The sequence below is a fragment of the Aedes aegypti genome, chromosome 1, assembly GCF_002204515.2.
Source record: "Aedes aegypti strain LVP_AGWG chromosome 1, AaegL5.0 Primary Assembly, whole genome shotgun sequence".
Classification (NCBI taxonomy): Eukaryota; Metazoa; Arthropoda; class Insecta; order Diptera; family Culicidae; genus Aedes; species Aedes aegypti.
In genome coordinates, this window is record NC_035107.1 from 85,348,891 (window position 1) to 85,493,069 (window position 144,179).

General features: G+C 36.8%; 1 protein-coding gene across 1 annotated transcript; it reads right to left on the reverse strand.

Annotated features, from left to right (window-relative positions):
* Positions 1 to 22,858: 22,858 nt before the first annotated feature.
* On the reverse strand, positions 22,859 to 88,188 carry LOC110675779. Its single transcript, XM_021841541.1, has 4 exons — positions 88,104 to 88,188; positions 46,087 to 46,304; positions 45,104 to 45,269; positions 22,859 to 23,002 (listed from the first exon to the last, which is right to left on the reverse strand). Exons 2-4 carry the CDS (start codon positions 46,152 to 46,154, stop codon positions 22,859 to 22,861), a joined length of 378 nt encoding a protein of 125 aa, XP_021697233.1. The 5' UTR covers positions 46,155 to 46,304; positions 88,104 to 88,188.
* Between the last annotated feature and the right edge of the window lie 55,991 nt (positions 88,189 to 144,179).

Consider the following 144,179-nt stretch of genomic DNA (forward strand, 5'->3'; position numbering starts at 1 on the left):
TCAATATAATATGCCCACAAAGTTTCGAAATCAACGAATGTTTACGGTTTTCCAAAAACTCCAATTTGTGAATGGAGGCCTTCGTTTCTACGGAAATAATCAAATATCTTTCGGAGATTTATGAATAAGGTTTGTACCCAAGTATTGAGTCATAAGGTATGGAGTTCTACGGATTTCTAGGGTTATTCAAGGATTGGAAGCATGTTGGAAAAAAATCGATATAATCTAAATTGTATCATGCTATTTCAACCAAATTATATCTAATATGAAAGTTAAAGTCCTATTTTGCATGCTTGGTGGATCAGATCACCCAAAAACATGATAAATCATACTTTACATTTTACATAAACATTAACGAAACCAGTGTTTTATACAACTTTGACGACCTGTAACTAAAAATTGTTACGTGCTGGGACATTTCTGAGAACGACATCAGATTCAGCAACTCAAAATCTACTAGAGACACATAGTTTGATTCTTGAGACACGCAAAAATGTTATTTTTTTTAAGCTGTGTAATCTGCTATCAAATACCTTCATTTGTTATTTTGCAGAAATTTCCGCCTGCTCGGGAAGCGATGCAATAAGATGAAAACGACTCTCGTCAAGGACCACCACGACTTTCTTGACTATTCAGGCAGGCACGCTGGAAGGCAATATAGCGTCGTAGAGCTTCTCTAATGATATGACAGTTTCAGACTCTCGGTAGACTGCCTCGTAAAAATTGGAAACCCCCCCAGCCCGATGGAATGCATCGTAACGAAGTGCATTGCTCAAACTGGCTGGCTCCAAAAGTTGGAATTTGAAACGCTTTTGTAGTGGAGAATATGTTTGGATATATCCTGAGCTAAGAACATGACATCAGTTTACACTCAATTTGAAATAAACCCTCTGATACCAACATTTTCATTTTCTATTTTAACGGGGCTTGGAATTATCGAACCATTCTCAGTGTGCACAAGTCGAGAGCTCAAAATTATAAAAATCAATAACGGCGCCAGCCACACACTGACGGTCATCGGAGAGGAAAGGAATGTTAGTTAGACAACCATTGTTACTAGAGCTCGAATAGTCTGTTGCATCTCCACAGTTTTCATGAAAAGGATACTGAGTTAGTGGGATAAGGGTTTGGAGGTAGCTTTTAATTGGTGATTCGATTCATTGTACACTCCCGTGCATAACGGTTCTGTTACGAAGTTGCTCTCATACATGATTGCAGTATCATCGGCGAACAGTCTAGGTGGCCTTTAATTTGGAGCTTCTCAATATCGTTGATATAGATAAGAAATAGCAGAGGTCTGCCCTAAGGCACTCCACACTTAGTGCTACGGTACTCACTACTAATCCTCAATACTCTTGTTTTTAGTTGACGATACAGTAGATAACTTTGCAACAGATCATTAGCAATGCCACGTATGCCATATGAATCTAGTTTTTTTGAAGAATCGAATGATTAATCGTATCTAAGGCATTTGGGAGATCTAAGAACATTACATTGAATTCGCAATATCATCAACTAACTCCAAAACAGCTACTTCTGTTGAAGAACCATGGCTGAATCTAAATTGCCTGGGATTGAGTAGGGCAGTACTATCCAAAAAGCTTTGGAGACGCGAGAAAGAAGCTTCTCAAATATACTTTGTTGAAAGCAGAAACCTATAGTTGCTGGGATTTTTAGGATCACTACCTTTGAAAATAGGGTAAACGAGCGCCTTTTTCAAACAATCGGGATAGATTCCAGAAGTAAGGCTAAGGCTGGTGCAGATAATTGGGAGAGGACATCACCGTGTCTCTTTAGCACCGAAATCCATCAATTCCAGTTGCTTAAGAGCTGTTTACCACTCGTATGTTGCTGGATACTTCGGTTGGTGAGGCAGGTCGTAGGAATATAGATTGACCACAAGTGTCCATAGTATTGAATTTGTTAATACTACCGTCTGAATTGAGACAGCTAGCAGTACTATCCCGAATCATCATGTTGATTTCCTAGATATTGTTAATCCGGTTCGATAACTGCTTTTGATTGTTGGTCGAAAAATGTTGTTGATAGTATGCAGATTTGGTGCGTCGTTTAGCATCTGTCAGCTTTTTATTTGCATGAGTTAACAGATTTATCTTCCACCTTTTTAAAACAATTAAACAATTGGAATTACATTCTTGGCATTTTCTTAGGAAAGTTCTCCACTTTTACAGAAAATAAAAGTGTGAAAAAGTGTTTCCTTAGATTACTCTTAAAATCAATTCAATGTTGCTCCCCGCAATCTTACAAAATTTTCTTTAAAAATGCCTAAAAATCAATCATTCTTATAAAGATTCTAGCGCAATACGCTCAACTGTCCTTTCGGAAACTCTTCCGCAAAAATGCTCCAAATGCAGCTTGTTCCCGCGGATACGATCCGATAGGGAATAATTATACGAAAGAGATGTGTTTGAATTCACGGTTTATTTCTGACTGATATGTAACAGATTTTGGCCTCCTATTTATATTCCACTCTTCCCTATTTTGTTGCATGGAACATTCTAGTCACCTAATGTTGTATACAAGAATGTATTGTAGCCTAACTGTTATACAATAAGTTTACTGCAGAATCTTCTGGAACTGTCAAGAATGAATGTCCGACAATGTAAAAGGTAAACAATAACATTGTATCTCGATCTAGAACGATCGAATGGTAAGTAGTTTTACTTTGCCTATTAATTATATATTTATCTAATATTTTGTGTGTTTCAGGTATGATGATGAGTATGTAGGTAACATGACGAACAGGTAAGTAACAGTGATGATGGTTTGGTGTTGAGTTTGTGTAGTGTTTGTGGCCTCAACATGAGGCATGTTTGTCCACCGGTGTAGTGCGGAATGATGCACCCCGGTGGCTTGTTGTTGGCCACAACACAGCTTCTTCAGGGATTTCTTTAGAGAACTTTGCTATAGTTTCTAGCATTGAATATTCCGGAGATTTTTTTCTGTAGACAGTATTAGCGATTTGTCTCCCGACAAAATCTTTCCCGATAATTCCATTAGGTATTCCTTTAAGTTCCGAATGTAAATCCCGGGATTCTTCCATAAATAACATTTGAAAATTCATGTACTTCCCATTTTTGGAGCAAAAACTACTTCAATAAACTTTTTAGGAATTTCTTTACAAATTGCTCTATGAATCCTTCATATCTCTATCAGATTTCTAGAGTTACACATACAAGAAAAGTTTTGGAAGAACTTCTAGAGAAATATGACAACAAACCTCACGGAAAGGCGTTGTTTTTTGTGGGATTTTTACAAAAAATATTGTTTTTTCTTGGTCAATTGAAAACGGTTAGAATTTGCACTAAAGGTATTTGTATTTGTACTAAGTTCAAGTTACAGCAAAAAGTTAAAGCAGGTATAAACATCAGATATACAACAGAACAACGAAAGATAAGATTATAATTATTTATAATGTTTTTTCTAGAGGGAATGAAGAAAAACAAAATAAGCAAAAGTTCCAAGGATTATCGTTGGAATCAATCTTAGAAATTATCCTTGAAATAAAGCAGAATTCCTTTCTCAACTTCTGGATTCCCCGGAATTCTGTCAAAAAGGCTCCAAGAACCTTCAAACTGCACAAGAAATCAATCCCAGAATATGGATTGTGCCAATAATTGATAAAATTCTTTCTTCACCCTCTAATACCTATTTTTTTATTTTCGATCTAAATATCATTTTTCGTTGTCTAAAATCGTTCTAAACACGTTTTGGGCGATGATTTATTTTTATTCGCGAATTTATGAATTTGGGTTTTTGATTTTTATAATATTTATTTTTGAACATCTCTATCCTTTTTTATTTATTCTTGAAGCCTTGTAGGTTACATAACAATACAATTCTTCAATCATTTTTCAATAATAAAGGCAGGGTTGGGTATAAGAGGGTTAAATTCTTAAATGTTCTACAGAAGGTCTTTACAAATTTATTTATGAATATCCCATAAACCTCTTCATAAATCCCTTCCCCCTTCCTGTTTATTATTCCACATGTTTATTCACAGATTCTTTTACCGCTATGCTTATTTCGAAAGCAAAATTAATCCTGGAGCAAGAGACATTTGAAAAACGATTTTGAAGACAATTCATGTTTAATTCAGAGAATGGAAAAAAATTCTAGAAAAAAAAAACACTGATGGACTTTAAAAGAACTTTGCAAAAGAATTTGAAACAAAATTTTTGGTTTAACTACAGTGGGATTCCGTTTTAGGCAACACAATCGAAATTGTCAGTTGCCAAAAACGGAACCGTGCTAAAATCGGAACCCATTTTTTGTAATTTCAGGAACATAATTGTGACAGACGCTCCACACGCTTTGGTTGCTGAGTTAATTTAAATGATGTTTTATAAGTTCAAGTTTACTACTTGTGTACATAGGCCGTGTTAAAACAATAATATCATTCTAGAACTGGATAATTCCACAAAATAGCGAAGAATACAAAAATACAATACTTTTGTAATGAATATATTAACAAAAAAAGTTCGAGGTGTTTTAAAACATAATGACTTTTCTAATTCAATGAACTTAACAATAAATTGTATCTTTTAGGTCAAAGTGTCAAATTTTATAATGACGAAGTTGGTGGTCTAATGGCTATCGCTTTTGCTGTCAAATTTGACAATATTCGATCAATTGAAAATGGCTCTTCAAAATTATGTTCTTCGCAAAGTATGGCACCTTATATAAAATGATTTATAAGAGCCAAAAGGGCATACATAAATAGCTAAAATCAATCGGAATATACAAAACCTATGATATTTTTTGAAACAGAAAATTGACTAAGCATTCATTTGGATTTTCCACAGAAATAAAAAATTCCTCTAGAAATAATTGAAAAATGGTATAGAACAGTGATGCTCAACATGCGGCCACACAAGTTGCTTGAGCACCTCAAGATTTTGTAGAATACACGAATAAGCTTTCCATCACTTCAAATGAGTTTTGTTTGAGTTTTAGAAGTTAAGCATGAATATTTTAAATCAACCATATGATTTCAACAGATTTTTGCAGGATCCCGCTATGAAACCCTTACAGTCCGATTATAGCAATCTCTATATTCTGCCGGAAATCAATTCAGAATCTTCAAGATTTTACAAAAATTATTCAGAATACAACTTTAAACTCACAGCATTCCGCTAGAAACTTACAGGACGTCTGAGATCTTACTAATTCTATCTCTTCAGGATCCCGCAAGCAGTGATGCATTTTGAACTGAACGCGAGCCAAAAATGAACGGAGCGCGTTCAAATTTTGAACGAGAACGCAGTAAACATTGAACTCTCGAGCCAGAGCCTGTCGTTGCTCTCGAACGGCCCGTTCAGAACGCAATGCATTACAACGGTAATCAAAGCATGGGTTTAGGTGTATACCTGGAACATATTTCTTAAATTGATAATTTCAGTTATAATTCAATTATAATACACATACCATTTCTAGCTTTGAGCACCATCAAAACAACTTTGGCACGGTCAGATGCCGTGAAATCTGTCCAAACCATCTGCGTTCAATTTTCTGCTCTCCAGCGTTCAAATTTTTGAACTGAACAATGAGCAAGCCTACTTGATCACTCCGTTCAAAAAATTGAACTGGAACGCGAGCTGAACGCGTTCAAATGCATCACTGCCCGCAAGAAATCCCTAATGTCCGATAGGAATACCCAGATTTTTCTTTGTATTTTGAAGTAACCGCTGAAAATTCCCAGAAGCCCACTAGAGGAACATAGGATCCAAAATGCAGTTAGAAAACTCTTAGATCTAGCTGAAGATCACCAGGATATCGTTAGGGACATTCTGATTCATGCGGCTCACATGTTTAATTAGAATCTTAATATGGCACGCACTATACTCCAGCCTGAGCAACATTGGATCGTTTCTTCAAATGTTCAACATTATACAGAGTCTCTATCGTATTCATCGCAGTTTAGTTACGACTGTGTTTGCATGTGTCATGGTGGCGAAACAACGTATAGAAGCAGCTTGTGCGACATCTATTTATCTAGGTGTTATTAAAGTTACGATGTATATGTAGACACTTCTGAAATTTACTTGAAATACGCAATTTATTATATGTAATTCCATAAAAAAGCTAAGATTCCCGACTTTTTGCTTGGTTTGCTTCTATTGTTATGGATGCCTTCACATACGCTATGCATGTAATTCCACAATAAAAGAAACAGTGAGCTTAAGAGGCGAGACGAAATACATGATAGATATGACTTTTTGTTGCTCTTGTGTCGATGCTTGTTGCTTTGTTCAAGTGGGGCACTGCGAAATTTCTAGCAAAACTTTCAGCGAAATATCTCAGTATGAGATTTGACAGAATCGATAAGTTTTGGAAGAATTGTGAACAAAAACATTGAACTTTTGAAATAATAAGTATTTTTTAGTTGTATACGGGAACATATTCTGTAATCGATTTGTGAATTAAAAAAAGACATAAAAGGAATAAATGTCTTATGGGAGGAATTCATGGTGAAAATATAAACAAATCTCACCATGTTATTTTACTAATTTCCTGAAGATTTGTAGCGAAAGTTTTCAAGCTTTCCTTCGACATTCTTTTTGGAATATGACTAAACTAAATTTCTTCAATGTAAATCTAAGGGTGGCCGCAAGAATTTTGCTTCACATTTGTAAGGAATCTGTCAAATATTTTTTGGAATTCGTTAAGAATTAAAAGCATGTAAATTTCCTTCGAAAAATATAGTCTATAGCTCAGACAATAAGTGTATTCACGTAAAATTACTTTAAAACATTAAATTAAATAATAATAAGGACTTGTTTTTGCTCATTTCGTTTACTTGGCAAAACAAAGGATTTATTGCTGGAATAAACAAAACTATGCTCAATTTAGTTGGACTTTTCCACACCAGGTTAAATTTCTGCCACTCATCTGAAGAAAACTTGAAAATCTGAAATTCCGTGAAAAGATCTGCTACGAACTCTGCCTTACTTTTTGCCATAAATTCCCACAATCTATTGTCTAAGAAATTCTTTAAGTAATATTGCAGACAATCCATGAAAAACCGATCTAATGGGTCACCGAACTCCCTGAAAATTTTCTAAGTTGGTCCTTATCTAAAACAAGGATACACGTGTTTGTGGATTTTTTTGATTAGGGTGATAATTTCCGAAATAAGGTGACCAGAAAAATCGCGACTCCGCAAAAAATTTTTTTTAAAGAAATTATAACTTTTGAACCGCTTGACCGATTTTCAATTTTCTTGAACAATATGAAAGCTAAAGATTTTGACTTTTCAAAAAAAAATATAAAATTTCACATGAATTGGTTTTTTACATGAAAAAAATAATCAAATATATCCCTTTTTTCGTGTTTTGAAGGCCTCTGAACCAGAGGGGCTATTTCTGTTCCCATATTTTCTTATATGTTTAGAAATTTTTACGTTTGCTGTCAAATACTGTAAATTTTTATCGGCACACTGTAGGTCTCAGCGCATTAGATTTTTAATTAAAAAAAACATAACTTTGGAACAGCTCAACCGATTTCCAATCTTTTTTTATGAAATGAAAACTTACGATTTCAACTTTCCAGAAAAATATAACATGTAATTTTTTTTACATGAAAGGATATAAAAGTGTATAGTTTTTTTTTATGAAATGTTTCTACATTTTCGTGTAATTTTTTTATAGTTTTATATTGTTTTTTTTTTAAGTTGAAATCTTGAGCTTTCATTCCATAAAATAGATTGGAAATCGGTTGAGCTGTTCAAATGTTATGATTTTTTTTAAATGAAAAATCTAATGTGCTGAGAACTACAGTGTGTGCCGATAAAAATAACTGATTTTATCAAAAACTAAAAAACATACATCGCTAAAAACTTGTCAGTAAACGTTAACTTTTCTGAACTTTCAAGAAAAAAATGGGAACAGCAGTAGCCCCTACTGTCCCAATGCGTTCAAAACATGAAAAAACGAAAATTTTTGATTGTTAGTTTTAGTGTAAAAAACGATTTTTGTGAAATTTTATATTTTTCTTGAAAGGTCAAAATCTGTAGCTTTCATTTCGTGCAAAAAAATTGAAAATCGGTCAAGCGGTTTGAAAGTTATGATTTTGTTTTAATAAAAATTTTACAGGGTCGCGATTTTTCTGGTCACCCTATTGCGGAAATGGTCACCCTCATCAAAAAATCCAAAAACACGTGTTTTCTTTTTTCGGATAAGGAACAAAATAGCAAAGACCCACTAGATTGGGTTTTCATGGAATGGCTGCATAAATGATTTTCATTTTTCCTTGTTTTTTCGTTTGAAATACCTCTGCAATTAATAATTGAATTGATCAAAAATATTTCAAAACTCACATTTTGAACAAATACAGAAAAGAGGAATTCGGCAAATGTTTACCATTTTTTAATACAACACATTATATTAAGAAATCTTTTGCTCTATATATATTATAGAAGGAGTCCCATAAATTAAGGTACAAAAAGATTAACCCTCTAATACCCAACCCCGCCTTTAGACGGGGTACACTTTGGAATTTTGTGTATTTTTTCGTAGCTCGGAAATCAAAATGATTTTATTTTTAGCTTATACCTCGACTCATAACACGCATATAAGAAAAGTGTTTTATGACTTTTGAAACTTTTTTGTATTTTTAGAAATTGTTTGAAAAATTGCATTCTTATATAACCTACAAATGCCTGGGCTTCATTTAACGTGTAATATAAAAAATCGTACCTTTTATATTTTTCTACGATTAACCTATCACAAACGAAGAGCCTGGTGGTATTAAAATCATTTCAAACCTGTTTTTCCGTTAGTTACACGGAAAATAAAATACGCTTCGAAAAAAAATTAAAAATTTAATATTTTTAAAAATACCGTAACAATTTAAAATTTTTTTATTGCCAAAAATCAACAACTAGAAAAGGCTTCAAGAAAAAATGAAAAAAGCTAGGGATGTTCAAAAATAAAAATTATAAAAATCAAAAACCAAAATTTAAAAATTTTTGAATAAAAATAAATAAATGCCCAAAACGTGTTTAGAATGATTTTAAATAACGAAAAATAATACTTAAATCGAAAATAAAAATTTGGGTATTAGAGGGTTAATTATGCTTGAAAAACAAGCATCTCGAATGTTGCTAATTCCTATTAGATACAGTCCTTATGTGAGGAACATGCATAATACCTTATTGGGAACTTGTTTAAATGTCCAATAATAACAAGCTAAACTCTTCCACGATCACTTTGTCATCGCATCATCTGTCTAATCACAAGCCCCCAGAAACACTTGACCTTCCTCAAACAGCGATCATTCAACCTTGGGTGACTGTACATCATGACACGTCATCGCGATTCCCACTAGTTATCGTCTGGCTGATTCGAGCATCTTCCAAGTAAAACAAACCGAAAAAAGATAGAGGTAGGGTAGGTGTTACCTTAGTAGACATTTCCCTATAATCACACTGTTTGCAATAAATTTAATTTAATTTAACAGTTTTGATTAAAATTTAAGCCCTTTTGCCCCTAAAGCATTATTGTGTCTAAAGAAGCACTACTAAAAAAAATCAAGTTTTTTTTATAAAACTAAATAGAGCAATTTAAATAAACTAAATAAAGCGCCAATCTAAAGCTTTCAAGCTATTTTTAAAAGAAAAAATATTAAAGTTTTGTGAAACTGCGTTTCATGTCTGCCTGTGCCATGAAACTAGTGTTTCTATAGGAAAAAATAGTGCTACCATGTATTCCTATAGTGGCTCAAGCGATATCAAATTCAAAAATATGATTTTTCGTAGTTGTATTTTTTCTGTAAAACCAAGATAAAATCTTTCAGATCTATTTCCATTATTCGATTCTATACAAACATTTCATCTTAGTTGATCGGCTACTGGTACATCGACCCTACAACCCCACGCGTGCTTTCGAACGGTTTTAAACATGAGGTAGGTGTGCAAACTTGGTGAAGCGTAATCATCAGCGGTGGGCAATTATCATCCTAGATCGAATTCAGAGTATGAGCAAACAGATCGATACGCATTGTGCTTTGATAAACTTCCGTAAACTGGCGGTTCTGGTTCTAGTAATTTTCAAATCAACGCAATAGCCAGAAGTAAGTTTTTCGAAGAATGGACTGGGCATGGCAATCGAAGCGAATCGATAATGAGAGCCAGTTGGCGCGCTTTTCGGTTCTTGGTGGATTGCTCTCTTCGACGAGGTGGGTGATAGCAGATCTTTTCAATATTTGGGGTAATTTAATTGGGTAGCTTGATCCAGGAGTTAAGCAGCGTTGATTACAATAACATTTGTTATATTAGATGATTGGTCGCTTCAATCAAGTAATGAATATAATTGATGAGGTATTTCCTTATACATGTAACGTTGTTTCGGTGTGGGCCACTTCGCATCATAAGTTAAGAATTTGTCTGGCTTTCTGGGTATTAAATGTGTTGCGATGAATGGGAACATTCCATAGTAACAACGTAACAACAATATTGAATATATCCCCAAACAAATTTCCAACTTCGAGATAATATATAGAGAAGCATTATGTTGCCATGTTGAAGATTGGATTCCCGGTCAGTCAAGGATCTTTTCGTAATGAAAAGTATCTGCCACACGGTATACGAAAGCAAAAATTTCAACTTTGGCAAAGAAAGCTCTCAGGTAATAGTTATTAAAGTGCTCTTAGAACACTACGCTAAGAAGCAGGCTCTTTCTAAGTGAAGACCAAACGCTAAGCAGAAGAAGAAGAAGAAGAAGCATTAGATAAAGTAAACTCCCTTTCGAAACTTCTTTCCGTAGCGTTTTTCCTATGACGTTCTTCTTAATTCTGTTCAATTTAGTTTCAAATGAGAGTGGCCTTAACGTGGAATTTCTCGAGCATTGTTGAAGATTTTTGAACACAATTGGTATATGTGTTTGCAGATGACTTCATACAAATGCACGTCAGTGAAGTACTAAATATGATTGAAGTACTGATCACGGAGACTACAACCATGTCTATTATGTCAATAAACAATATTAGAACATTCAGGATCAAACAATTTTCCGGTTAGTTTCAGTATAACAACCGCACTAGAGAGCGTGATTATGGCTTTGAATAGTATACTGGTCCTACACGGATAAAGGCACTATTTCAAAGGAAACTGAAACCGTCTAAACAAAATTGTCCACTTGAGGGACAGTTCATGTGGATTAAATTGATCCCACATGATAAAGCATCCTAATCCTATTCTAAACTTTGGGTATTCATTCGATCAGATTTAACGGTATAAAGCATACGAAATAAAGGAGCAAAAAATAAAAATTTTCGTTATACAAATCCTCCCAGCAATTGGTGTCAAAAGTTGTCAACTTTGACTTGTTCTTTGACATATATGACGAAATCACTGAATAATTTTCTCAAAAACTTACCATTTCAAGATTTCTTTTTGATCATTTCATAAAAATTCTTCCAAAGACTTCCCCAATACTTTTTAATTATGCTTAGAACGAAGAGCTGCTCCATGTATCCCCCGAGATTCTTGCATGAATTTTCCGGATACTCTTTGGCTCTCTCTCAAATGAGCGCAAAACATTCTCGTCTTTTCTCATCAACGGAATAATACAGTCCAAAAGAAGAATTAAAACTTACATATATTCTTAACTTAAGTTAACCTTACCTTAAATAATCCTACTTTGTTCGAAAAGTTTACTAAATGTTTCCTCACCGCTGAACGAGACGAGATAAGATATAAAAACGAAGACATGATAACATTTATGGGGCCATGTACTGCTTGAGATTTTGACGTTTACTGGCCTTATTGTTCACTGTTTTCAGGAAGGAGGCAAAGAGAGAGACAGATTTTTGTGCAGAGCCCCATTGAGAAAACGTGACATATGGGCAATAATTGTGTCCATAATTAGTAAGTGAGGTTGGTAGACGAATAAACTGATATGTAGAGGGGAGCAGGTCGTTAGGCGGAATGCCGTTAGGCCGATTGTCGTTAGAGCGAAGGCCATAAGGCCGAAAGGGTCGTTTGCCCGAAAGGGTCATTAGGCCGAAATAATATTGGATCATTAATTACTGTGTCAAATGGCTAACACGTTCATTAGTGTTTTTCCTTCTTTTAATCAAAGGCTGTTCTTCCTAACTATAATTCATAAATTTAATCAAAGGCTGTTCTTCCTAGCTATGATCATAATTGGGCTTCTCGATAATGCACATTATCCTGATCAACCAACTTTCAATCCATACAACCTGAAAATTCATTCATTCATTCTCCTAGGTAATGCAAATTATCCTGACCAATTCCTGTTAGCGACCCACTCAATCTTACGGTTCATTAGAGCTATCGGCCATTTTCGGCCTATGACCCTTTCGGCCTAACGACCTTTTCGGCCTTACGACACTTTCGGTCTAATGACCCTTTCGGCCTAACGGAATCCGGCCTAACGGGATAGCACCGAAGAAACGAGGCATATGGGCAATAAATGTATCCATAATTAGTAAGTGAGGTTGATAAACGAAGAAACTGATATGTAGAGCGTTTGGCCGCACGAAAGATGAACCCTAGACTCTTCGATGCTTTTGCTAACTAATGTGATCTTTGAAGTTGCACTTACTATCAAGAAAATCACCCAGATATTTGGTCGAAGTTACTCTGTTTAAGGCAATACGGCAAAATTTTATCGTAAAATGAACACCTTAAGGAAATCATCTTGTTTCTGATAGAAAAACGAGGAATTTGTATAGTTCTATCACACAAAATCAAAAATAGGGAAGTAATCTATAGCAGCGACATAGATTCAGACTAAAATAGCTAAATTTTCACATATTTTAATCGCTCTCAAAAAGCGATGCAAATGTTCATTTTACATGCACTATGTGGGTAAAATGAACAGCGGCTGGTGGTAAAATGAACACCACGCAAAAAACGTGAGCGAAACAAATATTTCTGAAAATTTTCATTGCCCCACCGAAAATACATCCATTAATGATTGTAACCCATTGAAAAAGAATTCTAAAGGTATCAGATTTGACATCATATCATAACGATATTCACCTCACTGAGAAACCTCAAGTCTTCCGAGCTTAAAGTTACGTCAGTTCTAATTTTCAAACGTGCTTTTCTAACATCTTAGTTTTTGTTGATATTTCCACTTCAATTGACGTCCGTATCAACTCGAACACTCAGATTTATGCTCTAAATCGTCAGAGCGTGATAAAAAATCATCGAAATTTGTTTTTTCTCGGTAAATGATGTTCATTTTACCACCCCTGTTCATTTTACCACCACTTCCCCTATTTCAAAGATGTGTTATTCTACGCAACCATTCCCCTCCAAAATAGCTTTTCTTGATTTCTAAATTTGTCGACGGTGTTTGGTATTGGGTGCTGTACGGTTCTAGGGAACGTTCCCCTATATATGGTGTTGAGTCTCCGGGACGACTCTTAACCAATTATGTTTAAGAAAGTGCAGAACAATTATTCCATCCGTTAATCCATCAGGACTAGGATTTGAGGAAGTATTCAATTGTCTACAAGCAGATTCAATGGTTTTGATCGTATTTTGAGGATGTGGAATGATAATTGGATAAAAAGAAACATTTGAGGCAGCTTCGGCAAATTGCTGTGGACTGAGGTTCTCATTCACGAAGACAGCAGAGAATTGTTGGCGGAAAGTACCACAAATATCCGGCATAGTACACACCTGAGATGAGACTCGCAAAGACGGTCTTCTTTTTCTGTGATTGCTGAGTTCTTTTTTCTTATTCCACTTGGGTTTATGCCAAACATGCGCAAGTCGTTCAAACTCTCACATGAACCTCTCAGCAAAAAATGGTTGCATATGACATTGATATTTTTCCTCTTCGCGAGTCTCTCTCATGTCTCTCGCCTAGCTTCATGGTTGAGGGCAGACCACTTTTTCCATTGATCATCGATGTACGACCAAAGCTGTTTTTGGAATTTTCTTCATTTAGAGCGTATGTAACAATAAAGGTGAACACCTTCTACTGCTGTTTTGGTATCTAAATCTTATAAAATGGTACTTCAACCGACCGTACTCAAAAAACAAATTTACAAGGAACATATTTCACATGGAACATATGCAGAGCAGGGTGATGTCGATCATTATTTGACGAATGGAATTGGGGCTTCCGTAACGGTGCGTCTATCGTGATATTTTGACTGGCGTAAAAATATCCAGCAATCGACGGATTGAGTTCAAAACTGGATTGATTAGTACATGTCCAGCAGTGCTGTCAAATGTCAAAATTAAAATGCGTATAGCGCTTTCCCATGTGGAATTCAGCATCAGCAAATATGTCCAACCAATAGTAATTAAAAAATGGTCATCAGGAAGAACATTTTCCGATGACTTTTTCCACGGGGCAGATATTAGCAATATTCAAATGTCAATGTCACGCGATATTCATGACATTTAAAAGCACAGGCTAAAAGCATCAAATAGTGGTTTGTGAACTGAATTAAGTGATGAATGAGCATGGATGGGATAAAAGTAGCCCGTAGTACTAAGTTTCCATGTAACTAATCGAAAATTTAAGTCATCATTATTTAGTCCGTTAGCGCCATGCGTGATGTAATCCATAACAACGTATCAGAAAACGTTATCGTTGGATCTTTGATACGATCAGGAGGAATGTAGGTAACAGAAATGAACAAATGAATGTTCAGCCATTTTCATTTAGATCCAAAGCTTTTCGACCGCTAGGCATTTACAATTGGCTAGAAGAACTCTCCCACAGCACTGTATTTTATTTTGCTGATTTCATTCGTTTTTTGAATAGCGCCTAAACTGTTGGTTTTGTTCGGAGAAGTTTCTTGTTATATTAGAATGCATCTTTTGATGCAAAAAGTTGTGTAATTGAACACACCAGCAGTGAGATAGAAAAACATTTTTTTTGCAAAACATTTAGATAGACGTATAGTATCTTCAGCAAAGTTGTAGAAGTGGCCATTTGAAACAACATAAATCATATTTTTATCATAATGTATTTCCAAGATTTTCAATTTTTGTGTGAATTCTACAATGTTGTTTGTCACGCAAAAATTCGTGTTATTACTGAAATGACATTACGCTATCTTTTGAAATAACAAATTATTTTTTTTCAAGGGGTTGGTAAGGCTCCAATAATGCCTGCTTCCGGCGCAAAATGGCGCAGGCAACCCTTACATATTATAAAAGAACCAAATCTTTCCTTTCCTCAGATGATAAAAACATTTGTCTATGAAAGTCTTTTCGTACGTTTTTACTTTCAACCAACCTAGATGAATTCAAAAAGTGCTTCGAACAAGACTGAAGAAATCCCTGCATGAATTCTTAAACACATTTCAGGGGTAATTCTTGAAAAAAGAATCGTTTTCTTCAGAATCCTAGAAATCCTTCAAGAATTTCTACAGGGACATCTTCAGGTTTTTCTCCAGATAGTCCAGGAACTCTACAGTAATTCCATCAGAAATTTTCCATAAGATTTTGTCAAGAAAGCCTCCAGGGATTCTTTCTCGAGTTTATCCAAGGATTCCTTCAGAAATATATCCAGAAATGCCAGCAGAGATACCATCCAGAATTCCTCCAAGAAGTTCATCCGGAATTCGCCCAGAGCTTCATCCAGAGATTTCTTTTTTAGTTCCTCTAAAAATAACTTCCAAATTTTCTCCAGAGATTCTTTCAAACATTCCTTCAGAGATTCTCTAAGAAATTCTTTCAGAGGTGTTTTTTCAGGAATTTCTTCAGGACTCATCCTGAGATTGCTTCAGGTATTCTTCGAGAAGTTCCTTCAAAAATACCTCTAAAGATTCCGTCAGGCATTCTTCCAGTGATTCTTTCAAAAGTACCATCACAGATTCATCCAGGAGTTCCTTCAGAAATTCCTTAAGAGATATCTACAGTAATTCTTTCAAGAATTTTTCCAAGGTTCCTTTCGAGAATTTTTCTAGGGATATTAAGGATTATACCAGGAATACTATCGAGAATTCCTTAAAATATATCTCCGGTTATTCTTCAGGATTACACAATAACTCCTACATTAATCCAGGAGAATCTCTAGGAGAATGGCTGGAGAAATTTTGGGAACCCTGATTGCATTCCTGAAGGAATACCCAAAGGCATCCCTGGAGAAACTTTTGATAGGAATTACTGGAGCAATCCATCACGGAATTCTTGAAAGAATCCTTACAGAAGTTGCTGGAGATATCTCTAGAGATGTTATTGTAGGAATTCTTAGAGAAATTCCTCAAGGAAGTTCTCCACATTCATAATTATTATGATGCTTCTAGGATTCCTGATAGAATCTTTGGTAGAGTTTCTAAAGAAATCCCTGGATAATTTCTGAAGGATCTCTTTGAGCAATTCTTGAGATTTCTTGCGTGGATTGATCGGTGTTTATTAAGACTGGACCTAGTGATTTTAGAGGTTTCAGGAATATGTACTATAACCATTCGAAACAACAAAATATTTGTATTATTTTCTGCAATATGAGAACTTTTCAATTTTATGAAACATCTGTAAGAAAATAGCATCGAAATAATTATAATCGATGGAGTCGATGGCTTATCTTTGTAAGGAAAAATATTATTCCTTTTTAGAATTCCCCCAGGGATTCCGTTAGAATTTTCTCCAGAAATTCCTCCAGGCTTCCCTTCAAGAATTCCAACTAAGATATTCCATAAGGATTTTTCCAGGAATTTCTTCGGATATCTGGAAGAACTTCCTGGAGAGATTCTTCGAAGATCTTCCTTTAGGGAGATTTCTGCAGGGATCCCGCCAAGGATTTCTAGATGAAGTCCTTCAGGAATTTATCCAGAAATTCTTCTATAGAGATTCCTTCAGAAAATCTTTTAGAAATTCTCCAAGAAATTCCAACAGGGATTCCTTTAAGAATTTCTTACCTCAAAGCGCTTCCTGGATGAATCCTCAAAAAACTTTCTGAAGGCATTCCTCTAAGAATTTCTCAAGAGATTCCTCTGGGAATTAAGTCAGTGATTCTTTCAGAAAAATGTCCAGTGTTTGCTTCAGGAGTATCACCAAGGATTCCATCAGGTAATTCTCAAGGGGTTCCTCCGGTAAGATCTACGAGGAGTTTTCCGAAGATTCCTAAACATATCCCTAGAAGAATGTCTGGCGGAATCTCAAGAAGAATTCATAAAACATAATTCAATATCTGATAAAATTCATAAAAGAGTTCTGGAGAGAATCCATGTAGGAATTTCTGATGGATTTTTCGGAGGAATTTCGGAAGGAATCAGGAATCTTTAAAATTGTATATGACGGAATTCTTGAAGGAATTTATGTAAAATTCACTGGAGGAATATCTGAAGGAATCTATGGAGGATATCATGGAACATTCTTTGATGAATTTCAGTAGTTTTCCTTTGGGAAAATGTCTTTGAGACATCCTACGGTAAATTCTCCGATATTATCCCAGAAACTTTACGGAAAATTCGGAATTACCTGGATTTCTCAATCTTCAAATTCGCCAAGAGGTTTCTGAAGGAATTCCCGAATTATTCACTGAAAGTATCGTAGATGGAAATTCTAAAGGTAAACCAGGGGGAGAGTCTGAGGGAATTTTTGAAAAGAGTCATGAAGGAATCTGTGGAAAAATTCCGAAAGAAACTCTGCTGGAATTTTTGAAGGAATCTTTGGTTCATTCTAGAGGAAAACTATCGAAGAATTCTGGAAGAGATCTCTGGAAAATTTCTGTAAATGTTACTGAAGATATCGCTTAGGGAATATCTGAAGGAATCTCTGGAGGAATACCTGAAGAATTGCCTGAAGGATTTTTTAGTTGAAATTCCAGGTGGTTTTCTGAAAGTTGCTTGGCGCTTTTTCAGAACGAATCTCTGGCATGTTCCTGAAAGCATCTTTGGTGGTATTTCTGGAGGAATCCCAGTTAGTATTCCTTTAAAATCTATCGTGCCATTCCTGGTGACATTTTTGAAGAAATCCCCAGTGGTATTCCTAAACGATTCCCTGACGGTATTCCTGAGAAAATCCCAACAGTATTGCTGAATGAATCTTTGGAGGCATTTCTGAAGTAATTGCTGTTGGTATTTCTGAACGAATTTCTGGAGGCATTCCTGAAAGAATTCCCGGCGGTATTGATCTGTTGCGCTATTAATAAATAAATTCCTGATTCTTTCAGGAATTTCTCCAGAAATTCTTCGAGTGAATTCGCCAGAAATTATATAAAGAATTTCGTCAGAAATTACGATACTTTTGAAAATACCTTCATGTATTTTTCCAGGAATCCCTAGAGATATTCCTTGGGTAGTTCCTGGAGGACAATTAATCCCTTATTCACAATATTCAACTAGCTTCGACAGCAGGCTCGAGAAAATTTTCATTTATAATGTTGAATATCAGATCTCAATGATTTATGCAAATTAAAATTAATGCCATTGCAAATAAATGAAGATGACTTGGCATGTCCCAAAAAATAGCCCTTTTTACCCAACTTGACCCAGTGACTCACCATAATAACTCCAGCCGGCTTTAGGACATTTCGTCGAATGACGTTTGGTCAAATGACATTTGGTCGAATGACATTTGGTCGAAAGTACATTTTGTCGAAAAGACATTTGGTCGAATGGACATCTGGTCGAATTGCTTAGGAACATTTATTTTGGTCGAATGAAGTTTAGTTGAACGGATATTTGGTAACAGATAATTTTCAAATGGTTTATTGAAAGATCATTTGGTGCAAAGTTGGTAAGATAACGTATTCTTTTGAATAATTTGATTCATTAACTGTTGTTGAATAAAAAAATTGACATTTTATCGGGTCTTGCACGAGTGTTTAGATTTCTGTGATAATTTTGACATCCCTCCAAGCTTGATTTCGCTGCGACATTTTCCCCCGACTAGACTCAACGATTATCACAGTACGATTTATTGCGCACAAATCACACAATCACACACAGCAAGATCTGTTTAACTAGGTATGCCAACTGGAGAACTGTCAAAAAGCTGAAACAACCTATCTTATGACAGACCTTGCTTGTATACATTTGCATTGCGAAATTGTATGCGAAATTCGACTGTGATAATAAGAAATTTGGAGTGAGTCTAAATGGGTGCAAAAGTCGCAATATGTAGTCTTTTTTTAATATCATACATCTTTTGATTTGTAATTTGAAGTCATGCTAAAATCTAGGATTTTGATGATTATTCAAATAAACTTTTAGAAGTAGTTTTTTTGTACATTGACTGTAATTTTAAGCTCTAGGGAATTTATTATTCTTTGAAAATATCATCATTCTTTGAAAAACTGCTCAATAAGTTTTTGTTTCATTACTTAAATTTGTGAACATAATGTTTTCATTATTTATTATTCATTTGAAATTCATCTTCATCTGATGGAAAATTCGAAGAGAGTGATCAGGATCTTTCTTTGAAATCCCAGTCCTGCAGCTTACGGACGTGGGTAAGATTTTTGAATGTGGAAATCATAATTTAAACGGCAGGAAAAAAATGCCTTATGGAGGACCATTATAGCGAAGTGAATGTGAATGTCGGTAACTTCACTTACGGCCAATTGGCTTATTGTGACTTCTGGCTTAATAACATTTCTCAAGCAAATATATAGCTTTGCTGACAGTGTTGATGACCTTGGGTGAATAATAGAGTTGTGCAGTAGAAGCTTTGAATTATTAAAAATGAAAATTGTGCTAATTCTATGTATTGAGTAAGGGAAGACGAGTTGACTGAGGAGACAAAAGATGAATTGCTTCCATTTAGGATCAGCTTATCTCGAATCGCAGAACATGCCTGAACGAAAAAGCAGCATGAAACATTAAAAACACATGAAGTTGATCAATATGTTGGAAGAGCGTCCATTAAATTGAATAACAAAATTTTGCTAGTCGCATAGATATTGTTGATTAAATGGCTGACACTTTTTCGATTATTCATTCACTCTGATATTAACGACAAAATGCTACCCTCAATGATAGTCAGACTAAAAGTAAAACTTTCAATACTATTTCGATTCGACCACTATCCTTTCCACGAAATGTCGCTTTGACCAAATATCATATGCTTTCTGTTGCAACTAAACCTTTTCAACCAAATGTCCATTCGACTAAATGTCATTCGACCAAATATCTTCCGACAAAATGTCATAGATTCACTCCAGTCATATGAAAATTCCTGAGTTTCTGACCAACTTTAGAAACTTGTTTTTAATTATGAATCGTGGTTTACGGTTATAACCAGCCGAGTGGAAGTTTAACAACTACCGAAAAGCTTAACATTACATATATTTTGCAATTGGATTAAATGGACAAAGTGAAGTTTTGCGAAAAAGTTACACGTCTTCTCAGTGAGAATTAGGGCGCGTAACCCCTACGCCATGAGAGGACTCATGGACGCAGAAGTTAACGTGAATTCGATTTCAGCTCAATAATCACGATCAAGGATCAGGGAGTCGTGAGTTTGATTCTCACTGAGAAGACGTGTAACTTTTAAGCAAAATTTCAATTAAATTGTCCATTTAATCCAATTGCAAAATATATGTAATGTTTAGCTTTTCGATAGTAGTTCAACTTTAGAAGCTAGATATGTGTACTAGTATACCGACAAAAAAATATTTGAATCCGTTAAGTATTCGCTGAACGATAAAGGTTTCAGCATTTTTGGTTTCACTCAAGCCTATACAGGTTAAGAGGAGCATTGTATGCAAAAATCTGCGTTCAGCAACATTCTTCCAATCCGACTATATCGCATTTCATATTCACGTCAGTGAACACATGGTTTTGTTATTAGGCTCTATTTTCTGATAACCAAAATACTCTCCAAAACATGTATGAACCATTTCAATCAAACTCATTCAAAGCATAATCCCAAAAGTGTCTTTATCACGTCTAGACGTCCCAAATCAAAGTATTCCTAACCAAGGAATTGTGGATCAAAATATAGAGGTAATAAGAGAGGGAGAGGAATCGAAACTCAACTCGAACTCAATTTGCCCGAGCTGGTTCAGTAATGGTGATAAAAGCAAACTTTGTTTGTACTTTACCCACGCCATGCGTTACCAAGCTGCAACAAATCAACACTATTGAGGTAGGTACGTATAAGAACAGTACAGGAATAGTTAATCCGTCGTTGTGTGCAGCACACCGAACGCCACATGATAATAGAAACGAATTGCAGCAACTTCATTTGTTCGGTTCATTCTGCGGGGGTAGGGGGGATGGTTGAAGTAAACAAAGGATATTTATATTCAGGTCTTTGGTGGAACAACGAGGCAACTCTTACTTTCCCTCGGCGATGCGCTACTGCTACACTGAAACCTCTATTTAAGTAATGGGTACGTGAATAGAAATCTCACCCTTAAAATTCTGTTTGTATGAAATTTTGTTGATTGGATCGAATGGGCTGAAAATTCGAAAATGCGACATGTATGACAGAGTTTGTGAACTATACACTATATGCTATCTTGCTTTGGTATTCATTCTAAACTCCGTAAAATGTACGCCTTCACACCTACAGGCATAAGGAAAGTTTATAAACTACATTTAAACCCATATAATCTCATAAAAGTTTATTCTGTCAAGTTTTGAGCTCAACGACAATCAAAGGTTTGACAGGAACTTCTTTGAGTGTAGGTCTTCAACTCTTTTAACATACAAAGTTATTTTTCAAAGGATGAACAAGGTGGACACCCAATCAAACCCATTTAATTATATTCTTGCAAGATTGAAGTACAACGACTGTTTAAGGTTACCCAAGGGCTACTTGAAGTACAGGTCATCAGATCTACAAGCATTAAAAGTGATTTTTCAGAACATTCTGAACAACGAACACCTTCTTCTCCTTCTTATTGGCATTACGTCCCCACTGGAATAGAACCTGCATCTTAGTTTAGTGTTCTCATGAGCACTTCCACAGTAATTAATTCAGAGCTTATTTGCCCTTTTCGGAAGTCAAGGAAATTTCCATAACAAAAAGATCCTGGACCAACTGTAAACCGATCCCAGACACCTTCAACGTGGCGCATTTCTATATTTACGTTATTCCATTTACCTTGCAGAAGTTTCATAAACGGAGGTTTCAATGTCCCGACTGGATGTTGCAACTCGACCCGGAATCAAGTGCTGTAAAGTTTAGTTCAATCGCACCCGCGTGTTCCTCGCTAGATTATGAATAATGAGTGGGGATTGTTCTAACGCCACGTGGAGCTCCTGCTTTTGCTATCAGAGCCAGGAACCGAAGCAATTTATACCAGTTTACACGAAGCAACAAGATGCGGCATTGCGTCGCGTCGTGCTGATTAAAGTTCTTCCGAATCCGTAACTCGGTTGATTGGGTCGAGTTGGTACACTATGGGCTGATTGCATATAGTCTGGTGGCCAAAATTATGTCATCAGGATTAGGCTATGTTAAGGAGTCTTGTAATATAAACCTGATGTTTTGTTTTCAGAACAACAAGGCTTGTTTTGTTAGTCATGAAATATTCTTATTGAAGTGTTCAATATGTAATGATGAACAACAAAAATATTAAAATTCATTTTTTTCGATTTTTATCCGCCTTATCCCCCACAGTGAAATATCCGGGTGGTGAATCACGCCCGACCAGATAGCACCAAATCATTTTTGCCCAACAACTTCCCCGGATAATTTACTTCCGCGATCCAAACGTGACTTGTGTTCCAAGTGATACGCTGGGAAATTATGAGCAAACACCGACACATGCGTTCGTGATGCGTGCTAGATTGTTACGAGAAATGTTTCCAGTGCCTAAAGCTAGTATATTGCTAAGAAGCCCTCCTCTCTTTTATTCCACGGTTGGATGGGAATAAAAATGGTGATTTATTAAAATTTAAATGAGCAACGAGTGTAATAGAAATAAATTGAACCAAGCAACTGCGGCTAAATCTGGATGGCATACTTACGGAAATACTCCAGTATTGCTTCCTGGCGACCTGTTTTTCGATTAACTGGATATTGCGATCGGTCGCTCGGGTTGTAGGTAAATTTCATGTTGTAGTTTATTCGTTCCCCGTTGATTACTTTCTGTAGTTGAAAGAAGAATAAGAATAACAATAACATTAATATATAGGCAGAATCAAATTATTTAAAAATAAATCAATTAATGTAGATTCTTAGAACTTCTAAGCTTTTTCTTCTTCTTCTCAGACTCCTACTTTTTTTGCAAATAAAAGCTTATTTTATTTAACCACACAATAAAGCATGGTCTTAAAAAAATGCATTGCAATCTCAACATTGACGCTTTTACTCATCCCTGACGTTTACTTGAACGACTTAAACTTACTGGGGTTGTTCCCATCTGACATTTCGGAAGGTACAGGAAAAACATAATTCATCCAACATTTGAGATAAAATCTAGGGGTGTGGCAAAAACTCATAAAACAAAATAATGTATTATTTATTTAGACTGGAACCAATACAAAATATTGAATAAACGTCGATTTCTAACGTTATCTCAAACGTTCAATACAATCATTTAGATAGACTTTAGAACCCTATTAATTATAGGTATCAACTGCAAACAGTGAAGTGTCAGTTATATGCGATTACGTTACGCGTTGTTTAGAGTTTTCAATTTTCCCGGGATTTGACTTCCCGGGAAACGGGAAATAAAATTGTCATTTCCCGGGAAACCCTTAAAACCTGCACAGTTCGAACGAAACGTGTAAATTTCTGAGACATATAATGCACATAATTGGAGCGTGGAATATCATGGATATTTACATGATATCCCAAGTAACCATAAGCACTAATAATAAGCCCTTAATCAGCATCATAGATGCGTACATGCATTATAATAGCACCACAAATGCTTACACACCTTATAACAGCACTTTCGCTGCATAGAAACCCTATTACAGCATCATTAATGCTTCTAAGCCTGATGCATACAGCCATTAAATAAGCACTATATTGGCTTTATATTCGAATACAGGGCATGTTTAAGGTGAAACTCCGTTGAATCCACAAATTTCTGTATACAAGTAGTTGTACACAGAAAATATTCTCATATTTGCTGGTAATAGTGAAAATATTATAAATAAGCCATCGTTGCCAGTAATGATTGCATCAATTTTAGTTTTTCTCACGCCAATTGAATAATATTGGTTGATGTCGTACGTACCCTCCAGCATTGATGACAGCACTGCCAACGAGCAGCTGACTTGAAATTAGAAAAATAAAAAAAGCGCAAACTCGTGATCGAGTGATTGTTTTTAGCACGATTTGTCAAGTTTTAAGTTTTTACCAGCAGTAATTAACTTGAAAATGTTTTTCAATGAACAAGTAGTGAAACTAAACTGTGTTGGATGTTATACGTGCAGCGAAAATGGTGTAATTGGATGAAAAGTGTCCTTCATTCGCGGGTGAATACGTGTAAACAAACAAAGGCAAGTTTGTCGTTCGTTTTCAAATTAGCACGATTTGTGAAATTTCGACTAGCTACTCATTACCAAACTATGAAAATGTTAAGTTCACAGTGTTCTGATGTCCCGTTAGCAATTTGGGAGTGATTACTTGTAGGTAAGTGAAATATTTTGAGAAAGAATGTGGACCGCCGAGAAATGTGTTTGTATGTGTGAGGAAGCCATCTTCACTGCCATGTCCTTAAATGCCATCCGTAGGCCGTAGGAGCAAAGGAGCAGGACAAAAACTCAACAATACTGGTGTCGCAGGTTCGAGACGCAGAATGAGGAATTTCATCATCATAAAACGAGGATCAAAATGTGGCAATTGCAAGTCCGCAAATGGATGAAAACTACCAAAACGAATATGTCTGATACGCAGAAGTACTATCTGTATCATTTTATTACATTTTTTGCATACTATTAGAGGTTTCCGTTTTCATTCATTCATTTATTTACCTCGTGTACCAGTTGCTTGGCCGCATACGCGAAAGCTCTCTGGCTGCGTACGCGAAAGCACAAAATATTCGCCCTAAAAACCTGGCGAAAACAACTGACGTTTCTCACGTGGTCTTATATCAGCATTAGTGGTGCAGAGAAGCACGGTTATATCTTGGCACTATAATGGCACGCTATTTCGCCTTTTCTGGCACTATAATAGCATTATATGCGTATATAAAACTGACATGCATCAAATGATTACCCTATATGCGCATATAATGCTGTTACCGTGCCGCATTATCGTGCTTACTGGTTACTTGGGATGTCATGTAAACTTCAATTATATGTCATGTAATCTAACAGGATCCTGAGTGATTACATAACATATAACAAATTTTTACATGATTTCCAACTGAAATTTACATGACGTCATGTTTACATCGCATAAATGATGTTTACATGACGTGTAATCTTGATTATTTTTAACTGTGTGTATATTAAGCAAATTTGATGCAGTTCTCTGATTTTTTTATATTTAATGTATATTATAGGCCCTATTTTATAAGTCGAGTCGATCGAAATGACTCGACTGAAATCACTGTCGACCAAAAAATTCGCTCGACACGGCTCTTTCACTCGAGTTTTCCGACAGTTGTCATTTTATGTTACCGGATTACTAGACGGGGTTGGTGGTCTGATGGCTACCGCTTCTGCTTCATATGCAGAAGGTCATGGGTTCAATCCCAGGCCCGTCCCTTTCCTCGTACTTAGTAGTTGTATATCTCTCACTTGCTTCTATCTTCCATTCTAAATATATCACAATCAAACTATTCGTTCATAGCAAACGCTAGAACCAGAGACGGACAAGAAACCGTTTCCCTAACGCTTCCTACTTCCACGCGCACGCCATTCTTACGCCTGATACACAGGCAGTCTGCTAACCACAAAAGCAAACCTCTCTGCCATGCCTTTCCCCCAATCCATACACTCCCGCATGAACTGACGTGGATGCAGTGGAATATACGGTCTACGTGGGAGTCAGTTCAATGCATCATCAATTCCTCCCCCTTCCCCTCATTGGTCTGCATTCTGACGTGGCAGGTGCCATTGTTGCCTAAAAATAGAAGATCACCAGCACTTATACACTGAGGATGCCTGTTAGTCCCAAGCAGTCATTCGGTTGGTTCCTTGTGTAAGTGCAGCTGATCTGGCGATACTGGAGTGCATCCACGGGCGGCCAATCAAGCTCAAGCTCAAGCTCAAGTTGTCATTCTATGTTACCGGATTACTATGGCAGTCAACGTATGACATCTGAAATATGCATGCTTACTTTGATCGACAATGACTACAGATAAGTCACTTGAGATTGCTCGATTTTTAAAATAGACCCCTATATTTTAGAACAGTAAATAAGCACGATTATTTCTCTTATTTGTGAGTAATTTATCTATGTTTCTACAAAAATTATGTTGGCTTCGTTTTTGATAGTTGAAGCCTTCATCAGGTCATGCTAGACAAATCATCTTAAATACAAATAATACTTGCCAACATTTAGGAGTCTATTTTTGTAAATCGAACCATTTTATGTGACTCTGCAATCACTGTGGAACACAGTAGGCATGCATATTTCAACTACCATATTAATCCTGTCATATGGAGTGGACAGCTGTCAAATAATTCGAGTGACAGAGTCGTGTCGAGCTAAATTTTTTGGTCGACAGTGACTCCAGTCGAGTCGTATTTGATCGACTCGACTTATAAAATAGACCTTTAGTCAATCATTTCAAACACTATAATAAAAACCAACTAGAGCCTTTCGCTAAAATTGTGACTGTTACATTTAATAGAAACCGTAAGCGAGATGGATGAACGAGGTCCGAGCTCGTATAGAAAGCAACAAAAATATAGAAATCATAAAAAGTCTATAAACCTACTCAAATCATGGAATAAATCCCTCGAAAGTTCCTTTATATTGTATTGCATATAAATTTTCTTGGAAAAACATATCGTCAAAAAGATATGCTTTTATTAATAACTATTTTATTACGAAAAAAAACACCAATAAACATCAAAATATAATTAGTAATCTAGTGAGGACATTTGTTGGTATGATGTGAAAAGTAAATTGTGCGATAGTTTACTTGAATACATATGCACAATTCTTCATTGAGACAGAGCTTCCCGGGAAACAGGAATCCCGGGAAATCTCATTTTCCGGGAAATGTTTCCGGGATTGAAAACTCTAGCGTTGTTCTTACTCCGTTGTTGGCCGCTAGGGTGCCAAAGTCTGTCCAGCGAATCGGGTTGTAGTATGGTTTGTAGTTTATTGGCGCTCCGTCAACTCCACCGGCTTGACGTACAACTAGGAATAGTCCCCGGCGGTGGATCTGTCCTACTCCGACGAAGATTTTCACGGCGACGGAAGATCATCCGATCAGATGCTATCCGGGTAGATGCCGAGGTTGGCATCTTTGGCAATTGAAAACTACATGTTGCGTTGTCTCCTTGATGATTGGGCAATCTGGGCGGTGTGGCGATTTTGCGTGCCAGAATCAAAGCAGATTCTTTCTGAAACTTCCATGATCTGATAGGAACTGTGTCAAATAAAAGTTTACCTCTCCATGCTTCCTATTCATTCACGTCGACAGGTTGGGGATAAACTGGTGGGCCCATTTTCCTTTTTCTTCGCAGTTCCACTCGTGCTGTTACCTCGCCATAGATCCGACTCTAGCCATCTTCCGTACGTTTCTGACGTCTCTTTGTCGGTAGCACTTGATATTATCCGCCAAAGTTATGCAAATGGGGATCATACCGGCTATAACGCATACAACATCTGACAATATCATTCTATACGCACTCGCGACATTTCACGGTTTCGCTTTGTTTCCAGTGCCTTTCTCCAAGCAGGAACTCCATACCTCAGTATCGATGACGAGACATTAGCTAGCAGACGCCTCGTACTGCTTCTGGGATCGCCTAAGTTTGGCACGATTCTCACTATTGCATTCATTGTCTTCTCGGACTTTTTGCATGCGTAATCAACGTTAGTGACAAATCATCCACAAAACCCAGTTCCAAAGAGTTGGACCGAGAATGGAAACTTGAGAAACGCCCATTGTCACTTTCATAGACTTCTGCCCCGGATATGCCACGTTCGGTATTCCATCTAGACCAGAGCCTTTCGTAGATTTTGGTCGTTTCGCCGCTTCAAAAAAACTCTTCGTTAGACACTTACCGGTCCTTGGCAATTGCTTCTGCGTCTTCACGGCGTTGGTGGCCAGAACTTTGGATCGTGACATACGATCACCTACAGCTTGTCTGGCCAAGCAACCTATAGATCGGATTGTACTTAAGCAGTGAACTCCCAAGATCACTATCGGTATAAATCTAGTTTCAGTGAAGCTTTTACGCTGATTATGAAAAAAAAACTACGAATATTACGTGAATTGATTTTCCAAAAAGTAACTCGTGAGCCCGACAACAACTAGAAAATTCCGAACAAGTTTTAATTGAACTTGTTTCGTACTTGAAAGTAAATATCATTCTTTAAGCAACTTAAACGAACTTCATGTAAAATGTAAAGTTCGGTTAATTACTTAAAAAGTGAGCTGATTAAACCAAAACATGCCCTTTTATCCGAATTTCTAGTTGCTTGGGTGGGCACATACAAGCTAGCGTCGAAGGGCCCTTGATCTTTGCCATAACGACTAGAACTCAGGACTGAAACGGCTGTCATCCACGAAAAGGGGTAAAACGCGCCACCCTCGATTTAAACGAAGGATGTGTTTTAGAATGCTTTTTTTCATCCTAAATTGTAGTGAATGGGTAGAAATGCTTCTTGTTATATATGTGTTTTTCTCAAAAAAATCGTAATAAAACGTATGAAAACGTTTTTCGCTGTTTTCGTTGCAATTTTGTGCGATTTTCAAGACCATTTTTTAGGTCGAAAAATAATCTAATTTCTAAAACTAGCGACGAGAGCCAACTTGTGCACTATCATAGAATAAAAACTGTCATGAAAAAAATATGTTAAATTTGTTCTTGAAAAGCTTATTGAAGGACCTAAACTTTAAGGACATAAAGGAAGTAATCCCAGTCATGGCTGGAAAAATGGCTTCCTCACACATACAAACACATTTGACGGTGGTTCACAATTATTTCTCAAATTATTTCACTTACCTATAATGAATCAATCCCAAATTGCTAAAGGAACATCAGACTACTTTTATCTTTCAATTTCCATAGTTTGGTAACTAGTAATTAGTCAAACTTACACAATTCGTGCAAATTTTCTTCACGAGCGGCGCACAATTGTATCACTTTCGGTACACGTAGGACATCGTACACAGTTTACTTTCAAGACTTGTATAAGAAAGAATACCTTCTAGTTGATTTCTTAAGGAATCAACTTAAAACTTTGCAGAACCGTGCTTAAAACAATCACCCTTTCACAATTTTTCACTTTTTTCATATTTCTAATTTTGGGTCGGCCGATCGCTTGCAGTGCTGTCAGGACTGTTGATGTTTAAAAACGACATCAAGCAATATTATTTAGTCGAAGTGAAAATTACTCAAATTGAGGCAGTGATAACTGGCAACAATGTCTTATTAATTATAACTTCACTATTACCAACAGTTACGAGAATATTTCTTGAGTACCACTACTTTCATACAGAAATTCACGGATTCATCGGAGTTTCACCTTAATCAACTCGTGGGGCAAAACGTCCACCCCTATTTCATAACACCTAAACAGCCGTATGAATTCAAATTCTACCAAAAGTAATGCCACGTTGAAGTTACGCGCAAAATGGAACCTTACAAAAGCACATTTCTCGCATCAGCATGTATACTATTATTGAACAATAACATCTGAACAAACGCCCGGATGTATGCAGCATATAAGCAAGCATGATGAAGCATGATTGTGTGCGTACGTTTACAGCACGAGTAACACCAAACTCAAGCGGGGCGTTTTACCCCGCAAAACAATACATATGCAGTTAAGCAAGCATTTTTTGAAAACTGATTTAAGGGGACTGGGGGTAGTTTGCCCACGTTAAGGAAAACAGCGATTTTAGATGTGAAAAACATTATTTTATGATCTTTTTGAATTATGGTCGGATAAACAAACATGTTTTCTTTCAAATCGTAGAAACAGCAATCCATTTTAGCTTTTCTGGGGTTCATAAAGGAATTTTTGAAAAATGTTTGCTTAACTGCATATGTATTGTTTTGCGGGGTAAAACGCCCCGCATCAGTTCGGCGTTAGCCATGCTGTAAACGTACGCACACAATCATGCTTGTTTATAGGTTGCATACATTCGGGCGTTTGTTCAGATGTTATTGTTCAATAATAGTATAAATGCTGATGCGAAAAATGTACCTTTGTAAGGATCCAAATTGCGCGTAACTTCAATAAGGCATTACATTTGCTAGAATTTGAATTCAAACGGCTGTTTTGGTGTTATGAAATAGGGGTGGGCGTTTTGCCCCTCGAGTTGATCAAAGTTTAGGTCCTTCAATAAGCTTTTAGGGACAAATTCAACATATATTTTGCATGCTATACAAACTATGACAGTGCACAAGTTGGCTCTCGGCGATAGTTTCAGAAATTTGGTTATTTATCGATCGCACAAAATTGTAACGAAAATAGCGAAAAACGTTTTCTTACGTTTTTTACGATTTTCTTGAGAAAAACACATAAAAATATATCAAGTGAAGCATTTTTATCCATTTTCTATAACCTAGGGCTAAAAATAGTATTCTAAACCACACCGTTCGTCCAAATCGAGGGTGGCGTTTTTTTTTTTTAATTTCTTAAAAACGAAAGGGAATCCATCATCGACGTTTTTTTTTTTGGTCTTTATTAACGAGATTTTTTAGCCCTGGGCTAGTTCATCTCGGGACCAACGGCTTTACTTCCCTTCGTCTCTTGATTTTTTTTTAGTTACTATCTTGGAGATGGGATTCGATCCCAGTTCCTCGGCGTTAGAGGCGTGTGTTCTAACCACTACACCAGGTCCGTCTCCTTTAGATCATCGACGTTACGTTTTGCAGTCCTGTATTGTCGGCGAATATGAAATTGAGAGTTTGAGAGGGGTACACCCGTAGCGATCATCGAGCGATTCGCCACCGCATCAGTGAACGGAACCCTGTGGCAAGAATGGGAGGAATAACTAGCGAGCGGAGTTGGAAGACGTAAGACTTTAACAAAAAACTATTTGTTGAGGCATTTCGTCAAGACGGCGTTAACGAGGATATCGACGTCACCGTGCTAACGCAAAGGGTTGGGCCCTTTCACAAATTTCATTACGCTGAAGGGGGTGGGTGGGTGTCCTTTTGTTGTTACAGTTCATACAAAATTTACAAAAAATGTTACGAGGTGTGTGTGGGTGTCAAATATGGCCATTTTCAGCGTTATGAAATTTGTGAATAAACCCTATGCCGTGAAAATTTAAGCCGAGGAACAGACGGCTTCCAGCTAACTGGTGGAATAACATGCTCAGCAAGCTTCATGCTGCTTGTCTCAGAGCCAGAAGGCGGGCTCAAAGAGCAGTGACTGAAATAGAGAGAAGTGAGCGAAGGTCGGCTTGTCGCCTCAAACACTCGAGTGAAGGTGTCTGGGTTAGAGTATAATCGTACCCAGGGATGCCAAGTCAATTTTTCAAAAATCTGGAAGATTTTGAAAATTTGTCTGGAAAAGTCTGGATCGCTTATCTTGTATATGGAGAACCCTACAAATTATTTAAAAAACCTTACAAATCCGTTTCAAATTCTATCTGGATCTTCCAGATTTTTGTAAAATGGGGCCTCAAAAATCTGGAATATTCCAGACAAATCTGGAAGGTTGGCAACGCTGATCGTACCTGCCACACGATATACGAATGCAAAAATGGCAACTTTGGCGAAGAAATCCTTCAGTTAATTACTGTGGAAGTGCTCATAACAACACTAAACTGAGAAGGACGTAATTCCAAGAATAATAAGAAGAAGCATGTATATCGCCTCCAATTTCCATACGTAGAAAGCCTTTTTGCGACATCTTATGCGTGAAATTTTGCACATGTAAGCCTCGCATAACGTAAAAGGTGATTTTCTTTTACGTTCATTTTGGTTGTCTGGGGTCTGTGTGCCTCCATACAACTTCTTAAGTCCGATCGCTATTTACTTGCGCTCTGTGACCTAGGTGCATCATTCAGCTCTGATGTAATTTCGTCCAAATCCTTGCGAACAAGTCACGGAATGCTATCGACTGAGGTTCAAGATCACTAGGGAATTTTTCGGCTTCGCAGTCACCAAAGCAATCAAACGATTATTATTTTTCTTGCTTCCAACGTTTCGGTGTTTATTACACCTTCTTCAGGGTATTAGAACTTATAATCGTTCTCGTTCTGAAGGCCCTGTTTTAGCAACATCCGTCTGAATTTGAAAAAGTGTTGGCACAAAACTTTCTGAACGCAAAACATCGAAAAAACTGTATCTGAATTCGGATTGCACTTTTCCTACTACGGTGTAATAAACACCGAAACGTTGGAAGCAAGGAAAATAAGAATCGTTTGATTGCTTTGGTGACTGCGAAGCCGAAAAATTCCCCAGTGATCTTGCAAACAAGTACAATCTCCGGACATAAAGCCTTCACTTCTGCTTTATCACCCATCGATTAAGTAATGCCGAGAGGCGAATGACCGCTTTTGCGGTTAAAGCCTCGTTAAACCAAACAACCAATCAACCCAGCGATTAAGCCAAGCGCTCCTGAACAGCCAATCTGTCAATTCTATTTAGGATTCACCTTCATTTCTGTCTGTCGTCATGTCTGTCTAGCTGATAGTGTTTCAAAAAATCGTTTTTGCTCTACATCACTCATTCGATTCTAGATCATATTCTGAGCGTCCTCCCAAAATTTGAGCTCATTAGGGTGAAAACTGAGATTGCGCAAGCCCTTGGAAGTTTGTATGGGAAAAGTAAGCAATTCATTCAATTGGTCATTGTCGTGCTTATTCTGCGCGGCGTGTGAATCGAGACGAGTCGCTCTCACCACGAGTGACGTGAGACGACTAATGTTAATCAAATGGGAGCGAGTCGAAAATTGTCACCTCATTCGACTCGTGTCACCTCACACGCCGCGCTGAATAAGCACATGTATTTGCCCATGTGTTCTCGAGGGCTAGAGCTATGATTATACTCTTAAATACAGTATTAGACAAAACATTTGCAACTTTTTCGATTTTCCATACAAAATTACCAACTTTGGTAAGCTAGATTTAAGTTATTTATGGACCGATTTGAATGAAATTTTCACAAAACATCAGATATAACTTGAATTTTAACATATATTTTTGAATAATTTTTCCAATCACGAGTTTATAAGTAATAACGGTTTTACATTAGTGAGATCTGAAAATCTGAAAACTCTTCACAAAAATTGGTTTCAGCAAACTTGTTCACCTCGTTAAAATCTAAAAATTTGCTGAAGATACCATGAAGCTATTTTTTTCAATATGTTTAGTTATGTCATTTATAAAAAATCGTCAAAAAATTCACTTTAATCCAACCGTTACTGCTTTTGAACCTGTGATTGAAAAAATTACTCACAAAAATATATGTTAAAATTCAAATTGTGTCTGATTTTCTGACAAAATTTCATTCAAATCGGTCGATAAACAACTGAGGTATAGCTTACCAAATTTGGACATTTTGTATGGAAAATCGAAAAAGTTGCAAATGTTTAGTCCATTCAGAAACTACAACATTGCTGAAGACTGTTTTCAAACAATGATTAGGCTGCTCAGCAGGCATCACTGGATATAGGCAATAAAACATGGAAGCCATGATTTGTGTGTGCTATCTAAAGATAAATGAGCACCGTTGAAAAATTTCTGATTGGATTTAAATCAATAACTTATTACTGAGGCGTCCGATTTGAAAACAGTCTTCAGTAAAGTTGTAGCTAACAAATGTATCTAACAGTGTCATCATAGCTCTAGCCCTAAAGAGCACATGTGCAAATACTATGACCAATTGAAAGAATTGCTTGCTTTCCCCATAGCCATTCCCATACAAACTTTGAAGGGCTTGTGCAGTCTCAGTTTTCGTCCAAATGAGCTCAAATTTTGGAAGGACTCTCAGAATTTGATCTAGAATTAAATGTGGAGAAAAAATGATTTTAAAACCCCTTTAGTCTGGCTATCTGTCTGTCACTCTATCTGTAAGAAAGTTGGTGGAGCTTTCACGCAAGTTACAAAACAGATGGTATATCTGTAGGCGATAGTTAGTTTAACCTTATAGATAACCGGCAAAGGAAGAAGAAAAGTATAGGAAAAAATCAAAAGTAAAGCACACATTACAAAAAATGTCGCAAGGCTACAAGGCGTTCACATTAGAGATGGGCAAAAAGAATCGGAGCTGTTCAAATGATCCGGATCACTCAAAAGAACGAGTCATCCGTGGATCAGATAAAAAGGAAGCCGGAAAAAAGAGCGAACCAATTCTTTCTCCCCTTTTCTCCTTCGTTCGTTTCTCGGCTTTATTATAACGCTTGACACGTGCCTTGTTTTGCGCGCCACGCCAATGGCAAAGCACATTAAATTCTTTAAAATGAGAAATAGCCGAGAAAGCCGAGTATAGAAGTAGAAGAATGTACGGAGAATGAGAGAGCGAAAGATACGAAAAGTACGACGCATGTCGCGCACAGAGAGTGAACCGCTCTTTTTTCCGTTCGCTCGGTCCAGTTCGCTCTTCCTTTGTGCGCCGCTGAGCCACTGAACCGTTCAAAAGATCCGGTTTACTAAAATGAGTGATACGGATCGGATTCGTTCACTAAAATTAGCCGTTTTGCCCACATCAATTCGAATGTAATTCGCACATATCAATTCGAATGTAATGATAATCTTTTTTCCTTACCTAATGCAAATACATTATCTGGAAATGCACTTTCGATTTGTGGAAATTGGATAATGAGGAAGTAAGATGACGACTTCCTCTATGGGAAAACAAATAGAAACCTTCTTATCCATTGTAACGTCACATTCTCAACATAGTGTTCTTATGAGCTCATCCACAGCTATTTGCTGAGAGCTTTCATCACCAATTGACCATTTTAGCATGAGTGGGTATATCGTGTGACAGGTATTAAGATACTCCATGCCCTAGGTGGCATAGCATTACCGACTGTACAAATCGTGGGTGGCTAAACAGTGCTTGACTCTATAGGTTTTGAGAAATCTATATGTACGGGAACTAGGTGTAGGGTAAACAGGTATAATACGCCCCCCCCCCCCAATGAAAAACTTCTCTATCGCAGCGGCAAATGCATTACTTCTGTAGTTTTTCGTGTCAAAGTGTTAGTTACTTAGTTGGCCATGCTCTGCATGCAACTTTCTCTTTCCAGGTAGCTTCTAAAAAGAGTACAAAACGTTTTCTGTAAATCTTGACGTTTCAAAACAAACCGGGCAATATGCCCCTTCCGTAGAAAAAGTTCCGAAGCGTTGTACATATAAATGTTTCCAAGGAGAATTCCACCACTTACTAAGCTTGAAGGAGTCTATTAGCAGTCGTCTTCCGGTAAAAGTTTTTGTAATAAGTACAATAGTAAAGGATGGGCTTCATTTACAACAACACTTGCCTATCGGATCCAAAGTTTTACGCCAAAAGGCTGATTTTCGATATTTTTGGTTTTTCTATTGGTTGTTTATACTTCTTAAAGATCTTATATGCGCAACATCATTTCACCAAACTTTTGAAACAATCGTCGATAACACTGCGGAACACGATTTTGTCTCAAGCATATGCTAAAATACCGCTATTTACTTAATTTAGGGTTGCTGAATCCATTGCCACTTACAGAAATATCATAGCACGTCTAGTTTTTGCTGTGTGTAAAAATTTGGATGCGGGAACCAGACCTGATATGATCGACAATAGAATAAGTGTTACCCTGAATTATCTGCATCTACACGTTGAATAAAAGGACCGATATTGACGAAGTCCATCAAAAGTTTTGCCTGCCGAATACGTTTTCCTACTCATGGTGAATCAGTATATTGTGACTTCCAATTAAATTGCATTCCTTGGGCAAACATGCGGTTTTGACGACTTTGTCGATGGCTTCTATTGATAATAAGTTAAAAACTAACTAAATCGAATATAATAAAACAAGAAAGTTTATTTTGTTTATCGCGTGTGTCGGCTTTGGAAACAATATATGACTTAATTTCGTTCGAGATCAGCTTGCTCGCTTCAAGATCAGCCGACTCGCAGAATAAGTCTAAATGATAAAAATGTCACCAAGTAGCATCAATATATCATTTATCATATGCAACCTAATACATACACGGCTATTACAGGGCACCTTCCATCCATCATCAAAGATCAGTTGGAGTATCTAATAAATGAAATGATTTTCCCTTTTCAATCACCCAATCACTGTGTATTAACATCAAAATAGCACTCTGTAAAATAATCTGTAAATCACTATACGACTAAATTTAATTTCAGATGTGCTTGCGACCAAATACCATTTGGCTATTGAAGCAATTAAATTCTTGTCGACCAAACGTCATTCGACCATATGTCAAAGATTCATGTAGGCTACCACATGGAAACCTATGAAATACTAATGTTTTCGGAATGAGTTCTACAATTTTTGATTCTTGACATCTCCTGTCAAACCCGTCCCAAGAATGCCTAGATTTTCATTGTTATTTCGGAACGGCTTCGAATAGAAAATGTCGGGAATCGATGAGTGACGCTATTTCACCATTGAAGATAGCGAAAGTTTGACGGAAAATACCTATCGATTGTCGACATCTACCTTCGAATCCATTCAGGAATAACCCATATTAATAGATTTTCTTTGATATTCACATACCGGAAGAATTCAACTCCAAACTGAGAGTTGTGAGTTCAATTCTCACCGGTCAAGGATTTTTCGTGAAGATTTTTTTTTTTTTTTTTGATTTCCATGGGCATAGAGTATCTTCGTACATGCCAAACGATATACATATGCAAAAATGGTCAACGTAAAAGGAAAGTTTCAATTAGTAACTGTGGAAGTGCTCATAAGAACACTAAGCTGAGAAGCAGGCTCTGTCACAGTAGGGACATAATGGTAAGAAAAAGAATTCAATTCTAATCCGCCATTTCGAATTTCAAAATGATGTTAAACATCGATATCCATGTGCACTTCGATCGATTGTCGACATTTATTCGTCGAAGGCGTTTCGAAAGTACTCAAGTTTCATATGTTTCTATCGATTTTTACAAACCGGAAACAGATATCATGCTATTTGAACGACAATATTGAAATTCAAAACGGCGTCAAACATTTTGCTTTCTTGTCCGCCATCGCTTATTCCGAATCCGGACTGCTGAAGAAGTGCGTTGTTAAACGTAAACCTTCCATATCTTAACAAACTATTCCTTGCAGGAATCCATTACCAGAAATCTTATTAGCTGCGGGTAGAGTTTTCAATCCCGGGAACATTTCCCGGGAAATGAGATTTCCCGGGATTCCTGTTTCCCGGGAAATGATTTTCTATTTCCCGGGATTCCCGTATTTCCCGGGAAGCTCTGTCTCAATGAAAAAATGAGCATATGTATTCAAGTAAACTATCGCACAGTTTAGTTTTCACATCATACCAACAAATGTCCTCACTAGATTACTAATTATATTTTGATGTTTATTGGTGTTTTTTTTTCGTAATAAAATAGTTATTAATAAAAGCATATCTTTTTGACGATATGTTTTTCCAAGAAAATTTATATGCAATACAATATAAAGGATCTTTCGAGGGATTTATTCCATGATTTGAGTAGGTTTATAGACTTTTTATGATTTCTATATTTTTGTTGCTTTCTATACGAGCTCGGACCTCGTTCATCCATCTCGCTTACGGTTTCTATTAAATGTAACAGTCACAAGTTTTAGCGAAAGGCTCTAGTTGGTTTTTATTATAGTGTTTGAAATGATTGACTAAAGGTCTATTTTATAAGTCGAGTCGATCAAATACGACTCGACTGGAGTCACTGTCGACCAAAAAATTTAGCTCGACACGACTCTGTCACTCGAATTATTCGACAGCTGTCCACTCCATATGACAGGATTAATATGGTAGTCGATGGATGACTTCTGAAATATGCATGCCGACAGTGATTGCAGAGTCACATAAAATGGTTCGATTTACAAAAATATACTCCTAAATGTTGGCAAGTATTATTTGTATTTAAGATGATTTGTTTAGCATGACCTGATGAAGGCTTCAACTATCAGAAACGAAGCCAACATAATTTTTGTAGAAGCATAGATAAATTACTCACATATAAGAGAAATAATCGTGCTTATTTACTGTTCTAAAATATAGGGGTCTATTTTAAAAATCGAGCAATCTCAAGTGACTTATCTGTAGTCATTGTCGATCAAAGTAAGCATGCATATTTCAGATGTCATACGTTGACTGCCATAGTAATCCGGTCACATAGAATGACAACTGTCGGAAAACTCGAGTGACAGAGCCGTGTCGAGCGAATTTTTTGGTCGACAGTGATTTCAGTCGAGTCATTTCGATCGACTCGACTTATAAAATAGGGCCTATAATATACATTAAATATAAAAAAATCAAAGAACTGCATCAAATTTGCTTAATTTACACACAGTTAAAAATAATCAAGATTACACGTCATGTAATAAACTTCATTTATGCGATGTAAACATGACGTCATGTAAATTTCAGTTGGAAATCATGTAAAAATGTGTTATATGTCATGTAATCACTCAGGATCCTGTTAGATTACATGACATATAACACTGTTCGACAAAAAAAGTCGATCTGAATGCACAGAGACCGGACACCCCGGGCTTGAAAGTATAAAAATAAACAAAAAAAATGGCGTTTTCAGAATGTTCGTGTCTTCCTCAGGTCATTTTTAAAATATACTTGAACTTTTTGCATTTTTTATTTAAAAATCTAATCTAATCAATAAGTGTTTTATATTCAGGACAGCGGAATTCATGTGCCATATAATGTTTTTAACTTTAAATACAATATGAAGAGTTGTAATAAGATTTGCAGGGAGCCCTCCCACCTTTTTTGTACCCTCCCCATTTTTAAAGTATTGCAAATGATGGAATATTTGAATATTTGGGGTTGTCAAAATAACTGGGACAGGCAAAAATTGGGCCAACTTTGGAATGCTGTAACTTTGACAAAACATGGTCCCGAAAGTGGCCACTGTAGTCAATTATCCATTTTGAGTCTACAGTTGCCCTATTTACGACAAGACATGAAGAATGAGTCGTCGCATGATATGCTTTGGTGTCAAAATCGAAATGTCCCCTATGCAAGGTTCCCCCGGGGCACTTGGCGGCGCCATGAGTGGCCAAATCTGTACAAGACTCATTTTCAATTTATAATAGGATATTTTATGATGAGCTAGGGAGAAAACAATATTGCGCGATATATTTTGAGTGAATAAATTGTTTGATCCCAATTCGGATCCACTACCGGCACCGATTCCAGGGAAATGGCCATATCTTGGTTGTTTCTGGACCGATCTTAATATTTGGCGCACCAATCGCTTCAGAATTTGATCTTCTATCTTCATGTGTAGTAAAATTTTGATTTTTTAGCCGAGACCTTTGCTAAAATCACGTCATAATTTTACTGCATAAGACATGCTTCCGGAAATCCGGATTATCACCGGTATCCGGTGGTCATAGTTTATCTCCGTGGATGCACCTCAAAACTAGATTAGTTGACCCGTCCATTACTTCTTAAAGAATTGAAATCGGTCATTTTTTGTCAAAGTTACAGCATTCCAAAGTTGGCCCAATTTTTGCCTGTCCCAGTTATTTTGACAACCCCAAATATTCAAATATTCCATCATTTGCAATACTTTAAAAATGGGGAGGGTACAAAAAAGGTGGGAGGGCTCCCTGCAAATCTTATTACAACTCTTCATATTGTATTTAAAGTTGAAAACATTATATGGCACATGAATTCCGCTGTCCTGAATATAAAACGCTTATTGATTAGATTAGATTTTTTAATAAAAAATGTAAAAAGTTCAAGTATATTTTAAAAATGACCTGGGGCAGACACGAACATTCTGAAAACGCCATTATTTTTGTTTATTTTTATACTTTCAAGCCCGGGGTGTCCGGCCTCTGTGCATTCAGATCGACTTTTTTTGTCAAACTGTGAATTGAAGTTTACATGACATCCCAAGTAACCAGTAAGCACGATAATGCGGCACGGTAACAGCATTATATGCGTATATAGGGTAATCATTTGATGCATGTCAGTTTTATATACGCATATAATGCTATTATAATGCCAGAAAAGGCGAAATAGCGTTCCATTATAGTGCCAAGATATAACCGTGCTTCACTGCACCCCTAATGCTGATATAAGACCACGTGAGAAACGTCAGTTGTTTTCGCCAGGTTTTTAGGGCGAATATTTTGTGCTTTCGCGTACGCAGCCAGAGAGCTTTCGCGTATGCGGCCAAGCAACTGGTACACGAGGTAAATAAATGAATGAATGAAAACGGAAACCTCTAATAGTATGCAAAAAATGTAATAAAATGATACAGATAGTACTTCTCCGTAGTAGACATATTCGTTTTGGTAGTTTTCATCCATTTGCGGACTTGCAATTGCCACATTTTGATCCTCGTTTTATGATGATGAAATTCCTCATTTTGCGTCTCGAACCTGCGACACCAGTATTGTTGAGTTTTTGTCCTGCTTCTTTGCTCCTACGGCCACATAAAATGAATAGTATTGAAAAGAAAAGTGACCAATTTAAACCATCACTTTTCCCCGTCATAAAACCTGCAATTGTAGTAGTAAGAAGATTTGTGTTTGACTCCCTCTCACCACTATATGCAAACACAAAGCACGTGGTATACCTGTCAAAACACTGGTTGGCATTTAAACATGCCCTGTATTCGAATATAAAGCCAATATAGTGCTTATTTAATGGCTGTATGCATCAGGCTTAGAAGCATTAATGATGCTGTAATAGGGTTTCTATGTAGCGAAAGTGCTGTTATAAGGTGTGTAAGCATTTGTGGTGCTATTATAATGCATGTACGCATCTATGATGCTGATTAAGGGCTTATTATTGGTGCTTATGGTTACTTGGGATATCATGTAAATATCCATGATATTCCACGCTCCAATTATGTGCATTAGATGTCTCAGAAATTTACACGTTTCGTTTGAACTGTGCAGGTTTTAAGGATTTCCCGGGATCCCGGGAATTCCCGGGAAATGACAATTTTATTTCCCGTTTCCCGGGAAGTCAAATCCCGGGAAAATTGAAAACTCTAGCTGCGGGTATCTATCTACGCCATTTTTCGCGTCCCACCGGGTGAAGAGATATGACTTTTGTTTTCTTTCATATTTACAAGTCATCAATTTTCATTCAAATCAATGTAATTAAAATGAAACAACTTGGAATCTAATGCAAATAATGTACCACAACTTTGAAGGCACAAATCTCGCGAATGAGGCATTAAACCACAATGATTTTTTTTTATTTTACTCCAGTGGACTAGCAGACAGCATGAAATAAAAAGAATATTCTAGTGAATTCACTATTTGTTCAGTCTAGTGCCTTCGAAAATTGGGGGCTCAAGACGGCCATTGTGTCGGCTTTATTTGAATTTCAAGATATATCACTTCATAGCCGTCCTCCATAAGATTGTTTTTTGTTTTAAGAATAAAGGAATTTTAGGGGAAATGATCAGAGGTAATAATAATGAACAGAACTTCACAACTTTTATTTATCCTTCACAAACTTGGCTTTCGTTAGTTATGATAAATATTTAGCTTTGTTTTGTTATGCAGAATTTGTTAGCACGCATAATGCAGACATTTGGAATACGCTAAAATTACAACTTTTGTGAAGAATCAACTGAATTATTTCTAAATATTTCCAATTTGGGATAGTTAGCTTAATGTTAAGATAAATCACCAGGATTAGGCAGATGTTTTGAAAAGAATGAATGTCAATAGCAGTTGATGATTCTATTTTTAACAGTCAATGTTACTTACTTAAGTTTTCGATTGTCAGAAACTCAGATGTCTCAACTGTAAATAACCCCGAGTGAAACAATAAATTTAAATTATTCATAAATGAAAGCTCAAACGCAAAGCGATGTAAGTGACATTTTGGTCGTTTTTGATTTAAGTATCGTAAAAACTACTGTTTTCGAGCTTCTCTACAGTATTTTAGGCTATTTTTTCAAACAAAAAAAGGAAAGTAACAATGAAAAGTTACTGAAAAAAAAAAACAATCAAAGTCTATTTTCTCAAAACAATGTTTTATTCACTTGCATTCCTTTGCTTCTAACCCCCTTATATGGTAAAATTGAGATAATAAATAAGAGCAGTATAATATCAAATTCAAGAAGATATTAAAAAGCAACGAAAATTAATAATAATTTAATAATAATTAAAATTTTCTCGCGACCCACCAGAGACAAGCTCACGACCCTGGGGATCGCGACTCACAGTTTGGGAAACTATGATCTACGCTATAACAAATACCGTCATTCATCGGGAAATATCATCAATAGGATTACCACCAAATTACTAACAATAAAAAGACGTCAGTTTGAAAAAAAATATGAAAAAAAATGTCAAATTGTTTAGTAAAAGCTGCCTTTCACAAAAGGTTAAGGGTTTTCAAAGAATGATGAATGGCAAAAATCACATTTCCACCTTTTGGTTAAACGTACCAACAAACCATTTAAAAAGCAGATAGCTATTTTTGGATCACTAGAAATGAGTGCCGTAAAATGGGGTGAAGTTGATGGCTGTATTGTCATTCAAATATTTTTTCAACAAGTACTAGTTGGATGCTTATCCTACTATGTACAGGAAATGCTATAATAATAACAAAAACAATTTTTAGAAACCAAAAAGTGAATTTTGGTTTTCGGGTTGAAGTTGATTTATTCTGATCCGTTCCCGAAAAGATTTTTTTCTCTGGAAATGAATGATTTTCCTCAATGTCAATTTGAAACTAGGTTCAGAAAACAAATCTGGAATGTATGTAACCGTTTATTTGAATGATGCCTTTATATGGGCTTGGAATGATGCCTTTATATTAGACTGGCCCAGCTCAGTATGGGAGAAAAATAAACTTGTATAATTCCACGGGGCACCCCCCAGAATTATTCCTTACAATTAGAGGAAGACTTCCTGAAAATTTCAGTTCATTTGGTCGTTCCTTGAGCTGGCGCAATTGAATTGAAGTTAATATGGGATTTTCAGCTCAAACATATGTGAAACAGCGCATCATCTTCTGTTTGGGTCAGGAAAATTGGTGATCACGTTCAATTGAACCCAGAATGTCAAAAACACTACTTGATACAATAGCGAACAATATTGTAGAAGGTTGTATGATGCTTAAAATCGAAAAAGTTAGTGTTTTAACTATCTGAAGTATATTTGCAATACTGCTTAGTATTCCTTCAGCATAGCTGGGCGGTAGCCACAAAGCGCATCATAGCCACCTATGACGCTGGGCGAGCAGAGATCGAGGTGCATGCATATATGTGATTGTAAAGGAGTGCTGATCTAAGCCTTACTTTCAACAACTGAAAGGTTACAGAAAATGAGCTCAAATCTGGATACAACCTTCTGCAACTATGTCCATAAGGGTATCAACTAGTGAATTTGTCTTTCTGGGCTCAATGGCATGCGATTAACTACTATACGGAACAAAACAGTGACATAGGGTCAATTTTCAATATATTTGAAACGAATATTCCATACAAACTTCGAATTGAATGCGCCAGCTGGGGGAGCAACCAAATGAGTTGCAATTTTGAGAGAGCTTTTTTCTTAACCTAACGCACATATCTAGGGGGTGCCCCGTTGAGTTTTACAACTTTTTTGTTTAAGGGCCAGTCTACTTTATATTGTTTGGAGAAGAACCCTTTAACAGTTCATCAAACATATGCTAAAAATCTGGTTTTCTATCGTTTAATTACCTTCAATGTCAATACAAATTAAGAAAAATTAGGAGCAGCTTCCAAACAATGCGACACCACATAAATTATGATAATTGAAATCGAATTCTAGCTGTCTTGATAGACTATATACATGTAGATACATGAATGATCAACTTATTCCCACTGTTCAACTACACCCCGAATTGTACTAATCACGAGAATGAAAGTAGTTGAAATATTCTCCATTAAAAGTTCGGAATTTTGAAGGTGTGCTGCATATGAAATAGAACGATAACAAAAATAAAAATAACAGCCAAACATTTGTTTAAGTGGCTCTACAACATTCCTTCATTCAGGTGAAGCACATAAACTTTAGCATTTCTCCAACAGCTGAGCTTGGACTGCATCAAGAGAGAATCCAAAATGAGACAAGCTGCTGCACCGTCTTGTGCAATGGCAACAGCAGCATCAACAACATTAGAACAGCGCTCTTCAACCCAACTCCGGCAAGGGTGATATGCACACTTTTTGACATCAAAACTCAATTTACCTGTCGACACGGCACCAACTACGACGCGTGGCGCCCTACAAGATGCAAGTTGTCCAAAAGCAAGACGCAAAGGAAAAAGGACTTTTAGTTTGTGCACAGATCTATTCATGAAATGCAACTGTATGGACATGCTGGAGAGCACTGGTGCATCCAGGGGAACTTTGATCCCATGATCATGTGTTTTTTTAGTTCCTTTATTAGTATCATTCCGATCATTACATGTAATCTAGATGTTTTGCATTAGGCAACACTGTCATCCTAATTTTGTAACGCTGAACTATGGTATTTTGAACATTTTGTTGTTAGCATTTTTACAGGTGAATCAATAGGTTATGCAAAGTTTATTGACAACGTTTTGTTTTGTCTAATAAGCAGGTAAAACCTATTCAACTGTAAAAAATCTGAACTACTACGGCAAATGAAATGTAATATATTGTTGAATAAATGTTAATGAAACCTTAATTTAATTTTACCTATTTTAGATGATAATGTTGCCTAACACAGAACACCTAGATATACCTAAGATGGATTTTTCTTTTTGAATAAAGAAAGACCATCATTGTAAGTAGTCTTCAGGTTTCAATATAAACCTGCTTTGTGCAAGAGTCCCTCCATCCCGAATCCGCCATTTAATGCATTCAAAGACGACGGTTTAGAGACAGCTGTTGCAACTGTTACTGCCCCAACCACCCTTTCCATTTGACCAACCATAGCTGAAAAAATAGAAAGAATGCACACCATCCAGGGAGGAAGATTGTTACTCACCGTTATGCTAAGATTCCCGTCTCCGGTCGGTGCCATCGTTGCGGGCCCCAGTATAGCCAAAATCACTCCTAGCACCGTGACCGTCGTCACCGTCAGCGAGGTGGTCAACGTAAGACGACGGCAAACATGTGTGGCTCTCCGTTGTCGGGTGAAAAATGTGCAGTTGCTGAGAATGTAGAGCGAGATGAAAAAAAAAAATATGAAGCAAACGAGTATCCACTTTAGACAAGACCTGGAGGTGCTTCTTACACAGTGACGGACAAAACTTAAGAACAATCTTGCTCATTTTCTCATAATCGCTTGTTGGCTACATCTTAAACATAATACGAAAGTAAACTGAGGCAAAAGTTTCTTTTATAAGATCTCTAGCCTAAACCAAAAAAATGTTATAAATGTCTTGGTGATTCGATTGCTATTTAAATAATAGTCTTCCACTCCAAATATCAAATCAAATCAAATACAACTTGGAAAAGTTACAGCTATTTCGTGTTTTCAGTCAAGAAAATTAAGAGTCCCAAACGCAAAAGGGTGTAAGTGACATTTTGGTCGTTTGTAAGTAGAGTATACTGAAAAAGCTAGCTTTGGCAGCGCAAAACTATTTTATGAAACTTATATAACCATATAAAACTCCTAATTTATACATTTTAAACATATTCTACGTTATTATCAAAATTTCAACATTGAAAATTGTAGTGCATTTCTAGAAGATGTAAGATAATCTGCAACGAATTATGCATGGCTTTCATATATAAAACAGATAACAAACACATTTAAAGTGAGTCGGTGATGCAGTTTTGTCCGTCACTGTATGTTCAGTAGAGAGGGCACACACGATGAGAGGGTAGGATCTCAGGAATGATTTAAACAAGATTCCTGACCACTGTCAACGTGGGGATTGGTGCTTCTTCACAGGTGTAATGGAAACTTGAGGAGGAACAGAATGGAGGGCGTGATATTTGAATAACGAGATTTTGAACACTTACCGGTGGAGATGGGGTTCGCTGTGATTTGCATTACACCGGTCAGAGCAATGAGACAGGTTCCGTGACATGATTGGGATTTTCGTGTTCGTTTTGTTCCGAGATGCTCTACAGACAACTAGTTTCCAAGATTCGTTCTTGGACCAAGTATTTCGAGGACAGATGTTACTTCTCTGGATCGAAGCTTTTAGCAGACTTCTGTTATCGATATTGTGATCTTGCTAAAAAAGACATGAGAAAGAAAAGAATAACTAATCAGTAATGAGTTTCAGTTATTGAGGCTCTGCAGTATGCAGTAGGTATTGCAATTTTAGAGATTACTTTCCGCTCTACGGTTGAACAGAAAGCTACCGCAGTTGTCACATTACTGATTTTACAAAGCATCATCGATCGGCAGCGATGATACCTTGGAAACAACGCAAATGACTGTTGTTTTTACAAGCTTTAGACTCTACTAGCATACTTTGATTAGATGTTTTCGTTCAATTATTCAATGATTTTCAAGCCTGCGAACTTGACGACTACCGCAAAACGGAAAATTTTCAAAAGAATCGTAATATTGAGATTCCCTTGCAAAATAGGACCATATTTATGTAAACAATCAACATCACCCTGACATGTGCAATCATTTATTGTATATATTGGTCGGAAATGTCGTTTCCATCAATTTAATGAAAAATAATGTGTAAAATATTCAAGCCTGAATAATTCAATGTGAAACCGCGTTAAAGATGAAAATGTTTTTAACGCGTTCGAGAATTCTTTTATGTTCCCCGATAGCCATGCGATTTATTTAATACTTTGTTCTATCCTCCATCTGGTGAAACGATTTTGCACCATACAAATACTTTAACGAGAATACTACAGATTTTTTCACCCAACTAACCCATTTCGCCCGAGTTTACGGTATACAGTGAAACCTCCATGAGTCGATATTGAAGGGACCATCGACTCATGGAAATATCGAGTCATGGAATAGCAATCCTTTGGAAAGCTGCTTCTAGGGACCATCAAAGTAACCATGAAATTTTGTTTTTAGTATGGTTCCATGAGTCGATATATTTTCAATAATACGACCATCGTTTGTAAAATTGAGATTGGTGGAATATTATTGGCAGTCGTGAATGCTACCAATATTCAATTTGTTTTGAAAAATGTGGATTTTTTTTTGTGCAGAAAGAAATATTAAACTATGTGCTACAGTTTTTCTTGAGGACTAAAAGAGTTGCCAATAGAGGTTGAAGTCCTTCCCTTTTCCCCTAGAAACATTTTACTCCTCTATGAAATCTAAACTTTCCAGCCAAGTAAGCACTGCTCTGGGAATTTTGCGATCGATTTGATTATGCCCCTTAGCTTTGAAGCGAACTAAGACTCGAGGTTTTGCTTCACATTTCTTTAAAAAAAATGTATAAAAAGGTTAGAGATCGAGTTTAAATCTACGCCGATAACTTCATTTTTTTTATGAGTTACTCTTTCAATTGTAAACTAGCAATGTCCAAATGATGGTGCTACTATTTCTCAAATTCTTCTGAAGTCAACATAACACAAAAGCAAAAACTTCATTACTAGATTCAACCATAAGTTTAAACTTTCAGAATCGACTGGCTAAGTTCGAATAAAGAGTTAGATCGAAATTGTTTTCAAAACAATTGTTCGAATTTAACTGAAAAGAGCAACCACAAATTTCCTCAAAATAAAAAAGTGATCGAAAATGTAAGCCTAAACAAGGACAACCCTATTTAATTTTATTCTGATAAGATGCAAAATTCAATTACCTACCAACAATTTCTCTGAAGACATACATTTATGCTTTAAATCCACCAGAACAAAAAAAAAACTGACTCAAAACCAAATTTTAATAAATTTCGAACCCCAGAACTAGGGTTATACACGGTTTCGGCACCATTCGACTATTATCGGCAATCAAAATTAAAACGCCAAATTCATAGTATTACAGCAGTATTGAGCAGATATTCGCTAGAGATGTCATCAATTCAAATGAAGGCGACTCAAAATGCGGTTGATTTGGAGCTGCTGAACGGATTTGCCTGCAGTTCTTATGGGAAAGCACACTGGCTGATATGTTTGAAGCATTTTAAGGGCTTTTGCAAAAAGCTTTTACTAAGTCTGGTCGTAAAAATCGTTTAAACAGCACTTAAATTTGAGCTTGAGTTTGAGCTTGAGCTTGATTTGCCGCCCGTGGATGCACTCCAGTATCGCCAGATCAGCTGCACTTACACAAGGAACCAACCGAATGATTGCTTGGGACTAACAGGCATCCTCAGTGTATAAGTGCTGGTGATCTTCTATTTTTAGGCAACAATGGCACCTGCCACGTCAGAATGCAGACCAATGAGGGGAAGGGGGAGGAATTGATGATGCATTGAACTGACTCCCACGTAGACCGTATATTCCACTGCATCCACGTCAGTTCATGCGGGAGTGTATGGATTGGGGGAAAAGGCATGGCAGAGAGGTTTGCTTTTGTGGTTAGCAGACTGCCTATGTATCAGGCGTAAGAAAGGCGTGCGCGTGGAAGTAGGAAGCGTTAGGGAAACGGTTTCTTGTCCGTCTCTGGTTCTAGCGTTTGCTATGAACGAATAGTTTGAGTGTGATATATTTAGAATGGAAGATAGAAGCAAGTGAGAGATATACAACTACAACAACTACAAAGTACGAGGAAAGGGACGGACCTGGGATTGAACCCATGACCTTCTGCATATGAAGCAGAAGCGGTAGCCATCAGACCACCAACCCCGTCAACCGTTTAAACAGCACTTAAATTTTAAGAGACAAACACGTAATTTGTCTGGTTATGTCCGAGAAAATTACAAAAGACGCTGCCGAGACTACGTAAGTTCCCCTATGTAAATAAAAGTACATTTTGTTTCGTCCCGTGCACTCGTACAAAGTAAGTCGAATCAATCCGTAGCAGCTGTCGTTCAACATTTATAATCATAAGTTAAGTCGCATAAGATCACAGGTTAGTTCGGTAGAAAATTTATACACTCGCATTGTATGCTATTATTAATCACATAATATATACACGTATATCACCTCCACTTTTATGCGTAGAAGGCCTTTTCGCGACATCTTATAAGTGAAATTTTGCACATACAACGCCTCTAGATGATTTCGTTATACGTATATTTTGGTTGTCTGGGTTCCTTCCTGACGCCATAACGTAACGTCATATAAGTACGGTTCCTAAGCTAGTTTTGCCAGTGATTAAGAATATCAATTTGTAAGCTACAATCAATAAAGTGTTAACCAAACACGTTGCCGAACCAGCTAATCTGGATACGCAACATTCTTTCCGGTGTAGAGAATTGAAAATAAAACAAAAACAGTCGATACAACAAAATTGTAAACCACACAGTTTAAATAGATCAAACAAAAACTGGACATTGCGGTGCACAACGAGGTGAACATTGATAGCTGTAGTGTTTGAAGTGGAGCTGCTGCGGGTTGAGTATCAATCATTGGTTTTTTCTCTTTGGGTTCATATTTCTTATTTTTTTCTGCTCTCAGGTATACCTAAGAGCACCAAAGTGGAATCACTACTTATCAACAGACACCAATTAGCTAAATATTTGATCATATCTGGATGATTGTGAACTTCGCACCCTGGCTTATAAACATGTTAAGCTATGAACCCAACTACAAATGATCTCATTCCACCCCGCACTCAGCCGACCGGCTTGGGCCAGGTCAGGTCATCGACGTCGTCGGCGCCAAACCTTAGACAGCAACAAAACGCGCAGCATTGCCCGACAGTATGCTACCGGTTTTTGGCCCGTATGAAGAAGGAAGATGAGCGCTGCTTCAACGCTTGTCACTTTTAAGAATGCGTGTTTACTTGCCTATCGCGAGTTAACACCAGTTTTAGAGTTGACGGACCATAGCCGAAGCTCGAGCAAATTGTTTGTTTTTGAATGGACTTAAATGGTGTGCGCTGAACCATATAGCATTCGAACTGGACGCTTCAACGCGATACTATAATCGAGGAAGTATTTGGCTAGACGTATGAAACTATGGGTGGTTTTGCGGTATCGGTCACTTGTTGTTGAATTATCATATCGGGTATATAAATGTTTGGATTTTTTAAATTAATTTCTCAGCAGTGAAAGAGAAAGTGACACCTTTTGATGATGCATGTAGCAAGTACACAATGGACGATCAGGAGGCCAAAAATCGAAAAAATGGCTTGTTTCACAAATTTGTCTCGTAAACTTTTCCATAGTGACTATTTCGATAAGTTTATTTTTTTAATACCAGGGTAAGATCTTTTGCAGTGTTGTTAATACAGTATACCAAAATTAGATAGTATAATAAAAACATAAAAAACAGTGCAAACAAAACGTAATTGTAGAATGAAATACCGTAAAACGGGGTATCTTTGGTAGTATGGGTAACTTTGATAGTGGGTTACCCACCACATATTAAACCAAATATCATAATTTCTATTAATTGGGTAAGTGAAACGAATGCAAAACTAAAGAATATTAGTGTGTCACTTCATGTAAGAGGTATTTTCATTTGAACTGAACATTTTTATTTTTTCGAAACGCTTACAAACAATATGTTCTACGATCACTATATGATGTAGTTTTGAAAAGTTGGTCACTTATCTTTGACAGCCTAGTTATCATAGAAATTGAAAATGGTCTCAAATCTCTTAGCGAATATTATTTTCACAAACTGGGACCAGTTTTTCTAAGTCAGAAATTCGCATATAACGATTAAAGCCTAGAGCTATGAAACGTCCTATAAATGTTACGTAATTCATTCAATTGTGTTCGATTTATACTCCATTATCAGAGTAACCCCAAAACTGAAAACCGACTTTCGATTATATGAAAAAATATATATCCATTCCAAATAGATCTTTTGGCAATCTATCAACTGCAATCGATAGCTAGGATGCCAGTACTTGTTTTAAAAATATAAACTATAATTCTTTGAAACAGCATGTATAAGTATTCAAGTTTTCGTTGAAAATACTATCAAAGTTACCCCGTTTTACGGTACACTAAATTATGGTTACTAAACACACTGTTCGGCAGCTTATTTAATATGCTATCTCAAAAAATAAAATAAAATGAAATAAGTAAGGATTATAAACAGAATCCTGAGAGTATTCTGACCAGAATACCAGAATGATTATGCTCAGAATCCTTGTCAGAATCTTATTATTATTATTATTATTTATCTTTATCAGGGAGATTTTCAGCCTTTGGCTGGTTCATCTCCGTAAATGTCAGAATCTTCCTGGTATTCTGTTCAGAATACTCTCGGGATTCAGAGCATAATCCTGAGAAGATTCTGAACAAAACCATGAGAGGATTTTTTTTGAACAAAATCCTGAGTAGATTCTGGGCAGAATCCTGATAGGATTCTGAAAAGAATCATGAGATGATTCTGAATAGAATCGTGAAAGGAATCTAAACAGAACTCTGAGAGCATTTTGAACAGAATCATGAGAGGATTCTAAGCAGAGTCCTGAAAGGATTCTGTGAAGAATCCTGAGAGGATTCTGAACAGAATTTTGAGATGATTCTGAGCAAAACCGGAGAGGATTCTGAGCATAGTCCAGGGAAAATTCTGAACAGAACCCTGAGAGGATCCTTAACAATCTCCTGAGAGGATTGTGAACAAAATCCAGAGAATATTCTGGGCAGAATTATGAGAGGATTATGAGTAGAATCCTGAGAGATTTTTTTAGCAGAATCCTTAGAGGATCCCGAGCAGAATCCATAACAGATTCTGAACAGAATCCTGAGAAGATTATGTTTATAATCCTCTACGGAATCTGCTCACAATCCTCTCAGGATTTTGCTTAGAATCCTCTCAGGATTCAGTTTAGAATCCTCTCAGAATTCTGTTCAGAATACTCTTAGAATTATGCTCAGAATCCTCTCATGATTATGCTCAAAATTTTCTTATGGTTCTGCTCAGATTCTTCTTAGAATTCTGCTCAGAATCCTTTCAGGAGTCTGATTAGAATCCTCTCAGGATGCTGTTCCGAATCTTCTCAGAGCTCTGTTTAGAATCCTCTCAGGATTCTGTTCAGAATGCTCTCAGAGTTCCGTTCAGAGGACTCCGAGAAGAATCCTGACAGGATTCTGAATTGATTCTTTACAGGATTCTAAATAGAATCCTGAGAGGATTCTGAATAGAATCCTGAGAGGATTCTGAACGGAACTCTTAGCAACATTTTGGTCAACTGCTCGTAAGCATAGAAATAGTAGCTACTCCTCTTCTTCTGTAGACAATTACTATTAGAATGGGTGTGGCGTTTTGCTCAAAACAATTTGCCCCGATTTCGTCGCAGCTGAAAATGAATACATCAGTGCAATCGACACCGAAAGTACCGTAGATACGACTGCCGCGCCATTTACGATTGAAGAATTTGAGTTTGCACTAGGATCATCGAACAATACTTGCCCTGGATTAGATCATCGTTTTGCGAAAACTGCCGTTGATAGCGAAGACATTCTTACTTGATTGATTCAAAAAAATCGCTGCCTATAACGTGTGCTCAGATGAATGGCGTGAAGTCAAAGTTGTTGCCTAGCAAAGATCCATCTTACAAAGATTCTTATCGCTCGATTTGTTTCTTGCCATGTCCAAGGAAATTACTGGAGAAAATGATTTTGAATCGCTTAGAACCTTTGTTAGATAAATCAGGTGTACTCTCAAAAACTCAATATGGATTTCGACGTGGCAGAGGAACTCAAGACTGCCTCGCTCTTCTAGCAACAAACGTTCAATGAGAAAGAAGAATTAGCCGCGGTCTTCCTCGACATTTCTGACGCTTATGATTCGGTACTGATCGATAAGCTTTGTCCCAACTTGCACTTTATCTGGGTACCTTCACTGATTTCATATGTTTTGCTCAATCTTCTCTCAAAAAAGAAATTGTCATTTTATTTGAACAACGTCTTCAAAACATCAAGAGATAGCTTCTATGGTTTGCCGCAGGGATCATGCATGAGCCCGGTTCTGTTCAATGTATACACAAATGACAAGGACGATTGTTTAGCAGATAAATGCTATGTCGTGCAGTACGCCGATGATAGTGTCATTTGGGTAGCTGGGATGGATAAGATAGTCATGCAAACCTCACTTCAGCAAACTATAGATAATTGAATTCTCTGGGTGATTCGCACGGTTTCTCATTTTCAAAAGACAAAACGGATATAATGATATTTTTACGAAAACGTTCACCAACAAGCATAAAAGTTTTCCTGTGTGACACAGAAGTGAAGCTAGTGTTTGATCCTAAAGCTCAGCGTCTGGTTTGATCCTAAAATGACCTGGAAGATGCATATCAATTACATAGTGAAAAAATGTCAAAAACGGGTTAATTTTCTAAGAACCATAACGGGAACTTGGTGGGGTGCTCATCCTAAACTTCTAATTGACACTTTATAAGACTACAATGTTATCTGTACTTGAGTACGGAAGCTTTGTTTTCGACCAAGCTGCAAAGACTCACTTGTTGAAGTTGTGTAGACTACAGAACCGTTGAATCAGAATTTCTCTAGGCTTGATGCATTCAACTCATGTCCAGTCGTTAGAAGTTCTAGCCAGAGTCCATCCGCTTCCGCTTAGATTATTTGAATTAGGTTGTCGATTTGTTATCCAAAGCTTTGAAAGTAGAAATGAAGTTGAACGTGTTCTTGACAAATTGTTTGGAATAAACCCTTCAAGCAAAATGCTCGCATCATACAGACATTACAGTCGACTCTCCACATCTCGATGTTCTACATCTCGATATCTCTCCCTATGTCGATGATTGCTTCGGTCCCTTCATTCTGTATACGATTTCACTCTCCATATCTCGATATCCTCCTTATCTCGATATCTCCATATCTCGATGTGCTCCTGTTGATTTTTCGTTCCCAATTTACTCTTCGTATGTCGATATGACCAATATCAAAGGTTACTAGACCAGATTTAAGCAATTCAGAACAATTTGGAAACTCTAAATGAAGTTTTTTTGTTTATTGTTTTAAAAGACAATTAACACCGTCTTCAGCCATAGGCTGCACAGAATGAACATAACTTACATTAGACAACGGACACACGGAACGACCAGTGGACCAATGAAGAATTTTTCGTTTGACGACAAGTTTTCTCCGACTGGGGCGGGAATCGAACCCACACTTTGTAGCACAATACGCCTAAACGACTGACGCCGCTAACCGCACGGCTACGAAGCCCACTAGTTTGTCTAGTAACGGAGTGATTTTCAAGCTAGTGTTCATTAAATTAATAGGGGTATTCACTTAAAGCTGCGTAAACTGAGTATTTGTGTAATAGATTGATGAATTATTTCAAATGAAATATTCCTGTTCTGACCCAGAACAATCAGAGATCCGATGATAATAATCTAGTTACCTATCACAGCCTATCGCAAACGTCAGATATTTCGTTGATTGTTTTTGTAAATACTCACTTTATTTTTCAATATTTGTTGGTTTTGTTGGAAGACCGTTTAACAATTTCCTTCGTTCCTTGACCATCACCGCAAAATCATAAACTTTGTAGTACATTAGATAGATGAAGAGTTTAAGAAAAAAAATAGTCTCAATGTGTGTGTCTTGTAATTGGATTTGATATTTCATTGTGGTAATTGCTTTTGAATTGTTATGCAGGTCAATGATCTCAATCGGAAGTATTATTACATTTTAAGCATGGGAAATGTAACGCAACTCAGAGTTTCACACCGTTAAGTTATTACGATTTGTTCGGTGTCATGTACAAATTATCTCACGCTCCAAGGGGAAGTGGAGAAGGTCAAGTCAAGTGTGACGAAATTTTCGAAGGACTCATACAAAGAACGTGTCGACGGGGGAGGGAGGGGATTCGTGTTCAAATTTAGCATGACAAAATTTGTGTATCATCCTTTATAATCGACTGAAACCAACTGATGTGAAACGATGCTGGTATCTTTTAGCTGGATTAGGAATTTACCGTTTTACTTAATTAGGTACTACGTATACAGACACAGCATATTCATATCATTGATATCGGATTGTAGCTTGACAAGTAACTCAAAATGAGCAGTACATCTTGCCTGTAATAGAAAAATGGATGGAACTGCTCACTACTTATGCCCACCGGAATCAGCTTACGCACTGATCGCTTTCCGGTTATTTCTTGCAAAACTATTGAATAAACCAACTACAATTATAGCTCCAGGCGTCTCATATGCCTCGACGTACAATATAATCAAGATATTGGCATGAGAATGCCTATTTGTTAACTTTTCTTGAATTCCCGTTTTTGTACATTTGGTGGTGTTTGTTTTTTAATGATGACAAACGCATTCTTGGATTGTTAGACTGTCAAACCCCAACAAGTTGAAATGTTTCGTGTACAGTTAACACATTTCTGTGAAAGATTTAAAATAATCAGTTTAGCACGAAATACGCAAAGAATTACGCAGTTAAGTGAATCCCCCTAATGTTCTTTGTCTCGATCTCTCCCTATCTCGATGGTCCCTTCGATATCGAGATGTGGAGAGGCGACTGTACTATGGACATGGACAAAACGCCTTCAAATAAGTATTTTCACTACGCGATTGAAAATCACACTTTTCCTCTAAACGTTGATACATGTTTACATGCAATGCTACGTTATATACCCGATTGGTTGATTCCTAAAGTCGTAGCCTCTGCGCTACGAGTCAAGCTAATAAGGAATCAAAGCCAAATTTGGAATTTACCATAATCAAAAAGGATATTCCTTTAGTTGGAACCAGCCATTCTAGGTATTTCATTTTTTCAGATAGTATAAGTGCGTTAAGCGCACTCAGTACTAATCGTTTTGATAGTAGGGCGTCCTATTTTCTTTTGAAAATCAAAGAATTTGTCTACAAACATTCTCGGATAGGGTACACAATCATATTTTTGTGGGTTCCAGCACACAGTTCCACATATGGAAATGAAGAAGCTGATGCACTTGTAAAAGAATGCGCTTCAAATGGATTGTTATACCAGAGAGAAATCCAAGCATCGGAGTATTTCGCACAAATCAAAGAAAACATACGTTTAAACTGGCAAAAATCTTGGAGTGAAGATCAATTAGAAAGATGGTGCTTCTCTATTTTCCCATCAGTTTCATTCAAGCCGTGGTTCGACAATCTTCTCGTAACTAGAAATTTTATACGAAACATGTCTCGAATAATCTCCAACCATTACAGATGCAGATCACATCTTTTTCGTATTAAGGTGAAGCGGCGTATAACTGAATCATTAGAATCATCATTGATGTAATAGTAGTAATGTCGCCTTTCCATGTACATTTTCAAAAAAACAAACAAAAAATATAACATTTGTGTTAAGCACATTGTTATGTAAACACATGGGAAATTTAGTAGATTGACGAGTATTGGAAGCCAAAATCTACTCTTCAATCGTACATATCTAGAGAAAACATAATGATTTAACGAAGGGCAACGGAATTTCTCTGTTTTAAATTTGATTTATAACATATTTTTGTTATGCACCGACACGGTTTATGTTTGCAAGAGACGACGGTGTTGCCAGCTGGCTGGTGACAGATTTTTCTACCAATTGTTATATGCTTGTTTTCGGAACATTTGCTGCGTATTATAAAAACTTATCATTTTGCAAATAGTTTTTTATCACAAGATCACTGATTTAATAAAATTTTAATGAGTTTTGTGATAAATTCACATTAAATGCTATGATTTTACAGTTAGCAACTCTGACATCACTGCGCTCAACAATCGCGATGATTGTGCACACACGATAGAGCGCTGCATATGACGAGCCTAACCTCACTTATTTGACAGCTGCTGGTCATGTTGTTTACGTTTCGGACTTAGTCGTTTTTGTCATCATTTTTTCATCTTCGCATTTCTATCACCAGCATGCTGATGGTGACGATTTTCCACGGTAGGAAGATAGAATAATACGATCCGTGGGTATCTGCAGTGGATTTGACCTCTCCTCGCAGCAAACTTTCACGAAATTAAGAATGATTCGAAAAAAGTACTAAGTCCAAACTGTAAACAACAGGACCAGTACCTGTCAAAATTGATGCGTGACGTCACAGTGCAGTGGAGTATAGACGCGTCCCGACGCATCGCACTGTGGAGCTTGTTCTGATTTTAGGTGGCTCAAAATGATAAACTCTTGGTATGATCTTATGGTTCGTAGAAATAGTTTCTGTAATTTGAGACAATCAAAAACAAATAGCGTATGAGTTTCAATGAGTTTCTATACCTTGCCTAAACTTTCTGAGCTGAAAATTACTCCAACGGTAAAAAAAAAGTTGGAATTTTAGACTATAAGCACAGTTATGTCTCAGTGTGCGGCGGCAGGGTCGATCTGTAGCAAGTCAAAGTCACCGCCATAATAGTTTTGAGTATTGCGGTTAATAAAACTTTATAAATAATTGATTCTCGTTTGAAATGTGTTCCTTTAACGAAAGTGAATGAAAGATTTGTTTAGTGGAAGTTAGATTGGCCCTAAAACAAAAATTTTGTAAAACTCAACGAGGCACCCCCTAAATATATGCCTTAAGGAAAGAAAAAAGCTCTAACAAAATTTCAACTCGATTGGTTGCTCCTCCAGCTGGCGCATTTAATTTGATGTTTGTTTGTTTGTTTGATTGTTTGTTTGTTTGTATTCGTTTCAAACATATAGATAATTGACCCAAATCATTGTTTCGTTCCGTATACTAGTTGATCGCGTTCAATTGAGCCCAGAATGACAAACACATTAGTTGGTACCGTAATCCGGAGTAACATTGATCATTATTTTTGAATATTTCTTAAATATTTCGTTTGAAAATGCAAATGTTGAAAATTTTATATTTTCAAAACAAGTACTGCCCCCTATAGCTCGTGACTATATACTTTATTTTGTTTTTTTTTTTAACAATTTATGAATGTTTAAAAAAATGTGTTAAACGATTTTTTGATTTAACTGGTATGGGGTAACATTGATCACTTATGTAAACAACGTTCGGTAATATTGAAAATGTCATTACTTACTTAAATCATGGCCCCTGAAGCCAAATATGAAGGCCAAACGCTTACAAGTCATTTACTTTTTGATTTATTTTAACATCAAAAACACCTCGAACCACGGAATACGCCTAAAGGTAGGCAATTTCCTAAGGGAAATTTACATTCTTAACAGTAATTCGGTAATGTTGCCTAATTCAAAATACTTATGAAAGTTTTGACAACGGAATCGTTTTCGGCAATGCCGTTTTTAGAAAGAACCGCATTTTCCTTGATCATATCGTTTACAGAACGTGTGAGAAATGAATGTTTGGTATTGTCATCCTTAACCATTAAAATTATTGTTTCGAAAAGTTGCCAAATATACGTAAGGTACCGCGGGGCAAGTGGGAACGAAAAAAACGATAGTTCAAACAAATTGTTCAATACAATTTTCAAATGTCAATATTTTTCAAATCCAACAACACAATCGCGTTTTGGCAACATATTTGCTGGTGTGTGCATGAAACTAATCGAATAATTTCAAAATTGTGAAACTCTTGGAAGAAAGTTTTAGAATGAGCCATTGGACGCAGTTACCTCACTAAACGGGGCAAGTGGGACACATCCAGTTTCATGCGTCAATCCACATCAGTAAGTCAACCATTACAATAATAGGAATGATAAGTCATATATTTTTAATTTTAAGTACATATTTGATGTACATAAGGGATCAACCACAAATTACGTTACGTTTTAGGAAGAAACCCTTTGTTTAATAGTATGTCACCTCACATTTAATATCAACTGAAAATTCCTCAATAAAAGCGTAAAGAGGAATTAAACATGTTCAAATTATATCATTTATAAGTTTGTAATTGAAATGTAGAACGTAAACAATCAATAATTGACGAAATTATAAGTATGTTTTGTTATTATTTATATGCATGGCAGAAAACCACCTTATGGGGTGGAAATGTTTTCCATCTCTACTTAATTTGGTAGAAATAACAAATAAAGTTCAAATAAAATAGAAAAGTAATCGTTATCATGATGCATTTCAAATTTCAGCTGAATGTTTGTTCAATTTTGAAGTCGTATTTCAAAAATAAAAAATAAATTTAAAAATAAAGAATAATAACACTTTTCTTTTCTCTCTTATGCAATTACGTAATTAAAGGTTGATCTTTTTTGATAAAAATCATTTGTTTGAATGTTTTAGTGCTACTCTCTAGGAGAATGTATGAAACGTGTACGAAAAGTTTTGATTCTGGTTTTTGTTTTGATATGTCCCACTTACCCCAGGTACAAATATATGTTGGGGTAAGATAGACCATCGAAAATTTCATATGAAATGAAAACAAAATACTGGTTTATCGTTAGCAGCTTGTAATAATACTTGAAATTATAGCATACTGATGGAAATTCGATTTTAAACACATTTATTTTTTGCAAGTCAATGCAAGACGTGAAATGTGTCACAATTTATCATGCAAGTTGAAAATGGCGCTGAACTGACAACTGTTACATGAACCACAAGGTAATAAAAATAACAATATGTTTAGTACTAAATACATTCCTTGTCATTGTATCTTCAACTTTCTAGAAGAATACCCCCATGAAAAACTTTTCCTAGTTGAGCTATGATGAAACGCCCCACTTACCCCGGATTCTCACTTGCCCCGGGGTACCTTATAAGGTAAACGGAATTTTCACAAAAATCATGACTTTTATTAGCTTATGAATATAAGAAAGGGAAGCACCTGGGAGGGAGAAACCAATACAAAATTTCTCTACGTCAAAGTGAGCCGAGATTTTGCTGTCACGAACTGTCACTGTGAGCCCGGATTTAAAACAATGGACTAACATGATAAAAGCGCGTAATTAGCCAAAGCATATTTTTGCATTTCATCAACAGTAGTAAAAATCGAATTAGAATCAATTCATGCACATTCAAAAGTAACGTCACGAGAGTATCTTTAATTCTAATTGAATATAACGTATTGGAATGAGGCTCTTTTTACTGTTTTCAACAAAACTGAAATTTAAATGCATAGAAAACCGCGGCCCTTTTTCAATGTTTGTCCAGAAAGATCGAAGGTACACAACAAATGAAAACTAGTGATTTTCACCAAGCTTGCCTTGATTGTCGTTGGAGAACTGGATTTATCTTGCAGTTTGGAAAAAAAAATGTGTCAAATTTCGTGTGTAGTATCTGTGCCTCCTTCCCAGGGAAGCACCATTCATGGTTTGGAAATGTTCCATCAATAAATGATAATGCGAACTTTTTACGAGATGAGTCATTCCGATCAATGTTACCCCGCTGATCAATGATCAATCCCGGATTACGGTACCCTAATGAACATAAATGCAGAAGGTTGTATCTGGATTTAAGCTCGTTTTCATTAACGTATCAGTTATCAAAAGTTAGGCTTAGATCAGTCTCCCGTACAATCACATATATGCATGCGCCTTGTGCAGCAGGTCGCCTAGCGTCATAGGCGGCTTTGATGCGCTTAGTGGCTATGTGGCTATGTGAAGAAATGCATAGCGATACAGCATAAGCTTAGCAAATCTACTTCAACTAGTTAACTAGTTCTACAATATTGTTCCCTATGGTATCAAGTACTGTTGTTGACATTCTAGGTGCAATTAGACACGATCAACGATATTCCTGAACCAAACAGTAGATGTGCTGAATCCCATAAGATTGAGCTGGAAATCCCATATTATATTATATTAAATCGGTGGCTACAAACAGTGATGCTATCCAATCCACTACGTCAGCCCTAAGTCGTTCTCAGTATACGAACGACTTGATCGTGAGTGGTGTGCCGTACATCAAGGATGAGATTCTCACGAACTATTTTGAAACATGGTGCAATCAACTCGGATATACCTCTGTACCACTCGTTGATATACGTCGTCTCTCAAAACAAGCGATGGATGTTGGGAAGAGCTACAAAATTCTGCTCCAGTTCGCAATCACCAACCAACGAAGCGATTTTTACCACAAGTATTCGAAGGCAAGATCACTCGCGCTGGACCAAATTGGTTTTAAGAGCAACGACAGGATTTTCATTAATGAAAATCTTACACCTCTTGCGAGAGCAATCAAGGCTAAGGCACTCTTGGTGAAAAAAGAAGGAAAGCTGCATTCTGTCTTCTCGAAAAACGGGGAAATATTCGTCAAGAGATCTGCCGGAGCAAATGCTATCCTGATTTCGTCGGAGGGTCATCTGGTACAAGTACTTCAACAACTATTACCTTTCCTTCGCTACACTCACTCTCCTTCCAATCCATCCTATAACAATCCCATGATTCCTCTCCTAAAAGTCATTCGATAGTTTGCACCCTCTCCTAATGAACGCTCTCTGTCCTTCCAATCCATTTCCAAAATTATCCTATGTTTCCTCTCCTAAAAGTTATTTGGACCTGTATGCTGTTGGGATGCTGTTGGGATGCTGTTGCGAGGATGCTGCTGTTGCTGTTGACTGCTGTGCTGAAGAATGCTATCCAAATGTAGGGGTGATTATCAAAATGATTCTAAAAATGTATTTGTTCAAGAAGAATGTTATTGCTGAAAAAATATTTTGAATATTGTGTGTACTTTTTGAGTTCTTATTTGCGTCACTGTAGCTATGTTTGATTAATGTTTTTGAGTTTTAGTTTTGACACCTTGCATTGCTGCTTAAATATTTCATTCATGGATAATGGCTGAACAAACCGATTTGAACACCTCTACGAATATTTGTGTACCTGGTATAGTCTTGAGATCTGCATTTGTGGCTGAAAAGTTATCTGTTATGTGTCTCAATGTTCATATTCAAAATATTGTTCGGATGTTTTGTTTGAAAAAATATCTGAATATGGTTCAAATTACGATGAAATCTTAGTATCAGGAGATTTCAACACTAATCTTTTAAAAAAGAATACAAAGTCTGAACGTTTGTTAGAGACACTGGATGTTCTTGGTTTGATGAACGTTGGAATTAAGCCGACCTTTTTTTATTCACAAGGCTGTTCCCAGTTAGACTTAGTTATGACCAATAATAACAACAGTATTCTCAAGTTCGGTCAAGTCAGCGTTCCAAATATTTCTCACCATGATCTGATGTTTTTGTCCCTTGATTTAACGACAGTTCAATCAGAACAAGATGTTTACTATCGTGACTATAAGAATGTTAATCTGAATCGAGTCATTGAACAGTTTAATCAACTTGACTGGGTAAGTTTTTATGACGCTGACAATCCTGATACTCTTATTAGTTTATTCAATCTTAATGTAAAAACTCTTTATGAATGCTGTATACCCCTACGAAAATTAAAAAATCCAAAAGGCAGAAGTAATCCATGGTTTAACGCACAAATCCAGAAATCTATGGTAGATCGAGATCGTGCATACAAAAAATGGAAAATTACAAAAAGTTATAACGATTTTCAAAACTTCAAGCGACTGAGAAATGTTACGAATACTTTAGTAACAAAAGCAAAACGTGATTTCTTTAACTGTCAATTGAATACAGACTTGCCTTCGAAGCAACTGTGGAATAAACTGAAGGAGCTAGGATTTACGACACGCTCTTTGAATGTGGAGAATAATTTTACCGCAGATGAAATCAACTGGTCACTCCACAAACATTTCTCAACGTCGTCTAGTGATACTGTTCAATCTGAATCATTCGTTTCAAATGGCTTTCGATTTAGTAATATACAAGACTATGATGTTATCAATGCTATCTTCGATATTAATTCAAATGCTGTTGGACTGGATGACATACCGATTAAATTTATCAAATTCGTTCTACCGCTGTTGCTGCATCCAATCACGTATTTATATAATTGTATCATCACCAAATCAGTTTTTCCGAGGGCATGGAAGTTGTCAAAAATAATTCCAATTAAGAAAAAGAACAACTGTAGCTCGCTGGACAATCTCCGCCCTATTAGCATTCTAAGCGCGTTATCCAAGGCATTTGAACGCATTCTCAAAAAAAAAAACAAATATGCGCTTATATTCATGAGAATCATTTACTTTCAAAATGTCAGTCTGGTTATAGGCCTGGCCATAGTGTAAAAACTGCCATGATAAAAATTTGTGATGACATTGGACTTGTTCTAGATAGGGGAAATAGTGTAATAATGATATTGTTAGATTTTTCAAAAGCATTTGACACTATTTCGCATTCTTTACTCTGTAAAAAGCTCCAACACAATTTTAATTTTTATAAGGACACTGTCGATTTGATTTCATCTTATTTAAAAAATCGTAAGCAAGCTGTTTTTTCAAATGATATGTTGTCATCTTTTCTAGATGTTTCATCAGGTGTGCCACAAGGTTCTGTCCTAGGTCCCATTTTATTCAGCTTATATATTAATGATCTTCCCCCGATTATCAAACACTGTCAAGTTCATTTGTTTGCGGACGACGTCCAGCTTTATTTGAACTGTAACAAATCCGATCTAAATATGGTCGCAAACAAAATCAATGAGGATTTGGAATGTATCCGAGCGTGGTCGGAGAGAAATTTGCTTAAACTTAATGCGAAGAAAACTAATGCTTTATTGATTTCTCGCTACATTCAGGTCGAATATCCAGAAATTAAAATAGGTAACGAAACTATTGAATTTGTAGATCGTGCAACCAGCTTAGGTTTTACTGTAGGGAATAACTTCAAATGGGATAATTATGTGTTAGGTCAGTGTGGTAAAATTTACGGTTCATTGCGATCTCTTTATACTAAAGCTAGTTTATTAAGCACAAATGTAAAGCTGAAACTATTTAAAACGTTCATTTTACCCTATTTTATTTCATGTGACTTTCTCTTTTTCAATGTGTTCTCTAACACTCAAGAACGATTGAAAGTTGCATTAAATTCATGTGTTCGTTTTGTTTATAATCTCAAGCGCCAAGATCATGTTACACACCTGCAACATACATTGTTAGGTAACTCTTTTTTTAGTTTCTTTAAAACACGTATATGTCTTTTATTACAAAAGATAATTATAACGAAAAAACCCTCTTACCTACACTCTAAGTTACAACCGTTTCGTAGTAATAGAATAAGAAACATTTTAATTCCTGCACATCTCACAACTTTGTACGCAGGTTCTTTTTTCGTTAGAGGTGTCATTATATGGAATTCTCTGCCTAATGTCATTAAGGAGTTAAATTCAATGTTTACATTTAAGAAGCAATGCAAGGTTCACTTCAAATAGTTAGTTGTTAGTAAAATAATCGTTATAGAAAAGAAAAATGGTAGAAAGTAGTTTGAATATTTCTGTGACGCACTTCATGCAAAAAAACGTTGTAGCGTTCAAAAGATGTAAATCTAATGCTACGTGTGTAATAAATAATAATAATAATAATAACTTCAATTCAAAAGCGCCAGCTCATGAAACGACCAAATGAGCTGAAGCTTTCAGGAAGTTTTCTTTTAACTCTGAAGAATAATCCTGGAGGGTGCCCCGTGGAATTATACAACTTTAATTTTCTACCACAGTAAGCTGGGCCAGTCTAGTGGAAGTGTTGTGAACGCAATATGAAATCCAAAATACAAATGCTTGCTGCAGAATTACAAAGGAAATGGTAAGCACCTTCGATTTATAAGTGTAGTTGTGTGAGGCAATGAAATGCGGCATAAGATCGGAGATTTTTTTTTTTTTTGAGAATATAAATCTCATTTATATTGTCGCTAAATTTATAATGCTGTATCTGAAAGTGTAGAACAAATATTGAAGTATCACCTGAAGCATTTTTCTTCGTATAAATTATCCATATTTCATCGATGCTGCAAATACTAATACTATCATAACAATATGTTAATGATTTTAGAAGAAGCCATTTTGTGATGACGCACCAAAAAGCCTTAATATTTTACAGGGAAACAAATTCTCGTGCGAAAAAGACTACGAAGACATAGACCATATAGTTTGGTCCTGCGAACGTCATACTGTTATGAGAAATACGCTTATCAACTGTCTATCGAAGAACAATAAGCCATTTTATGAGACGTTTCGAATCATATGTTTTTTGTTTGTTTACCAGCTTTGAAACTTGCTGGCGGGCCCATTTATTTACGTTTCTTCTAGCGCCACATTTGGGAGGAGCTTATTCATTAATGGCGTGCAACGAGCTTTTCAATCTTCCCCAGTAAAATTAAAATCAGCAGGCAGAGAAGAATTTGTTATGTTTACTGGTAACATTAGACATGTAACCGCGTAGTAAAATATCCAGAAAGAGTCGAAAATGTCATATGATGATGATATCACCGACAAAAATGTTACCAGCGCCATTCACATATCATGCTAGTTTTTAAAACAATAACAATGAGCGGCCCGCCAGAAAACGTCAACCGACTGTCTCGTAAAATGGCTTATATGCCTATTGGATTGCCGATTCAAGACCTACTGGGATCCCGGAATATTTGAAATATGTGAACGAGTTTCTTCAAACTAACGAACAAAATATTTGATTCTTATATTGATCAAACGATCAAAGCTGCTATAATTTATTTAATATTTCTCTTAGTCTACTACTTTTTTCATCTATAAAAATAAAAATGGAGTGATGTTTGTATGTCACGAAATGGCTTCCGAACGGGTCAACCGATTTGAATGATTATTTTTCCGTTTTGTTCGTCAGGTGTTCCGACGTGTTTGTGTGTATAAAAATCCCAGGATATTCACCGAGTTCTGTTTGATCCTTCGACCTTGACGGTTGCTTCTTCGGGGCGAGCGACGAAGGCAAGATCAAACATGTCGCGCGTCGGTCTAGTAAGTGAAAAAGTGGCGTGATCGGTAAGTTCGGTTAGAGTAAGTGAAAAAGTGCCGCGATCGGTTAGTTCTTTTCGATCCTTCGACCTTGACGCTTGCTCCTGGGCAATGCGTCAAGAAAGCCTAAGCAGTCGCCAGTTTGTTATTTTTCCTTTTCGGGTCGCGCGCCTATTTTTTATTATTTTTTTTTCTGAGTGCTTTTATATAGCCGAGCAAACGAGTGAAGCTGAAAGTGGATTGTGGCTGCTCAGTCAAGGATGACGAATCAATTGGTGAGCTCGTTTCATGTTACTATTGCTAATCTATAAAATATGTATGACTGCACATTTAATCGTTACAATGGTGGGACGTAACTATGATTTTTCAACAAACTATGGATGGTTCGTCACTATGGGTGTCGACACAAACTCTTATTCATGAATTATTTATGTTTAACTTTTTTTTTCAGAACACCCCTTATTTACCTTTATGTTTGTAATTAAAAAAAATTGGAATGGTTCGACACTACAAGTGTAGACTTGCGAAAGGTTCACTTTATTCAACAAACTTTGGATGGTTCGCCACTGTAAGTGTCGGCATAAGAATAAGAGAGTTCTATGATGTCCCAACCAATCGAGTTTTTGTTTCATGTCTAATGAGTAAAATATAATAACACATGCTTTCGTCCTGACAGCTGTAGGAATGTTACATTTAGGTATATCTTCAACAATCTTTGAATGGTTCGTCACCTCAAGTGTCGGCATAATTTTCCTCTACAAAGAAATCGTTCATATCAAATTTAAATATTATATTTACATATAAGCATGTATATATCTCACAAATCATTATTTATCATGGGCTAATCGCTTATCAAAGCGAATCCTGTGACCCAACGATCCTTCCCATTAACAAACATCCCTCCCAGTAACCTTTGTGGAGATGCAGAGGCAAACACGGTCTCCAAATAGCAAAGGTTACACACTAACATTCCTTCCCCCAATCCCACCTGACTGCAAGGACGTGGCCGGCGCCGTTATTGACCATGTATAAATAGAGGCACTGAATTATGCACATTGAAGAAGATTATGGCCAATCCCAGCCAAACTTCTAGTTGATTCTTTGTGCATTTTCACTGACTTCGGTCAATCACGGAATAGCAACCAATGATATGTGTAGTCAGTCTAAGCTAAGCTAAGCTAAGCTAAAAATCCCAGGATATTCACCGAGAAAGTCGGAAAAATCGAGCGTGAACGGAACTGTCATTTTGTATGGGACGATCCATAGCGTTTATGAACAGATGGCAAGACGAAGTTAGTTATCAATAAATATTTTATGAAGCACGGCTAATTGTCGCCGAATGAGCCAGTTATATTAAGGTTTATGTTTGTAGATGTAATGTTTTGTTTCAATAGAAAAAAAAATTGCAGTTATTCAGCAAGATCAAGCTGAGGATGGTGGAGTTGAATACCACCGGTTCCAAATTATCAAACTATAAACGCATGCGAAAAACTGTCAGTTGACATTGGTTCTCAGCTAAAAACTGTAGAAATGCTGCAAGAACACTAAGCTAAAAAGTAGACTTTGTCCTATTTGAGTCGTAACTTCGGCAAAAAGAACACAATATTTGGTCTATAGCAGTTTGGAAATGTGTTTTGAGGAAGTTTCTATGGAAATCGAGGGAGTCGAAAATGTTCATGGTGAGCGTGACATGATTTGTGCTAAGCATCAATGATACAAAAACTGTATTGAAATTAACTGATAAAGGTCGTCGAATATGAAAGATATGGTTTTCCGGGTATTGGTGTATTCCGGTAAATGTTTTTTCGGGTAATGGTAAATTTCGGTAACTGGTCTTCCGGTAAATTGCATTCTAGGGTACTACTTAAACACACAAAATAACTAAAAATTAAAAAAAAAAGTTGTCATGTATGGCCATAACTGGTACACTTACTCAACATCATAGCCTCGAGTTTTTATTTACAGAAGAACAAACTGGGGAAATAATATTTTTGTTTGTTTTCTTGGTAAAAACAATGTTGAGTGTAGTCAGAAATTTATTTTTCTACTCTACAGTATTCACTTGACTACAATTAGTAAATTCATGACGAAAAAACTGCATGCCATAGCCTTTAATTTATATTTACAGACAAAAAGTTGAGGAAAAACGTTAACTGAGGAAAATGAATTCTTAGTGTAATTGAAATTTATTTTTCACTAAAACATTTTCATTTGACTTTCACAATCAATTAAACGTCGAAAACAATACATGTCATCGCTTTGAACTTACAGTTACAGGCAAACTGGTCCATAAAACAGGGGTTTTCGTAGTATTTTGAGTAAAAGAAATTTTGAGTGCAATAAAAAAATTCAATTTCTGTTCAATCGCTTAAAAACCAACAGAGATATGCATGGTCAAAGTTGCATTTCCAACTTTTTTTGGACCTTTGGTAGTTGGCGTAAGTTTTCACCCCCTTGGTAGAGGAAAAGTTAATAACATGGCAAATTCGTTCCAACAAACCTGAAGGAAAAAAACATTCAACAGTGTTTGGCATGAAGGCTTCATTGTAAAATAAAAAGCTTTTATTTTCCAACATACATTGTTAGAATAATCCAAGTTATCTGTCAAATCGTACATTTCAGGTTAATTGTGTTGTTTAGCAAAGAAAAATTCACCGTTTTTTTATAACTTGATCGAAAAAGCACATTTTTTTAAGTATGACACGATTGTTGAAGTTATATATGAAAAAAAAGATATCAATCCATCGATTCATTGACATTTCAGTTTACATAATGACAACTCGTCCCGAAGAAAAATTAGCCGAGGGGTGATTCAAACGTGATTTCCATATTAATTTCAAACGTAATTCAAAAATAGTTAGTTTTTTACATAGATTCAGAATATGCAAGAAACGAGTCAATTATCAAAACTCCAGGTCTAAAAGACTTCCTGTAAGAGCTGGTATTTCTCAAGGCAGCATTTTGGAACCAGTATTATACAATATTTTCATATCTGACTTACCTGAGTTACCTCAGGTATGTCAAAAATCATTGTTCGCGTATGACACAGGCCTCTCCGCCAAAGGACGAAGCCTGCGTGTCATCTGGAGTAAATGCTCCTTTGTGGGCAACCGATGGAATACGGATCAATTGTGCCCAGTTTACGTCGTTCAGGTGAGAAACAATATCAGAGTGTGTCAGTAGTGCCCGGTTCGCTTAGTAACCTCACAATCGGTATCGCTCATCCGTGTGTATGCTTACGTATTCATTTCAAATTATATCTCTATCTTTTACCAAAACGAATCCTTTCCCATATCCAAACTCCTTGTGTCGGCTTCTATAAAGCAAGTAACACGTCAACATTTATCTCCCATTCTCAAATTGATCTGCATTCGGACGCAGCCGGCGCCGGTATTGTATGTTATAATAATGAGAGTACCGTAATCCGGGAAAACATTGATCAGCGGGGTAAAATTGATCGCAATGACCCTTCTCGTAATAAATTCGAATCAATATTTGTCGATGAAATTTTTTAAAGGCATGAATGGTGATTCTCTTTCTTCTATTAATTAGCTAATTGGCATTGAGGGTTTTGTGAAAATTGAGTTGTGTTCATACGTATATTTTTCTAATTTTGGAAGAAATGATTTACATGATTATGGATGTCACGAGCAAAGCATCACGTCTCACATGAATTCTGAAAACGATATGAGCAAGAGAAATGCGATTGTTACTAGAAATGACATCGCCGAAAACGATTCCGTAGTGGAAACTTTCATAAATATGTTCAGTTAAGCATAATTTACAAATTACTATAAACAATAAAAAAATCAAAATAATAAATTTTGAATAAGACAAAAAGTACATGACTTGTAAAAGTTTGGGCTCTATATTCGTTTTCAGGGTCTATGATTTTAGTAAGTAATTTTCAATATTTTCAATATTATCGAACGCTGTTTTCATGAGTGATCAATGTTACCCCATACCAGTACAATGGAAAACTCTCTGAAAACATTTTTAAAAACATGCCCTAAACTTTCAGAAAATAATATACAGTATAAAGACACGAGTAATGGTTGTCAGTACCGTAAATTCGGGTGTAATTGATCAGAAGGGTAAAATTGATCACCATGTCACGCGATTTTATTTCTTACTAATAGTGCACCAAGCGCATCGCAACCTATAGTAAATGAACGTTGTTTGTCTTAAATAATGTCTAATTGTGTATAGTGAAGTTTTTTGTGCCACAGAATGTTTATTTCTATGAAAATAATGTAAAATTCTAGAATCAAGTTTAGTGTGAAATTGATCATCATCTATAAACTTCTAGTTCTAAACAAGGATTTGGACATGGTGTAAACCTGAAAGTTTGTAAGGATGCTAACAATATATCTCCAAAACAGATTTTACTATCAAAACTCTTACCAATTTGCTCGTTTTGTTGAAAAATTCAATTTTCTGCAACAAAGTAGGGAAATCCGTTGGAAAATACCTACATTTAGGCGTTTTTCGCGGTATTCTTGAAATTTATTTATTGATTATTTCCATATATATTGTCTCGTTAAGAATTTGGCAAGCATATTTGGATTCAGGAGGCCCAAATTGAGGATGTTAAGTTGACTTCGAAACTAACAATAATAACAATGATAAGTGATCAATTTCACCCCGAAATGAGATTCCTCGATTTTTAATTTAGACCAGATTTTTGGCACTAACATCACATTTGTTAAAAAATTACGGTGCATGAGCCAATGAGGTTCACCGTCGTACTTGTTTTCCTGCTTTTAGTTGTATGATATTGATAACATTTTAGAAAGCATACCAAGAAAACAGTGAAAAATGATCAATTTCACCCGAAATTACGGTACTTGTTTTAAAAATATTACCCTTGCAACATATGCATTTACAGATGAAATTTTTAAGAAATTTTAAAAAAAATGATCAATATTACCCCAAACTACGGTACCAGTACTTACACATTGGGGATGCTACTGATCCTGAGTAGCGTCTGTTGGTTTCCTGCGTAAGTACAGCTGTTCTTGCAATAACGAAGTAACAACTGCGGGCGGTCTGTCATGCTCAATTTTCAGAATCACATGAGAAGTCCCATAGGTTGAGGGGTAATACGCATAAAAGCTGAGTGCTTTGCATATTATAATTGAATGTTTGTGGTCCTTCCGTATTCAAATTTCATAAATAAACTGGCTGATTAGAAATATTAAGAATAGGGTGCCGGTGCCAATGGTTGTAATGTGCCAGTAGATTGGACTATGGAATAAATCATACATTTTTCGATAAAAACGACATGTGCTATTTTTGGTGGATAGATCGCCTGTAGTTTAGTCGATTTGTCAAATTTCAGTTTTTTATTTGATCAATCAGTCATATAAATAATTAAATTTACGCAAACAATTTGCTCCCTTGCACCAATAGTTGCCGTCGTGTTCCAATAGTGGATCAACAGATGGAAGCAGTTTTTAAAATGGATGTATAAAAATGAAGAAAAGTACCAGAGAAGATCTTTATGCTTCATTCGAAAGATATTAGTTGCTGTTCCGAGGGAAAATTGTTAAACCTATGTAAAAAATTACCATTTTGTTTAAAATGCCTTGCATCATTCCCGAACGTCTACTACTGGAGCACTAGCGCAACTACTGGAACACGTGTACCAACAGTGGCTCAAGCGATTTTATGTTAAAAAAATTAGAGTTATCACTTTTTTTATATATTTTTTACATATAGTAGAGGTTGAAATCTTTCAGTTGACGCCAAAAGATCTCTGTTAAGGCTTTTCGTTATTTTGTTATGATTTTTCATAGCTTAGGTAGTCCACTAATGGCACCAGCACCCTAATAAATATTTAATTCCACTTTTTTGATTGAGCATTCTTCAAGTTGATTATTTAAATTGCGAAATATAAATCAATAGATTTCAGTTTGATTTTGATTAGGATCTCAGTGATAATAAGTAATGGTATTGCTCTGGCTCAGTATTGATGGGTGGTTGAAATCAAAATAAAATGTTGTTTCAGTTCATGAGTCACGTTTCAAATATAAACTGTTGAAAATGGAAGCGAAATAAAAGTAACGTTATATTGAGGTAAAATCTATATTATATCTACGTTATATCGAGGCATGACATCTGAGTATCTTAATTCAATGAGTTACTCCGAAGACAATCTGGTGCCACTTAATCTGACGACGATTTTTGCCATGCGCCCAGTAGTGAGTCAGACTGTGTAAGGCTTGAACAAACGTAAACAAAACAAAACAAGTTCAAAACATCCGATTCTGTGTTTTAATTTTATGACGACGGCACCAGCGGTGTGTGTCTGGCTCTCCTCAAGTAGCGAAAATGCTTGAAAACAAAATGAACATTAAAATGCAATCGTTGCAGAATACAGGGTGTCCGCAAATTATCCGTACAAACTTTGAAGACATGGCTTTATAAAATCAAGCATAATAAATTCAATATTCTTGCATGGCTTTAATCATTGGCTTATTATATTCTTAAGAAGTAAGTTTGACACATTTCTGATTAAAAATATTTGCTAAACCAAGCCAAATGTATTGAGGTACAACGTTTATAAATTAGCTGAATCGAACAATTTATTTATCAAGGCAGTGAGATTATCTGGGAAGGAACAGGTTACAGTCATTTTTATTTACATTGGGGAAATGTATATGAAAAAAATATATAAAAATGATCGTCGATAAAAATTTATTCGACGGGATTCCTCTTTTGTCTACATTTTGTTCATGGCATGCTGTCACCGTATCAGTTTACGTACGTCGAATTTTATGACGATTTTTGCCATGCGCCTAGCAATGATCTAGGCTGCGATAATATTCGCTGGAATGCTATGGATCGAAGAAACGTAAACATAACAAACCAAAACGAAACACTTCAAGAACATTTAAGATTTTATGTTTTCATTGAGGCAGCCAGTGGAACGTGTCTGTCTTCCCTCAAGTAGCGAAAATGATAAAAACAGAAGGAATTAAGAAATGCAATCATTACAGGAATATATGTTAATAAATTAGCTGAATCGGACAATTTGCTTATCAAGCTAGTGCAAATATCAAAGAAGAAACAGGTTACAGCCATTTTTATTACCATTGGGGAAATCCACCCGTCTGGAATGCCAGCGCTTAAAGTGGTCCTTTGAATACAGGAGAACTGACGACACGTTTTCACTCCAGACATCGAAACTATTTCAACGAACATGTTCGCGAAATCGATCAACACATATTAAACGGAGACGGTTTAGAAAATGTTTTAGTCCTCGGTAATTTATGATAATTTATTCAGCAAGCGGTTTTTCATCCAAACCAAGTAGGAATACGCGAATCTTTTAAAGGATGCAAATTCTACTTGGAAATAAATGATACAGTATGAATTTCATGTTTTATATTTTCCTAACGATTAATTGTTTCTGAGAATTATAAATAATGTATAAAGAATTCAACACATAACGGTACATTGCATAACTTTTCAAATGAGAATACGCAAGAATATACCGCTAGTAAGATTTTCCATAAATAAAATAGAGGTGCTGTATCAATGAGCTTTTTCCAATATAAATTATTATCTTTTTAGTGTAATGTAACAGAGCCTGCTTCTTAGCTTAGTGTTCATATGAGCATCTCCATAGTTATTAACTGAGTACTTCCTTTTGCAGGTGTATACCGTGTGGCAGGTACGAAGTGGTGGGACATTTCGCATAAAGACGTTTCGCATAAGGACGTTTCACATACGGACGTTTGGTATAATGGAGGTTTGGCATAATCATAATTATATGCCTTTTTTAAAATGCTATCTGTTCTTGTATGAAACTGCTTTATGCGAAACGTCCATTATGCCAATCGTCCGTATGCGAAACGTCCTTATGCGAAACGTCTTTATGCAAAATGGGTCACCCAATACTTTATGTCGTGGGAAACTAGGAAATTTCCATTACGAAAAGATCCTCGACCAGGTCATGCTGAATAGCGTTTATCAAAACCATTCAATTTTCTTACGTCACTAATGATACTGCTTTTTAGAAGCATATTTCAAAGGTGGTTTGGGATGAATTGGAGATATAGGGGGAGATCCCCCAGTGCCGGACAGCACCCAATACCGGACAAAGTCGAAACATTGAGAAATCATGGTCCAATCAAGAAGGTGTATTAGTAGAAAAGAAAGCTATTATGGAGACTAATGTTTGCGTAGAATAACACATCCTTGAAATGTGCATGCCTTTTTAAAAAAGTAGAAAAGTTTGAAAATCTTAAAAAAATTGACGTAGCCCCTTAATTTTGAGTATATTTAGTAATTATTTTGAATAAGAAAAAATACTTTGGATCACGCAAGCATGATCGAACATAATCCTAATTTGATAGTATGAATGTATTTTGTACATAATCGAACTAAATATGGACAAATTACAATTTTCGTGAAGCACCTCCTGTCCCTCAGTTTCGGACAGCTTGATTTGTTATATGATATCTTTGTAATTATTGCGTCAGTGTCTCAAAATACTTTCATTTTTCATGGGTTCCGTCTATCATGGTATCAAACATGCAATAAAATTAGTAAGAATTAACATTCAGAACAACATCGTAAAATGTGCTATTTTTCATCATATATGGAAGATGTTTTTGATAGGCATCTTGCAAACTAAGAAAAACTCAAATTATTCTTGTAAATGATGCAAATGCATTGAATTGGTAATTATAAACTATTCCTATAGTGTACACATTAAATGATGTTCAAATTTTCATATTTCGAGGCATTTTTAGATCGTGTCCGGTATTGGGTGCCACCTTTCAAGATCGATCAATTTGGTACTAAAATACATCATCAAAATGTAATGTCAAAATTCATGTTTATATTTTCAAATTTATTTTTGTACACTATAAAAATGATAATATGTATCATAAATGGGTAACACGAGCCCATATAATCAATATTTTTCGAACTATGAATTTAGTGGCTTAAGTGTCCGGTACTGGGGGATCTCCCCCTAAGTAAGATTTTCGTTTTTATCTCTTTGAACTACCGAAATGCTCAAAATTATATGCATATTCTCTGTTCTTCAGGACGTTAAATTCTAAATATCGCATTGACTCAATTTTGTGCATGTTAGTTACAATCATTTGACTCAGAGTTGTTCAATCTGTGTTTTGTGTCTCTTGGTATTTGTTGGGGCCACCGACCAATATTGTTGAAACAAATGTTACTTTGATTACTTTAGAGAAGGTTCAACACATTCGTTTCGGAATAACTGTTTGTGTTGCGTGAAACAGTGAAACACTTACGAGAAAAGGATAAACTAACATCATGATACAAAGCTAGTGGTTACAAAAAGTTTGTGTAGAACGAATTTTGTAACATTCACTTAAATGGTTCAATGAACTCGCAAAAGCCACCACCAATCACCAGAAACATGTGATCAAAGTTTTTGAGACGTCGACTAAGCCTAAAAAAGTAGGAAGGTAGTGCAACCAAACTCAATTCCTTCTTGGCGAATCACTAAAGGTGAAGATGAATCAATGCCAAACCTCAAATTTATTTTCAAGAGCACACATCTAGAGAACCAAACATCCGTTTAAGCTGAAAACTAAATCGATTGGTCACTAGCTGGTGATGACCAGTTTTCAGCCCAAACGGTTGTCCGATTCTCCAGATTTGTGCTGTTGAAAATTTGAAGTTTGGCTTCGATTCCTCTTCACCTTAAAATGTAATGAAACTATTTTTGCAGTCAATTTTAATCAGAAATATAATAAAACCGTAAGACGTTGACTTATTCCACCAAACTAGAAAGAACCAGAAATGTGAAATAAAGAATCCTTATAAGTATTCCCTACATATTTCCATGAGGAGAATCTATTTCAAGCTTATGAGGAACATTTTGTGAAGGAAGTGTATGAATTATTGAAACAGTCTCTAGGATTTTTTTTTTCGTAAAAACTCTTGATAAACTTGTTTGAGAACATCAGAAAAAACTCATAGAATATATAACTCATAAGATTTCTTACAGGTATAATCTTCAAAATATTGTTTTAGATTGACGATTTCGAATCATCAGCATTGAACTCTTAATATTTTGTAAGCATTGGCATGTAATTGTTATTCTTATTTACAAACATCAAAACAATGAGTTTAGAAAAACCTTATCATGACCATGAGCATGCATAAAACGAGCTCACCAGTTGATGTTTCATCATCGACTGTTCAGCAAAAAGCAAAATGTGAACATAAAACCAAACTTTTACTTCCGCGATGCCACAAAACGAACTCGAAACGGAACTTAATATTTATCCAGCGCACTGCTGTCAAAACACAGAAATTAACAAAAAAAAAAACACTTCTACTTCGGAGACGTAACAAAACAAATCCGCAAACGATTGGAACAAATTTACACGCGCATTGGCCTCATCAAACATCGAAATTAGTGACCTGAAAGTCAAACTACCGAGCACACCCGTTAATTTGACCACTTTCAATCTGAACAGCTTTAGTAGACGGGGTTGGTGGTCTAATGGCTACCGCTTCTGCTTCATAAGCAGAAGATCATGGGTTCAATCAAAGGCCCGGCCCTTCCCTCGTACTTTGTAGTTGTATCTTTCACTTCCACTCTTAGTGTATCACAGTTGTTGATCTATCACTGTTCATAGCATTGGCTACACGGAGCCACAAATCAACCCAACTTTGACTTCTTTTGACGCAATTCGGCTCTTCCGTGGGATTACCCATATTTGGGTTAACTGACATATACCTAACAGTAGGAAGTTTCCGTTTGACAACAGCAAAACAAACAACTCAGTGCAAAAAAAATCTACCCAGCGTTAGCTTTCGAAGTCTCCGTAGTAGGTAAAAACAAATAAACGTTAGGTAAACTCGAAAGAACCCAAATTTGGCTTATTCCGACGATGGTTCGGTGCATCTCTCTCTGTTTTTGACAACATTGCTGTTGTGAGAGAGGCAAAAACTAAAAGGGTACATCCCTATGGGGTTGTACGAACTGGTGACGTAGGACCACGTAACAATAGAAAATATATTGCATCCCAACGGCACAGCAGCAGCGTCCTCGGAAACATCCTCAAATTGCAGTATTGTCAATAATTCGTAATAAATCAATTATTGTATGCTGCTATGAGATGAATTAAGAAATTATAGCAAGTATGTGGTAAACATTAGGGAATATTACATTAACTCTTTGACACATTTGTTGGCTCTGGAAAGGGCCGGTTGAATTGTTGAATTTGCGTAACACGGACACATTTTGACGGCACACTGGTTGCGTCCTCCTCGCCCGATGAGATTTGCGGTGCTGATGACGATGTGCGCTTCAACAAGCGGCTTTGGTCGATTTTCTTCAGCCATCTCGAACAAATTAAGGAATATTACACAATCAACTCTTTAAAAAAAACACATTTGTTGGCTCTGAAAAGGGCTGATTGAATTGTTGAATTTGCGTAACACGGACACACTTTGACGGCGCACTGGTTGCGTCCTCCTCGCCCGATGAGATTTGCGGTGCTGATGACGATGTGCGCTTCAACAAGCGGCTTTGGTCGATTTTCTTCAGCCATCTCGTACAAACAGCTTGCCTCTGGTAGCGAGGAGCTGAGCAGGTTTGGAGGAGCTCTTACCAGCTCGAAAGCGAAAACAGAATGAAACCGAATTCAACGAAGGAGGGATGCTTTATACCCTTAGAATAGCAGGTGATGCTCCTCCTTTCAAATTCTTCGTTTTTTTATCTGGGAAATAGGCTATATGAAACTGATGTCTGGGTAAGGGATGTACAAGATTAGCATTATGAAGCTGCGAGATTGATTGAGATATATAAGATCTAATAAGGTCGGAAATATTATTCCTTCAACTCTTTTCCACAAATTTGATGGTCCTGACAAGGCCCGATGGCAGATAAATAGCACTGTGGGAAGTTATCACTTGATTGCAATGGTCAAACGGGAAATCCTCAACGCAAACAGCAACAGCAACGGGTAGTGGATCCCCGGGCATAAGTCGAAATCTGGAAACGATGCTCACTCTTGGAATTTCGAGCGATTCCGACGCTCGATTAGCAGCAACTCTTCGGATCAGCAACTCTGGGGGCTTCTGGTAATTGGCTCCTAACGGGCTTGCTTCTTGACCGCCGATGCTGAATTTATCACGGGTCGAAATCTGGGAGCGCGGATAAATTTGCGGCGGCGATGACGATGGCTTGGACGCTTCTCCGAGCAGCAGTAGTTTGCCGCTCGGAGAAGCGCCCAAGCCATCGTCATCACCACCGCAAATCAATATTGCGTCTTCCTCTTCCGACGACACAAATTGGACTGTGACGCGGGTGCAAAAGCAAAGCGAGAATGACTCGCCCGATCGTGTTCACAGTCCGACCGCAAAAAGAAGACTGAGGGAAGAAGCAGGGTCCCGTTTGCTTTTATAATGGGAAGCGACACCGACGAAAAGTGCACGAACGTGATTGGTTGGATAAGAAAGGGCTTAACTTTTATCAAATTTTCAATAGTTTAACAACAAAATTCACTTATCGTATATATTACTAAAGATGCGTAGATACATTTCTGATCGAATGATACTAAAATCGTAACAATTAAACAACTGAGTTATTAACGTTCAAAATCTCCCCTAATTTCGTTACATGTCTCATTTTCCGTACTTTTAAAGTGCACCCCAATATAGAAAACAAAGACGTAGTCCTACGTCAAAACTAAAAGCAGTTTACCCAATTTTGAGTATAAAAAGCTTATGTTTTGAGTAATCTGATTTCTCCATGTAGAACCCGAGACGGACAAAACAAAAACCGTTTTCCTACGCTTCCATTCTTCCAACATTATAGCAAGCCTTTCCATACGCCTAATACATAGGCAGTCTGCTAATCAAACAGCAAGCGTCTCTGTCATAAAAATTACTGCACCGCCCCTCTACACCCTTCTCGCATGAACTGGTGTAGACGTAGTGGTATATACGGTCTACCGTGGGAGCCAGTTTAATGCATTATCAATTCCCCCCCTTTTCCCTCATTAGTCTGCATTCTGACGCCATTATCGCCTAAAAATAGAGGATCCTCAGTACTTATACACTGAGGGAATCTGTTAGTCCTAAGCAGTCATCTGGTTGGTTCCTTGGGTAAGTGCAGCTGATCTGGCAATACTGGAGTAGCAACCACGGGCGGCCAATCAAGCTTAAGCTCCACTTTCAATCTGAACAACTTTTTTGGAATGAAGTAAAACAAAATGGAACGCCGTGAAACGAATGCATAATCGAAACAGAACAGCGAAAAGCGTAACCAGAAACCCAGCCGTAGGGTGACTAGAAAATCGAATTAAATATGAACCTCGATGGTTTGCATGAGGTATCGTTCAAATTAGCGAGAGTGTACGGTATTAAAAAACAATCAACGAATTGTTGATTTTCAATTAATTTTTTTTATAAAGGTTCAAAATAAATAAACTCATTTGTTCAAGCACTTATTTTGGAAACGCCTCAACTTTTGTTCAAGCACTTATTTTGGAAACACCTTTTCATAGTTAAGTTGTTGAACAAAGTTGTGGGAAATTAGTTTGAACTGTTGGAAAATTTGTCCAACGAAGACAGGCACAGGGGTTATTTCCAAAATAATAATACCACAGACGTTCGGAGATGTAGGATTTACTTTTAAATGTAGCTTTAATTATATTTCTGAAATTATTTCATGTATATATGTGTTAGTTATATTTATGAAACAAAATATATTTTATATTCATGACAAAATCAAATAAAAAACTTTAATTTTAAATAACACAAAAAAAAAACATTTTTAATATTTTTGAAATTTCCACCATAGAATCTTAGCTTAGCTTAGCTTAGACTGACTACACATATCAATGGTTGCTATTCCGTGATTGACAGAAGTCAGTGAAAATGCACAAAGAATCAACTAGAAGTTCGGCTGGGATTGGCCATAATCTTCTTCAGTGTGCATAATTCAGTGCCTCTATTTATACATGGTCAATAACGGCGCCGGCCACGTCCTTGCAGTCAGGTGGGATTGGGGGAAGGAATGTTAGTGTGTAACCTTTGCTATTTGGAGGCCGTGTTTGTCTCTGCATCTCCACAAAGGTTACTGGGAGGGATTTTTGTTAATGGGGAGGATCGTTGGGTCACAGGATTCACTTTGATAAGCGATTAGACCATAAAAAATAATTATTTGTGAGATATAAATATGCTTATATGTAAATATAATATATTAATTTCATTTGACATGAACAATATCTATGTAGAGAAAAATTATGCCGACACTTGAGGAGACGAAACTTTCAAAGTTTGTTGAATAAAGTGAACCTTTCGCAAGTCTAAACTTGTAGTGTAAAACCATTCAAAGTTTTTTTAATTACAAAAATAAAGGAGTTTGGAAAAAAATTAGACATAAATAATTTGTAAATCAGAGTTTATGTCGACACTCACAGTGACGAACCTTTCAAAGTTTGTTGAAAAATCATATTTACGTATCACCGTGGTAACGATTAAAGGTGCAGTTATGCATATTTTATAGATTAGAAATAGTAGCATGAAACGAGCTCACCAATTGATCCGTCATCCTTGAGCAGCAATAATCCACTTTCAGCTTCACTGGTTTGCTCAGCTATATAAAAGCACTCAGAGAAAATAGGCACGCGATCCGAGAGAGAAAACAACTGACGACTTCTCGGGCTTTCTTGACGCACTGTCCAGGAGCAAGCGTCAAGGGCAAAGGATCAAACACTACTCTTAAAATTTCCACCATAGAATCTTGATGATAAACAGATGTTTGAAACAAAGGTCCACGATGGAAAATTTTTAATGAAAAAGTTTTTCTAAGAACATCTTTTGGAAGATTTTCAAAATTTTGCATTTTTGTTATAATAAATACACGGTGCTCCCCTGACCGTTATTATCAGAAAAAAATCTCCATCAAATCTGTGCTTACCAATTGTTTTCTATAGCTAAGCTGCATGTCTGGGCAAAATGAAAACATTTGAACATGCTTACCGGTATTAGAATGCCTAGTTTATCTATTTGAAATTGGCGATTTTAATAGTTACACTTCAAAAAGGGCGTAACTCAAAACTTCGACGATTTTCGTATTCAAAACTTTGCCCAGAGGTTACAAATAACTAAAACACTTACTTTGAACCAGATATTGATGGTTTATTTCTTCTGATAATCACAGCCAATAAAAATCCGTTGAAATATCTCAGATTTCCTTCGAATTTGTGGACTTAAACAATCCAAAGAGCGTAACTTAAAAACGGGTTTACGATTTTTTTGAAATTTTGCCCATGCAGCTTAGCTATAGAAAACGACAGGTGAGCACAGATTTGATGGAGATTTTTTTCTGATAATAACGGTCAGGAGAGTCAAATACGTTCTGATGATACAATAAGAATCTTGAAATTATTCTGAACCAAAATGATCATATTGGTAACTTCTCTAGAAATTGCCATTTTCAAATTATATCAAGTTTATTGCAAAAAAAATAAATTGAATTATAAAATAGGGCATTTTCATTACTTATGTGCGTTTCTTTACCAAGAAAATTAAGTGAACAGAGATAAATATGGCCCATTCTCTCGGAAACGTATTGTGTTTGATGGAGAATCACGATTAAATAATGAAAATGACCTATTTCATTTTTGGATAATATATTTTTTGCATTGAATTTGATAAAATTTTAAAATGGATACTTATAGGAAAGTAATCAAAAATAATCATTATTATAAAGAATAATTTAAAGATTCTTACTGTAGCATCAGAACGTATTTATTTCGACAAAAAAAACTTTAACAATCGACAAAAAGTTGTTCTCAGAAAAACTTGTTTTATTAAAAATTTCTCCATCATTAAATTTTGTCCCAGACATCTTTTTACCATCAAGATTCTATAAGCATAAGCATAAGCATAGATGACCGTACAATTCGTAGTTGCTACTCCGTGATTGACCAGAACAATCGAAGTTGCACAGGGAATTAATGAATGGGGCTTGGGATTAGCTTACCATTCGTCATTGTGCACAAATCGAGAGCTCAAATTTAAAAGTCAATAACGGCACCGGCCACGTCCTTACGGTCATCGGGGAAGGGAAGGAATGTTACTAGAGACCGAGATCACCTCTGCATCTCCACGGTTGTCATGGAAAGGATATTGGGTTAGTCGGATTAGGTAGAGATCTGGGAGTCAGCAATATTTGGTGATGCGATCCATGATATAATCACGCCTAACCGGATTCGCGATATTATTCGATACTCGCATGTACGCCAAGCAAGTGTTCATCTCTCGCCCCCACAAGAGCAAGCGAAGCGACCAATAGATCAAACACTACTAACGATCTGCGCGCTTTTTCATTTCCCTACGCAAACGACGCGCGGCATGTTCGATCGTGCCCTCATCGCCCGCCCCCGCAGGAGCAAGCATCAAAGTCGAAGGATCAAACACTACTCTTATTTCTTGGAACAGAATCTTTCAATAAAGTATTTAGAACCTTTTTGTGTGGATAGACCTAAACCCCATTTTTATGTTTCGAACTAGCTTTACATAGACATTCCACGGGATTTTCATGAGTTCTCTAATAGTGGAAATTTTCAATCAACGACTTCCTTTCAATCAGCTGTCCGATGTAGAAACATTAATATTGTAATGTTTGGTAACATTTTTAAGAGAAGATACGTGATTTCTAATAGTTTTTAACGCTTTGAGTAAACTTTTCCAAAATTATAAGCATTGCAGAGGTATACTCGGTCTTTAATATCAATGGATATGACACTTATATTCCTTCATTTTCCAGATAATGTATTCATGATTCCAGATCCTGCACCAAGATTTCATGATCAAAATTACCTATTTCATATCAAAAATAAGAATTATGAATGACAGGTAACTAACTTCATGAATAGTGCTTATATATTAGGGTGCGGCTTCTTTTTCAAAAGTTCTTAAAACTAAAAATTTGCATCCTCTTATAAATTTAAATCGCATAAAAAGGGAAATTTCAAAGTTTGAGCCAAAAATATTAAGATTTAGAGGTGAATTTTCAAGTTATAAAAAATGGTGTTCGGTGAAGTCACCATAACTTCGGTCATTTCTTACCAATTTTGAAACTTTTACCAACATGGTCTTCAAAATTAAATTTATGAAAACTTTGTGCAACATTAAATTTGTCCAAAAACGAAACTAGCCAAAGTTAAAAGTAGTTTTCTTCATTTTTTTCTTCATTGTACTCAAAAATTCATATTTATTTGATCGTAACATATTTTTATAAAAAATGGTTTTGATTTAGTTTTGCAACAAAAACTACCCAAAAACATGATGTTTTAAATGAAAAACAAATCAACTTTTTTGGATTATGTTAGTTTTTCTTTCTCCGTTAATTAATTTTTCCTTTAAAACTTAAGTTTATAAGGTATCTTGTTTACGATTACGAGTTGAACATGAGCAAAAATATGTTTGTTTCGAAATTATTTAAAAAATGTTGCAAAGTCCTTTTCGTTTGACAAATGAAGAAAACCAGTTTCAGATTTAAAAATATTGTTTGACTGACAAAAATTTGAAAAAAACTGGCGTTTTTCGTTAAAAAGTCATGTTTCCGGGTTGTTTTTGTTGAATAACTTGGTCTAAATATTTTTTTCTAATGAAAAATTATGTATGAAAAGTTTAAAAACAATTAAATAAGCTTTAAAACCATGCAAAAAGAGTTGGAATCGGTTGAGCATTCATGAAGTTATGGTCAAAAAAATTATTTTAGTTATTATTTTTACGATCGAACAAGGATGTTTAGAGATTACTTCGAAATAGGGTCACTTGCTTGATTAATAAGGCTAAATCTGATTAACTTTCAATAAACATAGAATCATCATCAAGGAATCATGGCGAAGATTGAAGAAGCTAAATGTTACTGCTTCAAATAACGAGGTGGAATTTTGTAATACTAGTGATGAAATCAATTCTTTCTTTAGTGGTAATTTTACACGTGAATCAGATTACCATTCTGTATCCCCAATAAACGTCGATGGATTCAAGTTCACCTCATGTAGTGAGTTAGAAGTTACGTCGACAATCTTTTCTATTTCATCGAATGCAGTTGGATTGAATGGCGTGTCTTTGAGATTCATAAAAATGGTTTTACCTTATGTCATTACCCCTATCACGTATCTTTTCAACTTGTTTATTTCTACATCAAAGTTTCCTCGAGCATGGAAAGCTGCAAAAGTCTTGCCAATTCGTAAAAAACCAAAGAGTAACAGGCTGGACAATCTTCGTCCAATAAGCATTCTGAGCTCGCTTTCCAAGGCTTTTGAAAAGATTTTAAAAATTCAAATACAAGGCTTTGTTCAACGATTTGAACTTCTTAGTCCGTACCAATCCGCATTTAGAGTAGGGCGAAGCACAACTACCGCACTACTCAAGGTTCATGATGATGTTCATCAAACCATTGATAAGAAAGGTGTAGCTTTTTTAATTCTTATTGATTTTTCAAAAGCTTTTGATCGAGTACCACATGTTAAGCTTTTGAATAAGCTGTCGACTCAATTTTACTTTCATCGTAATGCTGTAACATTAATCAAATCATATTTGAATCTACGTACGCAAGTGGTAGATGCTAACGGTGAACTCTCTAATCCAATCACTATTCTTTCAGGTGTACCTCAGGGGTCCGTCTTGGGTCCCTTGCTTTTCTCTTTATTTATTAACGATCTGCCATCCGTTCTGAAGTTCTGTCTAATACACTTGTTTGCAGATGATGTGCAACTTTATTTCTGCACGGATAATACCAATTTAGAAAGCGTAGCAGTACTGATAAATTCTGATCTTAAGCGGGTTCAAGAATGGTCTGAAAAAAATCTTCTTCCGATAAATCCATCTAAGACGAAAGTCATGTTTATTTCTAGGCAACAGGCTCGTTCACCTTTACCTAATTTGTTGATCAACGATGAAATCATACAATATGCCGAAAAAGCTTCTAACCTAGGAGTGATATTCCAAAATAATCTTGAATGGAATGTCCAAGTGAACTCACATTACGGGAAAATTTACGCAGGTCTTCGTCACTTAAAACTTACAACTTCTATGGTTGCCGTTTCTACTAAACTACGATTGTTCAAATCGCTTTTGTTGCCTCATTTTTCGTATGGTTTAGAATTGATTTTAAATTCTTCGGCTTCAGATTATGACCGTTTAAGAGTTGCTTTGAGCCACTGTGTACGCTGGATATTTAATCTTAACAGATATTCTAGAGTAACGCACTTACAACGACAACTTCTGGGGTGTTCCTTTTACAATTTCTTCAAATTAAGTTGCTACACAACATTGTTTAAGATAATAAATCATGGGCCAAAATATCTTGCTGATAAGCTGCAACCTGGCATAGTAAGCTCTCAGTTAATAACTGTGGAAGTGCTCATAAGAACACTAAGCTGAGAAGCAGGCTTTGTCCCAGTGGGGACGTAACGCCAGAAAGAAGAAGAAGAAGAAGCTGCAACCTTTCAGAAGCATCCGAGTACGACACTTTTTGTTATTGCAGCATAACTCGTCGCACTACGGTAATACCGTTTTGATTCATATTACGGACACTTAAGGCCTCAGTGAAGTATAACCCAGCTTGAACCATACAAAATAAATCATTCTGTATGATTTTTTAGCGTTATCGAGCGTAGGAAGCCCTTAACTTTCGGATGGTGGGTAAAGAATACGCGTCCGCAACTTGAATAATTTTAAATACATCAAAACGTGTGGCCTTTTCATGATTCTTATTCCGGACGCTCCCTCACTTTTGCCTCATATTCCGGACGCTTTGATTCGAATTACGGACAGCTCATGATAATCATTAATGGAACAGTCAAATCATCAATTGAAATCGTCCAACCACTTCAGAGACGTCTAAGGTAGTTGGGCATTATAAATTTGCAATGATATTTATGGAAAAAACCTAATAAAACGAGCCTCGAAAATGAGAACTTTTGGACGGCGAAAATTGAAACATTTCGTGTGAAAAGTTTCCCATACAAACGAGAGTATCCGGAATTTGAAGCTGTCCGTAATGTGAATCAAAACGGTACTTTCTTTGTACGTGCAATTATACTATGGAATCAACTTCCTAATGAAATTAAAGTTACGCGTTCAGCAACTTTCCGTCGAAAATGTTTAAGCTGGCTTAATGGGGGAAATTAGAGTGAACGATGCAGCAAGTCAACGAAAAAGAGAAAAGTTAATGTTTGTATTGTTTGAATTTATTGAATTTGTAAAGAATGGAAGTGGTAAATTTGGAGAACAAAAATATTACCGATTGTAGTAAATTTATAAGGGAAATACACTTACGCTACAAGTATTTTCATTGATAAATAAATAAATAGTAGTAAAATGAGGTAAAATTTGGAGTAAACTACTTATACTTGAAACTCATTTGATTTTAGACAAATTTGATGCTCTAAAAAGTTTTCATAAATTTAATTTTGAAGACAATGGTGCTAAAAGTTTCAAAATTGGTAAGAACATACTTTAGGGGTTCCAGCATATTTCGCTAAAATATGAAAACAAAACGTTCACGTTCACTGTGAAAAAATTAAAGATTTAATTATTTTTGTTCATGGTGTATTTTCATAATATAAAAATACATGTTCCTGCTCCTGCTGTTCCTGCCCATGTGTTTCTCCTGAAATCGTGACTCTTTTTCTTTGTTTAGTGTGCTGCATTTTCCTCCATGAAGGTAATGCAGATGACCTTGACGAACTCCTAACAACCCATTCGGACTACAAATCCATTCGGCTAAAGACCCATTAGAACACTACCAACCGTTTTGGCTCTAATGACCCTTTCGACCTAACAAGCTTTCCAGCCTAATTGCCTTCGACGTAACGAAACTCGACTCAACGGCATTCGACCTAACGGGATAGAACCAATTTTGTGTTTCTCTTGGACTACAACAATGATTGCTTGAATCTTATGGCTGGAAGAAACGTAAACAAAACAAAGCGTAACAAGTTAAGAACATTTAAGGCTATGTAGCCCATCATTTGTTTTGGCAACAATGATGACTTCTCAGCTTGCATTTTAAAGTGATAAAACTCAGTCTTAAAAGTTTATATTGACTTGAATTTGTATCACTGTACGCGCTAACATACATAAAGTAGGTATGCTGATACTTTTTCAGCTGTGTCAGTGCAAAACTAACTGATTTTCTGTGATTCGAAATCGTGAGATGAATTAGCAACAATCATCAACGACGCGTACAAATTTCAATAACGGCCTACTTCGCCTTAAATTTTCATGGAGGAAAACTGGAGAATGTGTCTGTCTCCTCTCAAGTAGAGCAAATGGTTAAAAACAAAATAAATAAAAGAATGCAATCATTACAGAATTATACTTTTATAACTTAGCTGAAATTTGCTTATCAAGCTAGGGCGAATATCAGAGATAAAACAGGTTGCAGCCATTTTGATTGCCGCTGGGGTAATCCAGCCTTCTGTAATGGCAGCGCTTAATGTTCTAGTCTTTTGCATAAAGTAGAACAAAACCACATAACAAACTTGTTTTTCACTCATTACATCACAAACATTCGCTAAATCTTTCAAGATAGATTAAATGAAGACGGACTAGAATATGTTGCGGTCCTTGGTTAATTACGTTAATTGCTTTAGAGAGTTTTTTTCATCCCCGCAAAGAAATGAACAAAAATAAACAATCATTTCAAAATCAATTTTAAATTAATTTAATCATGTCAAGGATGTTCCTACGATCCCGATACAGGAAATTTATAAGAACATGGCATATTTGGATACTTTGGTTTAGCCTTGACCTGCCTAAATGCTTCGTAAATGATGATTGATATGTTTTGTTCTACTGTTCAAATAAATGTTATCACGATAAATAATAGTCGATTTAAACTTGGTCCTAATTAAGTTACCATCACTATAACAAATACATTAAATCCACATAAGGGACTTCCCAATAAATGGCCTTCTCACTGTGCCCATTGCGTTAAGGGTATTCATTATAACCGTTTTGAGCTGCCTCTGTAGTTTTTATCTAAATCCAAGTTACTTCTGTGAACCATCTTAATTGAATCTTCCACAAATCCGGTAAAAACAAAACTCATCCCGAATTCCGAACAGTTACTTCTACCACCAATCGATCGCGATTTATAACTGGTAATAAATAATTGACACCTCTCGTACATTAGAGAACGCTCTCTGTTTTTGGCCGAAGCCTCTTTTCCACCCGTTCGAAGTCGATAATTATTTAGCTGTTGTTTTTTGTTTCCTACCAAGCCTCCTCGCCGTCCACCACCCAGCCCAACCGCTTCACTCTCTAACCCGAGCGCGCGATCAGTGAACTTTTGGACTGCGCTCCCGCTCACCTCCGATAACGAAGTGCACCGACGAAATAAAGCCGAAAAACACTTAGCTAGGCTCTACTCTTCCGCGCGCGGACTGAACTTGAACTTGATCTTGTCGCTACGCACGCTCGCGTCCAACTGGATTGTCGCGTCGGGAAACGGGGACACCCGCGCTGCCTGCCGAGTGGTTTCCTTTCGCGCTAATCTGGACCCGAAGGCTGTACTCTCACCTGATAGGCCGTGTGTGTTGGTTGTCAGCAAGTCAGGATGGATAGTTCAACTATGGAGATTAACTGGAAATGCATTTGCCAACTGCAGGATTTTATTTGACAAGTGCTATTCAGGGTACTTCTTAGTTCAACGCCATGATAGTCCTACCTGTTTTTCCTCTTTTAGAAACTCATATACGATTCTTATGGTCTTAACTGATTCTAGTCACATTTGTAGCCAACTGGTTACTCACGCTGATTTTGATTTTGATCATGTCCCTGTTGCATTTCAACTATCTCATGAAGCGATTCTCAGTCCTATCAGCTCCACTTTCAATTATTTTCGAGCCTATTGGAATACATATGAAACATATATCGACAGTGATGTTAACATTTCTTTGCAAACAAAACATGATATTGACAATGCTCTTGAAACTTTAACAAATTCCATTGTTGACGAAGCAATAGGCATTGCAATACCTAAATTTAAAGAAAAATTCGAATCGATGAATATAGACGATGATTTAAAACTCTTGATCCGTCTTGAAAACGTAAGGAGAAGGCGATTTCCACACTCGCGATCCTGCTATGAAAATGATATGGCATGATCTGCAAAAAGAAACTAATAAACGTTTTGCTCAATTGAGAAACAAAAAAATTGAAAATAAACCCAGGTATGCAATAAGCATTTAAGGTGATTATAAAACGAAGCCACACCTCAAATTTTCAAGAGCACAAGACTAAAGAACCAAACAATCCCAAAGGTCACCACAAACAAGCAAGCAATTTGATTGGTTTTCAACGCGAACTGTTGTCAGATTGCATTGATTTTTCTTGAGGATCGTTCGAAAATGTTATGGAAATTCCAAATGGATTTCCTGTAGAGATCCCTGGAGGGAAACACTCAAAGACTTTAACTAGCAATTTTATTCAAAAACTCATGTATGTATTTTTTATGTATTTTCGAGAAATTTTTTTCGGAAGTGATTATGTTAAACACTCATTAGCGATTTTTCCTTTTAACCATCTTTGATGTGGGTCGATTGTTAATTTTATTTGCTTTCGAATGGAAGTCGGGAAAATGAGATTCGTTGATCTATTCGAGTCTTAAAATGTGTGCATTCATGAACCTAACACCCTTATAATCAAGGTTCCGAGTTCTCACTCACTCTCGCGATAATGGATTTATCGCTTACAGCAATTTTCAGCGATAAGCTGCATTGCGATTTTATCCGTCCACAAAACAAAACGAAACTAGATAATTGCACATTCCCTCAGCTGTGAGAAGTATGTTTTCTCTTTCTCCTATCTATGGAAATCTTTTCCTGTATCTATCGCGATGAGCAGCGGTCACTTTTATGCACCAAATAACCAATACTTTCGTCAAGTTGATCTGGTAGCATGGTGAGCGTGCACCCATCGCGGTTGTTTTCAACAATGTTCTAGGTTGAAATCCCGTCGCCCGCATCAGTTTTTATTTATCCACATAGTGATACCTATCGGGAGAAGTTGGAGAGTGGAAATATGATGGAGTGAAAAAGAAATTATCTCCAGAATGGAATGATTCGCGGTTATCCTCCATCGTGTAACTCCAGGTGTGAGCAAAATATGATGTTCACGTGAAAAAGCGAAAAAAACATTCTCCTTCCGAGCGAAAAATCGTAGATTTCGCATCAGTGAGTGATATGAAAATTCAGAACCATGCTTATACTACATTCCATCAATTTAATAAATATTGCGTGATGCAGATTTTCCTGCAGGTATACTTTGCAACAGTTATTTTTTTTTTCAGAGGTATTTTTATCAACATTAAGGAAACAAACGATTGCATAGGTTTTGATTGCATAGATAAATTGTATATATGGACATGCATTAGTTTGTAATACAGAGAATAATGAATTTCCATGGAAAATTCTTCAATACAATATTCAGCCGTTTTAATTCTATTCTATTGGTATTCTGTTTTCAATAATCAATAATCATATGGATAAGTCGAAAACTGATGCTGTTCCCCTACTTGAAGAAAAACTGTCTGAAGAAATTAATATTTTCTCGAAATTTTTCCAAGAATCTTCAGTTGAACTCAATATATTATTATTTACACCCTCCCTCCTGTTGAACCCACCCCACCTTAAATTCTTTTGTGTTTTTTCTTCTTTGCTCTTTGCTCCATTCTACTACCATAGGAAGTCTCTCCAGCCAGTAGCGTCGCCAAGGTGGGTGCGACCCGTACTGGGCTCCGAGTTCATGGGGGTCCCAAATTGTGGTAAGAATTTCATTTATTATGATATTGAATTCTAGAAAACTAGCACGTAAACAAGCAGATAAAGATTCAGTTTGAAAATTACTTTAATCGACAATGTTTAGGGGCCCCATGATCAATTTTATTAGTGATTAGAGTAGCCTAAATACCTATATTCATTTGGTTTAATTTTGTAATTCAAACGGATCTACCTAAATGTATGGACCCATAATTATATCTGAAACTGATTTGGAGGTATTTTACAGATCATATTCTTAAACAAGTCGATTTTCATTTCAAGTATAGTTTAAAAAATAACAGTTACTATCTTCGAAACATTGTTTGTACACATTCAAGACTGGTAGTAGATCTCATTTTAGACATTCATTGAAGTCATTCATTAATACAAGTCTCTTTTTTAACGGTAGGTCTTAAAAGTCTCTATTTTTGGTAAAGTTATCGTTAAAGTCACATTTTTCTTTATTCTGCTTGCAGTGAATCTTGCTTCAAGAGGTTTCAGAAATACCTTCAGAGACTATTTCGCGATTTTTTCACGGGTTCTTCAGGGATTTCTTTTCAGATTCTTCGAGGAAAAACTTAAAGAATTCTTCTAGTGATTTATACAAAGATCTCCTCAGGTATACTTCTGCGATCACCTTCGGAAATGTCTCTATTGATTCCACCACCAAATCTCCCAGAAAACCTTCCAGCGTTGTTTCAAGGGATGGTTAGAGGTTATTTTTCGTAATTTGCTCCTGGAAATTCATGAGCACTACAACGCTTTTCTTGACTGTTTTGATTTCCCCAGTTGTAAATATAGAAGATCTTTCAATGTTTTCTACGGGAGTTATCTTTAAAGTATCAAGTATTTGACATCATGTCATAACGATATTCACCTCACTGAAAAACCTCAAGACCTCCGATCTAAAAGTAACGTGAGTTTTAATTTTCAAACGTGGTTTTCTAAAATCTTAGTTTTTGTTTATATAGTCACTTCAATTGACCTTTGGAAAACTTGAACACTCAGATTTATGCTCTACAACGTCCGTGCGTGATAAAATTTTATTGAAATTTGTCTTTCCTTCGTAAAAGGCGCGGTGTTAATTTTACCACCCCTGTACATTTTGCCACCACTTCTCCTACAAACGTCATGGCTTCTTCAGAAGTTTATCTGAGGTTCCGCACTAAAGCTAATACTGCAGTAAATATTCTAGTAATTCCAATCATCTTAGTAATTCACTTACGCTATTCTTCGAGACTTCCTCAAGAGCCCAAGAGGTTTTTCAGAGAATTTTGAAGGAGTTTATCAAGGTTATCAAACTAAATCGAATTTCATAAGATGTTACTTTGAGATTTCATGCTGAAATATCTCCCGCATTTTTTAAAAAAATCGTCAATAATTTCTGAAAAGAAAATCCTAGATATCTTTCTGGAGATGTTCTTGAGAAAATGATTGGAGAAATTCTTTGAAGAAATCTTTGTGAAATATTCTCTATTTCCTTCAATGTAATCATGAAGGGATCTCTGAGGTGACTTCCATGGTTACCCTAAGAAAAATTTTACGTTGAATTTTTGAATGTCTAAAACTTTTGCGAAAGTGAACTGAAGGTTTTCCTTAAACGAAATCCTTAAGAAGTGCGTGAAAATTGCAAAATGAACTTCGGAAGAAAACATTGGAGTTCATTTGGTAAATTTTTTTAAGTAGACCTTGGGCAAATTTATCGATCTTTTGGACATTTCTTTCATCAAGAATTTCAAAATCAATCCCAACCCAACTAAACTTTCTTAAAATACCTAATCAAAGCTGTAATAAAACATTGCTTTCCAGCGCTACTTCGTCAGTTAAAATGTTTACTTCCATGTCAATTTACTAGAAGTCCTCTCGATAATTTTCAGTAAACTAATGTATTTCTGAACATGAATTAGGAAAAGAAGAACTGCAGGCTCATTGATTGTCATTTTTGCCATTAAACTACTACTTCTACAACATAACCACATAAGTTTCATCACTTTGGTCATAAATCTACAAAAGCGGTTTGTTCAATGTTTATTCCAACAGCTGGTTTCACATTAGCGTCTTACATTTAGACGGTGTTCACATTTATTTTGTGGGCCCCTAAATAGAACTCCGCACCGGGCCCCAAAGAATCTACCTACACCACTGTCTCCAGCTGGTCCATGTTGTTATTCGGATTCATAGTAGTCAGTCAGCGTTACTTCTGCAAGGGCCAAAAATGGTAGGCAAAACAAATATTTCGTCAAATATCATCTAAATGAGTGCAGATATCAATATTTCGAGGAGATTTTTTTGTTTATATTTATAAATAATAAAAAAACAATTCTGGCGTTTAAAAAAAAACGAAATTAATACTAATTAATTGTGAAAAAGCTAAAAAAAACTAAATGTGAAAGTGCGCACCATTTTATTTTCGGACTAAGGTACATAGATTGCAAAAACATTTTCAATCAAAATAATGTTCTCGACAAGAAGGAATGGAAGATGGAAAGGGAACTTTTCAGTTTATTTTCATGCACAGATTTGGAGCATCAAAGTAAACTGAATTGTCAACGACAAATCGCTTGTTTTTCAATCGAATACGCTTTAAATTTACACGATCATGTAACATTCAGTTGAAAATTCAACGTGACGCTGTAATAATAGATGAATTTAGTTTACTTTTACTATCTTCTACTGTTTACGCTACACTGAAATTTAAATATTTGTATCTGTGAACCAAATGCTTTCAAAACTCAACTCATTATATTTCCTCATAAACCAAAAATTGTTTACTTGAAAGCCTCAAGTAGACATATTGTTATTATGAGAAGGATTCCAATAGACTGGTCAGATGCAGTTAAGTACTTAGGACTCATGTAAGGTAAAACTGAAACTTAAAAAATCACATTTATGTTATCTAAATGTAACAAATATATGCAATGTCTGTATCCATTTATTAACAGAAAATCGAAGCATTATTTTACGAACAAGCTCTTGATCTTCAAACAAATTTTCAAGTCGTCTGTGTCGTGCCAATATGGACTGGCTGTTGAAGAAAGCTCTGCATAAGAATAAAAAAAAGTTGTTCCATTGCCAGAATAAATGCTTTTTAGATTTCAAATAAGAATTAATAAATGTAACGTCACATGAAATGGAATATATTGTTAATAAAATGTAAATAATAGCTTAATTTAGTATTACCAAATAAGAATGATAGTGTTACCAAACACAGAGAACCTAGTTATAATAAATGAATGTAATGTTTTAAATGATTGTGATAATTAATGACTAAGGGAACTAATAAGCTACAGACTTACGAATGACTTGCATATTTATATTGAGCATCCACAATGATCTATGCGATTCAATGACGATCTGAAACCAAGAAATACAATATTTTTATATTGTTCAGGGGAAAGTGTTCAATATCGGAAAATAGTTAGCCAACATTGAGTGTTATAATTTCAAAATGAAAATATATTTCAAATGTAACGGCTTAGTCACCTTGCAGCAGCATATTTGCTTATGTTTACTCACATGATTAGTGAAAAGAGATGGTTCGAATGGAATAAAAGCTGAAATTTGATCCATTGAAGCTCCAGATAAATTTAAGCGCTAAATGTGGTTGATTTTTTTGGTGTTCGATGATTTGGCCTTCTCATTTTTTTTTTTTTTTTTTTTTTTTTTTTTTTTTTTTTTTTTTTTTTTTTATAATTTCTTTATTAGTACCATTCCAAACATTACATTCATTTCTTATATCTAAGTGTTCTGTGTTATTAGACAACATTATCATCCTAATTTGGTAAAACAAATTTAAGATTTAATTAACATTTTGTTAACAACATATTACATTTCATTTGCCGTAGCAGTTCAGTTTTTTTACAGGTGAGTTGATTTCACCTGATTATAAAAAAAAAACGCATTAAATATACTTAACCTTACTTAACCTAAACATATAACGCATTAATCGTGGCAATAGAAGATTGTAACGATTTTTGCCTGAAATTATTTATTATTTTATTTGACATTTGTTCCAATGTTTCAACATTGGATATTCTATGTAACTCATTGGTACTATACCAGGGAGGAAGCCTCAGAATCATTTTCAAAATTTTATTTTGAATTCTCTGTAGAGCTTTCTTCCTGGTATGACAACAGCTAGTCCATATTGGTACAGCATACAACATGGCTGGCCTAAGAATTTGTTTGAATATCAAAAGCTTGTTCTTAAGACAATGTTTTGATTTTCTATTAATAAGGGGATAGAGACATTTTACATATTTATTACATTTGGCTTGAATGCCCTCAATGTGATTTTTGAAAGTTACATTCTTATCTAGCATGAGCCCTAGATACTTAACTTCATCTGACCAATTTATTGGAACCCCTCTCATCGTGACAACATGTCTACTTGAAGGTTTCAAATAAAGAGCTTTTGGTTTATGTGGGAATATTATTAGTTGAGTTTTGGAAGCATTAGGAGAAATCTTCCATTTTTGCAAGTATGAAGAAAAAATATCCAAACTTTTTTGCAATCGACTACAGATGACACGCAGGCTTCGACCTTTGGCGGAGAGGCCTGTGTCATCCGCAAACAAAGATTTTTGACATCCCTGAGGTTGCTCAGGTAAGTCAGATGTGAAAATATTGTATAGTATTGGTCCCAAAATGCTGCCTTGAGGAACACCAGCTCTTACAGGAAGTCTTTCAGATCTGGAGTTCTGATAATTAACCTGAAGTGTACGATTTGACAGATAACTTTGAATTATTCTAACAATGTATGTTGGAAAACTAAAGTTTTTCAATTTTACAATCAAACCTTCATGCCAAACACTGTTGAATGCTTTTTCTATGTCTAGAAGAGCAAGACCAGTAGAGTAGCCTTCAGATTTGTTGGAACGGATCAAATTTGTTACACGTAAAAGTTGATGAGTGGTCGAATGTCCATGGCGGAATCCGAACTGTTCATTGGCAAAAATTGAATTTTCGTTGATGTGGGCCATCATTCTGTTCAAAATAATCTTTTCAAAAAGTTTACTGATGGAGGAAAGCAAACTGATTGGACGATAGCTAGAAGCTTCTGCAGGATTTTTGTCTGGTTTTAAAATTGGAACAACCTTAGCATTTTTCCATTTGTCAGGAAAATATGCTAATTGAAAACATTTGTTAAATATATCAACTAAAAATGATAAGCTACTTTCTGGAAGTTTCTTGATGAGGATGTAGAAAATTCCATCATCGCCAGGAGCTTTCATGTTTTTGAATTTTTTAATAATAGTTCTCACTTCTTCCAAATCAGTCTCCCAGTCATTTTCGAAAACGTTCTCTTGATTGAGAATATTTTCAAACTCCTGAGTAACTTCATTTTCAATTGGACTAGTAAGTCCTAAATTAAAATTGTGCGCGCTTTCAAACTGCATAGCAAGTTTTTGAGCTTTTTCGCAATTAGTTAGTAATAATTTGTTTTCCTCTTTCAATGCCGGTATTGGCTTCTGAGGTTTTTTCAAGATTTTCGATAATTTCCAAAAGGGCTTAGAGCCAGGGTCCAATTGAGAAATTTTATTTTCAAAATTTTTGTTTCTTAATTGAGCAAAACGTTTCTTGATTTCTTTCTGCAAATTCTGCCATATAATTTTCATAGCAGGATCGCGAGTGCGTTGAAATTGTCTTCTCCTCACGTTTTTAAGACGGATCAAGAGTTTAAGATCATCGTCTATAATCACGGATTCAAATTTTACTTCACATTTTGGAATTGCAATGCTCCTGGCTTCAACAATGGAATTTGTTAAAGTTTCAAGAACATTGTCAATATCAAGTTTAGTTTCTAAAGAAATGTTAACATCAAGATTAGAGTCAACATACGTTTTATATATATTCCAGTCGGCTCGTAAATAATTGAAAGTGGAGCTGATAGGATTGAGAATCGCTTCTTGGGATATTTGAAATGTAACAGGGACATGATCAGAATCAAAATCAGCATGAGTTATCAGTTGGCTACAAAGATGACTAGAGTCGGTTAAGACCAAATCAATCGTAGATGGATTTCTAGAAGAGGAAAAACATGTGGGGCTATCAGGGTATTGAATTGAGAAATATCCTGAAGAGCACTCATCAAATAAAATTCTGCCGTTGGAATTACTTTGAGAATTATTCCATGACCGATGTTTGGCATTAAAGTCACCAATGACAAAAAATTTTGACTTATTGCGAGTCAGTTTACGCAAGTCAGTTTGGAGCAAATTAACTTGCTGCCCAGAGCATTGAAAAGGCAAATAGGCAGCTATGAAAGTATATTTACCAAACTGTGTTTCAACAGAAACACCTAAAGTTTCAAAAACTTTAGTTTCAAATGATGAAAACAGTTGATGTTTTATACGCCTATGAATGATGATTGCAACTCCCCCACATGCCCCATCAAGTCGATCATTACGATAAACAAAAAAGTTAGGATCTCTTTTGAGTTTAGATCCAGGTTTTAAATACGTTTCAGTAATAACTGCTATATGCACGTTATTAACCGTAAGAAAATTAATCAGCTCGTCCTCTTTACCATTCAGAGAACGAGCATTCCAATTTAAAATATTTAAATTATTATTTGGATCCATTAGAAAAACGTAATCCAATAACAATTTGATTTGTAAATTTTACACCTACTTGGACTGCTTCAGTCATAGTGGTGGCTTTGAACATTGCATCAATCATTAGATTCAATTGTTCAGTTAGAAAATTAAAATCAGAGGCAGACATGTCATGTGATTTCCCATTGGAATTTCCGGTAGACGAAGAAGCGGAGTTACCTGTGGCGGTAGGGTTTTTTCCATATGATTTGAAACAAGTAGAATGGTACCCATGGATCGAACAGGGGAGGAGTTCGAATTTCCTGCTACGATATCGGCAAAGGATTTACCGTGGGTAGATACATTCGAAATTGAAAGATTCGAACGGCTACCCGACGGATTAAAATTAGTTTGAGAATGAGCATGATTATGATCTTCCTGATGGGTATGATTCATGATCAAGCGATCGTTAACTGAAAAATGAGCATTGTTCGATACTCTACCAGGCAAATTCCGGAAACGACCGTTATCGTAACGGATATTATCTTTCATCTGCCTGGCACGAGCCTCAATGACCCTTTTGCGTGAAGGACAATTCCAAAAATTGGACTTATGGTTAGCCCCGCAATTACAACATATGAATTTGGTGGTATCTTCCTTCACTGGACAGACGTCTTTGGCGTGAGAAGAACCTCCGCAAATCATGCATTTAGCATCCATGCGACAATTTTTTGTACCATGACCCCACTTTTGGCACCGACGGCACTGAGTGGGGTTCTGGTAATTTCCTCCAGGTTTCTGGAAATGTTCCCATGTCACACGGACATCAAACAAAAGTTTTGCTTTTTCTAAAGCTTTAATATTATTTAGTTCTTTTTTGTTAAAGTGAACTAAATACAATTCTTGAGAAAGCCCTTTCCGAACAATGCCAGATTGGGTTCTCTTTTTCATAATGATTACTTGGACTGGGGAAAATCCAAGTATATCATATATTCCATTTTTGATCTCTTCAGGTGATTTATAGTCACTTGAGAGACCTTTCAAGACAACTTTGAACAAACGTTCAGTTTTGTCGTCATAAGTAAAAAATTTGTGCTTCTTCTCTTCAAGATGTTTGAGAAGAAGCTCACGATCTTTAAGAGTTTCCGGCAAAACGCGACAGTCTCCTTTCTTTGCGATTTGGAAGGAAACCTTGATTCCCCTAATGGAGTTCAAGATCTCCTGCCTAAATCCCCCAAATTCGGAACAACTGACCACGATAGGCGGCACTCTTTGCTTCCTCACTTAAATCAAAGAGCCTGGGCTAGAGGCTGCTTCGATTTGGTGTTCGGAAAATTTGTCTAGAGCATCGAACTGATTGCTCATTTCGATACAATTATTCATTTCACCCTTGGAAGAAAGTTCGCATTCCGGGGAAACGTCCTTTCTTCCATTCTTGCCACGTGTAGTGACAGTTTTAAAACCCACTTTTTTGGAAGGAAGTAGTGAATTCAGAGATTCACCCTTCCTTTTGTTTGTTGTTGATACCATGTTTAGTTAATAAACGAAAGAAGACGTGACCTTCGAGAGGTTTTTTCCCAAGACGGTGTCCAAGAAGGATTACCACCGCTAGCTTTCGCCAACGGGTCCAACGAAAAATCGAAGGCACGGGTCCAAACAAGGATCGTAAAGGGATCAATAGTAGAAAAAATAGTACTGAAAAGTACTGTTTTAGTAGCACTGAAAAGTACCGTTTTTAATTTTAGCACTGAAAAGTACTGTTTTGTAGCACTGAAAAGTACTGTTTTATTGCTTTAGGTAGTTTTTAAGAAAACTTCCAAGAGCAGAGAGAATTCGTGTACGCACAGCACGAAGGTACGATGCGCACTCCCTTCTCATTGTTTTAATATCTTTTTCGCTCAGGCACCACGTCCCAACTGGTATAGAGCCTGCTTATTAGTTACGTGTGCTTATGAGCACTTGCACAGTAATTAACTGAGAGCTTTCTTCGCCATCTAACAATTTTTGCATTCGTAGAAGTCGCAAAATTTGTGTTTTTAAGTTCGCAACATGGCAGATTTGTGTAGTTTTGATATATAAACATAAACTGTTTTTAGTTGACTGAATATTTTTCGGCATGAAAAAAAAAAGTTGGTAAAGACCTGTTTTTCAGATGTATGATTTACATCTGATATATTTTAGGAATAGAAAACTTACTTACATTCATAGCTTGAAGATTGATTTGATAAATTTGAAAAACACGACAAAACATTTTTCAATTCATACGATACAGAATCTCTTGCATATTCATATATATTGTAAATTTTAAGTCACTAGCTCCGACCACCATTCTCCTGATAACACTAACTGCCGTGGTGGTTTCGCACGTGCGTATTAGCATCCCTAATCATAATATATTCCGCTTTGGAATTCTCAACGGTCGATCGCAAAGCTTACGGGATTAAACATTCATTGATATTTTGAAAACAGGATTTTAGGCCACGAAGAGGCGCTTGAAGATCATTTCCGCGCTTATTGATGACCTTAATTTCTGTTCTCAAATTATCTGCGATTTTTAACCTGCTAACTGCCTCATCCGCTCCCCCTCTTCACTCACATCATACAAAAGCCCTCACAACACTTCAATATGACGTGCAAACCTGTTCGAAGATACGTCAGATTTACGCTGTGCCAAAACTCTTCTCATGTCCCCGAATTTTCCAAAAACCCGTTACAAGCGGTTGTGTTTCAGCGGAACGCACAAGGACTGATTGGTCACTAGTGGTCTCCAAAATGTGGGTCGCCGGCTCTGGCAGGATGAACCTTCTTCCAAATACGTTCTTGAAAAGTTAGTTATGGAAATCATGACAAGTTTGTCTATACTTTTGTACTTTTCTTTGTATTGGGCATTCAAATCATTATCGAAAATGAAGGAGGCAGAATCCATAATTAATTTAAGAATAGTAACAAGCAATTTGTCGCATGTCATGTTGGGATACCATTGAGAAGATCCGCATAACCAATTAGGCTGAGCACCACTGTAATATTCAGTACCATAAATTTCCAAAATGTCGCGATCGGGCACGCAGGACCGTTACACTGTTGCGTCGTGTCCCTCAAGCTGCTGTTGATGTTCGCCAGCTCAGACGAATCATGCAAATAATCGTACAAACCACTATAGGCATTCCAGTGGGCCAAATAAGAAAAAAAAAAACTGTTTTGGTCCGGTTTTCTTGTGCATCATACCATATATAGTAATTTTTTTAAGATATTCGCGAAATATCAGAGCAAAATCTTTTGTAGTTTTGTTGTTACAGTATGCCAAATATTGAAATTTAACAAGTATGTGCTATATGTCACGTAATCTAGCAGGATCCTGCTGGATTACATGAGATATAATTGAAGTTTACAAGATATATCATGTAAATATCCATGTTATGCCACGCTTCAATTATGTGCATTTTATGTAACAGAAGTTTACACGATTCGTTCGTACACTCCAGCTTATATTTTATTCCGCAAAATGATTTATATCACCATAAAAGTTGTAATTTTATCATGCATAACGGGTTTTGCAATGTTGATCGCACAATTGACCTATCATTATCAGCAATAAAACGCATTTCTTTGCTGTGAGCCGTTGTCAAAAGTTTGTCTCAAAACACACATTTTACAATAAAAATATCAAATTTGTGTCGCAGAGCTTATAAAAAAGAGACAACCAAAATATGTTTGGCCGTTAGACTTTGTGGAAACTGCCCATAGTGAACCACGCTTAATTTCACCTCCATTAGCTCGTATCCCACCTGGTGTCGGTCAAGCCGATCTCAGTAGGCGACTAGTGGACCAACGCATCTCATCATCATCGTCATTTCGTTGGTTTTATGGGAGCTAAATGACTCCCGTGCTGGTCTGGAAGAGTCTGAAAGTTCGCAGCTATTATTGAGGTCATTAATATGCACGATGTGGGACGACTTGTGCAAGTTCATCACAATCAAAACCGAACGATAGGCGCACATCGGTTAATGCAGATTGGATTGTCGGCATTTTATTATTATCAATATTACATTAATTTATGTGATTGTCAGCTTCTTTGTAGGCTTCCTGGTCGTGCGGTTAATGTCGTTAGGCACATAGTATCATGGAGCGTGGTTTTGAATCCCATTTCAGTTACACTATGGTTTTACGCAATTGACGAAAAATTCTTTTGTCTTTAACGAAATTTTTACTTTTGGTAAATCTACATATTGATGAAATGAAAGTCGGAATTGCGTCGAAAGACAATAGAGTTTTCGACAAATGCCTAATATATGAATTTGAATATTCTGGGTTAAAAATAATAAACTGTTCAAATCCGGTTATGATTTTATGGGCAGCATAAAACCCCATCCGTTACAAAACACGATTGATAAGAAATTGGCTAAATGAAAAACCGGATCAAACCCGTTTCCACAATCACATGACAAAACTAAATTCTTGACCCTGTATGACTGACACGTCATTAAAGCTTCGACAAACAGAACAAGTCATTTTATGAGACGTTTCGAATCATATGTTTTCCATTTGTTTACAAGCTTTGAAACTTACTGGCGAGACAATTTTATTTACGTTTCATCAAGCGCTACATTTGGAAGGAGCTCAGCCAACAATGGTTACATCAAACATGGTAGAAGAATACCCGGAAAAGACGGGAACGTCATCACTAACATAACTGTGATCAGAAGCATTAAAATAACATGCTAGTTTTTTTTCTAACAATAGGCCTATTCACATGACGTCTCAAATCAGCTGATCCGGAAGCACTTTGACAGTTCTTCTATGAAAATGACAAGCTCGTATTAGCACCGGTCCTCCACCGATGTAAACAAATGCATAGACGGATCTGTCACATGAAAAGGCCTATATAAATGAGCAGCCCGTCGGACAACGTCATTGGAATGTCTAGTAAAATATTATTTGCGACTACAGGAAAATAGATGATTCCTGTAAACTGAAAACTAGTTTTTATGGTCGATAATTTCCGTACAGTAAACTCAATCGAATAATGGCCCAATGGTTGAATATAATAATGGTAAAAACTAGTTGTATCGCTTGAGTAGAAGAAAGTAGAAGAAATTATAATATGGTTACAGTAAAAGACCTGTTTAAGAAGCGGCTATTTACAAACTACGTAACTCCTTTGAATTGCATACTTATTTACATAATTTTGTAAGAACTTCAGGCAAGTTTGATAAATAACATTATATTTTAAATTCAGACACATTATAATTAGATACGAAATTTGATCAAAAGGCTCTACCCCATTTGGCATAATACCGTTTGGCATAATGCCATTTGGCATAATGGCCATTTGGCATAATAGCCATTTGGCATAACGGCCATTTTCTCTCACATTTCAAAACGATTATTTTGGTGCTTGAAATTTTTGTGTAGGACAAGTTAAGTTTACTGGAAGAAGGGGAAAATATGGACCATGATTTTTAGTTCGAATAAGTAATGTGAAGTACAAGGAAACACATTGAGAAAGACTCGTTGTCACGAAGTGTGCATTTGAGGCTGATGACAAAAACATCAGCAATGTAAAGTCACATCAGTGGTTGAGCATATCGCTGGAGAGGTATCGTGTGGATGAAGATCCAAGCATATTGAATAATTAATTTCAGTACAGCATCATTAGAAAAGTTTCAAGTTTGAGTGTGTTGAAATGCAAACACCGTTGCGTACAATTTGATCAAATGAAATCAAATCAAATGGAAGAAATGACTCTCATAAGTTATGAAATTCCATGTGCGGCTGAGTACTCACTTGGATTTTTTTGAATTTCACGTTTCAGTAGAAGTTGAAGTGGCAGTACCTGCAAGAAAGTGCAGCCATATTATTTCAATTTACAGAAATGAAAACTACGCGTTAGTGCAGAGCAATTAATAAAGATTAGTAAATTTCTTCTTCTTCCAAACATTAGCTGTTTTTTTTTTGAGTTTACATTTTAGCTAATCTTTACTTTTATATCGTGCTGCTTCTAATTGCTAGACGCTTTGAAAGCCGGGCAGTAGCCTGTTTCTAGGTGATTTTGGACTACTTTCTGGTAGCGGTGTCGATGGTGTAGTGGTAAGCGTGTTTGATTCTCATCCCAGTCGGTCGGGTACCAATTCTCGTCGACGCCGTCGGGATTTTCTGAGAAATGAACTCTCCGATCGCGTCTTCATTCGGAAGGGAAGAAAAGTCCTTGGTCCCAGCCCATTTGCTGATGGGTTCGATATGTAGGGTCCCAGGTGTGTGTGGCTGTCCCTCTGGGCGTAGGAATTTTAAGGCTTCGATCCTAGACCCAGCCGACTTTTAACAAACAACTAGCCCAGAGAAATAAAAAGAAGTGTAGTCTAAACACCATAATTGCAACTTCTTCTACATTATCCATGCATAAATGTAGCCGAAAAAAAATTGTGTGAATTAAGGCCAGTGTCCATGATTCGAAGCATCCGGGAAATTCAAATCAACACGATACCAAGGCAATCCGATGTAATAAACTTCGATCTTTGCATGCCTATGATTCGTTACGCTGCAAACTAAAAAGAACAGTTTATTGTAAAAACATCGTTAACATATGTATACAAAAAACTAAATTTACGAACAGCTCTTATTTAAAACCAGCGAGTTTATACAAAACATAGACGCTTGTTTAAATCAAACGATGCTATAATGTGTACTTTTCAAAATTTTGGAGACATGCCACGGTACGAACAGTTCTTCAAGTTGAAGATCATCAAAATAATTAGGAAATTATAGTTAATATATATTTTTTTAAACTCTTCCCAAATTGTGTTTTCATGTAAGACAATGGTATTTAATCATAAGCATATAAATGGTATAATTGTGTTATATTTTTGAATATTACATTTTTACTTTTTATATCCTATTTTTAATAATTTCTTTTGAATTCAACCAATTTGTAGACATAAAAATCAAAGACATGAAATCAAAAATCATAAGAATATATTGAGTAAAATCGGTCTTGGTACTTTGGCCGCCTTTTTGAGCCTGACCAATTGTGGGCATTAGATGAAATGTTCAAACCAATGTCGTCAACCCGCAAATTGATGTATTCAAAAGCAATGTTTTTGATTGCTTGGATCGACAGATTGTTTCAATTTAAAAAATCAACTGGAATCATTATAATCTTTGAACTTTACCAGTGGACTTTCTGATACTTTCCCTTGCATGAAAAAAATCCTATTTGAATGCAAAAGTGAAAAGATTATGCAAATCCATTGACCCGTTTTCAAGCCAAAGCGTGGCATACAGACACCATTTCTTTTGTATTTATATCGAACAAGGCCATCTTTAAATAAAATTTCTTTTTATAATGTTGGTATTCTAGTCCACAAAACTTGTGAACTTATTGAAAAAGGATTGGACTTTTGTAAGGCTACATCAAAATATATCAATTTGATTTTGTTTTTCAAACATGAATTACTGATTCTGTGTGTTTTTTTTTTTTGTAAATCCAGCACCATTTACCAGATAACTAGGAAGTTTGTTTTATTTATATGAGAATCAATTTAAATTGCACATACTATCCTTTGCCACGTGAAAGAAGTGCGTTAAGCACAGTATCACCTGTTGTTGTTTGCTTCATGGTCTCAAATAGATACATCTCTTAGGAATGTGAAATGCAAAAAAAAAGAAAACAACTTAAATTACCCGTCATTACTGATCGAACAAAGATGAATCACTCCGTCTCAACATCCAGCATGCCAATTTCACTTGCCAAAACACCTGTTTCTCAACCGGTCTCCCAAAACAACCTCTTACTAGGGTAGCCCCTAGGGTGGCCCAAATCGATCAAGTTACAAAATTCTCGTGTTACACCTTCGTTTGTTCGTTTCTCGCCAAACTTACAATTTCGTGTAGCTCTTTGATTTTCAGCATTGTAGCGTTGTTAAATGGAGTGTTAATCCATTCGTTTGCTGAGTAACAGTGGCACAACCAAGGGGGGGTTTCGGGGGTCAAAATCATATTTTGTTCTGAAAAATGACCCTTAGTTGATCGATAACTGTGGGGTGACTGTACAGACCAATATTTCATTTCGAGAAATTCTCGAAACAATGCATGGATGAACAAATTCTTAGAGGCATTCCCAAGAAAGACCTTAAAGTTTTGTTGATGATGCACTGGAGAAAATTGAGGTACTCCCGGGAATCATTCATTGGTTACACTGCAGAAAACTTTTTTTGTCTCAAGCAGCAAAATACCACTATTTACTTAATTGAGGGTTGCTGAATTCATTGTCGTTCTCAAAAATATCATGAAATGCCTAGTTTTTTTTAGATATATGCTGTTGAAAATGCGAAATTTTATTATTTCAGCCAACAAGCCAAGATTACCAGCTTGTGTGGCAATTTATTTGCTTAATTTGCCACATAATTCTAGCTTGTTTGACATACAATACTTACCAGCAAAGTTCATTACGTTTTCGGTGCTCAAAAGTGGATTTTTATTGCGGTTTCGGAAAGTATTGTAATGTTGCCGTATGAGATAACGGAAAAACTGTATGAACTTTTAAACATGTTGAGAAAATCGATTTAATCTAAATTTAATCGTAATATTTTAAGCCTATATATACCTTAAATGAAAACTAAAGCATGCTTGATATATGAGATGATTGATGAACTATAAATTTCATGTAAAAATTAATGAAACCAGTGCACTATGGTAAAGAAAGCAGTTTTATGCGGAAGGATGCATTTTGTACTTAAAAATGCAACATTAGACGTTAACGGTGTTTTACAAAGTTGTTTGTATTAGTTAGGCCCTTTGTTTGGATTCCATGACATTTCCCAGAAACCCATTCCCCAGAATGACATTCCCCAGAACGCCATTCCCTAGGATGGGTAATTCTCCAGAAAATAATAATAAGAAATTTTTAGGTTGTCAAAATCCAGGTAAATGGTAAATAGTAAATAGAGAACACAATTAACTGAAAAATTTTATGGAAAACTTAATTTTAGTTTTCGTAGGTTAAACACATTTGTTTTTTTTAACGGCAAGACTGTTTGTTGCAGTCTTTTATTTAATGAATGGAGAATCTTTAAATGAATAAATCAAAAAAATCATCAAATAAAGTGCCATCACTGGTCGGAGATGTAATTAGAATCGTTTGGGCAATTTTTATATATTTGGATGACTTTCTCCTTACAAACTTTAAGCTCGTTTAACTCCTCCTCAGAGTTGAACACATCTCCGATATATGACAAAAAGTGGCCAATGTCGCCAGAAGTCATTGAAATGTTGCCTATTGAACTTTTCGAGCAAAATCATGAAATTTTTAATGTGTCGAAGAAAAGTTTCGGAATAATTCTAAAAGTGGCCACTTCCCTGGAGATGCCGTCCCCCTCTACCAGGAATTCCAGGGTCTGGGCCAACTGTGTGCCCTTTAGACGGTTCATAAATCTGAAATTATATTTGACCTATTTTCAGGCCCATGACAACCATATATCGATACACAGTGTTCTTCGTAGCCAGGATGTCCCGGGCGATAAGTGAATATCGTTTTGATTCATATTACGGACAGCTTCAAATTCCGGACACTCTACTTTGTATGGAAAACATTTCACGCGAAATGTTTCAATTTTTGGTGTTCAAAAGTTCTCTATTTCAAGGCTCGTTTTAATGAACTTTTTCCATAAATATCTTTGAAAATTTATAATGCCCAACTACCTTGGATGTCTCTTTGGTGGTTTAAAGATTTCGATTGATGATTTGACTGTTCCATAAATGATTACCATGAGCTGTCCGGAATTCGATTCAAAGGGTCCAGAATATGAGGCAAAAGTGAGGAAGCGTCCGAAAGAAGAATCATGAAAAGGCCACACATTTTGATTTATTTAAAGTTATGGAAGTTGCGGAAGCGTATTCTTCACCCACCGTTCGAAAGTAAAGAGCTTCCGACGCTCGATAGCGTTAAGGAAACATACAGAATTATTTATTTTGTATGCTCTATGCTGGGTTATATTTCCCTGAGTCCTTAAGTGTCCGTAATATGAATCAAAACGGTATCGCCCACTGTCAGTTGTAAGAACTGTGAAAATAAAGACCATTGTTTTGTTTGATTGTTTGCTATGGATTGATTATCAATTTTTGATATTGTTAAATCGGCTAATAATGTGATAAAAAGTTGAAGCACATTTAACATTTCGATGGTTTTGGAAGGAGAACAAACATTGAAAGGCATCCTGCAAGCCTCCAAGCAAGCAATCAGTGATTTGATTGCGACTCTTGCTCGATTATGGATCATAAACATTAAGCAAAACATCGCATTCTGATTGCACTCTCGATTCAAATTACCCTAAAATGAGTAAACACATGGAAATGTTGACTACGCTAATAGTCGTCCCGTGCCATGGGCCTGCCTATTTTAGATCAGACAGAAAATCAAAAACAAATATACAGTCACCCCACAGATATGGATTAACTAAGGGTCATTTTTCAGAACAAAATATGATTAAAAATAATGGTGACGCTGTACAAAACAAAATTACCTCCCAGGCCCTGCAGAATATATATTTTTTTTGGGCATCAACCTCAAAATTCCAGGTTATTTACGAGTTTGTATTTCGGTTTGTTTGTATTTCGGTTGGGTAGTTTCTGAGAACGAGTCATTAAAAGCACGCAAGTCTAGTCCTGGGCTGTTGAGGGTTAAACACGGAAAATAATGAAAACCTGAATTGTTGACAAATTGGAAAGGGAGAGTTACAAAAGTAAAATTTCAAATTGGTTACGCCTTTTCATAGAAAGAGTATGTTGTACCTATTTTTTCACAAGGGATGAGAAACGATAACACAACGACAGGAAAACAAATAAACTTCCAAAACCATAACCGTTTTTATCGCCCCAACTGAAAAAAGAGTTATCTCAATATACTGATTGTTGTTTTCCCAGTATTTTTGGTTTACATATTAAGTATATGCTGCCTTTCTACGCCTACTTGCCCCATGTTCTATGCAAACTCTGTGGATCACGGGAGAAATATGCGTAGAGCGACAGAATGATTCTATTATAATTTAAGCCCTGTCCGAATTGAAGTACCCAACGCTAAGGCTTAGACCAGAAATACATGTTTACCTAATTTTCAAATGGTTCCTGTTGGTTTAACTCTAAAAAATCTTTTTTTTTTGGATGTTGACCTTTTGTCCCCCTTTTTGGTTTGAACTCATATAACACTGCGGAACACGTTTTTGTCTCCAGCACCAAAATACCGCTATTCACTTAATTAAGGGTTGCTGAAACCATTGCCGTTTTCAAAAATATCATAGCACGTCTAGTTTTTGAGATATTGGCTGTTGAAAATGCAAAAAATGACTATTTCAGCCAACTTGCATGCAAGTTTGCCAGCTTGTAAGGTAATATATTGGTTTAATTTGCCACAGAATTCAAACTTTATGTGTATAACAATACTTATAATCAAAGTTTGTAATACTTTCGTTGCGGAAAAGTTATTTTTTGATGGTTTAGAAAATTGTTGTATTTTGCCATATAGAAAAAACTAAGATTTTTGTATGGAGACTACAAGCATGTTGAAAAAATTGGTTTCAACGAAATTTAATCGCGCAATTTCAATCAAATTATATCTGAAATGAACGTTTAAGTTCTATTTTGCATGTTTGGTGGATTAGATTACAAAAAAGTTTGATAAATTGTACTTCAAATTTCATGTAAACATCAATAAAATCAGTGTTTTATACAACTTTGGCGACCTGTAGCTAAAAATTGTGACGTGCTGGAAAATGTCTGAGAATAACACTAGATTCAGCAACCCCAAATCTACTAGAGACACATAATTTGATACTTGAGACACGCAAAAATGTCATTTTTGTTACGCTGTGTAATGGGTGTATTTTATTTTCCGTTTCCCCTCCGAAATGTCAGATAGGAACAACCCCAATGTTATAAAAGAAACCCCATGAGGTGTTTTTTGTCGATTAAGGAGATTATAGAACGAAGCCACACCTCAAATTTTTAAGGGAACAACTTGAGAACCAAACAGCGCTCGGCGTTGAAAATTTATCCCAAGGTAGCAAGTAATTTGATTGATTTTCAACGCGAACTGTTGTCAGATTATCCAGTCTTGTGCACTTGAAAATTCGAAGTTTGGCTTCGTTTTATAATCACCTTAAGTGAACGTCAAACATGATGAAAAGTGTCATAAAAAGCCTCAATATAGCTGTTAGGGTGCCGGTGCCTTTAGTGGACTACCTAAGCTATAAAAAATCATAAGAAAATAACGAAAAGCCTTATCGGAGATCTTTTGGCGTCAACAGAAAGATTTCAACCCCTACTATATGAGCAAAATATAAAAAGAGTGATAAAACTATTTTTTTAACATAAAATCGCTTGAGCCACTATTGGTACACGTGTTCCAGTAGTTGCGCTAGTACTCCAGTAGTAGACGTTCGGGAATGATACAAGGAATTTTCAACAAAATGGTAAATTTTTACATGGGTTTAACATTTTTCCCTGATAACAGCAATTAATATCTTTCGAATGAAGCATATAGATCATCTCTGGGGCTTTTGTTCATTTGCTACATCCATTTTAAAAACTGCTTCCATCCGTTGATCCACTAGTGGAACACGACGGCAACTACTGGTGCAAGGGAGCAAACTTTTTGCATAAACTTAATTATTTATATGACTTTTTGATAAAATAAAAAGCTGAAATTTGGCAAATCGACTAAACTGGAGACGATCTATCCACCAAAAATAGCGCATGTCGTTTTTATCTAAAAATGTTAGTTTTATTCCATAGTCCAATCTACTCGTACATTACAACCATTGGTACCGACACCCTAGTTGAGCGGGAAAGGATACTTTTTAATGTGTACTACTTAAAATGGCGAAAACTCTACATAGAACTAATTTGTGGGCTTCGTAGCCGTGCGCACGCTCAAAAAAGAGTTCTGGAAAACGTGATCTGTCAAAAATACACCATGTGCTACCATCATGTTTACATGAACGTTCTCGGAACCGGGAAACGCGTTCACATAAACATGATCTAGTTCACGGCGTATTTTTGCTTGTTGACAAGTTCACGTCTGCTGTTCACGGATACGAGAACGGATTTTTTCTGTGCGATTAATGAAACCAAGGCTATAAGCTGCATCATGGTAAAGAGTGTGGGTTCGATTCCCGCCTCAGGCCAAACAACTTCTCGAGAGGAATGTTTTCCGACTGTGCCACTGGACATTGCCTGCAAAGTCGTTGTCTAGTTTTTATTTATTTATTTATTAACCTACCGGGAATAGAGCCCAGAAGCTTTGTTTTTGTATTGAAAATTTGGATGGCAAATACCGGATCACCTGCACCAGTATTCGCAACTTTTTTATTTGAGTTTCTGAAATCGCCACCTACGTGCCGAGATGTTTCACCTTAAAGTAATATGATGATATTTTCAAATTCAAATATCTTCGAAATGTGAATATTTAGAAAAATGATTGATTCTATAAACTTGATCAATAAGACTAAATCAAAATCTATGTGGAATATCATGTTTGTGATTATTGTTTAATTTCAATATATCCAACAATTACACTTGTACATTTTTGGCAATAGGGACGATTTCCAATAACTCAAAAATCCAATGTGTATAATTTTATGAATTCATCACAGATCCAATTAAGAGTTATTTACATATTCAATGTGGAAATGTTCATAAAGAACATTAAATTACACCTCATGATTGTCCAAACTACGATGAATCATCCATCTGAACATCTGACTTCCCAATTTCACTTGCCAAAACCCATGAATCTCAACCGGTCTCCTAAACTATCTTTTACTAGGGTAGTTCCCTGTCACCATTGCTTTTCTACCACTTCTATTTTTAGTTCTATTTTTAGGGCAACAGCCGCATTTACTGTGATCCGATATCAGTTTATAAAAAAATGTGCCAAAACGCTTCACACCACCCTAACGCCGCAACATTTGTTTGTTTTGGTCGCGACGATCTTCGGAGTTTCACTCTCACCTCTTTCTCTTCCGCCGTTACTCGCGGTTGCAGCAGCCGAGATGTTGACTCTTTTACTTTTGCTCTTGACCGTCACGCAGCTTCTTCGTCCGTCTTCGCCGTCTTCGGTCCTCAACTCAGCGAGCAGCGATGGACCACGACGAGAAATTTCACACACAAAAATGACGTTGCAACAATCTTTTCACTTCGCACGATCACCGATCGGTATCTTCTTCAAAATTACAGCCTGTGCTGTAGCCCGAGAGATTGAACGCCACACGCGACTTAAAAGCCCTCTCCCGATTTGTAGTTCGGTAATTAGCGAGAATTAGGTTAATTAAGGCTTCCGAGCTTCTTCGGCTTCTAACTTTCTTTCGTTTCGACACACGCACACTCACGTCAAATTACTGGAGATCGAGGTCTTGTCCGAAAACAAACTGTCTGAGCTAAGAAGTTGTCAAACTCTCTCCTGAATGGGGGGGTTTCCTCCTGTATTAGGGTTGGAGACTGCGCGAATCGCGACCACTATCAACGAACGCTGAATCTGGACTCACTGGAAGCATGCTCCTCTCGGTGGCTCTTAACTTAAACCGAAGCCCCTCGATCGATCATGTGTGTGATAGCAGCCCGGTATCGATCAGAGTTGCTCGGAAGCGCGAATCAAACTCGGATGGGGCGAGGCGCGAGGCGTGAACGGGCAATTTCCTAGTTCGGCGTGGATAAAAAAGTGAAGATGACGAGGATGATATCCCAATCCAGGATCGGTTAGATATGTTCGCAACTACTGTGCAGTCAGTACAGCAATAATTGAGAACTTGATTCTCTATCCATTGATAAAATCGGTATTTTTTGCTATCTATGTGTATCTAGCGATGTTATTTAACCCATTCAAACCAATTCATCGGGTTGTGATGGTCAGTAATTATTTTAATGGCTAATCATACACTCAAAACTATTTCGATTTTTTTAATCGGTATAAAAAATAATAACGGGTTATTATATTGATTTTGAGAAATTCAACGACTAGATGTCGAAATAAAGATATTCAGCAAAGTTCAAAAATGGTTTGAGAACTCTCCAAATGACCATTCATGTTTTCAAATTCTGGTTATAGATGGCAACACTGCTGAATTGAAATCAATTGAACCCATCATATGGGGATGCTACATTCAGATACCATTGAATTTCTATAATACCAACCATTAGAAGTCGCATAACAGTTTTGGTATAAAAGACATTTATTTTTACAAACTACAATACATTCGCACGATATTTGTCAGAGAACTCTTCGCCAGAAATTATCATTCCCAGAATTGTTTTTTTTTTCTCAATCTTGTTCAATTAATGAATGGTGACAAAGATGACCGCAAAAATAGTCGACGATTCTACAGCGAAATTTCTGCCTATGTAGTTTTGATACAGTATTCTAAGCTATTTCACCTTATAAGCATGCGACTCTATGACACTACCTTAAACGCCACTATTCCGAATGCCATTATCCAGAATAAGTGATTACGCCGAAAGCATAAGGTAATTCCATTAAAATCGAATGCAAAGTTCGGTCACTTTCAACCTCTATTCCAACCCCTTATAAAATATTTTAGTATGAAGACTCCGAATACTTTGTGTTGATCACCACCCTTCCCTGAAACACTACACTCCCTGCTCTAGAAATGGTGGTGGGAGATTTTAAACATTTTGAGGTTGATGTGAAGTGAATTGCTACTTCACATCAACCTCAAAATGTTTAAAATCTCCCACCACCATTATATTATAGAACCATTTATTGGAATAATTTTTATTGATTTATGATTGGTCAGCGTAAAGTCAGAGAGGACCAAGTACAAAACATTGGAAAATTGGATTATTCGGTCATTAGATGGAAAACAACTTTATCTCTATTTCTCAAAGAGATATGTAACAAATTCACTTTGGATGATCAATAAAAATCGATAAAAGTATGCAGTCAGAGTGGACCAAGTGATTTTTACCATTACAAAAATACGATACGAGAAATGCAAGACGATCTCAAAGATTTGTCAGAATTTTCGGCATTGAATGATTATTCTTCAATAGATATTCATAAACATTACATAGTTCGTTGAATCTGATTTCGATTGCTGGTCATTTACCATATTTGGATACGGTGTCATAAATTGCAACAATTGATGAGCAGATAGAGATCCACATAATGTCAAAAACCAATGAATTGATTGATCGTTGTTTTTTTTCAAGTCAATTCCAGAGTTCGATTGTAGTTTTTGGAAGTTATTTTGTGTCTGTATGGAATATCCTAGGACCCGCCTATTGGACCAGCATATGCTGATCGGTAATCAAGATTGGCACTTGGTCCACTCGGATTGAACCCAAACTTAGATATTTATGGTCTTCTATGCTGTGACCTAAAAAACTTTAGTTTTTTAGCTATCGTAATGCAACTGATTTTGGAAATAAATATATGGATTCTTGAAGAAACTACGATATTCATGTCGAAGGTTGTTGGTAATTAGCATATCTTAAAGGTTTGAGCCCTGTTTGACCATGCAAATATTAAAAGATTATTATTTTTCAATAAATTGTGAACGGGGCCCAGATAGCCGTAGCGGTAAACGCGCAGCTATTCAGCAAGACCATGCTGAGGGTCGTGGGTTCGAATCCCGCTGGTCGAGGATCTTTTCGTAAAGGAAATTTTCTCGATTCCCAGGGCATAGAGTATCTTCGTACCTGCCACACGATATACACATGCAAAAATGGTCAATCGGCAAAGAAAGCTCTCAGTTAATAACTGTGGAAGTGCTCATAAGAACACTAATCTGAGAAGCAGGCTCTGTCCCAGTGGGGACGTAACGCCAGAAAGAAGAAGAAGAAATTGTGAACTAAGAGTATACAAGGTCACTGAACGGAGTTCTTGAGTTCAGTCAGAGTGGATCAAGTGCACGACATCCATCAACAAATAGTTCTATTATTGATTTTGATTATGTTTCCCAAGATTATATCTCTTCACATTATATTGTTTGACAGTAGAACGAAAATGTGTCGAAATATTGAACCTGAATATTCACGAGGTAAACAATTGCGAAGTGTTAGACTTCAAGCCCATTTTTCTCAAATATGAAAAATGTCACTTGGTCCACTCTGACTTAACGCCGACCAATTCATCTCTGAAATATTTCATGTAATATGTCAATCAACAAGATGCTAACATGATCGTGACTTTCGTCATGATCAGCATGGACAGACTCACTCTCAACTCTTAATCAATGAGCTCTCCTGCGAGAACAAACCCATTAGAGATCTGCTTTGAAAATCTCATGCTCGAGTTTTTCGTGCAAAATCACTCAATCACACATCACATCAAGTCGACAAAAAAGATTCAGCCATAAAGCCTGTCAAAAACTCGTTAAAATCCGGATGTAGCTGTTTAATTTAGAAATTGTTACTATTATTCTACCAGACTAACAATAAATCATTGTTTTGTGTGGGTTAACTGTGGAAATGTGAGACAATGAGTAAAATAGATGAGCCAACTCATCCATGATTTTTTGACTGCTGAGTTGCGTGATTGACAACGCACCCATGAAATGTTTTGATCACGAGTTATGAGAATTTGAGTTTCTCACAACACTAGTTATGACTTTAATATAAGGCCCGAAATTTGTCCAAATGGTCGGCGTTAAGTCAGAGTGGACCAAGTGACATTTTTCATATTTTGAGAAAAATGGGCTTAAAGTCTAACGCTTTGTAATTTTTAAACTCGTTAAAATTTTAGTACAATATTTCTACACATTTTTATGTTACTTTCAAACAATATGATGTGAAGTGATAATCATAAAAAAATATAATCCAAAACTCCGATAATCTGGCTGCCTATTATAATCCAAACCTCTCAAGAACTGCCATAAACTTCTATCGGACTTTGAAATCGACTCAAAAAATGCAATAATCAATCAGTTTATTGCTTTTCAACACTTGGTCCACTCTGTCTGCACGGAAATTGTTGCAATTTCTGACCACTCATCCAAAAATGGAAAATAGTCAAAAATCAAAATCAAATGCATCGAATCAAGTAATATTTATGAATTTCTATTGATGGATGAGTAGAAGAATCATTCAATGTCGAGAAATCTGACAAAACTCTTCAAATGTTTTTTTTTATTTCTTCACATTCCTCCTCTCGCTGATCATTTTCGCTGTTATGATAATAAGCACTTGGTCCATTCTGACTGCATACTTTTATCGATTTTTATTGATCATCCAAAGTAAATTTATGACATATCTCTCGCAGTTTACAGAATGTATCAAATGTGGTCAAAGTGAAATGAAGGTAAGGTAATTTCGCATCGAATGAAAGAATAATACAATTTTCCCAAGTTTTGTACTTGGTCCCCTCTGACTTAACGCCGACCAAATGATCGTGGGTTCCTGATTTGAGTATGCTTTACTAAAATACTTTGAAGAACAGCCTTTTTCAAAAGAAGGGCCTTTTTTAATGAAAGGCAGAGTTCTGTTTGATCCTTCGACTTTGACGCTTGCTCCTACGGGGGCGGGTGATGAGGGCGGGATCAATCGTGTTGCGCGCCGCTCGCGTGGCAAGGTGCAATAGTGTCGCGGGTCGCAGAACGCGTTAGTAGTGTTTGATCCTTTGATCTTGTCGCTTGCTCCTATGGGGCGAGTAACAAACACTTGATCGGCGTTCAATTCGTTTATCGAGTAATATCGCGAATCCGGTTAAGCGCATTTATTTCAAATTATATATTTATCGTTTACCAAAACGAATCCCTCCCCCATATCCAAACTCCCAGTGTTTACTTGTGGAAGTGCAGAGGACTCTTCGGCTTCCATAAAGCAAGTAACACGTCAACATTTCACAAGAAAACGCTTCTTAGCGAACATAATCTAATGAACCAAATCTGTAATACTGGTATTTAACCATGCAACGGAACTCTAGTCCCATCCTTGTTTCGCTTTTGGTTTAGTCCCAGAAAAATACTTGAAATAAAGGGGCTTTGTACTAGCAGCAAAACCAAATCAAGCTAGAAAATTTGTTAAGTACAGTCAAACCTCCATGAGTCGATATTGAAGGGATCATCGACTCATGGAAATATCGAGTCATGAAACAGGAATCCTTTGGAAAGCTGTTTAGAGGGACCATCCTAGTACCCATGAAATTTCGTTTTTAGTATGGTTCCATGAGTCGATATCGAGTCATAGAACATCGACTCATGGAGGTTTAACTGTAATAAGAATTCACGTGAGACCTTGAATCACCAGCAGGCGAATTGCGGCGCACATTTTCTTCTAAGAGAAGAAATTTTCTTCCATAATCCACCAGCAAGAAAATGTTCTTTTCTTCAAAGAAAATACGCGCCGGAATTCGCCTACAGGCCTTATCAGTTTGTGTTGAGTTATAACTCATGATTGTTATCCTGGCTTCAAGTGTAGTCTCGGGACTGCTCCACTCCGAGTCTTTAACCATCTGCTAGGTAAAATAGATTCAATTTCAGAACCTGTTGCCAGTAACAAGAACTTTGTACCGCGAATCCTTGAATTACCAAAACATATAACCCTAGCCCGACAAACAAAAAGAGACTAGGGTTCAAATTGGTAGATCTCACCTCGTAACGCACCATGAAAAGGTGATCTACCAGCGTTACGGGTGAAGCAGCAAAACTTACACGAAAGAAAAATTCTTTCTGATGAGATAGTGATGAAATTTTTGTGGAAGAAAATTGGTGGACAGTTATACAAGAGATTTTACTGTAACAACATATATCAAAAGAACAGCCTATGTTTTGAAAAAGGTAAAATTTCAGATTAAAATTAATCTAACTTAACATCAATGAAAGCAAAGCACAGAAAAGCAGTCTAAGTTACTTATAATTAAATAGGAGAAACTCTTCTCCCCCTTTAAATGCTACATAGTTTATGGACTGTCTCTAAGATACGTTACGTTGGATCTTCGTCAGTCAGTCCAATTTTCGCTCTCACTATTGTTTTGTATCCATCTTCTAAACTATTCGGTGTAATGGCGTTCGGGGCAATGACCCATTAGGGGTAGAGGCATTCGGAGTAATGGCGTATTTCCCCGAACATCAGTTCCACGAATGCCAGTTCCTTGAATACCCCGTTTGCTGTAATAGTCTTTCCTAGAGTAGTTTTTGGCTCGAACTTCATACATTACAAAGTGGCTAACGGTTCATCTGATAAACACCCTTCTATTTTGACCGGTGGTTCTTTGAAGGTTCGCAGTTATCATTTTTTTTTTCTATTCTTTTCTTTATCATTGTTTCTAGTTCACCGCACTGTCCCTGAGGATTGTTCCTTAATCATTTTTAACTGCAACACTTTTAGAGCCGTCCAAAAACCACGTGCTCGTTTATGGGGCCAAATATCACGATCCGTACAAATTTCTGGTAATTCAGGGGAAATTACATTCGATAGAACGACATTCGGATAAAATAAGCACCATCGTTTTTTAGTAATATTGGTCACCTAGATTTCGGTACCTGGAAAAGTATTTTAAAAAGAGTCATTGGCAACTTGCACAAAATGTTGCAACGTACATCGAAATCTCTTATATAACTAAGGAACTAGACTTAAAGAAGCATACAAATTCCAAAGAACAGCTTTTGATTAAAAGAAGGGAAAATCTTTTGTGAAATCTTCCAAACCATAGTTTCCTGTACAACTTTTGTTCAACAAACTGTCATTCTGAGTATGAAATCTATACATCAGTAAGCAGTATAATTCATACCTAGTGGATCGCTATGAGTTTTTTTCTGTTTCTGTTCGAGATGAACCCGTGGCCTTTGTTTAGTGCATGTCGTTCTACTCCATTACTATTAAGAAATAATGAAGTACTGTTTTGACTCATATTCCGAACACTTAAGGCCAGCTGCGACTTCAAATGCATCTGAGGGGCAGAAATTAGTCGATATTTGTGAAAATTTTAATTTCTTCGCAAAGCCTAACTGTTAGCTGTTGAGTGTGCCGTTAATAATGTTTATTTTAACTTATTTAGTATTGTTTAAATGCAAGAATATGGATCAACATTTTGATTCAAATGCCGAACACTGAGTTCATTCTGTCTCATATTCCGAACAACTTGATTCAAATTCCGAACAGCACGAATAAATTGTATTCAAATGAATAATTTCGCAAATAAATTTTTCTGAGCTAGTTCTACTGACCTCGAACTAGAGAATCATCACAACTCCTGAGGTCTTAAATAGATTGGAATATGTTCAAATTGAATTGCAATTGACTGCCATTTCGTGGTAATTTGATGACATATTTCAGCGAAACATTTCAACCAAATCGCCATACAAAAACCAAGTGTTTGAAATATGAGTCTGTTCGGAATTTGAGACAAAACGGTAGTCGTTTTTTGTACAATTATCATTATTTACCATTTTGCAGACCTCTTTAGAAAATGATACCGCAATTTATATCTTTTGGAGAAAACAGTTTGTCACCATTGAACTTCCAAAAACTTCCCCTTATTCAGGTTCGGCCACTAAGTTGGTTGAATGATACTGTATTTGAACATACATCGGTACTCTAGCGTATCAAATTATTGGTTCTACTAATAAGGTTCAAAGTCGTTTTTTGTATCTGTGATCAGGTTTTATCGCATTTTACAAAGAAGCTTATTTCAGTATGTAAGAGGTCTGCTACTCCACTGATTCGGAATCGTTCACCTCCTAGATATTCAAAGATAAGCACTTGAACTCGGAAAGAACTTGTCAGTCTCAGATGCTGATTGACTCATTTTTCTACTTCGACCTCCTCATCATCTAGGACAAATAGTTGGATCTTAGTGACTTGTTACTTCCTTATACTCTTCAAACCATTAAGTATCAGTATAAATAAGCCAACTGGATATGATTTTCAAGAGAGTCTGTATTTTTTTATAACATCAACAAAAACAATTTCACAAAATATGGTTACGCGATTGAACCCATGACCGTCTGCTTATGACGCAGAAACAGTAGTCATTAGACTACCATCCAACAAACATACAAAAGTGGAGGATTGTTTGCCAGAAAACCATTCGTCAGAAAACAATTCGCTAGAAAGGACCATCCCCTAGATTTGTTTCCTCTTCTTCTTTCTGGCGTTACGTCCATACTGGGACAAAGCCTGCTTCTCATATTAGTGTTCTTATGAGCAGCACTTCCACAGTTATTAACTGAGAGCTTTCTTTGCCGATGGACCATTTTTGCATGTGTATATCGTGTGGCAGGTACGAAGATACGCTATGCCCTGGGAATCGAGAAAATTTCCTTTACGAAAAGATCCTCGACCAGCGGGATTCGAACCCACGACCCTCAGCATGGTCATGCTGAATAGCTGCGCGTTAACCGCTACGGCTATCTGGGCCTCCTACTTAGTATTATCTTTCACTTGCTTCTATTTTTCACTCAAAATCTATCACAGTTGATCAATTTGTTCATAACATTTGCTAGAATCAGAGACTGACAAAAAAAACCGTTTTCCTAGGATTCCATTCTTCCATCATCATAGCACGCCTTTCTTTACGCCTGATACATAGGCAGCCTGCTAACCAACCAGCATGCTTCTTTGCCATAAACTTACCACCCCTACACCTTTCCGCATGGACTGGCGTAGATGCAGGGGTATCTCCAGTCTTATGTGGGCCAGTTTTAAAGGCATCATCAATTCCTCCCCCTTCCCCTCATTGGTCTGTATTCTGGGGTGGCAGGCGCCATTGTTGCCTAAAAATAGAAGATCACCAGCACATACACACTGTGTCTGCTAGTCCCAAGCAGTTATCTGGTTGGTTTCTTGTGTATATGCAGTAGGGTGCGGATTTTTTTTTTCAAAACTTCTCAAAATAAAAAAATCGTGTACTCTTAAGAATTCAAATCACATTTGAAGAGAAACCTCAAAGTTTGAGCTAAAAATATTATTTTTGTTCTTCGACCTTTTGTCCTTTCGATCTTCTGTCCTTTCGACCTTTTGCCTTTCGACCATCTGTCCTTTCGACCTTTTGTCAAAGATTCAGATTCAGAGGTGGTGTGAATTATCAAGTTATAAAAAATGACCTTCAGTGAAGTCATCATAACTTTGTTATTTTCCAACTAACTTTGAAACTTTTAGCACCATTATCTTCAAAATTAACTTTATAAAAACTTTGTTAAACACCAAATTTGTCTAAAATCGGAATAAGTCTTACTTAAAAATAGTTTTTAAATTTTTCCTCGTTTTACCTGATAAATCATCTTTGTTTGAGCATAACTGAACGATGAAACTCAACCGATTCCAATGTTTTTTTTTAGCAAACTTAGTTGTCTTCAAACTGTTCATGTAATTTTCTAAAAAATGGTTTTGAGTGAACTATTTAACAAAAACTACCAAAAACACGATTTTTAATGAAAAAATCATTTATTTTTAGTATTTAAGTTTTTTGCCAGAAATTTCTTTTTTTAATAAAGTTTAAGCTTATCAAGCAACTTGTTTTAATTACGTGTTGAATAGTGCATTCATTTTTAAGAATATGCAAACATATTTTAGTTTCAAAACCATTTAAAAATTGTTGAAAAGTCCTTTACAAAGGTTTAACAAGGTTTAGCAAATGAGAAACCCCAGTTTCATCTCTAGTAATATTGAATCACTGGCGAAAAATTGGAAAAAAAATTGTTTTCGTTAAGAAATCATGTTTTCATGCAGTTTTTGTTGAATAACTTGGTCAAAACATTTTTTTAGTGGAATATGTTGTATGAACAGTTTGGGAACAATTTAATTTGCTTCAAAAACATGCAAAAATAAATTGGTTGAGTATTTATAAAGTTATGGGTAAACCAAAAAAAAAAAAAAATTTTTCTGCAGAATGAGGAAATGTTTGGATAAAAATACATTTAATTAAAACTAGTTTTGATTTTAGACAAATTTGGATTTCCACATAGTTTTCATAAATTTAATTCTGAAGATAATGGTGCTCAAAGTTTCAAAATTGGTTAGAATATAACGAAGTTATGGTGACTTCCCTAATGGACAATTTTATAACTTGAAAATTCACCTTCAAAACGCTTGCGCCACCTCTTAATCTTAATATTTTGAGCTCAAACTTTGAGGTTTCTCTTTTTATGTGATTTGAATTCATAAGAGCAATTTTTCGTTTTGAGAACTTTTAAAAAATAAACCGCATCCTAGTGACCACTCCGCAGTTCCGATTACCTCTCCTCTTTTGCTTCCGCGACGTCTCCATAGCTCCATAGAGACCTTTTGGATGGCATCAACGGTGGATGTACCTTTCCGAAAGCCGAACTGCATGTAATACAAGCCGTTTTCTCCCTCCGTGTATTTTATAAGCCTGTTTAAGATTACTCGTTCCAGCACTTTGCCAACTGTGTCCAGCGGACATATCGGTCTATATGCTGAAGGATCTCCAGGAGACTTCTCCTTTTTCGGCATCAGCACCAGCTTTTGTTGCTTCTAAATGTCGGAGAAGTGATAGATCGATACATTTTTACAGCGCGCTCCTGAACATATCCGGGGTTTCTTGGATTGCTGCTTTCAGTGCAACGTTGAAGATACCGTCTGGTCCCGGTGCCTTCCCGGTTTTTAAGGCTTTTGCCACCGCGATCAGCTCATTGTTCGTTACCTGGGCTTCTTCTGCATCGTCATCCTGAGCTCCGTGGACGGGCAGCTCGTCGGTTCTTGTCGCGGGAATTGCGCTTCAATGATAGTTATTTATCAAATAAGCATTAGAAGTTATCAATCACTTAGTTATTAATGAACATTCAAGTTTAGTATATTGTTGTGGCTCTAATCTATCAAGATTTATTTGAATCTTATGCAACAGTATTACCATCTAACGGTAGAAATATGAATCATTTATAGAAGCTTTAGAAGATCTCCGAATTTGTCTATTCCCCGAGAAGTCAAGGAAATTTCTATAACGAAAAATTCCTATACCGGGAAAATGAACCCAGACAATTTCAACATATCTCTGCTTAGTAGCCGCGCACGTTACCACGAGGTTTAGAATGGCCCTAGAGAGTCAGATGCAGCTCGTCGATTTTATGGTTTGTGGAGGTGTACGAATTATTGTTTGAAACCTTATCAGAACGGTCACTTTCTGTGCTTATTATTTACTCTTACTTTGGTGAAATGCAAACATAACTCTCGAAAGCTTATTCCAACAACCGTAAGTCAGATGAATAAACCAACTTAGTTTGTCAATCCTACGTGTTTCGCAGACAAATTTCTACACGTTTCACTCTGAACCGACACGTTTTTCAAATCAATACAAAACACGAAATGAGTCAACCTTATACTAGTACAAAGCGTTGCAAGAAATTTGACATAACGGTGTAGAATCTCGTCATTATTATTTTTTTTTAATATAGAAAATCAGGTATTTGGACGCGTGCTGCTTGCATGTAAAGTTTCGAAGATACATGTGAGAAACATAGGGGCCTTGCTCAGTCGAGTGGTTAGAGTCCACGGCTACAAAGCAAAGCCATGCTGAAGGTGTCTGGGTTCGATTCCCGGTCGGTCCAGGACCTTACAGTAATGGAAATTTCCTTGACTGCCCTGGGCATACAGTATGGCCCATAAAAAAAATGCGAAAATCGTCATATCTTGTTTTTTTGGTAGTTTTTATATAGGAAATGTGAACGAAACATAAATGTTATTCATTACTTGTATTGTTTAATCTATTAAGACTCAGTTTTATGCTTTGGACATGATTTTTATCTGTTACGTTCACCTTACCAGAGAGGAATTGGAAGCATACCCTCAAATTTTATCATGCGGTCGTCCAGTTCAATATCTTTGTGATAAAACATCAACAATGGCGTGAGATTCTCCACAGGCCTTGTCTCCTACATTCACCCATATCAAATGATAGAATTGGCTCATACCTGGATCATTGGAGACTTAAACATATTTTCGAAAAACGGCTCATTTTGGAGAGCCTTGGTTGAACCATCATATATGTGTGATAAGCGGCTCTGTTTTGTTCAAAACCTATGAGCTAGTATTGATATAAGTTGTATCTAACCGTAGGAACAAATTTTATTATCAAAAAACTGTAATAAACCTCCGTATTTATTTTTTATTCAACTTTAACAAAAAATTTAGGCGTATCAAACCTATAAGACGCGAATGCCTTCAAAACTATGACCCTGGCAACATATTTTATTGTGACCATGAAAAACACGTACTGTAAGAACTCCTCCATCCTCTGATACCAAACAAACTAAATTTTTCAGCAATAAAGTGTGATTTTTAAAGGTGGCATGTTTATCGCCAGAGTATACGACAATCAGACGCAGTTCCTAACTTTGAGCGGATAAAACCTTTGAACTTCTTTGCTTTATTACATTATTTAGGATAGTAGGAAAAACATGACAAAAATTGTCCTGGACAGCGAATTTATGTCAGAATATACTACAATAATCAGAGATTATATTCATTAACAAAACGAATGAAAATAACGCATGTGGATGCTATATTCACGTTCAAACAATTTTCGCATTTTTATGGGCCATACTGTAGAGTATTATCGTACCTGCCACACCATATACTAATGCGAAAATGGCAACTTTGGCATAGAAAGCTCTCGGTTAACAACTGTGGAAGAGCTCATTGAACACTAAGCTGAAAAGTAGGCTTTGTCACAGTGAGGACTTGACTCCAAGAAGAAAAAGAAGATGTGAGGAAGAAAGGTCAAAATGCAAATTAATTTTGAAAAAGATTTAGAAATAAGATTTCAATTCTGCTCTGCTTTTTAATCAAACCGTGTGTAATCTACTAACATCTATTTGAAAAAGTAATCGAGACTTCATATTCGTCGATGAATTCATGTGCGAGTTTGATCACCCTGCACAAAAATTTGTGTAAACACAGAACGAAAGAATAACATCGAGGAAAATGAAAACCGAACTTCGCGAGTCTCGTCTCGCGTCGCGTCGAACCGGATCGGATCGAAAATCAGGTTACTCGAGAAACTATCTAATGAGGCCCATTGACAAATCATGATTGACAGTTGGGAATTGTACACCGCATGTTTGAATTTTTGGGGCGCCAGAGCCGTCGCTGCCCTATAACAGGGATGTGTCGCTCATTTTGGTGTTTCTGAATGTCTGGTATAATATTCATGGTATCAAACTCACAAACATTAGCTTTCAAAAATTATTTATAGATGTATGTACCACCATCCAGATTAACATCCTGAATATCTTTCCTACTTAATCTACAACAACTAATTTGTGAGTAGTACAAGCATTCTACTTTTTAACAAACAAGAGCATACCATCTCTGTCTCGCTGATAAGTCAACGATAGGAAGTGTGCGGGCTTCCGTGAACCAGTTATGCAGAAGAACGGGATCGCATAAAACAATAAAATAAAAAAATGCTCCGATAGACGGTCAGGTTTTGATCACGTGCTGACAAAAAAAAATCTCGTAAAATGGGTAGACGAAAGTTTGGCAAACGGACCAGTCACTAATTACGTCTATTGTTTTTGTTTTGTAGGGAGACGGTGTCAATATGTGGTGGAAGAAAAATCCAAAAATAATATATTTAGCGGGTTTTTGAACTGTTCAGGCAGTAAAAGCTTTACTGACTGTAGACTACGCTTGTCCTTAAGGCAGCACTATTTTCAAGGCCAAACACACAGAATGCCGGTTTGCACAAAATTCGCGCTGCTGATCAGAAACAAAATGCTTAAATCTATTATGAACCTGATAGCAATAAGAGGAAACATAATCGAATACCTAAAGCTTGAATTTAAGTAAGGTATAATTTAAAATGTTTAACTCTTGTTATTTAGTTAAATAAAGTCAAATTTGGATACATGAAGTCATGAAACAGAAATGAAGGGATCATTTTACTTATGCTTGATACATTATGGGCAACAATTCACTACGATGAATCTACACCGTATAGATGAGTCTCCTCCACTAGGCTCAATCACTTCTAGTCGTCCTGGACGTTTAGTGGCTTTAAGTCCTCCTCGTCAATATAATATTTTTTGTCAATCGTTGAAAAATGATCAAGTCACAAAGTGAGCATCAGAGAATCTTTCAAACAGATTTTCGTAGTCGTAAAAGGTATTTACATAGTGTTCTATCCTGCAAGTTCAATGGAGTTCAAAATTATCACAGAAAACAATTTGCGCAGAGATCAACAGCTGCCAATAAATAAACAATTATTATAAGTCGCAGTTTCGAATGAAAAAGTCATATATGCGCTTTAAACTGTAAACTTCCGCTGCATCGTTTCCGCCTCTAATTAAAATAGAGCTGATAATCTCCAGCGATGATTTTCAATTGCATTCGATGCATCGAAATAATTGAAATAACGTCAATCAATTATTTGCTTCAAAGTAAAAACAATCATCCTTCAACATCCGTATGAAGTGCACCGATTACAAGTCTGTTGAACCTATCCTAACAGTTCAATTGTGCATGTTAGCTCCTGCGGCAAGATATCCTAAGCACATTATCACCCATTTTAAAGCATCGCTGCACCTCCTCTACCTGAAGAAGCATAACGTCATAAGCAACCCCCCTAGTAATTAAAATTAAAAGCTTAAATTGCCGCTGGAATTCTCACATGTTCAAACGGCAGCCCACCGCTCGCTCTGTAGCAAAACGTAAAGCAGCGAAACTACTTCGAAACGGGAGGCAGAAAACAAGCCCCCCCGAAAAAAAAAAATCCCACCAAATAAAGTGAAACTGCAAAAATCTATGCTCCACGCTGGGGTAGTTTATTTGCAAAACTTTTTAATGATATGCTTTTCGCCGGTTGCTTTCGTGCCTCTTCCTCGGAGTCTAGACACGGGCGCGGGCGGGTGCTCTGCTAGGCTGTGAGATGAGTCACTAGGGTGGGGCTTGTTTCCCACAATTTTGTGCAGTCAAAATTGAATTTGAATTGCAATTGAAAATCATCCTGCAAAAAAAATGATAAATTTAAAAAGGTTTGAAGGAAGATTTGACGGTTTAGAAATGGCGTCAGGGGGGATAGTGCATTTTTATCGAATTTTGTGAACTTAGTAGCAATGAAGCTATTCTAATCGTTTTTATTATTTTAAAACCCTTTAGGGCAAAACATTACCTTAAAATTTCATATTTCCACTTTTTACTTTACAATTTTTATAATCGATTTTCTTAAAACAAGTCTCATTAAGGCTAAGAAGTTCTCATTCCTTTTGACAGCCTTGTTAATAATGTAGCGCTTAATTCCAAAGTAATTAAACTCAGACCTCATGATGAATATTGGTTCGGAAAAATATCACTTTATTCGCCAAAATACATAAAGTATGCTGATATTTTTTGATAAAGTAAGGTAGGAAGAAAGTTCGACCTTAGTAGAATAATAAATATTTCCTGAGAAAATAAAACAGTTGAATAGAAATAAGAGCCTCACAGGGAACTTAGACCAGATTTAGGCGATTCATAACAATTTGGAGACTCGTAGTTAAGCTTGTTTGTTTATTATTTTCCTAGTATCGGAATGATTTTCAATCAAGTGTTCATTAAATTAATGTTCTTTGTCTCGATCTCTCCCTATCTCGATAGTCCGTTTGATATCGAGATGTGGAGAGGCGACTGTAGTCGAAAAACTGTTGTTTCACCGGTGGGGCAACCCAGACAACCAAAATGTACGTATAACGAAATCACCTGGAGGCTTTATATGTGCAAAATTTCACTTATAAGATGTCGCGAAAAGGCCTTCTACGTACAAAAGTGGAGGCGATATGCGTGCATATATTATGTGATGAATAATAACATACAATGCGAGTGTATAAATATTCTACCGAACCAACCTGTGATCTTATGCGACTTAACTTATGATAACAAATGTACAGCTGCTACGGATTGATGCGACTTACTTTGTACGAGTGTACGAGACGAAACAAAATGTATAAATGAACTCAGAAAAGAAGTGTTTTATGCGAGGAAACTCATCAAACTGACGAGTTTATCCACGGTGTTTTGCGGGTTTGATGTAATTAGTATGAATAAACGAGTTGTATCGTGAACTTTCATGCGATTTCTGGTTGTCTGGGAAGAGTTCGAATATACAGTGGGATTCCGTTTTTGGCAACAAAGTTGAAATTTTCAGTTGCCAAAAATGGAACCGTGCCAAAATCGGAACCCATATTTCAAATTTTATTTTTCAACTATTGGTTTTGAAAACATCATTACAATGTAAATACATCATTTTTATGGAATCATAAGGAGTTGAGACTTCGAAAAGGTTAACTTCGAAGCATTTTCACGAAGGGTTATACTATGCTATGAATCACGTAATGTCAAATCTGACAAACAATTTTCTGGTGGCGTTTTTACGCCAATTATTTTCAATAAGAATTAATTTTTAGAAGCATAAATATTTTTTGTATAAGAGGGCCTTGTAAAACCAATAATCGCATTAACACAAAACGTAAACAAAATTTTTTGTTTTGTTTAAAGACGTATTTGCGAATCAAAAGCAAAATGACATGAGCTTTTGGACTTTAGAGTAAATTTGGAAAATTCCGTGAGTTTAGAATTGCTCCTTCAATTTATGTTTCTGATTAAGTAAAGCATTTTATAATGAACGGTTGACTGCATCAAAAGGGCAAACATAAACATGAGATGATGCATAAATGTGACTTGTAATTTTGTGGAATTTAATTTTTAATTGAGCATATATGTTTTACACCTACCTTATGAAATCAACTGAAATTTACAGGACTTTGTTATGAAACCTCAAGAACCTTAGAGGAAATCTACAGAAAAAACGCTTGAGCTCTGAAACATCTTGCCAAGCATCCGAAGGATCTCGCATAGAGTTTTCAGGATTTTGCTAAGGATTTTGCTAGGAGTTAACATCTTGGAATTCCGCTGCAATGTTGCTGAAAATCCTCATGTCTCCGATGAAAAAAAATCAAAGTACCGAATTCAAAGTAGTAATTCAAACTAACACACCTCAAATTCCTATGGGAACCTTTTCAAAATTCCCAAGCTTTCGCCGGATATATTAAAAATACTACTATAAATTCGCATTACCCGCTTAAAATTTACAGGACGCCCTAGAGTTTATTAGGAATCACCAGATTTTGGACATAATCCTCCATAACCAATTATACACTCTAAGGATCCCTCAAGAAGCCCTCAGTGTCCACTTGGAATCTGCATCCTCATGAATTCGTTAAAATTTCTGAAAAGTCCCACAAGAACATAGAATCCCTTAAGGATTCTATAGGGTACAGTTAGAAAACTCGTAGACTCAGCTCGTAAGGAACATTTTGATGATGTTGAGTCCTGTATCGTCAATTAACAATCTAGTACAGAATTTTGGATGGTCTCTTAACAAATCTAACGCCTTACAGAGTCCATAGAAAAGAGAGAACGTAGCTTTAAATAGTTGACGCAGAAAGTTCATTATACACACCAATACCACAAAAAAAGTTAAAACACTCTCAGACGTATTTATCACACGCTTCAATGATATTATTGAGAAAAAAATGTAGTTTGGACTGTATTAGCATTTGTCATGTTATTTAATGAAATTTATTAAAAGTGATACACGACATTTTGTTGTACATATTTATATCTTTTATTGCGGTGTGTTTTTACATGCGCAATGCATGTAAATCCATAATAATAAAGACAGTGAGCCAAAAAGATGTGACAAAATTTATGATTGTAACTCTGTGTGAGTCATAGATTTTTTGTTGCTCTTATGTCGGTGCAAAGCTCAAACAAGCTGTTCCAAATCTGAAGATCAGTTTTTTTTTATTGTATCACCTACTGGCAGACTCAAGTGGGCTGGTCATTAAATATGAATGCCTAAGAAAAGAGATTGGTCTTCAGTTGAGATACTGGTAGAAATTATTGGCCTCATGAAACGTTGTCATTCTGAAGTAAATAAGCGCGTACGCGAGTCCTTAGTAGTTGGTGAGATTTGGGGAAATATCGACGAAAATGGAGCTCTGGAATATAATCGGTGTGGAGTTGGCATGCTATTCAAATGACTAAAGCAACAGACACGATAATATTTACAAAAATTTAAAAATTTTTATGGTATTGAAAAATGTTGCCAAAAACGGATCCATTTGTTGCCAAAATCGAGGGGTGCCAAAATCGGAGCATGCCAAAAACGGAATCCTACTGTAGTGCTTGACAAAAGTTCGTTGACTGAAACACAAAATATTGATAAATTTAAGACAGACATACCAAATAATTTATATAATTCATGTGTTTTACAATATTAGATTAGCTTACATTTGATAGTCCTGCATGTATAATTCATCCGTCTAGTTGTCCGGGCTGCCAGCAAGTTTCGTTAAGGGTCTCCGCATGCATCCTGTAGCAGTTTAAATGTCCGCACAGCGAACTCACCCATCTCGTTCAGGATAGACGCGTAGAACCTTTCCTCGAATCCAACTGTTCCGAATTCCTTCTTTCATCACGGTTACTAGGTCTCCGACATAGATCGGTTTAACTTCACCGAACCACTTTGGTTTTCGGGTAAATATTTCCGAATCCAGCGAGTCCAAAATCTGTCTAGCATTACTTGAATATGATTCCAATTTGTTCGCAGAGGAGCGCCCTCATCCGAAGGTTGTACAGCTGGCTAAACTACACCGCTTTAGCTTAATAGAAGGAAATGGTTCGGTGTCAAGGCTTCTTTTTCCTGACTGCCGATAGGTAGCTGGGTCAGGGAACGAGAATGGACAATTGTTGAATTGACAAACAGTCTTTCCCAAATTCCTCCCATATGCGGAGCGTACGGAAATTTAAACATCCATTGGGTGTGCGCATTGGTGAAAGTCTCTGCCAGATCCTGGTTAACCCTTCTCATCTGTAGCTTCAACTCAGCATTCACTGCTTGGAATTTGTTGAGCACCACCGAAAGGACACCAAGTCGACGAAGAGGTTGGTTTGCGAGCATTGGACACAATTTCCATGAGCCTGGAGATGACCAATAACAGTCTGGTTCAGGACGCAAAGGATGCCAAGGAGGCCTATGAGAAACAGCGTAATGCTTTTCAAGACAACGGTTTGACCAGGAAAATCAGCTTGCTGAGGAAGCTCACTTCAATTTGTTTGGATGACTGCGGCCACGTGGAATCGTATGTCGACGAGCTGATGTCTACGGCACATAAACATGCGGAAATCGGCTTTAAAGTTGGCTGCGTTATTACTCATGGAACTTCCGCGAGCATTATAAACCCATGATAGAGGCATCGGGCACTGGGTTGACATTGGACGCGGTAAAGGCAAAAATTTTGCAAGATCAAAATGGGCCAAAGAATGACAGCGCAGATGGTGCGTTGTACCGGTTACCCCCTTTGGTTTGACCACATTCAATCTGAACACTTTTTAATCAGTACTCCGCTTATTTACACATCGTTCAGATTAAAAATGGTTCAAACGTCATTTAGCTCATGGAACGGAGTGAAACGGAACGCAGAATCAAAACAAAGCAGTGAAAGAGGTAACCTGAAACACGTTTCTAGGGTGACTAGATGTTCAAATTAAAAATGAACCCCGATGGTTTGCATGAGGTACCGTTCAAATTAGCGGGGGTGCACGGTATTCCAACCAGGCTAGGAGACGACGGGGCAGCAACGGTGGTACCAAAGAAACATTAAAGACCACCATGTCCCTTGCAGTTGCCCAAAATTTTATGGCTCATAAGGTAATCTAGAATGTCATGCAAAGTGTACTGTGATCTGTCAAACTTTGGTACCTTTTACACTACCGAGGGACCAAATGCAGTACTAGCACTGGTATCCAATCTGAGCCCGAGTGGGACGGACCTGGTGGTACGACGAAGAAGGACGACACGTGCCACTGTAAGAAGCGGGGGCATTGTGCCGCGAAATGTCCACAGAAGCAAAACGCCTGACAAAGCTTTGTGCAGCGTTTTTGCGATGGGTGAGGTAAGTGGTGAAGAATGGTACTTCAATTTTGGTGCCACATATCTCGTAGTGGAAATGGATTCGTTGAGCAACATCCTATGGCGCATCAGGTGGGCACGGCAAACAACGACAGCATGATGTGAGTCCCGAATGGATTGGTCTCTAGCTTGAAGGACCCATCGAAGTCCAGAAAGTGTTGCAGATTCCGTAACTGGCTACTAATCTCCTCTCAATTAGCAAGATTTGATAATAAATCTTCGAGCTGTTTAGTAGAATACCTATAAGTAGATGAAAAAACCGAATTTAGTACTATACCATTTAATTCCACTAGAGTTTGTATCCTTTGACAGATACGCGTATTTCGACCTCAACTGTAAGGCCGTCTTCAGTGTCGTGTACTAGACTCGCAAGATTTGCCAGAAGGGACTGACGGTTATCTTTAACGCGGAGAGCTGTGAAGTCCGTATCAACTTTATTGCATCCGGTACGCTAGTGAATGGGGTGTATAGGCTCAACCGGAACAACGAGCAATCAGCATCCGACAGCGATTCAAGCGATCCTGAGTTTTTGGACGCAGACAACGAGCCTGAGCTCCACCGCAATCTAATAGGTCAGCTGGTGAGCAGCAAGGGCTTAGGTGCAGCGTCCGGGAGCGCGAAATTCCAGGCAAATATTCAGATGTTGTTACTTATAGTTCATTTTCTGGCGAAGTTGTTACCCCACACCCCTTATCGATTTGTTCGAGCACGTCGTTTGATGACCCTCAAAGCTACGAGGAGGCGCTCAACGGACCGGATCGAGAACATTGGATTGCGACCATGCGTGAGGGAATCAAGGCGCTGGAAGAAAACGAAACGTGGGAGTTATCCAGTCTTCCGAGCGACAGGAAGGCCATCTGAAACAAGTAGGTCGTCAAAATAAAACTAGGGCCAATAGGTGAGATTGAGCGATACAAAGCGCGCTTGGTCGTGAAAGGGCGCTCGCAACGGCCAGGAATTGACTTTAGAGTTACATATTTCTCAGGAGCACATAAATGTACTGACGAGCCTCCAACCAAACCGTCTCTCGGCTCATCGAAATCCTAGTGTGCTGCGCTAGACGGAGGCTCACGAAAATTCTAAAAGCGCGCGCTAGGTGATGTGCCCTCGGGGAGACTCGTCTCATGCGCTGCTCGGCGCTACGGCTCGCCATCGGTATCCAAGTTGTGAAACAACTGCTTAGTAACGAAAAGCCTCTACAACTATTTTCGCCTTATTATGCAGGTGTCTAGATGACCTAAATGTTATGGTCGAAGACTCGTGATCCAAGAGTTATAATTTCGATCCTCATTGAAAACTTTTGTAATCACTTCAATTATTGCGCTAAATTTTAAACAGCGCATGTGACGGAGCGCGTGAGACCGCAGTGAGACACATCTTAAGAAAAATGAGGCGCACCAAAAAAGGTCTCACATTGTACAGCGCTCCCGTGTGCTTGCAAGCAATGAGGCTCCTGCACCTAAAGCTACAGCACGTGCACAGTAACTCTAATTGACTTAGACAAAGTGCACTCCCCGGTAGTACGATATTCCACTATTCGATATCTTCTGGTGTTAGCGGTAAAAAACGACCTCGACATAGAGCAGATGGATGCAATTACTGCGTTCCTTCAAGGCGAGTTGTCGGACGAGGTCATCTTCAAGGAGCTACCGCAAGGATTTGGTGGCACATAGAAGCAAATTTATCGATTGCGGAAGGCAATGTACGGGCTTAAACAGGCGAGCCGGAAAGTTGACCCATACCTGTACTTCCGAATCGACGGAGAGAATATGATGCGAAGATGATGAAGAAGCCTAAATCGTTCCTTCGCAATCGCTTCAAAATGTAGGACCTTGACGAAGCGACGTTCTGCCTTGGATTGATTGTGGGTAGATCAGCAGCACTACATCGACAGCATATTGCAACGGTTCAACTTAGTGAACTGTAAGTCCAGGAGGTTCCATATCAAGAGGCAGTGGGCTGACTTCGCTCAGCCATAGGCTTGCTATTGGGAAACTCAACGTTGTCAAACATCCACAAAAGGCCTGTTTCGGATCTTCCGTTTTCGCGTACCAATGTGTAGATTGCTTGGAGAAGCAGCATTGGCACTTTTTCCAGAACGGCCGTAAATCACCCAACCAAGTCTGGTTTTCGTTGCCACTGGCTCGTGTTCACGACCTTCTCGTAGTTTTACCATGGTTTTCAGCTTGCTATTGTCAAGGCCTATCAAGATGCCCGATTTTGCGTCCTCGAATCTTTCAAATAGTATTCCATTTAAATATGGGTACTTGATCCGCAGTTCTGCAAAATCTACGGATTGTATCGGTAATTCAAGTCTACCAATTGTTTGAACTTCTTGCAGCGAAAATTGCTTCCCTGAAAATCTTCTCCAGATTCTTCTTCTACGCGCTTGACACCGTTGGTCTGCATGCACAGCGGAGATATCGGACCTTGCACTTCCAGTTGTTGATCAGTGTCGAATCGGAACAACCATCCAAAATTGTGAAGGTTTTGACCGAACGATCGTTAGCGTGGAGAACTACATGAGTTATTCAAAAAAATACTTGATGATAGTGTTGGTAGCATTGTCGATTCTTGGATCTCCCGGGTGTAATAACCGGTGATGTTTTTGTTCGCATTCTTCCATTCCGCAAACAGGGGCCTTTTTCCGTGCGGATACAAGCATCCCCTACAGAGATGCTCGTCTAGTGCTACCTGTCACTTGCCCTGTCGAAAGTCTTCCACTTGAACAAGCTGCAATCCTTCGGCTTACATATGACCAGCTACCCAGACAACCAAAATGTACGTATAGCGAAATCACCTGGAGGCTTTGTATGTGCAAAATTTCACTTATAAGATGTCGCGAAAAGGCCTTCTACGTACAAAAGTGGAGGCGATATACGTGCATATATTATGTGATGAATAATAACATACAATGCGAGTGTATAAATTTCCTACCGAACTAACCTGTAATCTTATGCGATTTAGCTTATGATAACAAATGTTGATTTGACAGCTGCTACGAATTGGTTCGACTTACTTTGTACGAGTGTACGGGACGAAACAAAATGTACAAATGAACTCATAAGAAAAGCGTTTTATGCGAGGAAACACATCGATCTGACGATTTCATACACCGTGTTTTGCGGGTTTGATGTAATTTGAACGAATAAACGAGTTATATCGTGAAGTTTGATGCGATTTCTGGTTGTCTGGGTACTTTGTATACCATGCAAGGACGCTGACTTCCTGGTTGACTTGCAACATCAAACTTTTTCATCACGTATGGATCTCGAACCTCAAACGTGTGCACTTCAGACGTGTGGGAATTCACTACGGCTTTCCCCTTTATCTTTTCGGTTTTGTCCGTGACTAGCGTTACACTGCTAGCTGCCGTCACAATAACGCCCATGTAGTCTGAGAAGGTTTTCAGATTTGCATCTACCACCCGTTGCTTGTATAAAGCCCAATCGAGCTTAACGTTCAACGCTTCGTCATCGTAACCATCGTCATCATCGAAACTTCAACAGAAGTTTTTCTGTTCAAAACTGAAATTTATTCCACGAAAATGTGTTCACTTTGTTTCGGTTGGAGAATAGAATACAATGAACATATTATCATGTGATTTTTCATGGTTTTGAACGAAAAACTGCCTTTGAAAATTCTCAAATTGATGACGGATCCTGCCCCCTTAATGTTAGCTTGCAGCTTTTCAACCAGTTCTTCGATAGAGGGGACGGACCTGGTGTAGTGGTTAGAACACACGCCGCTCATGCCGAGGACCTGGGATCGAATCCCATCCCCGAGATAGTCACTAAATATTTCAGTGACGTCTTCCTTCGGAAGGGAAGTGAAGCCATTGGTCCCGAGATGAACTAGCCCAGGGCTAAAAATCTCATTAATAAAGATAGAAAAAAAATCTTCGATCAGAATCGGGTTCGCTAAATGAACTTGCTTGATCAGTCGCGATTAAGTAGGCACAAAGATTACGGACAGCCAAACCGAAGGATATAATGCTGCCAAGTCTCTCAGGTCGCGGAGTCGGCGCTGCACGGACTTCAGCCAGGAATTATTGCCTCTGGCCGGCCGTAAGGATCAAAGTTAACGTCAACGTCTTGATTATATCCGGAACGTTAGATGGGTGCAGAAGTAGACTAAAAAATGGGGTGGGTAATGTCTGTTACATTACCGCGGGGTTGACGTAGAACTACTATGGACACAACTTTGATCAATTCTGGGTCAGGCACTAACCACAGGAAGCTAGATGCGTTTGCATTTGATTATGCCGCTCAGTTTCATACTAAAATAATAATTTTCTATACAGAAGTGGAAGTGCAATTCCAAAACCAAGAGCGTTACGTTGGCATTACGTTGGTTACGTTGAGAAGACATCAAAGGTTCATGTCGTTTACTTACTGAATCCCACATACCTGTCCAAATAGTTTAATAACTGTTTTAAAAGAGAACGTTGATTTCAAGCAAATCTATAAATAGGGGTGCTAGAGAAAAGTTGACGCCATTTGCTTTTCACTCTCCGATTGGATCGCATCTCAGCAGGCAACAGATCGGCTTGTTTTGACCGGGCGTAGTTCTCAGGCACAGACATCGATATCGAAGGACCCCCCGTTTGTCTTGCTTCGCTCAACTCAAACTTTCGAGCGAGTGAGAGAAGATGCCGTCCGAAGCCAAAGCCATCATCGCTGCCTCCGTCAAGAAGAAGAAGAGGAAGCAGTCCACAGGAGAATGAGATAGTTGTGGCCGCTATCGTAGAACTGTGACTGTGGCTGGCAACCGAGAAGAAGGAGGAGAAAAAGAAGGCAGTACCTAAGCCAACCCCACCACGACCACCCACCAAGACCGCCATGATGAAGAAGACCCTGGAGAAGCCACCACCGCAAACCTCATCGGGCGAGGAGGATTTCAACCCCTACGCCGTCAAAATGTTCCAAATTCCTCGAATTCAACATTTCAATCGTCCCTTTTCAGAGCCAATGTGTTCTAAAGAGTTATCTGTGTAATTTTTCCTGTGTTGAACTAGCGTCAGTTAAAAAACACTCTAATAAAGACAAAAAAAAATTCCTAATATGTTTACCACATACTTGCTATAATCTCTTCATTCATCTCGTAGTATCATACAATATCTGATTCATTACGAATAATCGACAATACGCTAATTTGAGGATGTTTCCGAGGACGGTGCTGCAATGCCGTCGGGATGCAATAACAGCATAATGCTCATCAAAGACATCAATTTCATATAGCTTATTTCCTATTTCGCCTATTTTTTTGCTTTCTGATCTGGGAAATAGGCTATATGACAACCACAGCGATTAAGTCGAAATCTGGAAACATAGCTCAATCTTGAGCGATTCCACATACCCAAAGATTGACAGCTTCTCGGATCATCCGATTATGATGCTTCTTGTAAGGGGGTGCCTAACGGGATTGTATCTTGACTATACCGATGCTGCGATTATCACGAGGAGCTCTTACTACCTCGAAGGTTCAAATGAAATGAACCGAATCAGTCGAAAGTAGTATGTTTTACATAATTTGAATGGAAGACGATGCTACTCCCTTTCGTATTCTTCGCCTTCTTCTGATCGACCAATCTAGGACATAAGGTATACGAAGTTGATGTCTTGGTTAGGGATTTACATATCTTTCGGATGGACAATAAAACATTATTTCAATAGTTTACAATAAATGAAAAACACGAATGTTTTGCCTTCGAGCAAATCTTAAATATTTATGTTCAATGTGCGTAAAAGTTATGGAAATCAGAATTCGAAACCCAATACAAGCGTTAATATGAATGCTCTGCTTTATATAATATGACATTTGTAATGGATTTATTTATTGAAACTAACATGTAGAAAAATTTCAGATCAATAGATGCTTATTACAACTGGTCAAGAAACAGTTTAGTGAACAGTATTTAAAATCTGTTGTAATTTTAATACATTTCTCAACTTCCGTACTCGAGAATTTAGGAAGTGTTCCCCTATTATATGATAAATCAACTATGCTGTTAGAAATGCCATACAATGCTGAGTACTACGATGTTATTACGGTCCGACGGAGCTGCAGCGGCGTCCACGAGTAAATTCTCAAATTTCATGAGATTATGTGGGATAAATTATGTGAACCAAATCAAGTTTTGTATAATACCGCTAGATTAAGACCATGATGGATAAATCAGGAAATATTATTCTATAAACCCTTTTAAGAACGTTTGATGGCCCTCAAAAGGGCCGATTAAGCTTTTATGCTGTCACAGATGAATAGCACTACGGGATGTTATCAGTTGATTGCCATGGTTAAACAGGAAAACACCAGCGAAAGTGTATATGTGAATAAGTTCTCTGTTTATATGACATGGTTTGTCGAATATTTCATGGGTGCACAACAGTAACAGGGTAGCGGATCACAAGGATTTAGTTGAAATCTGGAAACGTAGCTCAATCTTTTAATCTTGAATTTCACAAACCAGATGCTGTATTGACAGCTTGAAAGTTAACAGCTTAGCAGGTTTCAAGCAGTGAGGTACTTCTGGCTAAGCAAGTTCGGAGGAGCTCTTACCAGCTCGAAAGCGGAAATGGAATGAAACTTAATCCGACGAAGGAAGCACGTTTTATAACCTTAGAATAACAGATGATGCTCCTCCCTTTTGTGCTCTTCGCTTTCTGATCGACCAGTCTGGGAAATGGGTATGTGCCAATAATGTGTTGGGCTTAGAATTACTTGGAAATAGCGGAGAATGCTAATGCTTGAGAAATTGTCGAACATGAATTGTTGGAAGGGTTGACATTCCCTAAATATTCAATAGAGTAAGGTGGGGCAAAAGTTCGACCTTAGTGGTATAATCAAAGTTTCCAGGAAAACAATAGCAGTTAAAACAAAACAAATACCATACAGTGAACCTTCAACATATTGGCTATAATTTAGCTAAACAAACTTGGGTCAATATATTTACCCATTTTTAGTTATAACAGTTTCAAAATTGATTGTCTTATTCGAACTTTTGCCCCACCGGTGGGGCAAGAGTTCGAATCTAGTGTGGGGCAAAAGTTCACTGAAAAAAACACAAAATATCGATCCTTTTATGACAGGCATACTTTACACCAGCCGTAAACTTAAGTTTGACGAAAGATACACACTAAATTTTCATCGAAAAATTGCCCAAAACCGGGTTAATTGTAATATACTCAAAAATAGCAGTTTTTCGCAAAACTAAGTGGAAATGTAAAATTTTGGTGACAATTTTCACACGATCAGACAAATTTAACTAAATTTGAAGATAATATGTGGATTTTGGGCAATTTGCAAATTTTTCCGTGAGTTTATACATGGGTCGAACTTTTGCCCCGCTGATTCGAACTTTTACCCCACTATGGGCCAAAAATTGTTTTCAAACATTTATGCAAAAACTAATACATCTCAAAGCAACCTTATGATAGGCCTAGAAACGCCCTTACATAAAATATTGAAAAAGATTTTATCTTCAATTGGTTCAATGCAACGAAAGTTTGACCAAAAATTACAATATTCACGTCGAAAAACAACAAATAGCCATAACTTTTCCAAATCTCAATCGATTTTTATGATATTTGGATTGGAAGTCTCTTACTTGAATAGCTTTCGAACCACCATGACATTTATAATATTTGTTTTAAATTGAGCTAGAAATCTTAAAAAGAAACTCTTACCCCACTCGAACTTTTGCCCCACTTTACTCTACTTAACTATTGATAATCAATAGTTTTCTTCATTATGAACGTAAATTTGTGATCCATGGGTGCCAAAATTGTTACACTTGTTCAATGAGAATATCTTTTCAAAAGCTTTCGAAATATGTCGCAATTTTGTTACATGTGATAATTTTTCTAATCAAAGTTTTCCTATAAAATATGACGCTGATATCAAGGACGCTGTTGGAAATGCCACTCTATTTTACAATCGTTGTGAAATGTTGAGCACTCACCTGACGGCACCTGACGGCAGCGCCCGCGAATACAGTCTCAAATTGTTGAGTCATAAATTATTCATGACAAATGAAATTTTGTATGAAGCTGTGAAATTGATTTAGGAATATAAGAAGTAATAAATAAAGGTTTCTCTTTTAACTCTTTTCCACTAATTTGATGGCTCTGAAAAGGACCGATGGCTTTCTTAGCTTCGATGCTCTTACAGATAAATAATACTGGGGGATGCCATGGTCAAACGGGGAATCCTCAACTCAAATGTATAAATTTGAGCAAGTTATTTGCTTATACGACGAACCAGCTGAATGTTTCGTGGCGTGGATAGCGCACAACAGCAACGGGCTTAAGTCGAAATCTGGAAATTTTGCTCTCTCTTGAAATCTTGCTGATTTTATCACGAGTCGAAATCTTGAAGCGCGGGTCAACAGCTCCTAGGCCGATGAAATTTGCGGCGGCGATGACGATGGCTGGGTGAACGCAATCAAGCGGTGAACCGCTAAGCAACAATGACTCGCACGACCGTGTTCACAGTTCGACCGCAAATTCTTCTGTGGACTGGACTTCTTCTTCTTCTTGGCGGCGGCAGCGTTGATGGCTTTGGCTTCGGACGGCATCTTCTCTCGCTCGCTCGACAGTTTGATTTGAGCGAAGCAAGACAAACGGGGCGGTTCTTCGATATCGATGTCTGTGCCTGAGAAGCACGCCCGGTCAGAGCAAGCCGACCTGTTGCCTGCTGAGATGCGATCCAAGCGGAGAGTGAAAAGCAAATGACGTCAACTTTTCTCTAGCATCCCTATTTATAGATTTGCTTGAAATCAACGTTCTCTTTTAAAACAGTTATTAAACTATTTGGACAGGTATGTGGGATTCAGTAAGTGAACGACATGAACCTTTGATGTATTGTCCTTCGATTGAGGTGCTAATAAAGGAATTTCGTTAAACCAGCAAAAAGTTATAAGCGTTTAAAATATTTCATGCCAACGTAACGCTCTTGGTTTTGAAATTCCAATTTCACTCCTGTATAGAGAAGAAAGACGTAATTCTACGTCAAAACTGCTTTCTTCGCGTCCTCTTTCAAACTGCGCTGAAGTCTCATTAAGTTCTCCGATTCATTGTAGCCATACAGTTGCGTAGACGTCTCGTAGCTACTCCAGAAAATCGGCCTCTTTCTTGGATTCCCATCGAAAAGAGGAAGGCCTTTCGGGACGGGTGCGCTGCCAACTGCTGAGCATTTGGACCGAATGATGGCTGCAATCTCCCATTTGCGTGTTTGGTACGGCGGAAATAGCTGTTTGATTGCGTGCCACACTTACCATTGGAGGACCCAATGACTGCGTTCGAGAATTAACCCCCATTGTGAAATGCATTGAGTAATGCGTATTCGAGAAGGAACAGCGTTTTGAGATACTTGGAGCATCAATGGATTCGAGTAACAAGGGATACTTTTTCGCTTGAACATAATTGTGATTCGCTTCTTGGTAGCGGTCGATACCCTATGTGCTGTGTCGATAGTGGAAATCTTTGTGCTTGGTGAACATATCTTCACTGGTTGAGAGTAGTGTGTGGTCTTCCGATTCTGTTGCATGCTCCTGTGCGGTGAGCGAGGAATCGGAACTAATCGTGTTCCGTCCGCGTTACGCAAGTGCGATAAAAGAATCGCGTCTTTCAATTAGTCTGTATGCTTTCGGTAAAGCTGAAAGTGGATTGTGGCTGCTCTTTGAAGGATGAAGGATCGATTAGTGAGCTCGTTTTATGCTTTTATTTCAAATCTGTAAAATATGTATAACTGCACATTTAATTGTTACAACGGTGGAGTAAACATATGATTTTTTGACAAACTATGAAAGGTTCGTCACTGTGTCGGCATAGACTTTTATACATAAATTATTTATGTTTTACTTATATTTGTTTCGAAACGCCCCTCTCCTGTTACTTCTTTAGTGATTAAAAAAAAAAACTTTGAATGGTTAGACACTATAAATGAAGACTTGCAAAAAGTTCACTTTATTCAACAAACTTTGAATGGTTCGCCACTGTAAGCGCCAGCATAAGAGTGTTCTGAGATGGTCTAGCCAATAGAGTTTTTTTATATGAGTAAAATATGGTAACACATGCTTTCGTCCCGAAAGCTGTAGGGATGTTGCTTTTGGCTGAATGAACAAATCAAACTTTGAATGGTCGTCACTACAAGTGTTGTTCTTGACATTATGTTCTTCCATTTGGAAAGTTTTGAAATAAAAAAATCTAAAAGTTAATATTGTATTCATAATCATGTTTATATCTCACAAATAATTACACTGCGTAACAAAAATGACATTTTTGCGTGTCTCAAGGATCAAAATATGTGTTTCGAGTAGATTTGAGGTTGCTGAATCAGATGCCATTTTCAGAAATGTTCCAGCACGTCACAATTTTTAGTTACAGGTCGCCAAACTTGTATAAAACATTGATTTTATTGATGTTTATACAAAATTTAAAGTATAATTTATCGTAAAATTTTTTGATCAAATCCACTGAGCATGCTATTTTGCACTTAAACTTTCATTTTGGAATAAATTTGGTTGAAATTGCGCGATTAAATTTAAATTAAACCGATTTTTCGACATGTTTTCTGTCTCCATTTAAAATTCTTCGTTTCTCTTATATGGGAAAATACAATACTTTTTAAAACCATCAAAAAATATTTTTTCCGCATCGAAAGTATTATAAAGTATGCCAATGTATTGTTATAAAGATAAAGTTTGAATTCCATGGCAAATTAAGCTAATAAATTGCCATACAAGCTGGCAAACTTGCATGCAAGTTGGCTAAAATAGTCATTTTTTGCATTTTCAACAGCCAATATCTCAAAAACTGGACGTGCTATGATATTTCTGAAAACGGCAATGGAGTCAACAACCCTTAATTGAGTGAATAGCGGTATTTTGGTGCTTGAGACATAAACGTGTTCCGCAGTGTTATTAATCATGGTCTTCGCTTATCAACGTAATTCCTATGATTAAACCATCTTCCCATTAACAAACTTCCCTCCGAGTAGTCTGTGTGGGGGATGACTTATTTCGCATAAAGACGTTTCGCATAAGGACGTTTGGCATAAAGCAGTTTTATAGAAGAACAGGTAGCATTTTAAAGAAGGCATATAATTCTCGTTATGCCAAATGTCCATTATGCCAATCGTCCTTATGCGAAACGTCCTTATGCGAAACGTCTTTAAGCGAAATGGCCCAACCCCGTCTTTGTGGAGATGCAGAGTTAAACTTCTTCTTCTTCTTCTTGGCATTAACGTTCTCACTGGGGCAGAGCCTGCTTCTCAGCTTAGTGTTCTTATGAGCACTTCCACAGTTATTAACTGAGAGCTTTCTTTGCTAAAGTTGCCCTTTTCGCATTCGTATCTCGTGTGGCAGGTACGATGATATTTTTATGATTTATATTGATCCATTACGAAAAGATCCTGGACCGACCGGGAATCCAACCCAGACACCTTCAGCATGGCAGAGGTAAACACAGATCTTCAAATAGCAAAAGTTACACAGTGGGAACATTCCTTCCCACTATTCAACCTGACCGCAAGGACGCGGTCGGCGCCGTTATTGACCCATATAAATAGAAGCGCTGAATTATGCACACTGGAGAAGGGCAATCCCAGCAAAACTTCTAGTTGATTCTTTGTGCATCTTCACTGTTTTCGGTCAACAAAAGGAATAGCGACCATTGATATGTGTAGTCAGTCGAAGCTAAAAAATATGAAGCATTTCAAAATAATGTACAGTTCACTTAAATCACAAAATACGCACTTGCGCCCGCTCTGGACTTTTATCAAAAATTTCTCATTTATTTTTCAAAAGATGTTATTTTGAGACAAAGATCATATTCACATGTTAAACTTTGAACACGACAGATTTTGCGAAACAAGCCCCACCCTAATGAACCACCCGTTTTTTTCCTGCTCCTTCACCATGCGAATCCGTTCGGTTCAGTTAACATCCAGAGAGCTCTGCGCGAAGCTGACTGCCACTATTACCCGCCACTACTACTACCCAGTGAGGGTGCAAAATTTTCTGGTGCACTAAGCAGAGGAAAATTTCCGTGGAGAACGTTCGGAAAAGAATGTTCGAAAAACAAGCCGTCCTGCAAAAAGCAAAGCAAAGCAAGTGAAACTTTTCTCGCTACTCTACCGGAATTAGTCGACGACGTTAACGGTGTGATACGGACAGGGGCGCAGCTGGCGATAAAAGGGAGGTAATGTAGCAAAGATTTACAATACAAAGAAAATGTGTACTTTACTCAAGTGTCAGTGTCTTTTCCGACATCGTTTTGGGAAAAAAACATCTACTAAGTGTATTTTTATATGGTTGCTACCATGAATGAATGGTACCACTGAATTCACAACATTATTCTTAAACACTGTCGTTGAACGTAACAAAAAAGTAAAAGGTCTTTCTTTGGAATACACGCTTACTTCCAAGAGTGAAATGAATAATGCTAACAAATGCATAAAAATAAATTCGATCAGTTTGATGCTTTAGGATGGGTTTTTTTTATCCATAAAGCATCGAATTTTCATAATTGTAATGCTCGTTCCTTAAATGGTAAAGAAGACGAGCCGTTTAAATTATTAACATCTAATAACATACATATAGCAGTTCAGCCATTCCATGAAAAACCGATCTAGTGGGTCACCAAATTCCGTGAAATAGAGAATAAAAATCTTTATTTGTTCCTTATCCGAAATAAATAAAAATAAATAAATCATAATTATCCGAAATAAGGATACACGTGTTATGGGATTTTTTGATTAGGGGGACCATTTCCGAAATTGGGTGACCAGAAAAATCGCGATTTAGCCAATTTTTTTTTTAGGAAATTTATAATTTTAATTATAATTATTATAAATCAGTCATTTTTCATCGGCACACACACTCAGCACATTGAACTTTCAATTTAAAAAAAAATCTTAGCTGTTCGCTCAACTGATTTCCAATCTGTTTTTATGGAATGAAGGCTTAAGATTTCAAGTTTTCAGAAAAAGATATAAAACTTTGAAAAAATATATTTTTTACATTATAATATATGAAAATTTCTAAAACAACTAGAAATTTTTATATTTTTTCACGTAAACAAACTTTT

Bases quoted from the DNA above. Each gene is read 5' to 3' on its own strand.
- LOC110675779 (XM_021841541.1), bottom strand. From the start codon at position 46,154: ATGTCACGGAACCTGTCTCATTGCTCTGACCGGTGTAATGCAAATCAC. The intron at 45,270-46,086 runs GTAAGTGTTCAA...CTACATTCTCAG, and splicing joins AGCGAACCCCATCTCCACCG to CAACTGCACATTTTTCACCC. The intron at 23,003-45,103 runs GTGAGTAACAAT...TTTCAACTACAG, and splicing joins ACGGGAATCTTAGCATAACG to AAAGTAATCAACGGGGAACG.